Genomic DNA, 118,795 nt, shown 5'->3' with positions numbered 1-118,795 from the left:
AAGATTGAAATAAAAATTGTAGCTGAATTTTAGTATTGTTAAAAGTTAATGAGAACGAAATTTTTAACATTCTTTTTTTTCCATTCCTGAGAATTGAACAACATTTATTTCGTCTGTTTCTTTTTGTTTCAAACCATTTTCCTTCTTGTTTGATGGAAAACACCAAAAAAAAGGAAAAAAAAAAAAAATGAAAAAGTATTCCAGCTGTTACACATTCATCTTCCTATGCTTAAAATTATTTTCAATTTTTTCGACAAGGAAAACGAAACTTTTATCAAAATTTTAAAATTAAAAAGTTCTTCTATTCTAGAAAACATTACAAGTTGTACTGTAAAAAAGGGAAGTACTATATTTAAAATGATATTTAACAAGTTAAAATCATAGTAGAAAAAATCACTTATTTTTATTTGAATTATTTATGATCTGGAAATGCAAATGTTCAAAATAAAAATAAAAAAATGAAAAAATTGTTGTCAGATTTTTTTAGGAATATTCTTAAGCATATGATTGATATTTAGCATTTATTTTGCAAACATTAATTTGAAATCTCATTGAAAATGATCTGATGTAAAGTTTTTTTTCAGAAATTTTCACATCACTTTAAATTCAATCAAATTCTGGCATTAATTAAATTACATTATGTATTCAGATTAAAAGGAAATTTCAAGTTGCAAGGAAATCAACTTGATTTAATTTGAATTAATTTTGACTTTATTAACATACTTAGGAACATATCATAATTTATTGGTCTTTCTTTCTTTTCATCAAAAAAATAAGTAAAAGAAATGTTCATATCTTCGCGTAATAAATATAGAATTGAATTAACTTTGAATTCGATTTAATTTAATTTTCTTCAATGAATTGTGATTACAAAAAGAGTTCTAAAAAAAAAAGAAAACTAAGAAAAAGAAACAAATACGATATTACAGAAAATAGATTGATTAATAATTGACTTTGAAATTAGCTTAGCTATTTCATATAGCTTGCCAGATGGTTTAAACAATTTTTATTTTTTTTTTTTTCCATTTTATTATACAATCCGTTTGGAAATAAAAATTTAACCAAAAATATGATTGACATTTTGTATGAAGAAAAGTTAAAATTATGGAAAAAAGATTTCATATTTGACGTAAAATTTTAAAAAAAATTCCTAACTAAACTTATTATCATTGTTGATTAATTTGTTTGCATTTAAAATGTGTAATATTGTTAGAAAAAAATTTTGTTTTTTTTTTAAGCAAAAAAATTTTTGATTTTTTTCCTTTTGATCAAAGCTAAACTGATTTCAAAATTATCATTAAATTTTTCACTGCTTTTTTCCCATTCGATATACCAACAATCTATGCAATAAAATTATTTGCCTATCCACAAGAAATTGAAATAATCAGTTGAATGATCAATTTATCTTTAAATCAAATAAGTTTATATTTATAAGATAAATTCAACTTATACACTTTTTAAATAATAAATGTATAATTTAAAATAATTTTTCTTCATGACTGATTTTGATTTTATTTGTTTGTTTATTTTGTATTTTAGCAAGAAAAAAAGTGAGTTAAACGAAACCAAGGTAACGATAGAAAATTAGCAGTAATGATGAAGATCATTAATCAGTTTTTTGTTTTTCTTTTTGAGTAATGTAAACAAATGAATTGAGTAAATTAAAAGGATTGAAAAGTATATTACGACAAAAATTTAATCAATAGATAAATTGGTTGGCTATTAGTTAGTGTTATTTGTTCATTATTTAAGCAAAATCGTCATAGATAATGAATAACATTAATTATCATTTTTAATGTAAACGATAAAATGACTGGTATAATAATAATGATAATGGTGGCTGGTGATAATAATGATAATAACAATATTATGTTAGAATAATAATGATAGTAATAATAATATAGTAATGGCGATAATAGTCATTAAAAAATGATGATGAGGGTGATGAAAATGATGATTAACCATATAAACAGCAACGATTGTTGGTGATAACGATTAATGACTGATGATGAGTAATGATTAGTGATAATGATGATAATGAGCGCTCGCGATAATAGTTAATAATGATGATAACAAAAATAATCACAATGATTAGAGTTGAAAATAATATCCGATAATAATGATTAGTGTAGAATGAAGTTGTTGATATTGTTGTTACTGATAGTGATAATGATAGCAAAAGTAAGAAATGATAAATGATGTTCAACAATATTTATATCATAATACTTCTTTAATATATATTGTTGAAAGGATAAGATATAATGAAATGTATGCTTTTTCTTCCGTTTCCCATTTTTTTTTCTATTTTTTTTTTTTTAAAATGCTTTTTATTACTTTTCTAATAATAAAATTAAAAAGTAATTGATTTCATAGCTTTCTGTTGCATATATATATTAAAGTTTTTCCTATTTCTTTCCTTTTTTTTCGTATTTTATATTATATATTTTTCTTTTCTTATAATTTTTCATTCCATTTAATACTTTCATTTGTAGATTTTTATTTCTTACAAAAAAAAAAAAAGAAAAATTTTTTTCATCTCATTTCACTCTATTTTTTGTTATTTCTTAATTTATTTTGATTTTTTTAAGCTCAATTTTATTATAATTTATTTATTCATTAAATAATGCGTATTTTTAGTACTCACCTAAAGCTGTACTTACAATAATACAACAATTCGTAGTAATCGATTTTTTTTTTTGGTTAATTTTAATTCTTTAACAAAAAAAAAAAAATAAAAGAAAAGAAAATTATATTTAACTTTACTTATCATGATTACTATCATCTTTTTATAACAGATATTTCTCTATCAAAAGTATTCAATAGTTGAAAGCTTTTCAACAACAAAAATTTGATATAAAAATGTCACATCATGAAGTTATTATAATAACATTGAAATGATATTATTAAAATTACTTTGCAATATTACCTAACAACGATTTCCTTTTATTATCAATTTATAATATAATTGGAAGATAACTTTAGCAAATATTCTAAAGAAAATAAATCTAATACTTAAATATGCAAATTATTGATTCGTTTCAAATGTATCCATATTATATATACTTACATATATATATAAGTTAATATTATTTAATTTGCGTAATAAAAAAAAAAAATTAGCAAATTCTAAATGAAATGCTAATTTCCTTCATATTCAATTTAATATCTCAAATTTCTGAATAAAAATTTTTGCTTTTTCTGTAAATATTTGCAGGAAATTTCATTGCTGTGATAGATAAAGAAATAAACAAAAATGATAACATAAAGTTAAAATTAAATGAAAAAAAAAAATTTTTTTTTTTTTTAAAACAAAAATTGTTGTATAATAGAAAAGAAACTATTAAAAGTGCACAAAAAAAAGAAGCGATTTAATCCATTAATTCATTTATTTTATTTTATTTTATTTTATTTTTTTATTTTTTTTTTGATTATTTTTTGTAACACTTTTTCTTTCCCATTTTAAATTTTTGAAATTATAGAAATTTTTGTTTGTTTTTTCCTTTCTTTTTTTTTTTTTTTTTGAAGTAACAAATGATAAATTTCAAAAATTTTCAAAAAAGAAAAAAAAAAAGAAATTATCATCTTTTATGTGAATTCATTATTTGTCAAATTAAATAAAATGCATGCTGTAAGATTTTTTTTTTCAACACGAATATTAAAATATTTTTAGTAAAATAAATCTTTCAAGGTAGCATTATCAGATGACAATGTCTTTGATATATTTTTTATTTATTTATTTGATTTTTTTAACAAATTTTCAGTAAAATACTAGAAATATTTATTTTTTCAAAAATAATGAACATTATGTTTTTTATTTATTTATCAAATTTTATCAAGATTATTATCACAGTTTTAGTCATTGTAATTGTTATCAGTACTAAATTAATCTCGATTTTATAGCATCACTACCATCATTCGAAAGATAATATTAACAGTGTATGTCTTCTCATTTATATTGTAAATAATGTTTTAGAAATTATGATTTTAATGTTATTTTGAAAAATTTAAATTTAATTTTTGTTTTTATGGGATAAAAATATTTTATTGATGCAAGAAGTTATAAATGAAAAGCTATAAATTGAATATCTCATGATAAAGTGATAAAGAATAAAATTACTTAGAATCGAATGAATTTTAATATAAAACATTAAATAAATTTGGAGGAAGGAGTATTAAAACATTTTGATTTAAATCATTTGATCAATTTTTTTTTTCTAAATATTAAATTTTGAAAATATTCAAATAATTCCAGCACATATATATATATTAAAATTGCATGGTAAAGCGAAAAAGAAAATTTATTTTAATTTCAGTCATAAAAACATCTGACCGAATGTAGGAAATCGCAGTTGTCAGATTGAAATGAGAAAATTTCCATTAGGGAAAGTTTTTTTTTTTTTTAGAAAAAAAAGCAAAAAAGATTTTAAAGCTGAAATAAACTGTTTGTGTAACTTTCGAAAAACTATTTTCATCATTTTTTATAGAGTATACAGAATAAAATTAAATAAATTAATTTTTTTGGCAATTGATAATAAATAAAATTTATTATCAATCAGCAAATAGTAGTTATTAGTTTTTTCTTTTTAATTGCTACAAATTTCTATTTAAATTAAACAAGAAAGTATAAAACAGTATAATTTCCTCTTTTTGTTTGTTTAAAATCTTATCACTCAAAATAAAGATTTATGAGAATTTCCATATTTTATCATTTTGAAAAAAAAAAAAATACAATTTTTAAAGTGTATTAATAGAAAAAAATAAATTTTTCTTTGTCAGATATTAAATTAAATAAATATTTTAAACAATTAAGTAAAAAGAAGGAAAGTTTAAAGTTAAAAAATTGTAAAAAAATAAAAAAAAACTCAAAATTTACATATATTATAGTAATATTTGAAGGAAAAAAAAACATCAATTTGAATCTCTTTACGTATGTCTATTATTTTTTGATTGTAAACAAAATTGATGGAAAGTTGAAAAATTATATAATTCAATGCTAACAAGAAAAGCTTCATAGCAACAGGAGAGAGAGAGAGAGAGAGAGAGAGAGAAAGGGGGAAAGAAAATATAAACATAATTGTCAAATAAATATTAGCTTATAAAAAAAGTTTACATCACTTTTAAAGAACAGAATTATTCCTTTCACAAAAAAAAAAAAAAAAAAAAGAAATATTTGCTTGAAGTCCTTTAAAAAAATCAACTTAATATTTTATGCAAGAAAAAATTGTTAAACATATAAACAAATAAATTACTAAAATTGATTAATTGGTAGATAAAGAGGCAAATCAGGCAGAAAAAAAAAGAAATAGAACTTGGAAAACTAAAGTTGGAAACTATAGTTAAATAGAAAACCAAACAAAACAATACACTAATATTAAAGTACTTGCAAAAATAATAAATCAAATAAACAAACAAATATATATGCATATATGAAATAATAACTTTACTTATCTAAATAATATTCATTTTTTACTTAAATTTACTTGCTCTTTTCAAACACATTCAGCAAGTTTTTGTTAATAAAATCAAAATTAATATTCAATTAATCAAATTAAACTATATCGGAAATAATCGATGCGGCTAATTTTCAAAGTTCAGATTGTTTCCAATGTAAATTTAACAAATTTGTTTATTAAATACATAATGAATGAATGCACTAAAATATTTGATATGCCATTTTTAAGTGTGTTTGATGAAAACGTTTTCCCAGAAAGATAGAAATTTGATTGGAAATTCATTTAAATTTTACAATTAATTATGATAAATTATTGGTAACCTTTTCTTAAAAAGAAAAATGAAAACAGAATTTAAGCAACTTTTTTAATTTCAAACATCTATTTTGAATGCAGAAAGCAAAATAATTTATAGTTAATTAAATTATTCATAATGTTGCTTCCTTTCATTGTTCATTAAATATTTTGCTTTTTTCATTTCATTTTTCAGCTTCAATTTTATTTCCTTTTTTTTAAATATTAATATAAAGCAATAAATATTCCATTTTTAGCCTCCGAATTACTCGTAGACTTTCAAAATCAAATTTGAAATTACTGCATTAATTTTACCATTTACATAAAATGTCTAATTGCATTTTCTCACTCTACTCCTTTTAACGAAATATTATTTCAAAAAAAAAGGCAAACAATAAATTGTGAAAAAAATTATTTGATAATAAATTAATTAAGCAACAAGTGTATGAATAATTAATTATTTGTATAATTTAGCTATAAATTCCACCCAAAATTTATTCATAATTTAACGCATTCATTAATCTGCTGATACTAACAACATACCATTGAAAATGAGAAAAGAAAACACAGAGTATTATATAACAAAGATCATTTGTAACTGTGAATTTTCAACTTTGTAACTTACATTTTGCGCCATAACTAATTGACAATTATGCTGCAGAACTCTTTGATATCATATATATCATATGGTACAGCATTAGGTACTGTAAATGTATACTGTAGACAAAAGAGAATACAATAAGAGAATTATGATCAAATATGATTAATTAAAGCGACTTCAGCATCATAACTAGTTGATAATTATGCTGCAGAACTCTTTGATATCATATATATCATATGATACAGCATTAGGTACTGTAAATGTATACTGTAGACAAAAGAGAATAGAGTAAGAGGATTATGAGCATTATGATTTAATATGATTAATTGAAGCGATTTCTATCCCAATTATCTACAAAATGACTTCTACACATCTGTCAAAACTTGTCAAAAGTATACGGTAGCGTATACGGTACCATACGGTATCGTATATACAGCATAGGTATAGTGTGGCAGCAAATTTCCAATAATGGAAATGAAAAATTCAATTGAATAAGACATACTGCAACATATTTTGATACTTGAAAAATATATTGTAGCATATGTTAATCCTGTTCAAAAAAGAAAAAGCGATCAAATAGGATGGTAAAAAAAAATATATTCCTTTAAGTTATAGTTGATTGACATGTGGAATAAACTTGTTGAAATGAAAATTTTCAAAATTTTAAAACAGACATAACAATTGTAATTCTGTAGTTGAAACTAATAATCTTAAATAACATAGCAAATGGGGAACGACGAGTGAAAGTATATTCGTAATGATAGATAGATGATACCTATGAAAAAAAAAATGAGGAAGAAATTATGAGAAGAAAAGAAGAGCAAAGATTAATTTGTAAAAATTTATCCTTTTGAAAGAACAAAAATTGAATTTATGAAAGGCAGAGAATGGGAGAAAAAGAAAATGAAACGAAAGAAAACAAAGCTTTTTTTCTTTTTTCTTTAAAATATCCTTTCTAAGTATTGCTAATTTTTATAAGATCAAATTACAGTTCCGATGAAATTAAAATATTGTCTCAATTTTCTCTATCAATGTCACTTTTTCCTTTCTTTTTTTTTATCTTCAAATTGTTTTTTTTTTGAAAAAAAGAAGGAAAGAAAATAATTTTTTTTATCAAATTTTAAAACAAAAAATGATTCCAAAAGCAGAGTGCATAAAAAAAAAAGCTTAAATTAATGAAATTTAGTCAAAAAAAAAAAAAAAAAAAAAAAAAAACAGAAAAAAAGAGTAATGAAAATGAACATTCAGTCAAAAAAAAACCTTTTTTTTTAACTTGAAAAAAGAGAAAAGAATAATAAATAAGAAAGAAATACAATGTGAAATTTTTAGAAAAAAAAAGAAAAAGAAAAAGAAAAACTATTCAAGTTTAAATTTTACGAAATGATAGATCATTTCAGGAAGGAATAGTTGATAGATCATTTCAGGATGGAATAGTTGATAGATCATTTCAGGATGGAATAGTTGATAGATCATTTTAGGAAGGAATAGAAAAAAAAATGAAATTTTTGCTAACAATTGAAAATGAATGAATATTTTAAAGTAAAAATGAAAATGTACTGAATGGCAGTTATTTTGTCAGCATTGAAGATGATAGATATGAACGGATACGAAGTGATATGATGGAACAAATCTTCAAAAACTTTTAAAAAAAAAGGAAAAAAGAAAGAGAAATTTAAATTTAACAAAAATCTAAATTGATTTAGTTAAATTATAAAGAAAAATGACAAAAACCAAAAATTAGCATTAGATTAATTAAATTAAATTAAATTTAATGTAAACCATAATTGTAGTGCAGCTCTTGTTTACTTTAATTTCTGATTTAATAAATTTTTTGCTCTTTCTTCTCGGCTATGATATAAAAGTGAAAAGAAAATGATGAAAATTAAAAATTAATATTTGGTCAGTGAAATTTGATTTAATGTAAATGAAAATCACAGTGAAAATTTTGCTCTTATTTAGATTAGTTTTTTAATTTAATATATATTTTTACACTCACTTTTCCCTTTTTCATTTGAAATTTTCAAAAAAAGAAGATTGAAATTTTACTAATATAACTTAATTGTTTGCTATATATTAATAAGTTGGAAAGGTTTTGATTTGTAAAAGAAAAAAAAAACTCAAAAACATAATGTATGGTTTTTATTAAAAAATAACTTATTCTGGCAAATATAAAAAATTATTTGAAATTATTTTTTAAAAACTCTTATTAAATCAATTTTTTCATTTTTAATACATTAGCATTAGCTAATGTATTATAATATTTGACATTAGCATAATGCTTGTTATATTAGCAAAATACACTAATGAATCACTGATTGATTTAAGCTTAATGAGTAAGCAGTAAGTAAATTCTAATTATATTATTATTATTGGAAATGTTGTTTTTACGTTTGCATTAAATAAGCCAGAAATTGAAATTAACATTTTAATCTATAACATTGTTAATAATTTTTGAAAAATTCTCCTTTTTTTTCAATTACTATCCAATATATTATTAAAATGAAATATAAACTAGAAATTAATATTCTTAAAATCTATTGTGTAAGTTAGAGAAAAAAGTTTAATAAACTTTGAAATTATTCATATTCAATTGTCTTCTTTTTTTTTTCTTGAATTTGAACATATTTGTTTGAAATTCTTTCAGCTTGTGTAATATGAATATTTCCTTAAATTTGCTAATGAATTTATAAGGAATAAAATTGTAAATTTTCTAATAAAAATGTTTTTTTCGTTAATTTTTATATTGATTTCTATCAAAAATTAATATCTAAAAAAAAAAAAAAAAGAAAAAAAAAATTAGAAATCCATCCTTCGTAAAGAAAAAAAACCGAAAAATATAGCTTAAATAATAATAAATTTTCATATAATTTAAACTATCTAAACTTTTCTAGACGAAAACCTTTTTTTTTTTTTTTTTTTGTACAATTTGAACTGTTTGAATTTTTTTTTAGAACGAAGTCTTTTTTTTCCAATCTTTAATTTTTACAATTCCAGTACAAATCAAGAATAATTTAAACTTTTTTCTCTTCCTTGTTTGAATAATTTGAATATTATTCATATAAAATTATTAGATGTTCAAAAAATTTAAAAAATAGAAAATGGCAAAGAAATGAAATGTGTTTGTTAATAGGAAAAAGTAGCGAAGAGAGAGTTTTAGAAAATCGAAGATTTAACCACAAAATTGATTTTTGTGTTCCAATTAAAGTATTCCAATTAATATTCATTTAATTTATTAAGTTTTAATTTTTTTATACACTAAATTTTAATGCCTTCATTTAAAAATATACTTATTAAGTAAAAAAATATCACTGAAATGTTAAATTTCATCCACTGTTTCATAATTATTGATGTATTATTTCATTTTCGAATTTAATATCTTTGAAAAAAAAAAAATATATATATATATATATGAAAAGAAAAAAGAATAATTGATAGAAATTATTGATAAAAATGATCATTCTTTTTTTTTTCTTTTAAATTAATAAATTTTTCTCTTTTAAATTTTTCTTTTAATTTTCTTTTAAATGAATAATTCAAAATACTAATCATCGTAAATAATTATATGGAAAATATATCACCGTAAACATATTTATCTAATCTATTATCTATCTTTTTTATCTTCTTTCTTTCTTTCTTTTTTTTGCTATTAAATTTATCTTTTATAAAAAGATTGAATGCATATCAAGGAAAATTGTAAATTTATTAATGATGAAAGTTTATTTCGATCACATTATGGAAATTACATATTTTAAACTAGTAAATAACAATAAAAAATAAATTAGTAATTTCAAATTTAAAATTAGAAAATTACAGCATTAGTGACTAATTTTAGCAATAAAAATTTTACTTATTGTTTTAAAACTTCATTTGATAGAATTTGACTTTTGTATATAATTCGAAAATATTTTCAAATTATTTGCTTTGTAATTTGCATTAAAAGTATAATTTTTAAAATACGCATATATATATATATATATATATATATATATATATATATATATATATAATATTATGCAATATTTCGATTATCATTTTAACTTAGAACATAAATTGTAAACAAAGAAAAATAAACCTATTCTCACGCATTTACTCTAATAATGATTTCCTCACAACGAATGGTTTAATTGAAATGGTAAAATCGTACATTTCGTAATTTGCGGGGAAAAACAACGACGAATATTTATATATTTATTAAGCTTATAAAATTAATCAACATATAAAAAAAAAAAAAAATTTTTTTTTTCTTCCTTTTTTTACAATATTTACCATGTATATGACAGTACTGTTAAGCTAAGCATTAATTTAATTTAAAAAAGAAAAAACAGAAATGAACAGTGAATAGTAGTAATATGTTTAAATGTTTAGGCGAATAAAAAAAAAAAAAAAGAAAACAAAACAGAACAGAACAAAAAACAAAAACCGGTAAAACAATCAGCTCTGATAATGTACATTTAACACAGAATACAAAGCTTTAATATTTGCAAGCATAAATTTGATGCAAAGCAAGAAGGATGACAAAGGTAGCAATTTATGATAAAAAGAAACAAAATCAACAGTAAATTATCGCAAGGAAAAGACTTAACATGTAGCAATTCATCAATCAGTTATCATACACAAAATAAAAAAATTAATTTTTAGCAATTAGATATTGTAAAGTACAAGGATGATAAGGCCCAAGGAATGAAGACATACATTATTGTCTTCTTTGTTAAAAAAAATAATTGTTATATTACTATTCAATTTTTCGACAAATATTTCATTGAATTTCATTGATAAACAGTGAAAAATTAACCGAATCTTCTCTCTTATAACACAGTCAACCATTTCTACCTAAAAATTAAAATTTTTACTGAAATAAATGAAGTCTTTTTTGATACCATTGTTATTACTATATATATATATATGCAAAAATTAAGCGATGGACAAAAAACTTTCATAGAATAATAATCTGTTTTGGAAATTACTACACAGAATAATAATTCAGGACTCAGATCAATCATAACAAAACAAAGTATTCACAAGAAATCCTGAAATAAGGAAGTTCCACACCATATACGCACATTTGAAAAACAGCAGCAGCAAAAGCAAACAATCTAGATAAACCCGATAAGAGAAAAAAAAAAAAAAAAAATATGAAGAAAAATGATGAGCGATTAATGCATGAGCAACAAACATTGACAAAAAAAAAAATATTTTTTCTTTCTTTCAAAAAGCTCAAAAATTTCTCCATCAATATCACAGAGAAATTCATTTAATGCTTAAAAAATGTAAATATTTTTTGTCATAAGCAACAAACAACAATTATATGACAAATCTCTAATTCATGAACTCTTCAGAAGCTTCGAAATCAATAAAAGACAAAAAAAAGATGAATATATGATCCATATATAAGAAAAAAAAGAAGATTGTTCAAACGAACGAATATATAATAAGATGAATCGATTGACTGAAGACTATGGTAAAGTGTAATACTGTGCATATGAGATCTAAGTCTAAGGATATTCTTCAACAAAATTGTATTATTTTTTTTTTTTTTTCAAAAATTAACCTGGAAAATTATATATATCATTGACATTTTAATATTACAATGAAAACTGACTGAACTAATCTCATTATCTAAGAAGTTTGAAGAATGAAATTTTAATCTTAAAAGATGAAAATTATATGTTTTTTAATGTTAACTCATGCAATAATCTCTGCAATCATATATACATACAATTATATCGATATATTATACAAATATCAGTGATAAATGCAACAATCGCAGCAGAGAGCGACTGTAAATGAATTGGAAATAAAATACTTCATATTATATTTATGTATTTGAAAGAGAAAAATTTTTAAAGAAATATATTGTGATAGTACCAAATAATAGCTTATTGGGTACTTGTACTTATATATGTAGAATATTTGATTAAATAATGCTCATATATATATGTTTTTGATGTTCACTGAATCCTGGATAATTAGTTAAGCGTAATTAATTAGTTCGAAAAACTCAGCACATATCAGGAGTAGAAGAATTTTTAAACTAATAATAATAATAGATTTAAAAATTAACTTCAGCAGAAATAACGAAATAGAAGCAAAAGCATGTTGCATCAGTGCTAAACAAATAAACAACCAAAGATGCAAATAAACAAACGATTATATTCGACTACACTGTAAGAGAAATAACAATTTTAGTTATGGAAGATGAAATATAAAAAGATTTTTTGATGAATTCCAAAAACTAACAAATTCGAGCATTATCGAAATTATATTTTGAATATCTATAAGAAATGAAGCTATCTCGAATATCAATTCCTCCGTTTTTACTTATGCGACTTCATACTCCAATTTCCTGAATTCCCTTTCTTATAAATCGATCATTTCAGTTACAGCAACCAGGAATAGAACTGCGACTCAAGCACAATACTTTTTCATTTAGAAAAAATAACAGTAGCAATTGTCATCAAATTATGCTAATAAGTTTGATTTCGGCATAAAAACACATATAAATGATATGAACGGAAACGAAATTTCGTTATGACTTCGTGATAACTTTTGCAACAAGCATTGCACATGAAAAAGAAGATGTAAACAGAAATTCGTTCAACTTTCAATCTCCAACTGGATTCCGGTTAGCTCGGTAAGAAGTCGTGCAGCTTGCTCTACGGAAATCTGAAAAATATAATTAAACAGTCAACTATTTATTATAAGGATGATATTTTTCAGGCATCAAGAATATATATATATATATATATCATTTAGAATGTTAAGTAAGTCCAAAAAAATTGAACAGAATTTGTGGGATGGACTGATTACTTGCAAAAATGGAAACATAAGGCATGCTTTTTCATATGTGCTGTAAAATGGATATGCAGAACGAAGGTAAAAACTTTTATTACAAAAACGTATCAGCTCAGTCTTTTTTAATGCACATCTAGTTCCCGATATATTTAAACATATATGACAACCGGATAGAAACTTGTACAGAAAACAAAAGGAAAAAGTGGTAATAAAAAACAAACTCTTCCTGGATTTGTTTGGGTGAAAGCATCACAACATTCTGAATGATCCGGTCCAGTACCAATATCACGTACTATATTCCACGATGCATCATATGTATCCGTAGATTTTTCTTGAAGTGGCAACAAAGCCTGAATAAACAACCTTAAACTAATGATGGAAATTAATGAGTATCACATAAATCTGAATTTGAGCAGCCAAAATTTCGAAATCGAAATGATGTCCGAAGATTTGGTCAACGACAGGTAAATTTCGAAATTTTTGTCAAATAAACCAACTACAGCTTCAAACAAAGTGTAAAATCTACCGTATTCTGCATTGTATTTATATTCCATCCTGTATCGCTACCATCTGGTGTATTGCTTGCACTCGATGGTACTTCATCGACAGGTTCACTGGGAGGTTGTGAGAAAGCTTGATGCGGAATAAAGGTATGTACTGGAGGTGCAACTACCATTGGATTCTGATGATAAGCAATGAAGCCATGTCCTGGCGGAAAACCAGGAACAGGGCTAGGTGTTGCTGCAGCTGCAGCTTGGGGTACCATAAGGTAAGGACCACTGGATACAGGAACACGACCGGGAGTCAGAATCAACTGGGACATTTGCACTTGCATATTCATGTTGATCAAATGATCGAATGAACTCACCAGAAGCAAAAAAGGACTCTGAAAATCCATTTTCGAAAACATTCTTTAAGAAGAGCGAAGTCCTATTCAGTGTTTACTATCGTCTAGCCTTGTAGCAATGCCCAGAGTTCTCTCAAAATGCTAGCATGAATTTTGAAGTTATTAAACAATAAAATAAAGTGCTTTCTTTTCATAATTTGAAAAAATAAAAAATTTTAAAACTATGAAATTTCCAAAATTTTCACCTGTCCATTACTATAACGTGTCCATTCGGCAAGCGTATGGAAGCGTTCTTCATTTTTTGTACGAATAAGCATAGTATCCGTGAAATAACCCGTTTTGCACCATTTTTGCATTTCCATTGATGAATATGGCCCTATGATTTATAATTTAATAAATGTAGTCCTTCAATAGATAAGATAAGAAATCTTTCCTGATTTGTTCAAAATTACATGGAAAATTTCAAAAATTCATTCAAAAATCTCCTACCATAAACGCGATGATCTTCTCCTTGATAAAACCATTTCGGGCTGTTCAAAACATCACGATTCGGATCCATTCTTAGAAAAAAGAAAAAAAAAAGAAAAAATGTTGAAAAGTTTGATTAACCTAATTTTCCAAATATTTTCAATAATAAATTCTATGAATAAATATTCACAGGATATGTAAACAACAAAAAACGATACGGTTCGTCTTAAATATTAAAAAATCGATTAAATAAATTGCAATTGAGTTAACAAATATATTTCATGAAATTGATGTTTCACAAATGTCTAATCTACATGCACTGCTCACAGTGATCTTTTTTTCCCTCTTCACAATACCTTTCAGAACATTTCAATTTAAAAAATGCCAAAAATTTTAGAACTAGATATTCAATTAATAAAAAAAAAAAAAAATTGTTTGAGAAATGAGTCATACTACCTTTCCCCTCTTCACTTCTTAATTTCAGAGAATCGCAGATTTATTCACAATAAAAATCAAATAAAAAAGAACAATGGAAATAGCATCATTAGATAATTTGTTATATCTAAGTTAAAGATGAACAATTCATTAGATCTAAATTTAGCATGAATAAAAAATTATTCGCTTTAATAGTTAATGCTTCGTATCAAATTTTTTTTTGGAAAAAAATTTTACTATCTTTTACTTTAGTTACTATCTTATCAAAATAATTATTATGATTTTGATAAGAAAAAAAATTGAAAGAGATTGATGAAGTCAAATGGAACTCAAAAAAAATATATATATATAATAAATAAATAACATAAATATAATAGGAGGAAAATCAATAGTAATGAATATGAAATTTACTAAATTTCAATTAAAATAATTCTTTCTTCGAATAAAACATTTGCAATAAGGAATGAGGTAGAACGAATTTTTTGATATTATAATTTAATAATTCCTTCTTCAATTTAAATTATTTTTTATCAAACAAAAAAAATATATATATATATATGTATATTAAGATAATAATTATTTTAAATGAACGAAAGGAAAAAAACTGATGCCCATCACTTTATCGTAGAATAGAAATAATTTGAAGAATTCCAAAGAATCACACAAATTTGATGAGTGAATGGATCAGTGGGAGGATGAAGTAAGAAGAAGAAAATGCTCTGATATATTTCGGATACATTGATTTTAAAGAAGGATAAGCAGAAAGGATGAATAGATAAGATGAATGAGGAATAGAGATAACATACTTTTACTTTTTGATGTGTAATAAACACATACAAATCATCGATCGCTTGTTCTTAATTTAATACTTATTAATTAAGGAGATAAATTAAAGTCGGATGTGCAAATTTTTAATTACTAACTTTTTTCATGTTAATTTTATAAAATATGGAATGTGTGTGTATGAAGGAGAGAGAGAGAGAGAGAGAAGAGAGAGAAAGATAAGAAATAAACGAAAGAAGAAGACAAATTCATGTGTAAGCTTACTGGTAAGAAGTTCAAAATACAGGAAGCAAAGCAAGAAGCATAATAATTTAAACTAAGTTAATCATCTCTTCTTACGTTCATTTCAATCCTTTTCTATTTTTCTCATTTTTCTTCTCGAAACTATAATAATGTTCAAAAAATAACCGAAAATTTTTCATTTGAGTTATTTTTTTTTTGAAACTAAATTACCCAAACTAATATTATTTCTTCTGACTCTTTTTTTTTTTCCGTTCTAATCATTACAATCTAACCAATCATTCATAATGGAAAATTCAAAGAAACAAATTCATCCATTATTACATGCAAAATGAGTGTATGAGTAGCAGTAATAACTGAAAATGAAAAAATATCAATCAATACTTTTTGGATACAATGAAGATATGTTTTGTAAGAAATGCAAAATGTGAATTTAGATGTGTACTACAACATTTTAATACTATAAATTTAACAATTACTCCATTAACTTTGCACTTTTTTTTTTGCAAATTCTTCAGTAACATTCAAAGATAGAAGGATAAATAAATGTAATACGTTTAGTTTATAGAAATACTACCAGACAAGAATTCACACCGTAATAATGATAAATGATTTTAATTCATATTGATTAATAGCTTTCATATTACAAAAAAACCTATTCAAAATATTAGCAATTCTGCGAGGAATCAATGAAATCTACTATTATTGAAGATAGCTATAATGTTTCAAATTTATCAAATACATTTCAATAAACTTGAATTTATGTGAGACTATCTGAAGTAAATATGATTTGTTGTGCTTCAAATTACAAATGCTTATGATTATAACCTATCTAACTGAAATAGGTCATAACCTTTTTAAGGGTCATGACCTATTTGATAAGCAACAAATGAATGAAAAGAATGTGCAATCAATGACATAAAATTCAGCAGCAACATCGACCAATCCCCAAAACAACAAACACATCTATTTCGTACCAAAAAAAAAAGAAAAGAAATCGCTGTAAAATCCCGCAGCAAGAGATTACGCGGTCAGCATTAAGCAAATGCATTATATCCCAACCAGATATTTTGGTATACTTTTGGGGATGGGGATGAGTACCGCGGTGTAGCTTCTGAGAGTGATGTTAAGCAAGTCTTGATAGTGTAGTCTTGATAATCTTGATAGGTTATCAGTGAAAGTGGAATACTGTACTTGAGTAGAATTTGTTAAGTATAAGGTAGTAAATAAGTTTGTATTGATTTTGAAGAGAGAACAGAGAGTGATAGGAATAGAAATGAGAATAGAATGTTTGTATTTTGAAAGGATGAAAAGAGTGATAAGGATAAGTTTATTATGCATTTAATTGTTAGGAATTTATTATACTTACTGAAATATATACATATATATTTTTTTGTTTGATTAAAGTATGCTATTATATTTCATTTAATTTTTAATTTTAAGGATGGCTAATCTTGATATATCGAGTTCATCATCAACTACTGGAATAACTCGTCGTCATGCTGTAAATGGTCGTGAAGAACGTCCAATGTATGTCTTTTTTTTCCTTTGACTTATTTTATAAAATTTTCGTAGATATCGAGATATTCTTATTTCTTATGACAATTCAGCATTTTTCTCTTTTTTTTTCTGGTTTTGTTACTTTTGTTTTGCCATATAATGCAGTATTTAGCGAACAAAATTTCATTAACGAAATGATTTTTGTGTTTTTTTCTTTTTTTCGAAATGATTAGTTTTTAATAACTATATCATTTCACATAATTTATTTCATATCACACTTAATGTATTTTATTTGCAGAAAAGCTGATTTTCTTTGTCGTGTTAAATACAGCAATGCACTACCGGATATCCCTTTTGATACGAAATTTTTAGCATGTCCATTTGTTTCATTAAGCAGGTTAGTTTGAACTTAAACACGAAATATGAATTAAGACAAATGAACTATCGATGATGGATTAGTTTCATTCACTCACTTTGATTTTCTTTTTTTTTTAACTTTTTTACTTCTAGTAAATATCGTATTCACTTTTTCTTCATTCATTCGTAATGTTTTTTGCTTCATTATTTTGCTGTTTTTCTATTCCATTTGTTAATGAAACAAGAAACAAAACTTATTTCTTTCGTATATGTAACATATTTGACGAAGAGGAAGTTTTTTATATTGTTGGAAGATTACATTGATTTATTACCTTTTTTCTCTCTTTTTCTTTCTGCTTTTAAAACACTTTTATTTTTAGATTCACTGATTACAAATCATCTAGCTTGGAAAAAAATTTCAAGTTCGAATTACTTTGTGAACCAGATTGTGGCGTTAATATTGACCTTATCAATCCAGAAACATATTATGTTGATCCGGATAGCCCCAAAAAGGTATGTATGTTTGTTTCTTCTTGCTCATAAATTTCTTTAACGATATTTAATATTTTTTCATGTGACAAGCGGTGATTGAAATAAATTTTTTCGTGATAAATAAACGAAAGTGAATTTAAGGATACTCTTGAATTGAACAAGGTGAATAAGTACATTTAGGTATTGGATTATACAGTAATGTAAATTGCATTCATACATTAATCCTATTCCTAAAATCATATTACCCAATAAAAATCGTTGTTTTAATGCATGAAATTCTAATTTAACTAAAATTCAAGGTAGAAAGTTGAAATCTATGCTTTTTGAAATTTTATATGAAATTTATGAATTTTGCTCATTTTATTAAAGGCTTCTTATTGCAGCATCATCCCATTGATCTCGAACTTCTTGAAGATGAACAAGCAAATCCTCAGAATTTACGCAGGTTTGCATATCTTCGATTAAATCATATAACCTTTTATTTATTTATTTTTTTATTCTTTTGTAATTGCTACAAACATACAATTCCTTTTTGAAGATCCTTGCAACATAGCAAAATGGTGCCATGGATGAGGAAAACAGAATATATTAGCTCGGAATTTACAAGATTTGGTGTATCAGCTGAACGACAAGAAACTAGGGTTAGTAGATTTCTCAGTATGTGTTTTAATCGTAGGCCTTTCATTGTTCATTAATATTTTCAACTCATTTGTCATTTTCTATTAGTTTCTCTTTCTTTCTTTGTTTATTTTTCATTTTTGATCTCTACCCACTCTTTACATCATATCTTTGATTTTATTTAATCACAAAAATTTAACGGTTGAGAAAGAAGCAGAAATGGATTGTTGCTTTTCATGGATATAGATTCCATTTTCTCATCGAAATTGATTTTCTTTATTTCTCTTATAGGTTACTTATAGATTGGCCATTATGTAAAGAAGATTATATGCGTTATTAAACAAATTTAACCTTTAAAAAAATGAGCACATTACAGATTGGCTATTGTACAAAGAAGAAATTCCAAACGGATGTATTATACAGGGATCGAGCATCACAAATAGCAGCAATTAATAAGACGTTTGATGATGTAAGTACATTTTTTAAACGTATGATATACGTAACGGTTAAAAAAGTCGGTTAAATTTTAGTAGTCATCTGCTCTGTCCTTTTATAAAATATCGTCAGTATTTTAATGATGGCTTAGTTATATGTAAATAAACTAAAAAAAAAAAAAAAAAAAACAATTATATAAGATATTTTTTAGGCATCGAAATCAGTATTAAATCATCCAACGAAGAAAGGTGTAACAGCTGTTGAGGAGCTGTCACTATTACCAGATTTTGATGTAAGATTTAATGTTACAAATATCTGTGGAAGCATAATTTTTGATAATTTTAATTTGGTATGATCTTTATAGCAATTCTGTACTTTCAAATATGCGTAGTAATATAGCTAATGCTGAGAAATGATATAGAAGTGATTCGTTTTAAATAACATTATTAGATTTGTTACGTATTTTGAATACGTATGTAATCTTTTCATTCAATGAATTAAAATAAAAATGATTCAAAAACTTTTAATAGTTTTTAAAACAAATTCTTTTCAGAATTGGATGCACCCGTTTGCACTCGTTGTTTTCGATGGTGACCCAATACCACAAAATGATAAAGTTGATGCGCAAACTTTAATGCCGCAAGCACTAATACGGTGATTTTTTTTTTCGGATTTTCTTTGTCTTATATTAAGTTCATGCTAATCATGTTTTTAAATAAACTTTCTTACCAAGAAAATAAGATTTAAATAGTCTTTCTAAATAGATATGAGAATAGACATATCTCGAAAAAATAAACATATCTCACTTTTTTTTTCGATTTTTACAGCAGTTTTAATTTCGATTTTCACAATAGATTTCAAGTTTTTCTCCTATGAAATTAAGTTCACTTTGGAGTTGGTTATACTTTATGCAAGCTTTGAATTAACAGAGGAATCTTTTTCATACGTTTGCTATTAAAAAGCCAAGTGTTTGATAATAATGATAACTGATGACTGAAATAAACAGTAGATGATTGTCTGAAAAATATATTCATATCACAGTTAGGGAATTTAGGTGAACTGAACCATAGTATTTTGTAGTTTTTGACTTTGCAAAAAGTGCGTATTTTATTAAGTTTTTGCAGTGATTTTTTTAAATTTTTTCTATGTTTTTTTGTTATTTTCAGTTTTTTTTATTGCGTGGTATTTTTTTTTTTTTTAGATATGGTTGTTGTAGGTTCTCGTGAGTCTTTTAATAAGTTATTATTATTATTAGGAATGTTTTTTTTTTTTTTTTTCTAATGAAGTGTTTCTTTTGTTTTTATTATTATTTTATTATGTTTTTAATTACTTCTAATATTTATAATTATGATATTAATTTTGTTACAAATAACAATTATTTTTAGTGGTATGATGGATGAGGAAGGCGAACAATTTGTTACATATTTCTTGCCGTCTAGAGAAACCTTGGATAAACGTTTGAAAGATGCAGATGAGGGTCTTGAATTCGATTCTGACTATGTGTAAGTTGAGAAATTATCTGTATAAGCTGCTTTAAAAACAATAAGAACTTGTAAAGTGAGATTTATATTTCACTATATGCATATTTTTTTGTCTACATATTGACTATTTTTAGCTTAAAATTTATCACCAAAAACGTGGATTGCATTAAAAATTATAGTCGTAGGATAATTTCATGTTGAAAATCCATACTTATCTCTTTGGATTTGCATAATTTTCTAGGTATGAGTATCAATCAGTTCGAGATTATAATTGGTTGGTGAGAAATAAATCAACAAAAGGATATGAGCAGGACAATTTTTTATTTACAATTCGTGATGGTGCCGTTTATTACAATGAACTAGAAACAAAGGTTTCGTTAACTCGACGGAAAACCAAACGAATACGGGTGAGATCTCGATTTATGCAAAATGAATATGTGTAGAAGAGAAAAAAGTCGGGAGAGAAAAATTAAGCTTCTTTTATTAGTCATTTAGCTCCCTACTAATAAAAAGTAATAAAAACAATAGAACTGCCTGGTTTTAGTAATAAAAAAAGTACTGGGAAAACTGGTCCTAGTAATTGTTTTATAATTAATGTAAAATTAACATTTTATGATATTAGCAACACAATTGCGTACGTCGATCTTCTAAAAATAAAGCTTATATAAATCAGATTAAGCAGTTAATGTTTAATTTGATTTAATTTTTTGGATTGGTTCCGGCTGTTTAACATTAATTAAGAAACATGTTTAATCATTTTCTTAGCTTATTTGAAACTTTCAGAGCTTTTTTATTGTTCGTTAACAGAGACTAAATCTTGCATGACACGGTAAGATGAAGAATGATAACTCGTAAAAATTGAAAACTAAAATTGGACAATGAGATTTTTGATAGATAGTAAGTATAATCTGGTTGGGAGAATATTACTGAAGTAATTCAGTTTGACTTTATCGTCTGTTGTCCTTTGATAAGTCTTGTTTTTACAAATCAAATTTTAGCAAGAAACAAAATTGATGGTACGAAATCGTGCATACGATGAGAATGAATTAAATGCACAGGTGAGGCATTTCTGTTTTTTATGTTTTTAGTCTCGATAAAAAAGTCATTAGGATAATATACATTCTTAGCTTTATCAACAGTTGAAATATTCCTAATGACTTAACAAGAACTATTTGAATTTCAAGAAGTATTTTATGTATATATAGTCGAAGCAGTGGACAAAAGATAATACAAGATAGAAGCATATTACATATATGTGTCAATAGTTTGCATATGGTCATGATACTACTGATATTCAAAAAATCAATTTTTTATTAAATAGTAAAATTGATTAAATTTCTTGCTTAAATCAATTTTAGCAAGAGCGATTGAATAACTTATTGCATCCATACGATGAAAAAGATGATGAAGGTATATTTAATTTTCTTCTCCTTATCATCTTTATATCATTATATGTAGTAAGATTAGCTCATTAATTTATCTGTTGATATTGTTTGAATATAAGTCCAACTATATTTTATTATATATCACGCTTATATTTTCCGTTACTTTAGGTCTTTTTTTTTGAGTTGTTCAGTTAGTCATGCTTTTAGCGTTCTGAAATGTCTTTTATCACTTGATGACATATTATATATTATAAAATATTATATTGTGATATTATATTATATGTAAATTATTATATTGTGATATCATATATATAAATTTTTTATAATATTTCATAATAAATTTTTTTTATAATATTTTTTGTAATATAATATATTTTTATCATATATTATATATATTTATATTACATATGTTATATTATAATATATTGGTATTATTATAATATTATATTATAATATATTATTTTTATATTATATATTATTATAATATATATATTATTTCGAAAAACAACTGTTTTATTGATTTATATTCCTAATGCGCTTATATAAGTTACGTACGTGTATAGTGATATATGCAAAGGTCGGTAAAGTGCGTACATTAGCGCATTTAATTGTTTGTATATTTGCATATTACATATGATAGTATAATATCTGTTATATGAAATGAAAACTAAACCTACCAATCCAGTAATGTTAGGCTAGTTTACGTTTGCTAAGCATTACTAGATATATTTTTGATTGATTACTTCCAGTGTTTAGTGAGTGGACGAAAACCGGAGAGATAGTCTATTGTAAACATTTTGCATACTAAGACTAGAAAATATTTGCATAACTAGGTGATTGTATACCACTTATACGGTGTTATTATAAGCACATAATAAATTAGCAATAACACATTGAAGGCAATTTGGAAATTTAAATAAAAATAAAAAATTTTCTTTTAATTTATAATGATTGATCTTCGAAATATTGCATTGTTTTGATTGAGAAAGTAAAATATCATGGAAATGCTTTATAATCCATATTTACAAATCATTTCTAATGTAAAAGTTTGGTCTATGTATAATCTGTTGTATTTTACAGCGTCAATTTGCATATAGTATCAAACATTTTATTAGTTAGGTATATTAGATACAATGAGAATATAAGATTTAATAAATTCTTTAAATGATTGAAGTAAGATCATTCTCAATTTTGGTGATTTTTTTTTTCTTTAGAGTTATTTGATATGGAATGGCATACGATATTATTTTCTCATTTCCTAAATTAAATAAAATTGAAATATTTTTCGTAATTTCAGAATGTTTATTATTTAATATTTAGAGGAAAGCATTCCTTGAATTGATATTGTAACTAAAACAATTCTCTCTATTTGCTATTAAATTTCGAACTTATTTCTATACTACCATTTGCAATACGATATGACATATTTATTTATTTTACTAAGAAGATTTACTTCCTTTACAGCTCACACTATTCATTTATTTCTCGTTGAAATCTTCACTGTCCCTCAATAAACTGAGTATAATAAAATATTTTGAAATACGATTGCATGCTGCGAAGTAAGAATGCATGCTGTGAAATATGGAAAATAATTTCAATACATTCACAATAAACAATAAAGTGGCAATGATTGAATTGAGAGAATTAGAAAATATTTCATAAATTATTTCAAATTTTTAGCATTATGATATTTAAATTTTATAAAATTTTCATGCTCGAAGAGCTTCACATGTTCCAAAATAGACTAACTAGTTATGAATAATTAAATGTTTGCACTTTTACATGTGAATTAAGATTGAAATAAAAGATTTTTATTTTGTTTCATCTTTGTCAATTCTATTTCTATTGTTAGTAGAAGTAAACTAAGAATGAAGAAGAATTGTAATAGGAGAAGAGTAGAGAATTTTGGCAATAGTATTTTGAAATATGAGAGGGATAGCATAGATTTGATGAATTAACTCTTTTAACATTGATTGTCTATTGTATTTATTCAGCAAACATAGTAGCATGCCGTATGCGTGACATCTGCTAATTGTGTTTTGAAGCTTACTTCACCAAAGTATTGTTATTATTCAATTTGAAATATATCTCTCAATCTATCTATCTGTCTATCAATATATAAATAATGTACGGAACATTTTGATTGAAAATAATAAAGATAGAAAGAAAAGTAAAAGGATAAAAAGTATTGAATGAAAAGATAAGCAAAAGATCAGATTATTATTTCTTTTATCTATGCTATTGATATAACAAAGATATATTAATGTTTGTTTATGCAAATTATAAGTTAAAGTTTATGCAAAATATGTTAGTTATGAATTAGATTATAATCAATGCATAGAATATGATGATAACATAGGAATTTTAAATATTGGAAATTATGATTTTATTGACGAAATAATCTGTGCTCATTATTTTTTGAGGCAATTTCTTTTTTTTTTTTTTTCGTGCAATTTATCTGTTCAATAGCAAGATATATGTTTTGCATCTAATACACTTATAATTTAGATATAATTATGTAATAGTTTAAAAATTATCATTAACTAAAGTGGAATTCAATTATATTATTGAAATATCGATGTAATTTTGTTATATGTTTTAATTTTTAAAAATTTTAAATTATGCAAAAATTATTTTTGAGGGTCTGAGCAAGGTTCAAGTGAAGGAAGTGAACGAAGTCATGAAGAAGAAGAAGAAGAAGAAGAGAAGAAAGTTGTTAATGGTGGTGATAATGATGATGATGAGAATGAGAATGAATCAGATGATGAATTAAGAAAAGGTAGTATTTTTTTCAAACTTACTTTTCTCTAGGTTAATTTAAGAAAGTTAAATGGATTAATTTAACAAATATATCATTGATACCTTTCATATGGCAAATCGTTAACACATCTGTCAAGCATTAATATAATTTTTATCTGTATGTGTTGTATTAAAATGAGTAATTCTAATAATTACACAATTTTTCATGAATTATGACGGATTTTCAGATTTAAAAATTAATAAAAGAAGTAGTGATGAAGAGGAAAAGGAAGATGAATCAGCATCAGAAAGTAGGAGAAGTGATGATAAAAATAATGATGTTGATGACGATGATGATGATGATGATGGTAGCAGCAATGTACACAATAGCAATATACTCGGAACGGGTGATAACGACAATAACGATGCTGATGATGATGATGATGACAGAGCTTCCGGAAAAAGTGATTCGAGTAGTGGAGATGATGATGGGGATAATAATGACGACGATGATGATGACGATAATGATGATAATGATGATGATGATGACGTTGATGACAATGATAATAATAATAATGTTAGTGATGATGATGACGATGATGATTAGGCTTATTGTTAGTGGATGTTTATGTTATATTTGCGCCATATTAATTTTCATCTTTTGTTGTTGAATTTGTTTGGATTGTTTGAGGATTGGTAGTGGCCCAAAGTAAGAAATCAGAGATTACACTTTTTTTCTTCCATTGCGCCTTGTTTGAATGCAGGTTTTTTCGTCCAAATTTGGAAATTGTTTATAATATAGAATAGCTGCAAAAAAAAAAAAAAATTTTTTTAGTGATAAATTTTAGAAAATTTTATTTTCAATTTAATATTAATAGATGAGTTTAAAATTTTGTTTAATTGAAATTTTAAGCAGTTATTGTGATGACTTAAGAGAAATCATATCAAAAATGTTTTCTGCGCGTATTTTGAAATATCAAATTTTGTTTTGTATTCATTTCCTTATGAATGCTTTGAGTTACAAATTCTTTGAATTTAAATATATTTGAGAGGTTTGATTATTCTAAAGATGTCTTAGATTTGTGGAAATTTCGAAATTCCAGTTTTTGATTGGTCGAACTTTGTCAATAAAGATTTTAGAATTTGAAGTTGCACCATAATGTTCAGCAATGACAAATGTTAAGTAAATAATCTGTAGTTTCAAATTTTTGTCACTCATTAATTCAATCAATTTTGCATCATTTTTGATAATTTGTGAAGTATCATAGTTTCTCAGCTAACTTATATCTGTATTGGTAGAATTTTTTTCATCCTTTTTCATGAAGAAAAAATCAGTTCTATCATATTTTAACAAATGGCTGATTATATTTGATGCTGAGCAATACTAAGTCAATATTAGTAGTATTATTTGCAATTTAATCGATAAATATTGCTAATGTACAATTACTTATAATTAATTTTTAACTATTTGTGTCTCTTTGTATATATCAAATTTCAAGAGAAAATTAGGGGAATTTTCGCCATCATTTTTTTCACTTAATTAGTTATTTATTAATTAGGATGGACGGAATTCTATATCATAATATTAATTTATCGTCAATTGAGCTTATTATTAATTTGATATTAGTCGAATGATTATTTATTACAAAATAGATTTTATCATTAAAAACAAATTTAAGTTCAAAAGCAATTAGACTATTGCATAAAAATAATTTAGGAAATAAATTCTCACTCAATAATATCCTTTTTTCTTTACCTGCAAATTTGCGCATTTAATTTTTCTTTTAATAAATTAGATAATATTATTTCTCAGTTAAACTAATTTTTTCTTTTTTTTTATATTTATTTTATATATTATGCATATATATTTTAAATTTTAGTAAAATAAAATCATATTATTATTATTTCTTTCATATATTTTTAGTTCTTTTCTCTCTATTTAAAAAATAAAATAAAATAAAAAAAAACAGTCATCATTCCATCATGCATCTATCTAATGCATAAAAATATTCTTTTTTAAACAAATTAACATCATTTCTTTTTTTTTCCCTTTTTCCTTTTTAACTTTTCAAATTAAGCAATATTATTTATAAAACTTTATTATAAAATTTTTATTCTCAACTTTTTTTTTAATTTTTTTCTTAGCAAATTTTATTAATTCTTATTTCTACTGATAATATTTGAATTTAATAATTTGAATACATTTAAAATGAAATGAATGAAATATATATATAAATGTATTTATGTATATATAGAGAGATCTGATGAAATGATGCATACATAACGCCTCAATTATAATAACAACAATAATAATCAGTCAACAATAATGCAATTATTTCCTACTCATAACCTTATATACACCTGTATGTGTGTGTGTCTGTGTCTGTCTGTATGTGCAGGTGTGTATGTGTATTTGTGTGTATGTGTATGTGTGTGTATGTGTGTATGTGTGTGTGTGTGTGTGTGTATGTGTGTATGTGTGTGTGTCCATTTATCAAACATATTCATCCATTCTATATTTGCTTATTTTGTCCATTTCAATAAATTATCAACCTTCAAAATGAGGTTATTGACCAAAATAACTCTAAATCATTAAATTTATTTTAACTTATCACTTTTAATAATTTATTTTAACTTATCACTTTTAATAATTTATTTTAACTTATCACTTTTAATAATTTATTTTAACTTATCACTTTTAATAATTTATTTTAACTTATCACTTTTAATAATTTATTTTAACTTATCACTTTTAATAATTTATTTTAACTTATCACTTTTAATAATTTATTTTAACTTATCACTTTTAATAATTTATTTTAACTTATCACTTTTAATAATTTATTTTAACTTATCACTTTTAATCATTCATCTTCTCAATGATAAAAATTATTCAATTTTTATCATAAAAAATAGTTGATGAGAAGAATGATGAAAAAAATAATGTAGCATATAGCATATAAATTTCATTCTTTTTTTTTCTCTCACATTTTAACAAATTATTTAATTTTTTTTCACTCTCAAACTATTCTCAAAGTATTTAAGAAATTACTGAATTTGTAGTTTAAATGATAATTTTTTCTTGTTATTTTAAAAAATATTTGCATTAATCGTTTGTGTAATATATTGTTTATTATAATTAAGTTGAATAGTGGAAATAAATAATTTTACCACTTTAAAACTTTATGGTTTGTAAAATTTGTAAATGTAAAAGTTGTAATGCAATAACGAATTTTGATTGATTAGTTATTTGGATTATATGCAAATTTATAATTTAATTAATTCACAAACATAAAATTGATAAAATTTTTATAAATTATGAAGGATTAGTTAATTAATTATAGCTAATAAATGAGATTTTCAGATTTATATTATTGCTTTTAATGCAATTATATAATAATTCTAATAATAATGCAATGATCTTAGATCATTTATTTGATCTTTGTTCCTAATTATTTAATTTTAATTAGGGCAAAAAACATTCTATAATGAATTTATAATAAAAAATTTTAATTTAATCATTTTCTTTTCGTCTTTTTTTTTCTTTCTTAAAGAAAAAATGTAAATGGTTTTAAGTGAAAAAAAAATTTTTTTTTATAATAATTATACATAATTAAAAAAAAAAAAAAAACATATTCTTCCAGTTTTATTAAATTTGAACAAAAATTTTATTTAACATTGAAAATTGCAAAAATATTATTAAAAATAATTTGATAAAAACAAGTTTGATTCAATCAATTTTGATTTTAATTTTTTAACTTACTAATACAATTTTTTATTTCGTAAAAAAGTGAGAGAGAGAGGGGGAGAAGGAGAGAGAGAGAGAGAAAGTTCAAGAATTAATTAAAAAAATTTGGTATATATTTCTTTCTAACTTATCTAACTAATTAAATGGACTTATATTGGTTGTCATGGTACTTTTGATTCTATAGACGAGTTTTACATATATTTATTTATTGATAAATATTATCTTTATCATCATCCAGCTATTTAATATTTTAATTTAATTTTAATTATTTATTTTTAATATTTCTGTTTATTTTTAATTAAATTTAAAATTTAATAAAATTTTATTTGCTTAATTTAAAAGTTTACTTATTTTATTTAAAAAAGTTTGCAACTGAATGTTTGCGCTTTTTCTTTTTTTACGCACCGATTGCTTAAAATTATTTATAAAAAAAATGAAATGAAATGAAAATTTCTTCATTTCTCTTTTCTTTTTTTAAAAAATATGTTAAATATTAATAATTTGCAAATATTATTTGAAAAAAAAAAAAAAACTTTTACACTTATATAATTGTTGCATTAATAGTTTTTTAGTTTTAATTATAATAATTGACAAATATTTATTAATTAATGTTAATAGGAAAAAAAATATTTTACTATTTTCTTTTGAAAAATTTGCAATCTTTTTTATCAGTTGTCAATTATCATTGTTTTCTTTTTCTGTTCAAATGTAATTACAATTTAAAACTAAATTATTACATTCTATCATATATCGTTTTTTGCATATTACTACTTGATAATAAGATAAATGATAACAATTATTTGATAATAAGATAATTGACAACAATTATTTGATAATAAGATAAAAAAACACTGATAATTTTTATTATAGATCTATATTATCATGAAATAATGAAATAATCGGTTTAATTAATACTAATGAATATTTCTAGTATAGATGTATCAGTAAATATAAATGAAATAAGATAATTAAAAATATTTTTAAATGTGTTAACGATGAAACAAATCAAATATTAAATGAGTAATTGAATTTAATAAAATTATCAAATTTATCCATTTTCTCTCTCTCTTTCTCTTTCTCTCTCCTTCCCTCTCTCTCTTTCTCTTTCTCTCTCCTTCCCTCTCTCTCTTTCTCTTTCTCTCTCCCTCCTTCTCTCCCCTTCTCTTTCTCTCTCCCTCTTTCTCTCTCTACATACATATATATAATAAAATTAAAAATCTTTTATATATCAAAATGAGAAATTATTTCTCTTTTAAAAGTCATTAAATTAACAAAATAAATAAGTTTAACAATGTTAATAAAATTACAAACTAATAGTTCCGATGAACATATATCAATAATAATCGAATTGATTAAATGTTACTTATCACCGCTATCATCATTATTATCATTATCACCATCATCATTATTATCATTATCATTATCATCATTTTGCTCGCATACATTTTTGCCTATCAAATTTGACAATCTTTTAACAATCTATTTTATCAATCGTTGCTCTTTCTTTCTTTTTTTTTTTTGGTACTCTTTTCGTGAAACAAAGAATAAATTTATCATTTTGATAAATGAAAGTTGAAAATATGGCGGGGAAATATTTGAAAAGACTGAAAAAAATTTTTTGCTAAAATGTATTAAAATTAAAATTTTTTACTAATTCATACTAAACGTTTTCTTTTCTTCTTTCTTTCTTTTTTTTTTTTTTTTCATTCTCTTCTTTCATCAATTTATTAACTTAACAACTGTTAGATGAAATTAAATTCGGATCAGATTAGATTGAATCGAATCGAATTGATGATGTCTTTTATTATTTAACTTACCAGTCGAGCATTATCATCATCATTATCATCACTATCATCATCATTATCATCATCATTATCATCACTATCATCATCATCATCATTATCATCACTATCATCATCATTATCATCATCAAATCTATTAATCTTAATCATTCCTTTTTGGAATATTTCAGTTAATTCTTTTACACTTTTTCTTTTTTAATATTTATCATTTTAAATTATTTATATAATATGCTTTATCATAGATAGTGATATTTTTTAACGTAATCATTATTACTGATAATGATATTTCTTAATACAATGATTATTGCTGATAGTGATATATTTCAACATAATCGTTATTATTGATAGTAATATTTGTTAACATAATCATTATTACTGATAGTGAATGAATTTAGTTAATTATAGTACTATAAATAAATATATATATATATAGTCACAATTATTGTAATTTCTATCTATTAATATATAATCCTGTTTTAAGTATAATTTCATTTGATAATAGAAATTATATAACAGTAACATGCCGTAATAACAAAGCTATCAATTCAATAACCTAAAATCTTTTTTACGTTTTTACGTTTTTTACGTAAAAAAACTATTTTGAGTAACCATTTTATTAGGAAATCATCATGAAAATAAAATTTATTTTTAAAAATAATAAGCTAGAAAGAGTAATAGTTGAAAATGAGCAGAATTGAGAGTTTATCTAATTGATACAATTTTTGAATATTATTAACAATATTATAATTATATTCATACAAAAAATTACAATTTAAAAATTTGAATTAAATTACAAATAAAAATTTTATTCAACAAAAACAGAAATGCATACAATTTATAAATAAAATTAAAATTATCTATTAATGTACAAAAAGAAAAAAAAAAAAAGGAAAAGAAAGAAAAAACGAATATTAATAATATCAATTAACAAATTAAAACAAAATTACATTTAATAATATTTTAAAATTAAAATTTTCACTGTATTTTTTCATTTTATTTTACAATTATTTAATTACATATATTTATGAATGGATTTTCATACTTTTAATATACATACATACATATTGCATCAAACTTGTTATATACTCTTATGATGAGTGATAGTAAAATAACAGAGGTAACCTGTCCAGGTAAAGTCAACCAGAAACTTGTTCGCTGAAATTTCACTCTCATTTCACTCAAATCTCAAACTATCGAATTATTTATTATGCATCTAATAATTTTATATGTGTATGTGTATTTTGATGTTTGTTGTGTTTATTCTATTCCTTTCATTCTTTTCTAATCGGAAATGTTGCTGTGTTGATTGAAAATTTTGAAAAAGATTTTAAAACCTGCTAGTTGTTAAAAAAGAAAAAACGAGAAATAAGAGAATAAAGAACAAAAAAAAAAAAAAAATTATATTAAATTAATATTTTACTTTAACAACAAAAAAAAAACTAATTGTGGGAAAATAATAATTATTAATAAAATTATTTAAATAAATTTTCTAAATAATAATTAAAATTTTTTTTTCAAAAATTTAATGATTTATAATTAATAATAATAAAAAATTTATAATTGATTAAATTTTATGAAATGTGTGATATAAATGTAAATAAAAGAAATAAATATTATAAAGTGCAATAAGAATAAAAAATTTTTTATGTTTATTAGAAAGCAATAAAAATATTTTATCCATTTATTTATATTTTAGTGTGTAAAAATTATCACTAATTAATTTTTTAATGGAATTAATTTCGATTAGAATTAAATTTAATTAATTAATCATTTAGCATATGTAAAATATATGTTTGTAAAATGTTTGGGTAAAAAGCATTAGCTATTATAAAATTTCATAAATTATATTTTACAAAATCATTCGTATCGAAATGAATTTATCCGTTTGTGTAATTTATTAAATTCATTTATCATTATCTATCAGCTGATACATTATCATTCATCATTTATCATTTCATTTGTTTCATTTCAAATTTCTTTTTTCATTAGTGTTTCATTTTTAAAAATTTTCAAATCATTGTTTATCATTGGATACCGTATCATAATAGTAATACATATGTTTATTACAAATTATATTAAATATATGAAATGAAGAATTGATTTTATTTTGAAATTAATATAATCAATTAATCATTACAAATGTTTATCTTTTCTTTCCTTTTCTTTTTTTTTTTTTTATTTTTTCTGTTTTATTTTTGCTTTTGTTTAAATTCAAACAGAGAGTGTAAAGGAAAAAAAACGAAAAACACAGATTTGGAATTCGTTTTCTCTTTCTCTCTCTCTCTCTCTCTCTCCTTCTTCTTCCTTTCCCTTTCTTTGAATTATAAACAAGTAATTTTATCTTATAAAAACAGTTTTATGTTTCATAAATTTATTCGTCTTTTTCTTTTTGTTCAGTTATTTATCAATCAATAAATTTGTTTAAATTTAGTTAATTTTAACAAATTTGAATTGAAAATAAGACAAAAATTCAAACTTTCTTTCAAAACAAAATTTTTTCTTTTTTTTTTCTTTTTTTTTTGAAGAAGAACTAATTATTGAATTTATAAAATTTACAATTTTTTTTCAACATTTTCATTAAATATGTATGAATGTATTTACAATAAAGAATTGATCAAATTTTAAATAATAATTTTAGATTATTTTTTGAAAAAAGAAAAAGCGTTGGAAATGAAATTTAATAATTAAAATATCAATCAATAGGTAAAAATTTTATTATTATTATTGGTCGTTGTTGTTGTTGTTATTGTTATTGTTGTTGTTGATGTTATTGTTGTTGTTATTGTTATTGTTGATGTTATTGTTATCGACAACAATAAAAAGGTTAATGGAATGAGTGCATAAAATAAATGATTTAATAGAAAAAATGAATGAATTAACGAAATGAAATGAAATGAAATAAAATAAAATAAAATGAAAATGATGAAATGAATGAAAGAGAGAGAGAGAGAGAGAGAGGGAAAGAAAAAGAGAAAAGAATAATAATGTTCGATAATAATTATATATGTATTTATAATGAATGAAATTTCCTTTTTATTGCAATTTAATAATGATGAAATAAGCAAACCATTGCTAACATCATTTGATTATTTATTTCTATTTCTTTTAGTATATAAAAAGAAGACAAGAGAGAGAGAGAGAAAGAGAGAGAGGGGAAGAGAGAGAGAGAAAGGGGAAGAGAAAGAGAGGGAAATGAAGTGTGATATTTTTGAACATTTCATTCTGGTATATTCTGGTATATCAAAACGAGAAAAATAATTATTATCATTGCTAATTACTATTTTAAGAATTATTTTATGTTTAATAAACTATTAAATATGTTTGTAAATTTCATATTTCACAAATTGTATTAAATAATAACAAAAAAAAATTTTTTTCTTTTAATTATTTTTTAAATTAGATTTATGCTAATATTCAAAATATTTCATTGTTTAAAAGAATTATGTAACATTCAATTAAATTACCATTTCGGCGTACATTTATTTGTTTATTTTTGTTATATGTTTATTTTTTATTTTCGTGTTACTTGCTTTGTTTTCTTCTCATTGTTTATTTTTTTTTTTTTTTCGCCTTTTTATTGTTTATTTTATTTCCTCATTGTTTATATACTATTATTTGCTATATGACAATTTTATCATTTGTTGCATGCTATTTTTTTTCCCTTTTTGTTGTTGTTATTGTTCGTTTTGTTTATTTGTTTACTATACGATGAATATTAATTATTTATTTGCATTTTTTTCTTTTATTTTGTCGTAGCATTATTTATTGCTTTTTCTTTTATTATATTATTCTATTACTACTTTTATTGATTAGTACAATTTCTCACTCATTAATGAGTAAAACGAATAATTCATTCTAAATTAATGAAAAAGGAAAATTTATTAATAAATTTTTATTATTTATTAGGAGAAAAAAAAAAAAAAAAAAACTTAGTTTCGTTGAAATTAGTTATTCAAATTGTTAAATTATCTCATTTGTCTATCGACTGAATAACTTAAATATAATTTATTTCTAATTTTTCTTTTTTTAAAAAAATTTTTTCATTTATATTTTGCACAAATCAATTATCGAATCCGTTTCTCTTAACAAATTTTATACTGCACTTTATATCACAATGATTAATTTGTTTATTTTTTCTTTAAAAAAAACAATTTTTTTTTCTTCTCTTTTCGTTTTCTCGTTTAAGAGAAAACTTTGTTTTTCCTTATTTTTCTCTTTAGTCTTCTTCTCCCTCTCTCTCTCCCTCTCTCTCCCTCTCTCTTTCTCTCTTTATTTCTATCTTCATGGAAAACTCTTTTGTTTTGTTCTTTTTTTTTTTTAATTTTCTGAAAAAAAAAGAGAAATGGAAAGTAAAAGTAATGATTAGTGATTGAAGCGAGAATGAGAAGCAAAAACTCTGTTATAATCATTTTTTTTTTTTAAATTTAAAAATTTTGATGTTTTTTTTTTTTCAAATTTGATTTTTGAAGAAAAAAAGGAAGGAATAAAATAAAAAAAAAAAAGTTATTCCATATTTATTAATTTGAATAAAAATTATTGAAATCAGAATTTTTTTTTCATTTTATACAATGTATAAAATTCAAAGACAAATAAAAACAAAAACAAAATAATTCAAAAAAAAAAAAAAAAAAAGAGAGCAAAGATCTTAATCTTATTAAAATTTTGATAAATTTGAAAAAAAAAAAAAATGTCACATTTTCATCTTTTCTTTTCCTCATCTAATTACTGTCATCACCGCCATCATTGCCATTACCGCCCATCATATAGCATCATCATCATCATCGTCATCATCATCATCGTCATCTTCCATCATTCGCAATCATTTTTATAAAATTAAACGGTTAGCAAAACTTTTCTATTTCCATTTAATGTTTCATAATCAACTTTTCTCTCTCTCTCTCTCTCTCCCTCTCTCTCTCCCTGTCTTTCTTCTTCGCTACTCGTTTTCTCTTTAAAAGCTAATTGTATAAATCTCATTTCAATTTTATATTTTACCATTATTCAACTTTTTAATTGCATTTAATTATTTAAAAAAAAAAAAAAAAATTATTTCTTTAAAAACACATTTCATATAGAAAATTTTAGCATTTTTAGCAATTAAATAATAATTGAAAGAATTAAAACATTTTTCAATCAGAAAAATTTTTTCTTTTCTGTTATAAACTTAGATCTCTTTTTTTTTAAAAAAAAAAAAAAAAGTAAAATGAAATGTTAATTAAAATTATAGCTATTATCAATGTTATTATCATTTCAGAAAAATAATTAAAAAAAAAAAATGAACTTTTTTTTGTGCAAATTTTAAAATTAATAAAAATTTTTCTGAAATGATAATACTTTTAAAAGGTTTTATTAAAATATTTAATCATATTATTATCATCGAGTTAAACTGAATTTTTTTTTTCTTTTTTCTTTTCAAATTTCAAATAAATATTCATCAATTACTCAAATCAGTTGCATATATTTTCCCATCGACTCTCTTTAATTACTATCAATTGTGATGAAAAGAAGTAGAAGCAATAATAATAGCATATTATCATATTATAATAATGAGCCTAGCATATAAATATGAATATAAGGCCTAGAAATGTACATAAAAGGCCTAAATGTACATGTATATAAGGCATTCATATTTGTAAATGCAAGGCCTAAATGATTAAGTGCATAAGCGCTTAAATGTGCACATATAAGGCTTAAATATGTGTACATATAAGGCCTAAGCATATACAATAAGGCCAAGATATGTGCAACTAAATATATGCATATAAGGCTTAAATATGTGTACATATAAGGCCTAAGCATATACAATAAGGCCAAGATATGTGCAACTAAATATATGCATATAAGGCTTAAATATATACATTCCTTCTTCCTCCCATTGGCTTTATTGTTTATTCTTACTTTTATTTATTTATTTTTTTTTTTACTGAGGAAAATATAAACAAATAAATATGCGAAAAATAATATTTCAAACTTACTTTTAACTTTGGAAAGAGATTCGATTGATCGTTTATTTTAATATTTTATTGTTTTAGACTTTGTTTTTGTTTTTGTTTTTTTTTCTTTTTTATTTTCACTCTAAGTAAATGATCGAATATTTTCTACAATTGAAATGACAAAGGACAAAAATGGAGAGAGAGGGAGAGAGAGAGAGAGGGAGGGAAAGATAGGAAGAAAAATAGTGCAGCAAAATTTGTTAATATATTTTAAGTAAGAAAAAAAAAATTTTTCGCTGATAATATCAACAATGTATTTTTTAGCGCAAATGTCTAAATGGTGTCATTTTATCGAAGTTTTCTCTTCAAAATGATTACAAAATAACAAAGAGAGAGAGAGAGAGAGAGAGGGAGGGAGGGAAAAAGAGAGAGGGAATATGATGATGTGAAGGAAGGAAGAGAAAGAAATTTGATTAAAGTGAAAATGTTTTAAGAATATTTTAAATTTTAAAATGATAGTTTTAAGAAGGAAAGTTTAAATTATTCAAACATTTTATATCTTCGAGTATTAATGTAATATTAACAATGTCTTAAAGAATTTGATAAGCTTAAAATTTTTGAGCTTTTATTACTAAATGTTTCAATTATTCTATAAAATTTCTAAAATTTTACATTATAGCTATTAATAACTTATAAAAATTTTTTTTTTTTTTTGTTTTTGAGATTATAAATATAATTTTTATAAATTAATATAAAATTACAAATATAAAAAAAAATTTATATGTATATAGATTATAAATATAATTTAAGTATAATATATCATGGATAAGAAACAGCAGAAAATAGAGTTTCTTTGCTTTTTTTTTTTAAAAAAAAAGAAAAAGAAAACTGAATAAAATTTTAATTTAATCATTCTTATTTTAAGCTAAATTAATTGCAAAAATTTAATTAATCAAATTTGCAAAATTAATTAATTAAAATGATATTACTGTTATGTATAAAAAAATTCTTATTATTACTATTTTTTCTATAATTCGATATAATATTGCATTAGTAAAAAAAAAAAAAAAAAAAAAAATTTAAAAATTATCATTTTTTAAATCTTCAATTTTAATGTAAAATTTTTTAAATATTTTCTTTTATCGATGATGTGATTCTTTCATTTTTTTCACGTTAATTTATGGATGGAAAAATTTACAACGTTTTTTCGTTTTTTTTTTTTTTTTCTTTTAAAAAAACGACGAATTTTTTTTTTTGAAATATTTATTAATTTGAAATACAAAAATTTTTCACTTTGCTAAATGCATTAATACTTTCTTTCATTTCAATCATTCCATTGTATGAAATAATATATTGAAAAATGAAATTAAGTAAACACTAATTTTGATTAAATGATAAAATCGAGTTTATCACAAGTAAGTAAGTAGGTAGGTAAGTAAGTAAGTAAGTAATCTTTGATAAGATGATAAAATGTAGCTTTTTTTAATCATTTTTTTTTGTTTCTTTTTTTTTTTTTATTTATCAAATGTTGATTATATTTAAAGTATGATTATTTCATAATTAATTGATAATTATTTGAAAGAAAAAAGAACGAAGAAGAGCAAAATTAATTAATTAAATTTTTTTTTTAGATAATAATTTAAATGTGCAAAGATAATGAATTATTTTTTTAATTAAAATTCAAAATTTAATTTTTTTTGTTTTTGTTTTTAATTATTAATTGATGATAATATTTAATGAAATTATCATTTGAAAAGAAAAAGGACAAAAAATCATTAATTTATTCTTAAAATGCTCCTTCTAAAATTTTGAAACGTTTTTTTTTTTTTTTTTGTATGCATTTTAAAAAGTTTTATTTTCAATTTTCAAAACGAATTTTTCATCTTTTTCTTTTCTCAGTTCTAATTTGATAAAATGAATTTTTTTCTTTTCTTTTTTGATCATTCTGAAAATGAATAATAATGAATGTTAGCGATTTCAAATTTTTTTTGTTTTGCATTTTCAGCTAAAAAAAAAAAAAAAATGAAAAAAAGAGTTAAACTAATTTGAAATGACATTTTTCATTTTAATCTGTTAAAATTTTCATTCTGATAATTTACTAATTTTTAAAGATGAATAAAAGAAAAAGAATTGAAAAAGACGGAAAAAGATGTTTTTTTTTTTGTTAAAAAAAATTGAATTTATAATTTAAAAGTATTGGAAATAATTTTAAAGACATTCTTGATGCAAGCAAATATGCATTTATAAGGTAATTTTAAATAATAGCTTTAAATTTTTATTATATTTCAATTTGTAGGAATAAAAAATAAATTATTGGAGATGAAAATTTCTAAATTAAAAACCGAAATTATTTCTTCTCTTATGCTAAAACAACTAATTTACATAAAAGTTTGTGGGTTAATGCTATATTTAAATATTAAATTTGTATTTGCAAAAATTTATGCTTTTGAAAATATTAAATTATAATTTGCAATTTGGTAAATTATTTACTATTTTAGGGATTTTTTCCTTTTTTTGGAATTTATATTTGCTGAATGAATTAAATTTGAATTTTAATTAATTTAGCAACAATTCAAATATTATTATTATTATTTTATTTCTATTATGTAATTTTATTATTCAATTTCTGTTATTCATTTCCATTTTTTTTTAAAAAAAATATATTTTAAATGCTTTTTAAAAATATCTTTTAAAATTTATTTATTTTATTAAGCCTACGCAATGTATGGCTCAATTTTTATTTCATTTCTTTAAATTTTACAATATTTTTTCATTTCCGTTTTTAAATTATCAAAAAAGAAAAGAAAAAGAAAAAAGAAATGCTTTATTTAGCTAATTTATATTATAATTTGTTCAATTTTTTTTATTACTTTTAAAAAATTCAATAAATTATTAATAATTCTTCGAAATAACTTTCTAACTTTCATTTTTTCAAATTCTTAAATTAATTACCAAATTTGAATTTAGTAAATTTGCATAACAATAAACCATGTGCATTTGATTAAGCAAAGTAATATAATTTAAATATTATGCATCTATGAATAAATAATTTTAATTTAATAATTAATATATGAATTTAAAAATTGAATGAGAAAAAGAAAAACGAGAAAAGGGAAATAAATTGACAAGGCTTAAAAAGGTTAAAAATAATTTAGTAATGCTTTAAAAGGTCATTTAAAAGGTCATTATTGTTGTCATCATTAACTATTAACAGCGAATAAGATCATTTAGAATGATTAGAAATGCTTATTGTGGTATATGTTTATTGTTTATGTTAATGTTTCCATCACATAAATTTTAATTAGTGTGTATATAACAAAGGTTCTCTGAGAGTTTATTATTGTGTTTATATGTTTAGCAATAAACAATAAACAAATAAACATTAAAATTAATGAAGATTAAAGAGTGAATTTGTTTTGCTAAATATTTGCTATTTTATAAAGAATTAAATTAAAATTTACAACTTAATAATCATTTTTTTATTAATAATTGAAATTTTTAAAACAAATTTTCATTTAATTTTTTTATCTTTTATTATAAATGATTAAAATAAATTTTCCTTAAAATAAAATAATTTTTCTTTTCATTTAATCTATGATTTTTAATTATGATTTGTAATTGTGAATAAATTCATTAGTAATTATAATTTATTTTTCTAAATTTGAAAAATTTATTTCAAATTTAAATTTTATTCAATTTAGTTACGAGGAAAAAAAGAATGGAAATTTTCAATCGTTTTTTTTTTTTTCTCCTTTTTTGTCCAAAAATGTAAAATTCAAATTTACTGCTTCTAATTCAAAAAGAAAACAAACTATGTATAGCAATAAAAAAGAAATTTTCTTTTTGAATTTTAAATTTTCATCAATTTTTTTTTTTTTTTTTTTTAGATTTTTTCACTTTAAGAAATTTTGAAAGTTTTGCATTTTTATTTAAACAGTAAATGTATGAAATATAATAAAATTTAGTTTCTATTAATTATTACTAATTTTTATTTTCTATTTTCATTATAGAATCAAATTTTAGGCTATTAATACTGTTCGTTTCAAAATAGCCATAAAATCGGAATGAGTCAAAAATTCTCGTTTGTCAGTTACAATTGATCAATTCAAAACAATAGCAATCAATTGCTTAGTTCAAAGATATGCGAACTTATTTAATTAATTAACTAATTAATTAATTAGCAAACTAATTAGCCGAGCTAATTAAATCAAAAATGTTGTTGTACGAGTGATAAAATTTTTGTAAAACATTTAAATTTTGATCATTTAATTTCTATACAATTTATTCTTCATAAAATAAAATTATAAATTTTGATTTAAGATAAAAATATTAAAAGATTTTTTTATTTTAATTAAACAAATATTTTAAATTAATTTTTTCTTAACATTTTACGCGCATAATTTATTTTGCTCTATAATTGGGCAAAATTGATCAATCAAATTGATTTTTTTGATAAGAATTTTTTTTTGTTTTTTTTTGGGTGGTGGAAATACTAAATAAATTTATTAAAGTTAAATAAATATATTAAACCATTTTTCATATGCATATAATCTTTTTACAAAATTTTGATATTTTCTTTCTTTTCTTTTCTTTTTTTTTAAAAAAAATTGAATTACTCTTTTCAATCTAACAATCTATTATCACAGTTAATATTATCATTTGTAATTGATAATAATTATTTTCATATATTTAATTTTAAATTACTTTGAGTGCTTTTGAAAAAAAAAAAGCAAAGAAAAATTAATTAAATTGAAATCAGCAAAAATATATATATTTCAATGATTCATCAAATAATTAATCGTTTATTTTTTTGTGGAAAGCTTTTTTTTTTTAAATTAAATTTCATTTTTCAAAAAAGAAAAAAAAAAATGTAATATTTGAGCATTTCGTTAAAATTTTACAATTTTCATTTAATAATTTTAATATTAAAGTAAAAATGAAAAATTGAATTAATTTACTTTGTATTAGAATAAATAATGTAAGGTTTGAAAAAAATGGATTAAATTTTATAACTATTAATTAAACAATTAAATGTTTTTTTTTTCAATTTTTATTTTATTTTTTGTTTCTTTTTAAAATTTCTTTTTTTTTTTATTTATTGTTTTTCTTGTTTTGTTGACAGTAATGAAATTTATAAATCAACAAATAGTTAATATTTTCTATTTATTCACATAAATCATATTTAATTGATTGTTATTTTGATCAATGATCATTGAATTAGAAGTTTAATCATATACTGATAACTTCTTATCAGTGTATTTCTTAATCACTGATAAACATTTCAATAATGAAATGCAATAGTATTGCTTAATATTTCACAGAAATTCAAATAATATATTTAAATATTTTATTTGATGAGTAATTTTTTTTTTTATGATAAATTTTATAAGTGAAAGTTTTTCTTTATTTTTTAAAAAATATTAATAATAGCTAAAAAAAATATTTTAAATTTTAATTATTAATTAATTGAGTAAATTGTTAATTGAATTAATTAATTAATTTAGGAAAGAAACAACGAATTAAATAATCTAATTTGATCAAAGAATTTTAGCATATTTCATTCTAAAATTTTTGATATATTATCATTAATTCATTAATAATCAGTAATAAATGTTAAATTTATAGTAATAAAATTTAATTTTCTATTACTAAATGATATTGTTCAAATTTCAAATGTATTTGAGTATTTATTAAATTAATTAATTATTTACGATTTCACTTTCAAAGCTTTCACGGCAAAGACTAAATATTTTACAAAATAGAAAAAAAAATTTTCATAGAAATTAAAACAGATAAATTAATCAATATAATTTCTTGTAATTAATTAATTAATTAAGTAAGTAAGTAAAATTAATCGAATTAAAAAAGCATACTATAAATTATAACAAAATTCATTTTTAATATTATCATTACTTACCTCTTTCATATATAATTGCCTTTCAAATTTTTCCAAAATTAATTTTATCAAAAAAAAAAAATTAACAAAATGTCATCTCTACCTGTTTTTTAAATTACCTTTGAAAAAAAAAAAAAAAAAAAAAAAAAAAAACGAGAAAAAATGAGAGAGAGAGAGAAAGAAAGAGAGAGAGAGAGAAAAAAAAACAACTTTGTTGATAATGTATTCGTCATCTTTTCTTTTTCAATTTTTGTTTTCTTTTTTTAAAAAAAATTTTTTTTTTTTTTCAAATCTTTCATTTCTTTCTTCTCATTTTTGATTTTCCTGTTTTAATGAAATTAAAAACTAGCTACTTTTTTTTTTTTTTAAAAAAAAAGTGGTAATACTATAGTTAATTCAATTTAATGAATTGCTTTTTCTTTTTTTTTTTTTCGTTCATATAAATTTTCAGGAAAACCGGTTTTTCAATTTTCATTTCTTTGCTCTTTGCTTCATTTCTACTACCTTTTTTTTTTTCATTTTAAATTTTTTATTACTTATTTTACTTTACTATCATTAGGATAGGAAAAAAAAGGAAGAGAGAGAGAGGGATAGAGAAAGAGAGAGAGAGAGAAGAAAGTTTTCATTTTCTCACTTCGTCAATTTATTATATTAGTTATTATTTTAAAAAAGATATTTATTTTTTTACCTTTTTCTTTTTTTCTTTTTCATTTTTTATTTATTTTACTTTTATTTATTTATTCGTTTTCTTTTTTTCTTTTTTTTTTTTGGAGCAATTATTTTTGAATGAAATTTTAAAATACGAAATACACTGATTGCAGTAGAAATGATAAAGTGGAAATTGTCGCTAATTTAAAATATAAATGTTTCAATTACAACTTTTTTTCTTTTTTTTTTTTTTTTTTTCGCTCCGATTTTGTTAAAATGTTTATAAGAAAGATCAAATGGTCAAATTTTTGTTCATTCATTAAATTTTTGAAAGAACTTTTTTAAACCCTAAAATAAAGAAACAAAAGAATTTATCAATTCTTTTTTCCTTTTTTTTTAAAAAAAAAAAGTAGAATTTTCTGATTAAAAAAAAAAAAAACTACAATTTTATTTTAAATTTTCAACATTTGATTTAAAATCTTTGAAAAAAAAAGAAGTATTAAGAAAAGAAAAAAAGTTTTTAAGTATTATTTTTGATTTTCTTGTTTTGTTTGTTTTTATGAATTTTTTTTTTCTTCTATTTTTTGTACTTTTTATTTGAAATTTTACATTTTATATTTTAAATTGTTAATTTAATTCTGAATAATTTATGTTTCATTTTGATTTATCATCTTTTTACTTTTTTTTTTTTTAATTCCTTTCTTTCAGTTTTACTTTTTTTAATTCATTTCTTCATTTTCATTTCTTAAATTATTTGTTAGAGTTGATTAAATTTATTATAGTTTATCATGTATTTTAAGTTTGCTAATACTTAAATAATTTATTACTTATCTTAATTACTTAAATACCATATATAAAATGAATGTATTACTAATATTCGAAATAGTTCAAAGTTTTTTTTACTTTTTTATTTGCTCCAATTTATTCTCAGTCTTGAATTTTTTTTTTTTTTTTTTGCAAATAAAACTTTAATTCGTCTTATTGAATTAATAAATTTTAAAATTTAAACAACGATTGATAATAAAATGATAATATATTATTGTTTCCCATTTTAAATTACATTAAATACAGAGAAAAAGAAATTATTATAATTAAAATGGAAAATTTTTATCAAATATTTTGAATAAACAAATAAACAGCTAAATACAATAAAATATATTACTATCAATTTGAGTTTTTGTCACAAATAAATGACATTAAAGTTGACACCTGACAATTTCATTTATTTATTTTTTGCAGAATGTTTTTTTGAACATAAAAAATGGAAGAAAAAGAAAACCACTTGTTTTTCTTTTTTTTTTAGCTCATTTTATAATATTTAAATTAAATTATTCGCATTTTAATTTCTTTTATTTCCTTTTAAAATATTTATTTAGCAAATATTATTACTCTAAATATTTTATAGAATAGTAAAATAAAATATTATTTCGTTGTATTTTTTATACAATTTTGTATTTATATGTGATAAGTTGTTATCATTATTATCATTTGGTTATATAGATTATTAGATTGTTTTCATTATCATTATGTTATTTAAATCATAATTTGCTCTTATTTCAATTTTTTTTTTTCATATAATATTTTGAAAAACATTTAAATATGATATAATAAAATAAATAAATTAAATTGTATAAATATTGTTTATAATTTTATTATTATTATTATTATTATTATTATTATTATTATTATTATTATTATTATTATTATTATTATTATTATTATTATTATTATTATTATTATCATTATTATTATTATTATTACCATTATTATTATTGTTGTCGTCATTATCATCATTATCATTGTTATCATTATCGTTGTGTCGTGCAAGTTTTAATTTAAATATAATTTTATTTGTTAAAGTTGATAAGAATATTTTAATACGACCTGTTAAAATGCATATTAATATTAGTAGCATTTTATGATCCATTGAAATGATAAGAAATAAAACTACTCATAAGCATACTGGTTATTATTCAATGAACTGGTATGAAAATTTTGATAAGTCTGATAAGGCAGCATTGATAAGAAGAGAAGACTTGATAAAAATGATAATAATCTAAGTTCAACATTTTATTCGTTTTATTCGTAGGTACTAATCGTTAAAAGTATTGCTTTTTCATCAATTTTAAAAGTTTTTTTTTTTAAATAAATTAAATTATTGATTATAATACAGTAAAAAAAGAAAATCCATCATTTCAATTGTTTTTATTATTAAAAATTTTTACGAAAAATAAAAAGATGAAATGAGTGAGAGAGAGAGAGAGAGGGAGAGAGAGGGAAAGAGATGAAAAGAGAGAAGATGATAAAATTTGAATTACTGATTACAGTATTTACTAATAATGCAAATGTTATTCCGTTTAAATGATATAATTTGAAAATGTATACAAATTATCAGAATGATTCATCCACTAAATAATAATATGATATTATCACTAATACATCATTAACTAATCCAATTTAACAATTTTAATTTCTCTCCAAAATTTTTCATTTACTTATTAAAATGCCATCATGAATAGAAAGGATCATTGATAATGATTGATGTGATATTTGGGATTTATTTGTTGCCTTTTTAGAATTATATCTTTTCATTTATCTTTTATTGATATTATTTATTACTTAAAATCATTAACATAATTCATTGATAAAGAAAGAAATAAAAAAAAAAAAAAAAATCGATCAAATCTGTTTTGTTTATTTAGTCGAATAAACAAATAAGATTATATATTAATTAAGCAAAATGTTTACTTTCCTTTTTTGAAAACTTTTTGCTTCCTTTCAAAATATTTAAAATTTTTGCATCTTTAAATTTTATTTTTCTTTTCTACTTTTATTATTATTACTGCTATTTTTTTTTCATCATTATAATTATTGTTATTAAATTAATGAATTTATTACTTTCCGATTTAGATTTCAAAAAAGAAAAAAAAAACAAATGAAAGAATAATAAAATAATTAAATTTGAGTAAAGAACGAATAATAAGTAATAAAAAGAAAAAATAGAAATAAAAATTATTTTCTATTACACATAAACAATGTAAATAAATTATATTTATAATTTAATAATAAGCAAATTAATATTTATAAAATATTTCTAAATGTTATATATTTAAATGTTATTTTTTGAATATTTTTAAAAATTTTTTAAATGTTATATAATATAGGTATTAATAACAATTTTTTTTTTCAATTATTTTCTAATTATTTTAGAAAATATTTTTATAATGAAATTTCTAGAAATGATTATGCGCTATATTTTCCATAATTTCATTTTGTCAAATGCATTTTGAATTATTAAAGCATTGTACATCCTTCTTTTAATTACTTTCAAATCCATGTCCAATTATAATTTATTATGTTTTAGCTAACAAATTAAAATTATAAAATCGATCAATTTGTCAAATTGTTAGAAATATTTTATTTACATCAAATGATTTTATTACAAACATTTTAAACTTAGATATATTAATAGAAACAATTTTTGCAAAATTTAATTGATGGATACACTATAAAATCCTTTTTGTTTATTGCAATGATTATTGTTTATTATAATTTATTAGATGCTAAAAATCATCATTAAGTATGAGTAGTATTAATTAATAATTAGTGAGAATTTAATAAATAAAGTAAGAAATTTTGTATTTTCTTAAATAATTTTTCTATATGCAAGAATAAAAATAATTTGCTTTCTTCTTTTTTAAATCATCAATTAACTCTTTATTACATTAAATTATGTAACTTTATTCAATTATTTATTTTATTTTTTGTAATATGATCTAATTAATATTATCATTTATTGGTATATATTTGTTTATTCACTTGTTTATTTACCTTTTTTCTATTACTTTAAATATTTTGATATTAATATCAAATGAGTAACAAATGTTTAATCATATAAATGTTATCGTTGAAGCGGAAACGAAAATGGATTAGTAGAAACTAACCATTTTCCTAATGGTTAAGGTAAATATAAGTAATAACCAGTAGTTTGGCAAATCTAAAGTAAACACTTTTTGAAATTAGGCTTATCAAATTTAATAGCATCTCCAAATTATGTTTAAATTTGGTAATGGAAGCATTAAAGAATGTCATCTTCATTACATCTGTTGATAATAATAGATTTATTAAATTTATGCAATTCAAAAACTCCCATAATAATAATAATAATAATAATAATAATAATAATAATAATCAGTAATAACGACAATATTAATAATAATAATATTAACAATAATAACGGGACTAATAATAATAATCAATAATGATAATAATGACAGTAATAATAATCACGAAACTGTTAATACTCATAATGATAATAAACAATAATAACAATGATAATAGTAATAATAAATAATAATAACAATAAACAAAATAACAGTAAATAATAATATTAATAGTAAAAAATAATAATAATAATGATAACAGTATTAATAAATAATAATAGTAGAATAACGACAACAATAATATTATTAATGTCAGTAACAAAAACAATAATAGCGATAGTATTGATAAGCAATATTATTATTATTATTATTATTATTATTATTATTATTATTATTATTATTATTATTATTATTATTATTATTATTATTATTATTATTATTATTATATTATTATTATTATTATTATTATTATTATTATTATTACTGTTATTATTGCTATTATTATTGCTATTGTTGTTATATTAGTTTAATTTTACTTTATGTTACTATTTGCATCTTTCAGAACCAAATGTTTGTCTCATATTTAATTTAGCTAATATCTGGATGAGCTGCCTTTTAGCATAATGAGACGTAATATGATGCAATTTGCATGCATGGTGCTGCAGCGTAATACATACACGTTTACATTTAATATATGCATATAAATTTTAATATCTTTTAGCTTTTCATTACATATCGGATATATGCAATGCATGCAGCATGTTCAAATTATATAAATTATAGAATACATGCATGCATGCATGCATTCATCCATTGCTTTAGACTTCTTGACATAACCGGAAATGTGTAACATTATGTATAAAATAGAATTTAATGCATGCATGCGCTAGCTTTAGACTTTTTGAATGATGCAGGAAATGTTTTATGAGAGTAATAGGGAGAGAGAGGGAGAGAGAGAGGGAAGAGAGAGAGAAGAGGAAGGATTAAAGAAAGTGATTGATGAATGAATGTATTGGAAAGATTTTGAACATTTTGATATTATATTTTGTAATAAATTTTACATATATCAATTTTTTAAAATAAAATTAAAAAGTTTTTTTTTTTCTTTTTTTTTGTGAATAATATAATTTTATTGTGATAATTTCACGGAAAATATCAGAGAATTAAATGAAAAATGCGAATGAAAAAATATTAGTAATTAATTAACAAATTAATTAATTAATGGTATCATAAATTGATTGCTTTCAATATATAATGGAAAAATTTTAGAAATTTTAATATTATAAATTAATAAATGATAAAAATATTTATCGATGAAAAAAATCTTTTTCTTTTTCTTTCTTTTTTATTGCACAAATGTTTTAAAAAACATTAATGAATTTAAAAATGTGAAATATTTGATGCAATTAATTTAATAAATTTTTGTAATTGAAAGATTGGAAAAAAAAATTTTTTTGTACCAATAATTAATGCTTAATAAATGTTAAACAAAGTAATTTTTTTGGCTCTCTTTTACAAATAAAACGAAAATATATTTTTTGCATTTTGGTAAACAAATTTTGTCGCATTATTTTTTATTGAAAATTTTATTCAAAAATAAATCATTTAATTTATTTTATTTTATCTTTTTTTTTTTCTTTTCTTCCTCCCTCTCATTCATTAATCAATGAACAAAACAATCATTTATTTAAAACGAATGTGGGATTTCTTGAAAAAATTGTTAAACTTCTTTTTTTTGTTATACAAAAAATAAACAAACCATATGGCTTAAAAGAGTACACAAATATTTCGACAAATGTATTATCAAATGAACGTATCTGAACTTTTTTTTCTTTTCCTTTTCTTTTTTTTTTTGTTTTTTATTTTTATCATTTTTTTAATCAAAAAAAAAAAAAAAAGAGAAACAATTTCATTTACATTAAATTTATAACAAAAGGAAAGAAAAGCAAAATAAAATAAAATAAAATAAAACAAAAAAACAAAGAAAAAATATTCATTTAATTCATTAAAAAAAAAAAAAAAAAAACTTAATGTAATATAATTTTTTTTTTTAATTTAATAAAAAATTTTTACATACTTTATGTATTATTATTTTATTTAAATATTAGTCATTGGTAACTTTTTCATCAACTTTTCTCACATTATTTAATTTATTTCATTAAATTCATTTATTGTTCATAAATATTAAGATGTGCTTCTAATGCATATACATGCATGCATGCATGCACGCATGCACGCAAACACATTGGTCATATTACATTTATTTTCTAATAATAATAGTTATAGGCAACATTTCGTCAACTTTTCTCACAAATAATTTCCCCAGGGATAAATAGTTTCAAGGATGAAATAAATATGTATGTGCGTGTGTGCATGAGATGTCACATTGGTGACACTTTTGATTGTTTGCTAAATTTGGCCATGAAGGGATGATACATCAAATTAGCCTATGTTACAAGACGAGCCAAGGAAGAGCCAAGTAGTTTGGAGCTATTAAACAAAACAAAACAAAAACAAAAAAAAAGTTTCAACGTTTAGTTTCTTTATTTCTTTATTTTTTTGTTTTTTTTTTTTTTTTTGATCGAAAACGAAATAGTTTTATAGCAAAAATTAGTTCAATTTTACATTCATTTTACGATTATTTTTCAACAATAAATGAAAGTTTGTTTTGTTTATTTATTTATTTGTTTGTTTATGCATTTATATATTTATTTGTTTATTTTGTTTGTTTTTTTTTGTCACAGAGATATTAAATAGATGTTTTTCTTTTTTGAGAGAAAATTACATTTTTGCCTTCATTTGCTTATATTAATTTGATTGATAAATTCAAGTGAGTATGAAAGTTTATTTTTTTTTTTCTTTTTTATTTTAACATTTCAAAGTTTAATCTCTATTAGATATAAGTTTTTTTTTAAAAAAAATTTAATTAACATATAAAAAAATTCTTTTTTTTTTTTCAACTAAAAGAGGAAAACATTATTTTTCTATGAAATACAAATTTAATTTATTTTTCTTAAATGATAATTTTATGAGAAATCTTTGATAGCATAAGAGGAATCATTGATAATTTATGTTTTGCATTGATTACACACACAAATCAATAGAGATCATAAGGATAAATTTCAAATTAATAACAATTATACAAATTTTCTTTCATAATTTTACACTTTCTTCAGCCAATTTATTAAAAAAAATCGATAACACATTTATATTTTAGTAATATTTTTTCTATTTATCAATTTTTTGATAAACAAAATTTTAAATTGTAAATAATAAAATGCAATTATTATTTATTATTAATTTATTTACTATTATTATTTATTTATTGTCATTATTATTTATTATTGTTTATTTATTATTGTTACTAATATTATCATTATTACTACTATTGTTATTACCACAAATATTGTTATCATTATTGTTATTGTTATTATTATTATTATTATCATTATTATTATTATTATTATTATTATTATTATTATTATTATTATTACCATTAATATTGTTTATTTATTTATTGATATTATTAATTACTATTACTATTATTTATTTATTCATTTATTTATTATTCATTTTTTATCAAATAACCATTAAATGGATGATAACTGTATTTCTAATTTGATATTTAATTATTATCATTATCACTATCATTATTATCATTATTATTATTATTATCATTATTATTATTATTATTCATTTTGTGAAAGAACCATTGAAATGATCAAACATTTCTAATTTGATATTTGCAATGCCACAGCGAAAGCACTGAAAGATGCCCAATAAAATTCTCACGACAAATGACTGCTAATTTACATATTTCCTTTTCCTCTTTATATTAGCAGCAGTAGTTGCATATGTATAAATGTACACACTGTGAAACATATTTATTTAATTATAATATGAAAGAAAGAAATTGAATTTGTTATTAATTAATAAAAACGAATTAAATTCCTTTCAATTTTATACAAACAATTAATATTAGATGACAGTATTTTTAAAAAAATAAATAAATAAACAAATAAAAAGCAAAAAAAATAAATTTATTTTGTTATTCAAAAAATTTCATTTCATTTAGAATTTAAAAAAAAAAAAACAATTAATATAGTAATATTATTAATAACATTAAATATAAATTAAGATTAATGCAATAATAATAATATATGATTAGTTTTTTTTTATCGTAAATGAATAAATGAAATTTTTAATTAATTAATTAATTAGATAAATGTATGAATTTGTACAAACATTGGTGATAATTTTTTAATTTTTTTTTTTTGAATATTTTTTGAGTAAAACAGACTAATGTTTTCAGTGCATAAATTAATGTTTTTTTTGCTAGCATTAGAAAAATTTTGTATAACAAAAATATATATAAAATAATTTTGATTTATAAAATTTAAACAGTTAATTTAAATAAAATATTCAAAGCTAAAATGTATTACTTTTAAATTAATAACAAATTGGTGGTAGCATATAATATAATTAATTATTTGTCTGCCATCGCCATTATATGAAAATTATTAGCATTGTTACTGTCATTATTAATAATTCTAATAATATTATATTTGTCATTTGTCTATCTCCCATAATCATCTAAATAATCATATATCTTCAAAATCATTATCATTATTTGACCATTTATTTATATATTTATTATTATTAATTATTTTACTCATTTACTACTGTTATCATTATCATTATCATTATCATTATTATTATTATTATTATTATTATTATTATTATTATTATTATTATTATTATTATTATTATTATTATTATTATTATTATTATTATTATTATTATTATTATTATTAATTATTGGCATTGCTATTATGACTGTTATTGTATTATTATTATTCCTATTCTTCTTCTTCTTCTTCTTCTTATTATTATTATTACCATTACTATAATCGTCTTATTATTGCTGTTATTACTACTATCGCTATCAGCCCAATCATCCATTATTATCTTTTCTAATGGATAAACAATCTCTCTTCATCCAACAAATAGAAATTCATTAGTTGAATTGTTTCTTCCTGTCATTTCAGAATTGCAATTTTCATTCTATTCTCATCCATCCAAATGAATAGAAATTAGCGCAAATGGATGAAAAGCTTTGAAGTTATTTTCATTTATAAATTGCAATGGTTTAGTTTATTCAATTTATACACCTGTAATCAGTCACATTTATGCTAAAACAACACTAATTCTTATTGAAAATGAGCAAAAAGAAGTAGCAAAAATGACAGAAAATTAATATAATTAAGCAACACTCAAATATTTTTCTTATTTTTTTAAACTTTAAAAATATTATACTCAAATAATTTGAAATTTTTTGCAATTTTTTTTTATAACGAAACGAAAATCTTTTTAAAATGATGATAATGATGATGATGATAAATTGATCCATCATCTATAAATATTATTATTACCTTAAAAAATTGTAGTTTAGAATAAAGTATTTTTAGTTTTACATTTTCTTTTTTTTGCTCTACATTTCTTGTTTATTTCAAATTTAATAGCATTTTTTTTTTTTTTAAATTTATTTATCTAATTAAAATTTCCCCTTTTTTTTTTTGCTGTTGTTATTATTTTCTATTATCATTCAGATTAAACATTACTAACATTTTATGAATTAAATTTTGACTTCTATTTGATGGTAATTTATAATTTAAATTATTTAACAAATGTTTTCAGTAATAACTTTTGATTGATTATATTTTTTAGATGGAAATGCATAACAAAAAATTTTGTGAAGTTTTTTTCATTATTATATATTTTTAAACATTTTAAAACTAGTTTGTGTCAGTTTGAAAAAATCACACTTTTTTAAGTTTGAATTTCATTTTGAAATGTACGATTTTGACTTCGTTTGTTTTCTTGAAAAAAAAAAAAAAAAGGAAAGGAAAAAAGAGCATCTAAAAATTTTTCAATTTTGATTTTTTCATATTTACATTTCTATACTTAAACAATCCATAAGTATTTTTTTTTTTATTTTATAAAATTAAAGTTTTATTGCTTACATATATTTATTTAGGCAGAAATATAAAAGTAATTAATTATTGGAACAAAAATTAATAAATTCATTTTGTGTTTTAAATCAATATTTTATATTAATTATTTTTATTTGATAATTTTATATGAATTAATTGAATTATCATTTTTTTTTTCCATTTTTTAAAATTACTTAAACATAATATATTTGTTATACGAGTTTTAGTAAGGATTAAATAATAGTAATAGTAGTAGTAGTAGTAGTATTAGTAATACTTATTGTTGTTGTTGTAAACGATGAAGTGATAAAATTTATACTTTGAAAATTTAATTTACATATGAAGAATGTGAGATATTTGTCAGTTACAAAATCTATTCCATTTATTTTCCATTTTCCCAATGGAATTTCAATTTTAAAGAATTCAAATTTTAATGTTGAAAATTAGCATAACTGTGAGTAATGGTGCATTTATAATTATTTGATCGTTTTACACTACGAATTGATGATAATAATGATAATAGTAATAGTGATGATGATAACGATGATATTGTGTGATAAATGATAATTGCAACTGATATAATAAATTTAAAATTTAATTTAATACTTATTTTATTGTTTTATGTGAGATGTTTTGAAGGGATGATGAGAGGGAAGCATTTAGAAATTAAAAATTACTACTAAAATTGACCTTAATATTTCATTCCTAATTTTAATCTAATCTTTTATGACATTAAAATGCTCATTTGCATGATTAAATTTGTAATATGAGGAATGATTGGGCATAGGCATATTGAGATGCATCCATGCTTATGTTTCAAATCTTCATATAGTTTCAAATTTAATTAAATTTAATTCAATTTGAATAAATGATTAAAGAATTCTGAAATTTGCAATGAATGAGTGAATTATTATTATTATTATTATTATTATTATTATTATTATTATTATTATTATTATTATTATTATTATTATTATTACTACTATTATTGTTATTGTTATTATTATTATTATAGTTAAAATGAAAAAAAAATTAGATGAATATAAGAAATATAATAATAATAATAATAAATAGAAAAATACATTTATGCATCATTTTTTTTCCATTTTTTCAAAATAATTTAATTTGAGAAATAAATGTGATATAATTAATATTTAACTGTTAAATAAAAAAAAAAAAGGGAATAATATAATAATAAATCATTTTTTTATATAAATTTTCTTTAAATTCTTTTCGTTTATCAAAATTTTACACAATAACAATCATTGATATTTTATTAAAGAAAAGAAAAAATTTTTCTTTAAAAAAAAAAATTATTTTTGTTTTTTGAAAAATTACACAAAGAAAGGATTTTGTGTTTTAAATATTTTTATTAATTTGTAAATTTTAAATTTCAAATATTTTTTTACCAATTATTTTGAACAAATTATATTAATTAAATAAATTTAGATTTTACTTTATTCATATTTATAAATTGTTGTAATTTATTTAGTTCTACTGTCTATTTAAGGTTATTAAAATCTGTTTTCATTATTTTATTTTATCAATTACATTTAATATTTGTGTAAAAAATAAAAAATACTTTATATAATTTTAAAAAAAAATTTCTACTGAAAAATTTTGCTCTTTTTGAATTTTTTTAATTTCAAAAAAAAAAATAAAAATTAAAAAGCACTTTGAAATCACTGATAAAATTGCAATATTTTTCATCAATTAATTAATTAATTCAATTTTGTTTTATTCATATACAACTATTAAAGAGGAATTATTATTATTATTTTTTTTTTGATTTGTGATTTTTTTTAATAAAATCAGAATCTTATCATTTTGCTTTCAGTAGAATTATTAGTTTTAATTTAATAATTAAATATAAAAATAAATTAATTTAAAAATTTTAACAATTAAAAATTAAAGAAAGCAAAATTGGTGATTTTTTAATAAAATTGTTATGTTTTCATTTTTGCTTTCAGTAAAATTATTAATTTTTATTTAATAATTAAATATAAAATTAAATTAACAAATCTAATTTAAAATTTATGATATTAATGTCTTTTTTTTACAAAAAAAAAAGAAGAAATCTTTAAATATTTTATTTTTTGTAAAATATAATTTTAATTAATTTAATCTTTCATTATTATTACATTCGAGTTATTTAAATGAAACTATTAATATTTCAAAAGTAATAAAATTAAATAAAGAATAAAAAAAATAAAAATTTAATTAGCTATATATATATTCACTATCATTTTAAAATTAGATTAAAATTTTAAAATTAAAATTAATTTGAAAATTTCAATTAATTTATTATTTTATTTAAAAACATAATTTCAATGATGTCATCTATTTGTGTTATTTCTTTTATTGCTTTCCTAACTAACTAACAAATGTGTTTTGATACTAAAGAAATTAATTTAATTTAAGTGAAAAAAGAAAATAAAAATAAAAAAAAGCAAAGAGAGAGAGAGAGAGAGGAAGGGAGAGAGAGAGAGAGAGATTTAAATTAATTTTATATCAGTAAAAAAAAAAAAAAACAAAGTGAATGATATAAAAAATGAAAAAGAATGATAAATATATAATTTTGAAAATAAAATTCGATATTATACGCTAATTAGCTTTGTCGTTTGTTTTTTTTTTTTTTTTTTTTTTATAATTGACCTTTAACCTTTAACATTGGCAGTAGAAAATGGTAATAATATTAGCTAATTCATTATATCATAGTAGCAGTCAAACTTTTTCTTACAGAAATATTTTATGATAAATATTTTCCTATCAACTGATAAGATTACAATTGATATGATTATTTTGAATAAATAAATTATCGAATATTTAATATATCTAACATTTAATGCAAATTTTTTAATAAAAAAATTTTATTTGTTTATTTTTTTGCTTTCTTTGATACAAAAATTTTAATAGTTTTAATAAATTTGCAAATATTTTCCTCTCTCTTTGTTTTTTTTTTTTTCGTTTTCATTTTTTTATTTTTTTTTTTAAAGGTAATTCAATTTGTAACAAAATTTAAAAATGTTTAGCAGTTAATTTTCAAATGAAATGAAATGCTTGTTGTCTGTTTTTATAGCGTATTTGAAAGCATTGAAAAAGATTTAATTTATTTCATATGTAACACTTATTGAATAATTTTTAGGTGTTTATAAAACAAAAATTTTTTGTTTTCTTTATGAATTAAAAATTTACTATTAATTTATTAGATTTGAAATTAAAATTTAATTAACTTTTAATTAGGGAATTTTCTTTTTGGATTGAAATTAACAATGGTTAAAAATTATGCATATTATTATTAGATTAAACTTTTAATCAATTAATAAATATCGAAATATGTTGAATGAATGAATGAATTGATTAATTAAATTAATTAATTTAATTTTTTTAATTTCAGGTGAAAAGAAACAAGAAAACAATCAATCAATCGATATTGCTAATATATATTTTTTCTTTAACAAAGCGAAATTTCTTCAATACAATTATCTGTTGTTGACATAGCAATATGATTGGTAATTGTGAAAGCGATGAACTGATGGTAATCATAAGAATGATTTTGCAATTCTATGCTATCAGTTAAAAGTTTTGCTCGTTGATAAGTGATAAGAAAGAGGTATTCATTTTATAAACTTTTGCTAAGGTATATAATATAAATATATGTTAATAGATACTCAAATATTGATAGTTTAGTTTAAATGTTCTTTCATCTTTTATCTTTTTTTTTTTTTGATTGCAATTATTTTAATTTTTTCTTTTACTTTTTAATTATTATTAATTAATTATTTTGTTTTTTTTTTCTTGAAAAAACATTTAAAAGAAAAACAAAAAATATGCATTATAGAAAAGAAATTGAATTGTTTTTTTTTTTTTAAATCAAATTTTCAATCAGAAATTGATATTATAATAATAATAGAAATATAAAAATTAATATTAACATTAAATTATATTATTATCAATTAGAACTGAATATGAAATGTGAAAAAAAAAATATTAATATTAATTATATAGCATAAATGACAAAATTGAATTTCAATTAATTTCTTAAAGATAATCATAAATAATACGAATAATTTATATGAGACTAACAAATTTCAAGATTTTATTATTTATTAAAATATTCAAAATTTAAAAGAAAAAAAAAATAGCAAATAAAATAGATTTGAAAGAAACGTATGAAAATAAATATAAATGTATAAAGCTTAAATGACGTAAAAATTACATTCAACTTTTAATTAATAAAATTAGGATTAGCTATGTCAATTTAATGGATAAATTTGAAATATTATCAGAGATTAAAATTTAAAAGTATTAAATTACGAATTAAATATAAAATATTATTAAGCATCAATGATCTCATCATAAAATGTTGAAATTATGAAGTTTTTCACTCAATTAATGTTCAAAAATAAAGAAAAAAAAACAGTCACAAATGTTTAAAAAAAACCAATCAGAGAGAGCGAGAGAGAGAGGGGAAAAGAGACAGACAGACAGAGAGAGAGAGAGAGAGGAGGAAGAATAGAATAATATTACTAAAAATTTGTTATTTTATTTTTATTATCCTATATCTATTTAGCATTGTTTAATTAATCTGATCATATATTTCACAAATCTTGACCTTTTTTTTTTTTAGAAAAAAATGAAACTTAAAATCCATTAAAGTTTTTTTTGCAATCTTAAAAATTATATATTATTGTAAAATTAAAATTTTTGTTCTTTTTTTCTACTTATCATAAATAATATATTTGATAAGACAGGTTTTTCATTTCTTTTTATCAAGAAAAAAACAAAAAAAAAAAGATAAATAGACCGGTTTTTTCTTTTTTTTTTTTTGGTTGGGTAACTAAATGAATAGAAAGAAGGTAAAGGTTTCAAGAAAAGAGACATTTACCTGTCAATTTACAAATCTTCTTCATTTTTTTCTTTTTTTTTTTTAATTTAGTTAAAAAAAAATTTTAGTTCTTTTCTTTCTTCCTCTTTTCATTTCTTTTGTTTCATTGCAATTTCGCACAATTTGAAAAAAAGAAAAAACCTTTTTGTTTATGTTTTTTTTTTTTTTTTTTTAAATTTATAAAATTAATTTCAAATGATTAATAGTTTATAGATTGAGGAAAAAAAAAATTTTTTTTTTTGAGAGAAATAGAAAAATGAAGGATATTAGAAAGAAGAAGAAGAAGAAGGAGGAAGAAGGAAGAAGTTAAAGGGTAAAAGAAGAAAAGAGGATAGATTAGTACCTATGCCAATCTATCTATTTTCAATTTTTATCACTTCAAATAACGACCGGTTTTTTTCTTTTTTTTTTTTTTCTCTTCTTTCTTTCCTCCATTTTATAAATTTCAAATCAACAATTTCATTTTGACATCGATTTGAAAAATAGATCAATTTAAGATAGATAATAGTAGTAGTAGTTGGTTAGTAATACAAATAATATGTATTATTTGTATATTTTAAATATTACCTATGCTAATAATTAATGTCACAATAGATTGAGTGGAGCAAAAATTATCTATGACTAATGATTAACAATACAATAAGGATGACGATTAAAGGCTAGTGATTAACGTAATTAATGATACAGTAAGATATATTGTGGTAAATGATTGATGGTACAATAACAGAATCTATGATTAGTAATTGATTAATAATGGTTACAGTAGGAGTATGATTGGTAATTTAGCAAAAGTTATATTATACATGACTAGTGATTAATGATACAATAAGAATAACTAAAACTAGTAAATAACATGATTAGCAATGCCAATAAGATTTCGTGGTAATTGAGTGATGGTACAATAAGTAGTACCTATGATTACAGTAAAAATTATCCATGAGTAATAATTAACAATACAAATAAAAAGGATAATCTTTAATGCTAATAATAAAATGATTATTGGTATAAAAATATATCCGATATAACTGATAAGAAATGATAATAATGATAATGATAGAATAAGATTATTAGTAAATGATAGTATAAGTAGTCATTGTAAATAATAATAATAATAATTGATAGTACAATAAAACTTATCCATAAATTAAATAATTGATAATTATATATGGCTAATGATAATTGATATTAATAGATAATGTTATTGAATTAGCATTTATTTATAAAGTAGGACTATTTGATAAATCATTTATTTATATTTAAATTCCTCTTGTCATTTCCGTTTTTAGTGTTTAAAACTTTTTTTTTTTTTGTTTTGTTTAGAAAAGAATATCGTTATGTCTTCTTGTTTGATCAATAATATTAATTAATCATTCCCTTATTAGTTCTCTTTTTGGAATAAATAATACAAAAATTAATTAACATTATCATTTAATCACCTTATTCTATCAATTATTCACATATCATATGTTATCAGTGATATGATTAAAGATTTAAAATTACATACTTTTATATTTTATTACTTATCATGTAAAATATGCTTTTTAACAGTGAATAAATGAATTGATTTTCACACTTTGTCAAATGTCTTTTTTGATGCTTATCTTATCTTTTTTTTTTTTTTTTTTTTTTTTCTAGGACAAAAGATTACTTTTTGAATTTTACTCTTTGAACAATCCTCCATGTACTCTTGTTAACCTCTTATTAGGATTAATTATTTACTTATGTTAGAAATTTTAATTCTCTAAATCATTAATAATTATAAAAACAAAAAAAAAAAAAATTCATTTTTTTTTCCACAAATATTCCTTAGATATATTTAAAGCTTTTTTCCATTTTTCACATACATTTCCATTTATAAATTTTTCTAAATTTAAAAAAAAAAAGAAAATATTTCGTTTTCTTTTTTTTTTTTTTGAAGAAATAAAAAAAAAATGAATTTGATAAAAAAAAAGAATTTTTCAAATTATTAAATTTAACATTTTAGAAAAATTTCAAATGTTACAAAAAACAAAAATAAGCAAAAGAAAAAAGGAAAAGATTAATTTGAATTAAAATGGTCCCTTCAATTACTTTTTAAAATCTTCTCTTCTCTTCCCTTTTCCACTTTCATTTACACTCATTAAATCTATTATTAGCAAAATATATTTTGGTTGGTTAGCTTGAAAATGAAATAATATTGCAAAATGTAAAAGTTACATTTTCAAGCTACCATATACCTTGTTTACCGAAAAATGGGTCATCATTAATGATTTTACTCCTTCCTAATATTATATTTACTCTCTCTAACAGCCAAACATTTCAATCCTTGAAAATTCCTTTTCAATTTTATATATAAATTCATCACCATCACCACCATCATCATCATCATCATCATCATCATTTACCGCAACAACAATATTTGAATATAAACATGATATTATTTGTTATTTGCTATTATTTACTACCTACCGTAACACACTTTTACTCCACCCAGAAATGCTAAAATCTCTTAGGAATAACCTAATATTTTTGAATGAATATCAAATGAATAACATAATACTTAAGAATGAATGATGATATTGAGAGAGAGAGAGAAAGAGAGAGAGAGAGAGGGGAAGAGAGGATGAGAAAGAGAGATTGCATCTATACTTTGTACATATTTCATTTAATAATTTAATCTTTTATATTAACTTATCTTTCTTTCTCTTATTATCTCCTTCTCTCTTTGTCTTTTCCTCCATTTCAATATCATTCTTCTCGCTAATTCATTTTAACATTTTATAAAAGTATTTTCAGTGATTGTTTCTGATTTAATAACCATAAAAGAAGCATCCATCCATCCATCCAACCATCCATCCATTCATCCATTCATCTATCGTTGATTTAGATTTCTGATTAGGGCGGAGAATATTACGATCATCATGAATCGATCAATCAACAATTTCTTCATTCCATCTCAAAAATCCCTTTTCTTTCTTTCTTTCTCCCTCCCTCCCTCTCTCTCTCTCTCTCTCTCTCTCCCTTTTCCTCATATGATCATTTTAGAAGAGTGAATTTACAATGAGTTGTGATTCAATTCATTGGCTTTATGGTTTCTGCAATATTTGTTAAATTGAAGTATTTACTAGTCAGTTAATCAACAGTCCAATCCTAGCATAATTCTCACTTTTGCATTTTCATTTATTCGAACGAATATCAATCACAGAACAGTTTACGTTTTCACTCATTCTTTTGGGTCATTTCTACCTGAAATCGTCAATTTGAAGGTAAGAATTTATAATAGTCTGTGTTATCATTTGATATGATTCAATTATGAATTGAGGAATAGCTCATATTAAAGTAATAAAAAGTAATTAATTAAATGGTATCATTAAATGCGCTCAATTTCAATTGAATGCTAATGAAAAAAACAAAGCAAAACAAAACAAAAACAAACTTTAAACGTTTATTAGAATTATTATAAGTGTGTGTATGAGAGAGAGAGAGAGAGAGAGAAAGAGAGAAAGAGAGAATGTAGTAATTCCAATGAAACGAATATTTCATTGAAACATAATTATTTCATCAAAATCCAAAATCATTTAAATTCCATTTCCACGAGTTCAGAATTCAGGATCAAGTTCCAAACCAGATTCCAGGATTCCAGATCACTTCGTTTCCAAATCAGTAGAATTAAGGATCAGAATGATTTGAATATCAGATGAGTTAGATTCACAATTACTTGAATTTCTAGTCAATAGGATTCAGTTCAGTACAAATTCATGATGATTTGAATTCCATGAACATTGAAATTCAGAATCAGTTGTATCCAAATGAGATGAGATCAGAATTCAGAATGGCTTAAGCTCCAAATCAGTTCGAATTCAAAATTACTTAGATTCTAAGTCAATTAGAATTCGGAATCATTGACAATTTGTTTCAGTCATTTGTTGTTTCATCTCAATCAAATTTAAAAAAAAACAAAAAAAAATTTAAAAACAACGTTAACGTATTTAACGTAACAAACAAAAAAAAAGTAAAATTTATACGTAAAACGTGTAAATAATTCCATAATACTACAGTAATACCAATTTAATTGATATTGCATATTAATAAAAATAAAAAGATATTTTTATGTAAATATATTAAGCTTACATGTATTTACATAAAAAATTAAATTTAAAGTTAAATTTTTTTATTGTGCAATAATAATATTTTAAATTTAATATGCATTTATTTTTTTATCGAATGATATATTATTGTAAAAATTTAAAAATAATTGATAAAATTTTCATTCTAATTAAATTGAAAATAAAAATTCATAACAAATTATATCAAAAGATTATTTTTCCTTCTTTTTTTTTCCTTTTTAATCACTATTTATACATAATTTTTTCTTTAAGATTAAATTTTTTTTTATTGTATATTAAATTTAATATATTTGTACGTAAAATTTAATATTATATATGAAATATACACTTAATATTTTAAATTTATTGTAATAGAAATCACGTACGTATGCTTACGTGTACTTGTACGTGTGTGCGTAAACAATTTTGTGAATAAAAAATTTTACAAAGGGAACAAAGAGAGAGAGAGAGAGAGAGAGAAAGAGGGAAAGAAGAGAGACGAGAAAATGTAGCTTTTTCCTTTTATTCATTTCGCATTTTCTCACGTGCAATCGTTTTTTAGCATTTAAGCATTGTCTGTATTAAGCGCTGTTGTCCCGTAGCGCTTCGTCTTTTGTTTAGATGACATCAAGAGAGAGAGAGAGAGAGAGAGAGAGAGAGGGAGAGAGAAAGGGAAGAGAGAGAGGAAAGGATGAGTAATTTCTTATTTTTTCCTTCATTATTATTCTTTCTTTATTTCCTCGTTCATTTCTTTTTTTTTTTTATAAATTATTTTTAATATTTAATTTTAATATAATTATTAAATGACAATGATTTATTGAAAGTAATTAATTCCATTCATTAATTTGAATAAGAAATAAATTGTTTAATTAATTTAATTCGAATATTTATGTGTTAAATATGAAATAATATAATTTGGTACTAATTGGATAAGATAAAATTATTACGATAAAGTAATTTGTACTATTAGACATAATAATTTTTTATATTATTAGCTAAGGTAATTTCTTACATTAGACAAAATAATTTCTGATATTAGTAAAGATAATTTCTGTTCCTGTATAAAGTAATTTTTGTTTTAGGTAAGTTTATTTTTTGGTATTAGATTTTTAATATATATAATTTTGGATTACCTAGTTTTTTAAATGTTTAGACATATTTGTGATAATAGATAAAGCAATTTCTGAATATTCGGTTAAAATACAATTAATGAACTGATTAATTAGATATGTAATTTATATGATGAGATTTAGTATAGTAATTGATTGATTGATTGACTGATTGATCGACTGATTGATCGAATGAATCATTTATCAGTTAGTTGAATCGATAAAATTAAGTGCATTGTTCATTAAAAATTTCCATTTTCATATTTTATCTTTTATACCCTTTGTTAAAATTTTATTTATATTTTGTTACTAACTTTTTTTTTTTTTTGTTTCATAGTTAATTTGTTTTATAAACTTCCAAATTTTATATTTTAAATTAAAGATTTGCTTTTATAGAGAAAAAACAGAAAAAAAAAGGGCAAAAATGGATGAATAATAATTAATTTGGAATGTTTTGACAGAGAAATTACAAAATTACCGTATAATTTACGTCAAATAAATGATTTTTACGTTTGGATGTTTTATTCGTTTTACGTGTGATAGGTATAGCATTCAATTTTTTATGATTTTGGCGTGGAAATGTTGAACTAATTTGGTGTTCGATAGATTATTATTTGAGATTAATAGATAGTTTATTTATAAAATTATTGAAAAAATTGGAATTTATTTTTTACAGATGATTTTACGTGAATGACGCTTTCATCATATAGAAATGCACTATTAAGCGGAAGATACAGTAAGTTAATAATGATAATAATAATATTTGATAATAATAATAATAAATAAATAAATAAATAAATAACAATAAAACAACAGTAACAATAATCACAGTGATAAGTAAGGACAATAATAATAATATCGTTGGTAATTATAGTAATAGTAATAGTAGTGAAAATTTCAGATCATTTCAGTGGATCAATTTAAATTTGATCTTAAAAAGTTTTTGTATTTCCAAAAAATAAAACTGAATTTTAATTTCATTTTGTAGCAAATTCATTTGAATGGATAGGCATTAATAAACATTTTAAAATGTTGAAATATTTAATAGTAATTTGTTGATTTGTTTAGAATGAATTAAATTCATCAAATATATACTTAATCTGAATGAAATAAATTATTTGATCGTCTGATCAATCAATCAATTAATGATCAATTTATCAGTTTCTTATCAAATTTTCCTATCGTTTTCATAGCTTTTATGCTATATGCTATTTTATCTAAGATTTCTCAAAAAAATTTTTTTTTTTTTTTTTGCTTCTTAGATATTTGTTAAAATTTTAGCTAAATCAAATCATCGTACTTTTTTTTATTTCTTCTTTCTCTCTCTCTCTCTCTCTCTCACTTCCTTTCTCTCTCTCTTCTTTTACCCTTATCTAAGTGATTAGCACTGATATATGATTGATAATAGAGAGGAGAAGATGAGAGTTAAAAGAAAACAAAAATTTTATTGTTGTACAATTTTTCGTTGTTTTTTTTTTTTTGTTTTCTTTTCTTTTCCTGAACTAATGATATACCCAATATACCATCACTATTCCTACTCAACTATATTTCTTTCTTTTCTGTTTCTTTTTTTTTTTATTTTCCTTTACCCATTTATTTACTTTATCTAACTTTTTAACTTTACATTTATCTTTTCACTTATTTCACTTTCTTTTTACCCTTTTTTTTTCTATTACTTCTCCCTCCCTCTCTCTTTTTCTCTTTCCTTATTTTTATAATATGTGTTTATTTATGACAATTTTATGTTTATTTTACAATTTGAAGAAAAAAATTTGTATAAAGGACAAAGGTTGAAATATTATGAAACATAAATTCTCTTTTTTTCTTTTTTTCCCTTTCTTGTCACACTCATGTTTACGTTCCTCTCTCTCCCCAGATCATATAGAGTCCCTCTCTCTCCCCTCAGATCATCAAGTCCCTCTCTCTCCCCTCAGATCATTTGGAGTCCCTCTCTCTCCCCTCAGACCATCACATTCATGTTCACGTTCCTCTCTCATTCATTAAATTCCAGTTCTAGTTTCGTTTATTGTCATTGTTGTTTGTTTGTTTATTGTTGTTGTTGTTGTTTACAAAAAGGAAAATGTATGTGATAATGTTTATAGAAAGAAAGGCTAAAAGAAAAGGAAAGAAAGCTAGTAGTAAACAACAAAATGTTGAAATTAATTTCTTTCATTTTTATCTCTCTTCTCTTTCTCTCCCTTATTTTCGATTTCTTCTCTAAAGATGAGAATGAAATAAAAAAGATAAAATATTTGCAGTGATAAATGATTAGATTAAATTTCATGTCAGGAAGGCTAATTATTAATCAAATATTGCTAATTTGATGATGACGTATCTCGGTAAATAAAGACGTAATCCTTTCACGTGTGCGTACGTAAAATAAACGTAAACCGATGATTTTAGATCTTTTTTTATAGCTGTTATTATTATTATTAAATGAAGTATTTATGTAAGGTAAGAAATTTAAATTTTTATTTGATTAGTTATTGTTATTAAATGAAATATTTAATTGTCAGATTGATATATTTATGAAAAAATGGGCAAATTTTAAAAGTATTATTTAAGTTTGCAAAAAAAAAAAAAAAAGTAATAAATTTAGTTTGGTGAAGAAAAGGTTTTCCTAATTATATATGTAAAATACTAAAATTATACATTTTAATTTAGATGTATCTGAAAGAATTTTTAGTAGCAAAATGTAATTAGCAAATTTTACAGATAATTATAACTTAACCTTTTGCAACCGAAACTTTTTAATTTAACGTTTAATAATAATTGAATTTTTTCCTTTTCCTTTTCTTGCCAACATCAAATTTTCAAATTTGATCGTTTTTCTTTTTCATTTTATTAAAATTTAATTTCATTTTTTATTCATACCACTTTATCACTATCTTTAAAGTTAGAATGCGATATTACATTTTCGAGAAATAAAACTTTAATCATTATTAAATAAATTCTTAATTCTTATTTGTGTTAGATATTTTACAATGATAATTACTGATTAGCATTATCATTAAAAATAATTTATACATTTATAATCATTTTAATTTAAAAAGAGGGACGAATTGAGTAGTTTGAAAGAAATGAAATTATCAGTAAAACTATCAGTAAAATTTTTGATTAAAGTGTGAATTTCTGATTCATCGTTGGGAATACATAATTGCACTGATAAAAATGATAACTTTGATTTTGAATGATAAAAGTATATCGTATCCGAATATTTATTGATAATAACACCGGGAATGATAAGTTTGATAATCAAATTTATATGCTTCTATATCTGTATACATATTTTGAAATTATTTTTTTAATAATTTTTTTTTCTTTTTTTATGCAGGTGTAATCAAAAAGATATTACATTGGTATATTCTATAATTAGAAATATTAATTAATTTAAAATTGAAAGTTTCATCTTACTAATAATCCATTATTAATACATATTTGCTTGCTTTTTGTTTTCATCAAATAATTATTACATCAAATTAGAGACGAGAAGAGAGGAAAAAAGGAAAGGAAATTTTTTATGAAATTTAGTTTTAAATTTCTATTAAAACTAGTTAAATAATATAAAATGATAAAAATCAAATTTTTCTTTTTTTTTTTTGCTTTTCAAATTGTTTTCAAAGCAAATGTTTAGTAACTTTTACAGTAATTAATTAATTAATTAATTATTATGAATTAGTGCTATTAAATAAATTATCAAAAAATGCTACAAACTTACATGTGCATGTGATACTTGTAATAGTTGTGTGTACAGAGAGTTTCTTTCATCTTTAAAAACAGGTTTTTGTATTCCTAAATAAAATCTTTTGCACTTCGTCACTTTTATATAATTATTTATTTACTCATTTCTCAATGTGATCATACTGCTTTGCTTTTTTTTTTTTATTTATTTTTACTTTCTAAAAATGTTATCAAAAAATTTTTCTTTCACTTTTTTTTCATTTCTTTTTTTTTTTTTTATTCCGATTTTTGTCGATTGATAATAAAAAAAGAAAAGTGCATGTAGTAATCCGGAAGAAAATAATTCGATAGAATGTTTGCATCTATGATTTATATATTTATTTATATGTGTTTATATATATTTTCCTTTTTAAAAAAAAAAAAAAAAATTGAAATCGGGAACAGGGCGGAGTAGAAGAATGAAAGATGAATTAATGGTGAATAGCGGAAGAAGGAAGGAAAAACTGGAGAAGAAGGTGGGTGGCAGAAGAGCGGATTTTAATATGGAAAGGGTTGAAAAAAAAATATATGAAATTTTTGTGATGGATTCTATCGACCTACAAGAGAGTAATGAAATCATGCGGTGTGCTGTGCTGTGGTGCGGTGCGCGGTGCGGTGCGGTGCGGTGCGGTGTGATGCGGTACGGTGCGGTGCGGCATAATTCGGAGCGGAGTGTAGTATGGTATGGTGAGGGAGATAGTTTGGTAGTTATTGATGCTTCTTGCTTCTTATTATTGGGTTTAATTCTAATTTTGGATGTCACCTATATATGTATTTCTTTTTTTTTAAACAAGTAGTAAATAATTGAAACTTTAATAACAGTTAAAAAATTTTTTTTCTGTAATTTTATTTTAGTAAATAATAAAAATCAAAATTTGATTATATTATAGCTTGCTTGTTATTATTGGGTGTATTCCTAATTTTGAATGTCACCTATTATATAAATTTTTTTCTACTTAAACAAGCAATAAATAATTGAAATTTTAACAACATTAAAAAAATTTTTTTTTCTGTAATTTTATTTTAATGAATAAGAAAAATAAAATTTTAATTAAATTATAATTTAATTTTTACTTTTTTTTTAAAAAAAAAAGTTATGTATTTGTCTGAAGTATTCGTATTTAAAAATGAAAGTTTAATTAATTAATTTTCCTTTCTTATTTTAATTTTTTCTTTCATTCTTTTACAGTCTTCTTTTATTGATGTAAGCAGTATTTAAAGTAAAAAAAAAAACAAAGAGCAAAACGACAATTAATTAGCTTATAAGAATGAAAATTATAAATACACTTCTTTTTTTCTCTTTCCCTCTCTCTTCTACTCTCTCTCTCTCTCTATTTTATATTTTGTTCATTTTAATTCTTTTTAAGAAATTAATTTGTCGTACAATTGTCGTTTATACTTCAAAACAAAATGTTTTTTTTTTTTCTCTAACCAAAATTTGTTTGCATTAATTTTTAAAATTTTTATTTTCTAAAAAAAAAAAAATATTTTTGATGATTTATCATTATTAATTAAATAATAATATTTTATGCATTAAAAGAATTTAAAAAAGAAAACATTTAATACTTTTTTTAAGTAAGTAATTTTCCTTTTTTTTTTTTTTTTTTGTGAAATGAAAATTTTTTTTTTGTCTTTTTTTAAATATTTCTTTTTTCTTTTTTTTTAAAGAGAAAAGTATATTGTTAAAATTTTAAAAACGACGTTTAAATAGAATATTATGATAATATTTAGCAAAGTAAAGAAAAAAAAAACATAAACAGAGAGAGAGAGAGGGAGAGAGAGAGATGGAAGAAGAAGAAAAGATTGTTCAAAGGTTAAATGAAAGAAAATTTTTCATTGCGAACAATTATGGGCGCAAATAATCAGAAATAAAGCAAAAAAAAAAAAAAAGTCGAAGAAAAGTATATGAAAGGACAAAAGGCTTTTCTATTTGTTTTCAATTTTCTTTTTTTTTTTTTTTTGCATATTCAAATTTATATATTAATAAGAAGAAAGAATTAAAATAATACAAAAATAAAATTAAGAAAATAAATTTTTCTTTTTGTTTTCTCTCTTTAACGATTTTTGTAAATAATATTAACTAACATATTATATAGTAAGTGTATATGTTTAATTCTCTCAATTGATAATTTAAAAGGGAAAGAAAATTTTTCAAATTTTTACTAAAAAATTATTATAATAGAGAGTGGTGCGTAAAAGATATGTAATTTTTTACAGAAATGTTATTTGAAATAGAAAATATGGGAATAATAATAAATGATAATAAATAATGATAAGTGATAATAATAATGATAAATGATAATGATAATGAATGATAATAATAGTAATTAATAATAATATGTGATATTGATGGATTAAGAAGATAGTAGAAAAGGTTAAAATGAAATGAAGTGAGAGAGAATTTCGCAGTTGGAAATGAGACTGATGGAGAGGGAGAGAGAGAGAGAGAGGGAGGGAGAGAGAGAGAGAGATGGGTGGATGGATGGAAATGAAGTGATATATTTCATAAAAAGTTATATCCTAGTAGATTAAAACATTTTGTTAAGTTACGGCGGACACACACAATGTTACTGATATTTTCAATTCGATCATATCAATCAATCAATTAATCAATCAATCATTCAATCAATTGATCGGTCCTAATAACCATAGTTGTTATTAGCACAAACAGTTAAGCAAAAGAATTTGAAAGAAAGTGTTAATACCATTGTTCCCTCCTTTCTCACCCTCTCTCTCTCTCTCTCTCTGTCTTTCTACCCCTCTCTGGGGTGTTTTATTTTATCTTAATGATTTCATACAATGTTTAGTAAAATTAATTAGAATTAATAATGAAAAAGTTTCGTGTTTTCTCTTCCTTTTCCCTCCGATTATTGTCTTCAATCTCTCTTTCTGTATTTAAAGTGCTGAATTACTACCATATATCACCTTTCCCCTTCTCTCTCTCTCTCTCCCTCTCGTAATAATAATAATTATTACTATTATAATAATGATTATTTTAGTTGTTAATTATCAGTAATTATTATATAATTTAACAAAAAAAAACTATTAATTATTCAATACGTCAATTTGTTATTTTCGTTTTTCAATTTTTTTTTCCCTCTCCCTCTCCCCCTCTCTCTCTCTCACTCTCTCTCTCTCTGTCTTTTTCAATTTTTCAGTGTCAGAAAGAGAAAAAAAAAAAATGAAAAAAACCTGAAAATGACATTTTGAAGTGTAACGTTGTCATTGTATTTCATCAAAGGAACATTTTTCGACGAAAAAAAAAAAAAATAAAAAATATTTTTTGTTATATTGTATTTACTGAAAAGAGTTTTAACGAAAGGAAAAGAAAAAAAATAAAAATAAAAAGGGAAAAAGACAAAATGGGTGGGTGGGTAACTAATTTTGTGATAGTAAATAAGATAAGTTAGATAAAAAAGTTTTTAATTATTTTATAAAGAAAATTTCCTCTTTCAAAAAATTTTTTTTTTTTTTTTTTCATTATTTGTTGTAGAAAAGTGAATGGTTAACAAAAATTTTTGTTGATAATTTCATGTGATTAGCATATGAAATATCCAAATTATTACATTTTTATATCAAATTTATTTGAATAATAATAATAAAGTAAGGGAGAGAGAGAGAGAGAGAGAGAGAGAGAGAGAGAGGGAGAGGGAGAAAAAAAAGTTAAAGCTAATAATTAATATTTTCAAATAATTATGTTTTATCGTTTCTTTCTTTTTTATGTCTTTTAAACTTTTAATTTACTATTTTTTTTTTTTTTTTTAGTAGTATTTTTTAAATAATATTTAATTAATAATTTGTTTGATCAAATAAAATTTATTATTTAATAATAAGTTTTTTGAAAAAGAAAGAAAAAAAATTGATGATTTTAGAATAAATATTTTCAGTGTTAATGTTTTTTTTTTTTTTTTTTAAGCCTCTTTCCCTGTCTTTTTATGAATTATTTATATGATTTGTTAAATATTTTGATAAATTAAAAGTAATTCATTTTTGGCTAACTTTATCCTTTGGTAATATAAATAATTATATTTAAATATTACTATATATTTTGAAAAATACAGGAAAAAAAAGCTATAAAATTAAGCTTTTTGTTGTTCAAAAAAAAATGTATATAGGAAAATTATGTATTATATTATTGTTTATTTTTTGTTTTTTAATAATCAAATGATAATAATGATAGAAATATATGTATTAAAAAAGAAAATGATATATCTTTTTTTTTTCTCAAATGATAAAGTGATAATAATGATAAATATATTTTTAATTATTTATTTCTTTTTTTTTAAAATGATGAAATGATAATGATAATAAATATATTTCTCTTTTTTTAATGATAAAATCATAGTAATGATAATAAATATATTTCCTTTTTTTTTTAAATGATAAAATGATAATAAATAATTTATATTTATTTATTTATTTTTTTTTTTTTTAGCATATAAAATGCCACCAATAGCTGCCGCACGATCTGGTCAAAATATTCGCCGTACATGTAAATTAATGAATGACATTTCAACTTCACCAACAACGGCAACTAAAATACCAGCAACAACAATAGCAGCAACAATAACAACAACAACAATAACAACTGCACCACCACCAACAACAACAACAACAACAGCAACAGTAGCAGCAAAAACAACAACAACGACAAAAGCATATGGTTCAGGTTAGATTTTGTTTTCTTTTTGTTTTTATTTTGTTTTGTTTGTTTGTTTTTTTACATTATTTAGCGAATTCAAATGAAATACTTTTATTTACGCATCAATTTTACGCGGATCAAATTAAAATCCTTTTTCCCTTTCTTTTTTCTTTTACGCTATTTTGAGAGATTTGATTGGAAATCATTTATTTTGCATCATTTTGATGAATTTAAAATTTAAAATTTCTGTTTATGCTATTTTACAGATTGAATTAAAATTCTTTTTTCTTAACGGTATTTTATAGATTTGAAGTATAAATTTTTTCTTTTTCCTTTTCACTTTTTTTTTGGCACTATTTTTTAGAGTATGAAGTAAATAAAGTTAGAAGTAATGTATGAATTATGAATTATTGTAAAATTTTTTTTTAATTAATTTATTGTAGTGTCACATTTGCGCTTGAATTAAATTAAAACACTAAAAAAGGAAAATCAGCAAACTATAAATGAAAATAAAAGATTATTGTTTTGATCATTATTTTTACTAGTTATAATCTCAAATTAAAATCTGAAAATATCATTCCTAGATATTATCAATTGTTAAATATTAAATTTGATTTGATATATTATAGCAAAAAGAAAAAACGAATTGCAAGTATAATTATTACTTATAATTTTGTTTGCATAATATTAAAAATTTATTTCATTAATTAACATTTAAACAATTAAAATTATTATATTTGCATTTGTCATCTTTAACTCTTTTTTAAATTGTATTTTAATAAAATTATATCTGTTCAATAATCACTGATAAAATTTATCATTGCATAATTTTAGCATCAATTCATACTTAAAGTATTTATTCGATGACATTATTAGTATTATAATAAATATGGAAATTAAAGAGAAAAGAAGTTGGAACAAAATAAAAAAGAAAAAAAAATGAAACCATTGTTATTTAAATTTTTTGTTTATTTAAATTATGTACAGAGATTGCTAGTGGGATCGGTGATTTTAACTAATATTTCAAAAAAAAAAAGATTTTTTTTTCCTTTGTTTATTTCCCAAACTACGAATTTTTATTAATGGTTAAAATAGACAAACTCTCATTTATATTATTTTTGTACAGTTAAATAAATAGACTAATTTGATAATTCATTATTCCTTACAACAAAAAAAATTTTTTTTAAGTTTTTTTTTTTTTTTTTTCGCATATTTAAAATTTTGCACAAATATAATTAAAAAATGAATGTTATTTGTTATCTTTGCTTACTGATAATATTCTCAAAATTTTGAAAAATTTGTTTCATTATTTGGTTTTTTTTTTTTTTTTTTTTTAATTATTTGATTAATTATAATTCAAAAAAAAAAAAAGATTTTGAATAAAATTGAAAGTAACAAAATTTTAGGAAAGAATGTGCAAAAAGTCATTTCATCACATTTAAAAAATTCAAGATTATATAAAACTGAGCTCTGTCGAACATGGGTGGATTGTGGACGATGTAATTATGGTGATAAGTAAGTTGTTTATTTATTTATTTATTTATTAGTTTTATTTACTACATGTATGTTATTTATTTATTTATTTGTTGGTTTTTATTTTTTTACAAAAAATTTTCTTTGTACATGTTTTTTTTTTTTATTATTATTATCAATATATTTTGTTTAATTTTAAATTATATTACAAATTTCCACTTTCTTTTTTCGGAGCTATGTTTTTCCTTCTTTTTTTTTTTTTTTTTTAAATCTTTTATAATTAATTCATATAAATGACATTTAGTTTTATTTATTTATTTAATTTTTGATTTGATAATTTAATTTATTTGCAAATTACTAAGCTTTTTAGTAAAATTTTGAACTATTGAAAGGTATTATCAAAGAATACATAAAATGATGTTGAAATGAAAATTTTGCAAATTTGAAGGTATGTGTGTGTGTGTTAGTACAGGTTTACAGATTACTCAATTTGATTTTTGACCTAGAATCATCGGAGGAACAAAAAATGTAAACAAATGAATTAAAATTTGACTTATGAAACCTTTTTTTTTTTTTTTTTTTTTTTTTTAAATGTACATTTATATGAGTTGAGTAAAAGATTGAAAAAAAAAAAAAAAAAAAGTTATACAAAATAAAAAGATTACAAATGGATGATAAAAGAGAGAGAGAGGGAGAGGGAGAGGGAAAGGAAGGAAGTTAAAAGAGAGATATCTCTCTCTCTCTCTTTTTAAAATAGATAATATTCGCTTATTTGAGGATTGTATTAACAGCTGTTTTGAGTGTTAGTTAAAATAAATGATTATGGTTGAGGTTTAATTTTAATTTTTTAAAATCATATCAAATTAAAAAAAAAAAAAAAAAGAGGAAATGAATGATATGATATGATATTGAGAAGATCAATGAAAACTTTTTGATAATAGTATTAAAATGGATGAAATAATTATAAAATAATTGTGAACATTTATTGATTTGATTGATTTTACATATATAAAATTTTACATATATATTAAAAAAAAATACATATATGTAACATTTTATGTAATTATAAGAAATTTTTGGATAGCAAAAGGAAAAAAAAAAATTGAAATCATTAATTATTAGAAAAAGATTTAAGCTAATATCTTTATTCCCTATAATATAGGAATGATAATAATAATTTTTCATTTTTTAATATTTATCTAAAATACACATAATTTTCACTTTTTTTCCTCATCTTTTGGTGATGAAAATTTGTTTGTTTGTTTGTTTGTTTGTTTGTTTCATTAATTAGCTGATAGGGAAATATTTAACTTACAAAATTTTCAAAATTATTAATTGAAGTTGTAAATAAACATTGTAAATTGGACATATTTTGTAGATAGGTATGAGAGGAAACAATTTTGCTTTTGTATTGAAAATAAATAATTTAATATATGTTTCTATGAAGTGTTGTAAGTTGTAAAATTTGATTGTTCTTTTGGTTTTATTTAAGAATATTTTTGGAATTTCAAATTTTATCTTTGATTCATCAATTAATTATAGTAATATACTGCATACACATTGGAAAGTTTAACAGAGGGACGAACTTATTTAATATTAATTTTTTATTCTTTTCCTTTTTCCATTTGTATATTATTTTTTTTTTTTGAGTTATTTAGTTATAATTTTTATTTTTGTTTTTTTAGTTATAAAAAGTTATTTAAACAATTATTTTGTAAGGAAAGATTATTCCTTCATGTTTGTTTCATTTCATTTCATTTTTCTTTTTTTTTTTTGGTTTATTTACACACATAGAAATAAATATTTAAATGATTTGATAAAAAAAAAAGCAACTACAATGGTTAATTAGTAAATAAACAATAAATATTTTATTAATGAGTAATTTATTTTATTTAATTATTTAAATTAGCTCTTGAAAAATATTTGATTATTTCGAATTTTTTTCTGGAAAATTATTCATTCTTGTTTTTTTCTTTCTTTTTCTTCTTTTACTTATCATTTAATATGGAATAGCAGAAATGAAATGAGATTTTACGGAAGATAGGTTAATAGTAGTAGTAACAGGTAAAAGAAGAAAGGTTAAAGGTTAAAGATTTGAGTCATTTCCGCTCCATTTTATTTCTCTTATCATTTCATATTTTATCAAATATTTTTCACAATTTAAGAAAGAGGGAACAAAAATCTGACTGTTATTTTTTATAAATAATAATAATGGTTAAAATAATGGAAAGAGAGAGAGAGAGAGCGAAAGAGAGGGAGAGAGAAAAGAAGAAAATTTAGATGGAAATGATAAAATAACTTTGATTATGCGCATTTTATCTCAATGTTATGAAAGGGTTTTTTAAAATTTTCAAAGAATTGTTACTCTATTATTATTTACTCGTTATTATTGTTGTTATCATTACTACTATGTTCACTATCACTGTTAATTATCATCACTATTTATCACCAAATTATCACTTATGCTTTTCACATCAAAAAAAAAAAAACGATAAAATTACTGCTTTTTCAAGGATTTTATTTTTTGAATATTTAATGAATTTTTGCTTCCTTTATCTTTTCGCTTTTTTGCATATTAAAATTTTGTTTTGTAAGACGAAAAATATTTGCAAATGATGATAATATGATGATAGTGATAATAATGATAATGACATTTTGCTTACATAAACTTTTTTTTTTTATTACCGATAATCAATTTCTGTCAAAAAAAAAAAAAACGAAAAAGAAAAAAGAAAGCAAAAAGTTGAGTGATTGGATAACAACAAAAGAAAGAAAAGAATAAAAAACGATCAATAATATTTGAAAAAAATATTTTTATCACAATATAATGTAGAAAGGAGTATAGTGATAAAGTTAAAAGTAAGTGATAAGAATGAACAGTTATTACAATTTCAGTAATATTTTTTTTTTTTTGAATTTTTGATTTAATAATGGGAGCATTGATTGGTGTTGATTTATTGATTGATTGATTGATTATTTGATTTATTGATTGGTTCTGTTCATGAATTGTTTGTTTTGCTTATTATATAGTTACATTAATATAAAAATATTGTTTTTCTTTCAATTTTTTTTTTACGAAACTTTGTAAAAGTATAACAATTTGATTGATTAATTTTAAAAAGTTAATTTTAAAAGGAAAATGTTGAATTTTTGATAATTGGTATATATTAAATTTAAGAAGAAAAAAATAAATAAAGTTCTATTAATTTCTGATATGTAAATTTATAAGTATTTTAATCTATGTGTTATAAAATAACTATAAGTAATTATTATTTGAGATAAACAAAAAAAGCATAATAAATTAATGTTTAATGTATGATATAATTCATAAGTTGTAAAATGTTTTTGTGTAAAATTTAAATTAATTAATTAATTAATTTGTTTTAATATTTTGCAGTTTAAAATTTTTGTAATGTATTATTGATAAATTTTCATTTTTATTAATTAATTAGCTAATTATAGATGTCAGTATGCTCACGGTGAAGGAGATAGAAAGCCAGTACAAAGGCATCGCAAATATAAAACTGAATTTTGTTTATCGTTTCATCAAGTTGGTTATTGTCCATATGGACCGAGGTGTAATTTCATTCATAATGAAGAGCAATCACAAATTGGACGTAATCAAATTAATTGGTAATTTGAAATTTTCATTATTTTATTTTACTCATTTTTAAATATTTGTTAGCGAATAAATAATAATAAATTGCATAGTTAAATAATAAATAGTTGCGAAAGAAAAAGCAAAATTTTTACAACTAATTAATTTTATACATTTAAATATTAATTACAAAGTAAAAATTAATAGCTTATTTAATTTGAACTATAATTTTAACACTTATATTAAATACATCTTTTGAAAATGAAGAAATAAATAAAATGAAACTTTGAAAAAATAAGAAAAAAGAAAGAAAGAATTAAGACGTATGAAGAAAACATATAAATTTTTTTTTTTTTTTTATTAAATCCTAAATCTCTTTTTTTTTTGATCTCTTTTTATATCTAATGAATAAGTTATTTGTTAATTTAATGACTTTACATCTAATCAGTAATTATTTGTTAGTTAACTTAATAACTTTATATCTAATCAATAATTATTTGTTAATTTAATGATTTTATAATATAATGAATAATTTACTTGTTAATTTAATCTTAAAATTCATTTTAAATACATTTAAATACATATATGCTCTTTTTTTTTTCAGCAATGGAAACAATAAGATGAATGTTAGTAATTGTAGCAGCAATAATAGTAACAATGATCTAACAGCAACAACAACAACAACAGCAACAGTAACACCAACAGCAGCAGCAGCAGGAGCAGCAACAATAACAGCTGTTACAGCAACAGCTACTACAACATTAACATTTGGTATTTGGCAACCATATTGTAATTCAATGGGTGATTCACCAGCTCCTAGTTCAGCTTGTTCCAGTACTGATAGCTCTATTGGTTCAGCAAGTCCAAGTGTAGATTTTGATGAGAATATTTGCTCTGCTATTGTTGCAACTAATGGTTGGAATACATTTGGTACCAAATTTAACAATAATAATGCAAGTTTTTTTTTTTAATTAAAAAAATCATCTATTTAATTATCATTAAGAAAAATTATTAAATGATTTTAATAATTAAAAGTGTTTTTTTTTTTTACTTTGTATAATTTATTTATTATTTGCTTTTTCTTCTTTAATTTTGAATAAGCAAATTTTTAATGATGCAAGCAAGCATTTCTTTAAAAAAAAAATTTTTTTTTTTGAGTAATATAATATTGAAAAGAACGCATTATATTTGAAGTCAAATTTAACTTTGAAGTCGTAAATTTTGAATTTTTAAAAACTAAAGATGAAAATTTTCATTTTTCCTTTTTTTTTTTCAGATGTATCATTTTAATTGGCCTTCAACAATAGCAATAGCAACAACAGCAACAACAACAACAACACCACCACCATTACCACCATCACCACCACCAGCACGAACAACAGTAACAACGACAGCAGCTGTGACGACAACAGGAACAGAGACGGTGACAGTGACAACTGCTCAAGCGTTACCACTTCAAACACAGCCAATACTTGATTCAGCACTTTTCAACGATTTACTTGAGCTAACAATTGATGAGAAGAAAACAAAGAAGAAAACAATTATCACGAAAACAGTAAGTGATAGTACTACTGTGACATGTGCATCATCCGGTCGTCTACCGGTTTTTGTTCAACTTAGTAATCCATCATCAGCATCATGGAATAAGTGGTTTGAATTATTATCTGATGAATAATTAATTACACATGCATTGTTTGTTTATTTGTTTATTTCTCTCTCTCTCATTTTCTCTTATTCATTTACTATATATCACCTTTATTTTCATGTATGTGTTTTTTTTTTTTTGCTATTGAAATTTTACTAATTGTTTTTCTTTTTCTACTCTCTTTCATTTTCTTTTCCTTTTTTTATGTAAAAATTTCATTCATTTGTTTTTTGTTGATATTATTTTTAAAATAATATCTAAATGAATTAAATTCTTAACAAATCAAAATTTTTCCTTTTTCATAAATTCAATACTTCCATACTTTCTCTTTTTGTTTTCTTTTTCTTTTTTTCCTATTAATTTGTTATTCTGTATAATATATTATCTCTTACAAAAATTTTTAAAAAAAAAAAATAACAAAAAAAAAAGATAAAAAAGCAAAAAATGAAAAAGATTTTTCATTTTTTGCTACAATTTTTTTTCCTTACTTTCTCTCTCTCTCTCTCTCTCTCTCTATTTCCCTCTCTCTCTCTCTCCGTTTCTATTTTTTTTTTTTTGAATTAATTTTTTTCTCCTTTAATACAATATTAACAATCATTTATCAATAATAGCTGCTATATTCACATTCAGAAAGCCTTACAATGTATAGTTCGAAGTTTTTTTTTTTTTTTTTTTTTTTTAATTTGAAATTTTTATAAAAATTTGCTTAATGTAAAGTAAATACATACTTCTATCGATAACTTTTATCAATAGAATTATGTATTTGTATGTGTGTGTGTGTGTGTGTGTGTGTGTGTATGCGTATGTGAGTGTATGTGTGTATGCGTATGTGAGTGTATGTAAGTATGTATGTATGTATGTATGTATTTTAGTAATTAGTAGTGATAGTAGCAGATTTTGTTTTGATTTATTTATTTATTTTTCTGTGTTTATTTACGCTCGCATTCATCTACCTGAACTCAGTGAAGCTCCCGAATGTAAATCACACTATTATTATTATTATTATTATTGCTATAATTATTTTATTATCATTACTATTGCTATTATTAATAATATCATTTACTATTATTTCTATTTCTAAATAATTATTGTTATCGCTATTATTATTATTATTACTATCATCTTATCATAATCATTGATTATTAATTATTATAGTTGTCATTATTATCATTACATTATTATTATTACTCTTACTACTGTTATTACTATTACTTTTATTATTATTATTACGATTGCTATTTTTATTCATTTTAGAATTTGTAAATTTTCATTTATTTTTATTTCGAACGAAAAAAACAACTAAAAAGAAATCCTTCCATTTTTCTTTTCTTTTTTTTTTTTTTTTTGAATGAGATAAATTTTTATAAGTGAAAATTTTTTATAAGTTTTGCAACATCTCTTTCTCATCCTAGTTTTTTCATTTTTTTTTTTTTTTTTTTTTTTGTCTTTTTTGAAAAGATTAAATTAGCTGTAAAAAGATAATGAAAAATTCTTCCTCTTCTCAAATTTATACGCAATCTTTTCTTTTCATTTTTTTTTTTTCGTTCAATTTTTTGTCCTAAATTTGAGCTTTTTTTTTGCTGTCAAAATGAAAAAAGTTGAAAATTAGTTCATCATTGATTGATTTTATTTCTTTCTTTTTTCTATTATCTTTTCAATTTCCATTATTATTATTAAAAGAAAAAGAAAGCATTGCTTTTTAGGCAAAACTTTTTTTTTTTGTTTTTTATTTTGCTCTACAAACAATAATAATAAAATAAAAAAAAAAATGAAACAAAAAGAAAACATTAATCATTGGAGAATTTCTCGTAAAAAATTGTTAAATTCTTTAAAAAAAAAAAAGAAAAAAAAATTTTCCTCTAGTTTTATTTACTATTTAAACAATTTTAGTATATAATTATTGAAAAATTTTTCACAATTTAATTATTTGCTATTATCTATTTTATTACATTAATTTTATTTTGCATAATTTGGTAAAAGTTTAACTTAATTACTTACCTTCTTTACATCTACTTAATATGCTCTACTTTCTTTCTTTGTATTAAACATTTTTCTCAAAGTTTTTTTAATGTAAATTCAGTAATAGAAATGTGAGTAACTGTTTTTTCTTATTTGTTATAAAGGGAAAAAGAGTAGTTAATAAGCATAATTAAGCATATATAATAGATTTAACTGTTTTTTAGCATTCGAAAGAAAAAAAAAATTTTAGAAATGAAATGAAAAAAACTAGAAAATGATGAATCTTTTTCTTTTTTTTTTGTTAATAATAATAATGACAATAACAATGATAATGATGATAATAATAATAATAATTGTAATAATAAAAAAATGGTGATAATAATAATGAGAATGATGAAAATGCAGTGATAACAGTAGTAATGATAATAATAACTCTGCTAACAATAATGATAGTAGTAATAATAATGATAATAATAATAATAATGCCAATAATAATGCCAATAATAATTATAATAAATAACAATAATGAATAGCGTTGCTAATAAATAACAGTGATAGAAAAGTAGCAATAATAACAGTTATAATAGTAATAATAAATAATAATAATAATAATTAGTATCGACAAAGTGCTTTCATAAATTATTCATTTCTTTTTTCCTATAATGCAAATACTGCTGAACTGATAACGAATTGATTTGTAATTCTATGCTACAAAATTGTATGGAATGCTTTTTCTTTTTTTAAAAAAAAAAGAAAAAAATGCTATTTAAATTAAGATAGTACGAATAAAAATAATATAATGAATTTCCTCTTTAATACAGAAATCAAAAAAAAAAAAAGCGATGAAAATATATTACAATAAATCTTCCTATGAATTTAATTCTACAAATAAACAAATATTTTTTTGATAGAGAAGAAAAGGAACGAATAAGTTGCAAATTTAAAATTGAAACTAATTGTATTTTTCTTTAATCATTTAAATTTTGATAAAATTAAAATTTTAAAAAGAGAAAGAAAAAACAAAATTTGACAAAAAGTTTTGTTTTCTTTATTACTTTACTTTTTTTTTATCTTTTTAAATGGCATTCCATATTTCACTGATAAGCAGAATATTTAATCATTCCTTTTATCAGTGTATTTTTTACCTTTTTATCTTCACTTCCTACTCTTACTTATGTTTTTTATCTTTCATATGCGCAACAAATGAAAATATTTCAAGCATTTCCTTTAATTGATAACTTTATCACTATTCCATATCACTGATAATAACTTAGCAAAAAAAAGTGAATTACTATGCGTTTTGTTTTTATTTTTCTTTTTCCAGGAAATCAATTGGGAATTTCATTTATATTTTCAGGTGGATAATAAGTGCCAGATTTCAGGTTTTCCTTCTTTTAAAACGGACCTCACTTCGTAAAAATTCGTAATTATTCATAAATTTCTCTGTCCTTTGCTCTCTCTCTCTCCCTTTCTCTCTTTTAAAAGTGCATAATATCAATGAAACTTTTATTATTATTTTTTTATTCGTTCTTTTTTCTTCTTTTTCTTCATTTCATTGAAAAAAAAAAAAAAAAGAATTTTCAGAAATATTTTACTTCCATAATTACTAATTTTTTCTTCTTTTTATTTTTGTTGTATTTGTAATATTTATAAAAAATTTTAATAATTTTAAATATGAAATGGTATCATTCTCTTGCTATATGTATATATAATGTGAAATTTAAAAAAGACAAAAAAATTTCTCTCAATTTTTTTCTTTTTTTTTTATTTTCCCGGTTATTATAATCATTGATCCGATGTATTTGCTCTTTCATTAATGTCATTTTCTTGTTTTTGATTCACTTTTTCAGGACATATTATCATTATCATTGTTATTATCACTATCATTACTATCATTTTATCATTATCACTATCACTATTACTATTGTCAATTATCATTTTTATCATAATTACTATCACTATTGTCATTATCATTTTTATTATTAGTATTGTTATTATTACTAATCTTATTATTATTATTATTATCACTATCACTATTACCATTATTATTATTACGATTATTATTACCATTACTATATTATGCGTTTGTAAGAATATCTCAAATTTTAGTTAATTATACTTGACTTCATACATAATTATTTTTCATTATCATCGAATTTTAATTATTACTAATCAATCTATATGTTACGTACGTATGTGTGTATGCGTGTATGTGTGTGCGTACGTGTATGTACGCTTATGTTTTGTTTTCATTATTTTCATCTGTTTTTTTCTTCAAAAAAAAAAAAAAAAAAAACAAACAAACAAAATGTCATGCATATATATATTTTGTGTGTGTACTTTTTTTTGTTGCCTTAATTTATTACCTTTTTTTTTTGAATTTAATTGCATATTTTTAATTTCTAATATTTTTCCTTTTTTTATTCGTTTTGCAAAATTCATTCATTTGTCATTCATACATAGAAATAAACAAAGAAAAAGTTTGATAATGTATTTTAAATTTATAGAAAAAAAAATTTTTTTTCTCATTTTTTTTCATATTGTCAATTTGGAAAACAAAAAATGTTTGAAATTTGAAATTTGCTATGCATTAATCTTGATGGTATTATTTTTCTGTAAACAATAAAAAAAAGAAATTTATCGATTAAGAAGCTAATAATAATAATTATTAAGAAATTATGAAGTAAACAATATTAGGCATATATAATTAGCATAAATAAATGGCAGTAATCTAATACCTGTTAATAAGCTAATTTGAATAGAATTTAGGTAATATTTGTTGATAATTAATTTAAAAGAAGAAAAAGGAATAAAGTGGTTGTAATTTTTTAAGATAGAAATTATTAGTTAATTATTTATTGTAGTTTTAATTTAATATTGTTTACAAAATGTTACCATCAAATTACTTTTTCCTTTTTTTCATTATGAAAATTTAATTACAAATTATGATCACTTTTGTACAGTATGGTAATTATCATTTTTTTCTTTTTGTTTATTTGTTTACTTTTAGCTTTTCCTTTTCAAATAGATTCGCTTAGTATTTTTTTTTAATTTCTTCATATCTCTCTGTCTCTCTCTCTCATTGAATTATATTAACTTTGTTTTTTTTTGAAATGTTAATAACATACAGCAAATTTTTCATCTTTTGTCAATTTATTATTACCATTCATTTATACAATATAATGATAAAATAAAGTATTACTGATAATTTTGTTGTTCGATCACAAATTTACAACAAATTCATTTCATTTCATTTCAATTCATTCTTAATTAATATATACAAAATAGCATTATGATATTCAATTAATAGAAAAAAAAAAAACAAACAAATAAACAAAACAAATAAGATAGAACCGGACAAAATTGCATAATAAAAGATTAAACAATAAAAAGATTCAAGCAAATAATTAATTAGTAAAGTAAAATAAGCAATTAACTAAATTTCATTTTATGTGACATCAATTATTATACATATACTTTTACTTTTACTTTTGATATTTATATATATATTTAACTTTAACTTACTTTCATTATTAATTTATACTTCCTTAAAAATGCTACATACAATAGGAAAATTTTTATTTATTAATATGTACAATTTTAATTTATATAAAATTTCCAGAAAAAAAAATTTTTTTACTCATTCATTTGTCATTTCTGATATTTTTGAAAAATTGTTATTTAAACAAGATATTCTAAAATTGATTTGATACGAATAATACGATTTAATTATTACTGAATTTTATATTTGTTGTAAACAAATTAAATTCATCGAATTGAATTGAGAAGGGGAATGTGGATGAAATTATAGGGTAGTAAACAATGGTAATTGTGATTTATGGTATTTGGATACTAAATTAAATAATGAAGCTAGCTAAAGCTAAAATGTCAAATTGCGCCAATGTGGTCGGTCATTTGGTCACTATGATTGATTGATATGTAAGGTAGGTAGAGTCTCTGGGAAGTTTGATTTGAAAAATTTATAAATGTATGGGCAAAATTATATTAGCTAAGAGTTTTTTTTTTTAAGCCAATTTAATTTAATTTTTTTTTATCATTTATAAACTTAGCATTTTAGTAATAGCAAATTTTTTAGTAATACTACTAATAATAAGTTTTTATAATAATAAAAAATTTTTTAGTAATAATAGAAAAATAGTAAAAGCATTTTAGCTTTTTAGCAATAACAATTCAAATTTATATCATTCCGTATCATATGGAAATATATTATAGTAAATTACATATGAAAATGTAATTTATTATCTATCCTGAATTTAACCTGAAATTAAATTATACACATATACCATGCAAAAAGAAAAAAAAGAATCAATAAGAAACATTTCAATACATCATTTTCGAATTCAACTGGAAAATGCCAATGTCCTTTATCCGATCCGGTTAGTCATCTATAACTACTAATGCTTTTTGCCCGATCCGGTTAGCCATTACTGCTTATTTCCTTTTCTCGATCCGGTTAATCATCTATTATTACCAAATATCCATTGTCGATAAATCATAGAATTTGCATTCCTTAAAAAAAAAAAAAATGTTTCGGTTTTACGAATAAAATTATGATGACGACGAATGAGATAATATTATTGAGTTATGATCATTATTCATTTAACTATTATGCAAACAAAATCGTAATACTAATATAATCATGATAATTGTGCAAATTGTGATAATACAATCATGATTATACAGAAATGATAGTAATTAAACAAACATAGAATAAACTTATATAAATGTTAAGTAATATTTGTTATTACTTAACATTATATTAAAAAAGAGAAAAAAAATAGAAAGAGAAAGTCATACAAAGAAAATAAAAAAAAATATTATTGAAATGTTTGATTTATTAAAAACAAAAAATAAAATAAAACAAAAAAGTATAATTTAATGATAGATTATGGTAGTAATAATACTGTAACAAAATGTAATCATTTTTCTTATCTTATAATCTTACTTCTCTCTCTCTCTCTCTCTCTCTCTCTCTCTCTCTCTCCCTTTCCCTCTCTTTTATATCTTTTCATCATTAAAACTTATACAAACAAAAATATTATTTCAAATGTCAAAAGAAGAAGAAGAAGAAGACAAATAAACAAATAAAATTGTGAGATGATAAACAAACAAATGAGAATAAAATAGACTAATAATAACAGCAACACATTAAATTAAAATATGAAATTTTTATAAAAGAATTATTAAATTGAGGGATTTTTTTTTTCTTTTGATAATTTTTTAAATAATATTTTGATAAGTTTCATTTATTTTATTTATTTATTTTCTTTTTTGAAAAAAAAATTGTTTATTTATTATGCATATTTTTATTTTTTATTTCATTTGCTTTTCTGTTCTTTTTCATTTTAAAAGAAAATTTCACATTTTTCTTTTCTCTTATTTTTTTCTCAAATAAAAAATACAAAAAAAAAGAGAAAAAAAAATGACACATTTTATAAAATTTGGGAATAGAAATTTCAAATATAGTATTAATAAAAAATTTGAAAAATTTTTTGTAAACAATCAATAATAATTAAATTAAATAATTAAATAAGTGAATGAAAAAGGAAAATATAAATTTTATTTAAATTTTTCAAAATATATTGAAAAAACTTGATTATTTATGGGAAAATAAATGAAGTAAAAAGATAAAAAAGGAAAGAAAAGAAGAAAAATATTATTTTTAATATTAATATTATAATATTTGTTTGTTTATTGTATAATATTTGTTAATCAATAAATTCGGCATTTCATTAATCCAATTATGATAGTATTTTGAATTATTTTAAGCTTTAAAATCGGATAAAACAAAAAAAAACAAAGGTCTTTGTTTATGAACTTTGTTGTTATGATCGGAAGATCATCGATCGATTTGATGGATGAATGAAATTGAATTATGGATGAGTAGACGGGGGGGGGGGGGGGAGAAGAGGGGGGGTTTGCTATTAGGAGAGGGAAAGGTGGTTATAAAAGAGAGGGATAATTAGGGGAGAATATTTTTAATTGTTTGATTGAAATTTGATGAAATTAATTTTTGAAACGAATGGAATAAAATATGCGAAAGAAAAAATCAATAAATATTAAATTATGATTTTAAAAAAAAAGGAAAAACGAGGAAGGCAAAAAAATTTTTTGAAATTTAAAAAAAAAAAAACAAAATAATTGATTAATTAGATAATAATTTTTTATTTTGAAAAATAATTGATTGAATAATAATTTCTTTTTCAGTTATTTAAAATAAATTTAAATAAAGATTTTTTCGATTAATTTAATTACTAAAATAAATTATTTTGTCCAAATATAACCTTTTTTGTTTTTGTTTTTTTTTTTTTTTTTTTTTTTTTTTGTTTTGTTTTATTTTGTTCTTTATTTTGTGCAGTTTCTATGATTTTGTTTTTATGTATAAATAAATTATATAATTTATTTTATAAGTAATTAAGAAAAGAACTGCTAATCATTTAAGTAAATAATTGAAGTAAATATTGAATAAATGAAAACAAACAAACAAGAATTGTTTTCTTTTTAACCATATGGTGAAATTTTAGTGTTTTGTAAATTAAAAATAATTTTATCACATATGTTATAAATTTATCAAAATGAATTAATCATATGTTATAAATTCATAGAAATAAATTAAATGAAACAATTTGAAAGTAAACATTAAGTGACAAATATTTTAAAGTTTATTTATATATTATATCATATATTATTTATTATTAAAATTTTCGAAACTTTTTAATTGCTCACTCATTGATCATTTGAATTTCGATTTATGAAGAAAGTTATTGTTTACAAAATGAAATTATTGTTTGCAAAATGCTTACGATTGTAAAATGTAAGTATTATTTTTATTGATCAAACTTTGGATGAGAAATGCCAAGATGGAAATCATAAAATTTTCCTAGATTTACCAGATGTTTAGAAATTATATGCATAAATTATGGACAGCTATAATTAATCCTATAATTCATTTATATTTCTTTCACTTAAAAATTAATTTAATCCATAAATTTCAATATCAATTTTATTTTTTAGATTTATTAAAATTTCGATTAATTTATTAATTATTCAAAAAAAAAAAGATAATAGTTATAAACATTTAATTTTTTTTTCATTTGTTTCGATCAACCATTGAAATAAAATTAAATATTTAAAGCTAAATAATAAATCTTTCTGTGAATAAAAAGAATTTTTTTTTTTTTAAAAAAAAAAAAGAAGAAAGATTAATATCTCTTTGAAAAAAATTTTTCTTTCCATTCATAAAAATCAAAAAAGTTTTTTTTTTCCTTTTATTTTTTTTTTTATAAATTTCAAAGAAAGAAGTATTGTTTGAAGTGATCATCACAAAAATATCCTTAATTTTTCTCTTTTTTTTTGACTTCATTTTTTTTTTTGTTTCATTCATTTCAAAAATTCTTTTTTTGTTTATTCAATTTTTGTTGCACTTTTTGCAAATTTCGTAATTTTAAAATACAGAAAAAACAAATTTATTTTTGAATGAATATTTGATCAATTTTTTTGTTTAAAATTAAAACATTTCTGTGGGAAAAATATCAATCAATAAATATTTATTATTATTTATTTTATTTTATTATTTTTTTCTTATTTTTTGAATAAAATATATGGAAAAAGAAAGAAGTTCTTATCATATTCTTATCATATCAAATCAATTTTTTTTTTTAAATTATTGATCTATTTGTATAAATTATTAGGTATATTATATATTACAGAGGATGCATTTACTAAATAATAAATTGTAAATTTGAATAAATTATTAAATTCTTTTTTTTTTTCGAAACTTTTAAAACGATTTCATATTTAATTTACGAATGCTATCTCTTTCTCTCTTTCTCTCTTTCTCTCTCTCTCTCTCTCTCCGTACTTTACAATATAAAATTTTTTATAGTATTTATTAATATTTTCAGATTTTTTCAATAATATGTTCGTATATAATACTGTAAACATTGAAATCAAAAATGAAATGAAATTTGACAACAAATAATGCACACACACACACACACACACACACACACACACACACACACACACACACACACACACACACACACACACACACACACACACACACACACACACACACACACACACACACACGCACACACACACACACACACACACACAGACATACATACATGCACACATACATGCATATATATATATATATACACATAAATACATACACACATACATACATGCATATATAATCACACACATACATACATACACATACATATATATACATACATACATGTTGCCTAGATCTAATTGATAACTAATAAATGATTTTCATATTTTAATTTTTATCATTAGTTATTTTTTCTGAATGAAATTTTCGACATTGCGAGAAACAAGAATTACTAATTACCCATTACTAATTACCCATTACTAATTACCCATTATTAATTACCCATTACTAATTAGTCATTACTAATTAACATATAATCATTCATCCAATTACATATCATAAAATTATAATTTAATATAATTAATGAATACTTTCCTTCTTTCTTTTTTCCATACAACTAAAACTTATAAAAGAATCAATAACTTTTGGTAATTAAATCAGTCTTTTCCTACTTCAATCAATCAGTCAACCAATCAATCAATCAATAATTTCACTTTCTTTATTCACATACTAAACTTTAACTTTTCTTTCTTTCCCATCTAATTGACCTAATAATTAATAATTAACCTTTACTTCTTACCTTCATTCTTTTAACAGCTGATCATGACAATGATTAGAATAAAATTAATGCTTAACTTTATTAAAAAAAAAATAATTAAAATTTTTATTGATAAAACGAAAAACAAAAAAAAAAAAAAAAACTTCCCTCTTTATTATCATTTATTTCTCTAAATACACGATGAAATCATATAGAAATTATTTGGTTAATATTTATTTACAATTTGGAGGAAAAGAAAAATAGAAAAGAAAATAACACATATTAAAAAGCATTAATAAATTTTTCTCTTAAGTTAACATTTTCAACTTTTCTTACTTTTTCTCTTCCATTATCACATCGTTTTCTTCTTCCTAACTTTATTATTACTACTATTATTGCTATTATTATTATTTACATTATTACTATTATTATCATTTATTATTATTATTATTATTATCATCATCCGTACTACTCCTGCTACATTCTTAATAGCTCCGGTTATTCAAAACACTACTTCACTAATGATAATAACTATCCAAAATCCGGTTCTCATTCTACCTCTCTCCTCTCCTCTCCTATCTTTTCTTTTCCATTTTATATATAAATCAAATATTAAAAAACAAAATTTAATCTATAATATATATAATAATAAAAAAAAAGGTCAACAAAATGCACAAAAAAAAAATCATGTAAATAAATAAATAAATACAGGAAGATGAATAAATGTATAATTGAATTATGATCAATAACAAGTACACTTCAAACATGAAAAAAGCTTATTAAAATTGGAAATATGATTAAAATTAATATAAATTTGCTCTGATCATTAAACGCTGTAATTTTTTCAATAACATAATTAACAATTGTTAACAAGATTAGTGATCAACAATAAGAACTAAAACAACAACAACAATAACGATGATAACAATAACAATTAATAATGATTAATAGTAATAATATTAAACAAATAATAATTACAATGATGATAATAACAATTAATAATAATTAATAATAATAAATAATAGTAATATTTAATAATAAAAATAATTAATAATAATAAATAATAACAATAATTAATAATAATAATAATAATAATGATAATAATAATAATAATAAGCAATAATAAATAATAATAATGATAAATAATAATAATCAACAATAATAGTAACAATAACAATGATAAATAATAACAATTGGATATTTGCGCATAGAATTGCGTGATAGGATGATAATGTGAATTAAAGAGAAGGAAGAAAGATACGTACAAACATTCTAGTTGCAATAATTTGAAAACATACAATTTCCTTTCTTTAGAAAGAGAGGGACCAAATAAATAAATAACAAAAAAAAAAAAAAAGAAATTTTCCCCACCATTTTCTTCAATTTTTTTTTTTTGATGAAACTACAAAAAATGATAGATTTGGTAAAACTACAAAATTAATTGCAGTTTTATCAAATTTCGCAGAAATTTATTTGCAATCGCTTTCTTTTTTTTTGGAAAAAAAAAACACTTGATTTTATACACTAATTTAATATATTATAAAATTATGCAAAGAAAGAATAAAATTTCTATTCTAATTTTTTCCTTCTTGATTGGACTAACATTAATAATAATATACTTTTTGATTTTATTTATCATTATGATATAAATAATTGATTATTAATTTGCTTTAAGTATTAAACCAACCATTGGAAAATTTTCAATTAAATATATGCAAACATTTAAAATATATAATAATTTAGAGTACTGCGTGTTTCTCTTTAACACTATGACATGCCATAGTATACCGAACAAGTAAACAAATAATTTCTCCAAAAGAATACAATGTCCAACCGTTCAACAATTTATTCTAATCCATCGGCTGATTCAACAATCATCGATGGAATTTCATGATAATACAAAACGTACTAACATTTAACATCAACAAAATTAACAAAATCTGGAAGACAGGAATGAAATCACTTGAAAGCCTAATTCACAAAATGATTTATCTGAATCATTAGCACAAACATGGAAAAGATTATAAATTTTTAAAAATTATGATAAGCAATGAATCAAACTTCCAAAAAAAAAATGTTACGTCAATTTTCTAAAATTAAATTTTCTTTTTGGAACAATTAAACACAAATTTACTTTTACTGTAACAGTATTCTTACAAATCAATCGAAGCTCACCAACAATACTGCTTAATCAAGTATCCTATAAAAAAAAAAAATATACATATATAATAATTTGTGAGAATTCATCTTATCTATTTCAATGCTACGTTGATATTTTGTTTGAAGCAATTGAAAAATTATATTTTCTTTGAATTCATCGAAATCAGCACCGCTGCTCAATATCAAATGAAGTTGAGTCATCATATTGAAGTACATTCATTGTATGTAACAAATTCATACATTTTTTTCTCGTTGAAAAGCAAAAACAAGATACATTGATGCAATTTCCCATTCATCTTGCGATAGTGTTCCCTGAAAATTCTTAATAACTTTTTCATATAATCAAAAAAAAAAAAAAAAATTCCAAAATGTTAGATGACAAATGGAGAAAATACAAAAAAAAAAAAAAAAAAATGAAAAAATTAATCATTTCTATGTATAAAAGAAGAAAATAATAGTAATAATAGAATTGAAAATTATATTCTCATATCAAAAAAAAAAGGAAAAAAGGAAAAAAATCTGAAATTAAGGATTATCATCTAAGAAAATAATCAACTCAAAATATAGAAAAAAAAAAAGAAACCATTCCAACGCATCCTGCTTCTAAACGTTCTTCCATGATTTCATTTAACTTCGTCTCTGCGAATTTATAACTTTCTGATGGTCCCATTAACCTAAAAAATGAAAAGTATTAATTTTTGTTAAACACAAATGTATGTATGAATAGAATGAAATATTTTCCCTGCACATATTTTCTTGCAAATTTAATTTAAAAAAAAAAAAAAAAAAGAAAAAGAAAAAATCTTATACAAACATTATTCATCAATTTATCATAATGCGAAGTAAAATTTGGAAAATACTTTTAAAGAGTTCAAAATTTTTGAAAAACAAAATAAAACAAAAATCTTAATTAATGAACTAAATTCTTACTTCACATCATCAACAGGTGGAAAAGGTTCCAATGCTTGCATTCGACCTAATAATGCTCGTCCATTTCTTTCATTTATATAATATTCAAATGCATCCGGAAAACGTTTCTTGTAAACCAGTTTCAATCCACAATCAGCAAGCAATCTTCAACTGGAGATTTGCCTCTACTTATACAACTTTCAACATTTCTTTCATAAAATATTTTTACTCTTTCAATCAAGTAGATTGATTTGAAATTTTATTTATGTTATGTTAGAATATAAATCTTTTAATTTATAACCTCCAGAATAAATATAAAAATAGTTATGATGAAATTTGAAAAATTAATATTAAAAAAAATAAAGAATTAATAATCAATCCCACCTTTCAAGAACAGGAAAATGCACGAGGTATTCTGGACAGTTGACCTATAATAAAAAATTAAACTTTTAAGTCATATTTTTTTTCAAATTTAATGAAAAATTTCTTTCACCAAATAGTATTAATATGAAAAGAAATATTATCAGCTAAAAACAATTTATCAATAAGGATAAGAAAGTGATTTTTTAGTAATAAGATAGGAAGAGTAGCTAGAATAATTTCAAGCCTACTTCGCATTATTCAAAATCAAAAATAATTAACCTTACCTGTGTGTCAAGTGAAAAATGAATTAATGCACCAAAAATAGGTGGCCGATAAATGCTATCTTTAAGTGCTTCAACATCACCGTACATTAGACATGAAATACCATTGGTATATGTTCCATTTTTAGAATTTTTAATACAGTACCTTAAAAACAAAATTCTTTTCACTTCCACAACATATAATTTTGTAGTATTCAAAAATCATTTCAATTCATTGATTCATTTTAATTGATTACTTTCAATAACATAAATGGTAACTTATGGTACGGAAATCTTATTCCTTTTTACTTCTATTTTATTATTCTATTCATTTCATATTACCAAATTTAGTTTTAATCCAATTTCAAATTATTATTCTAAGATTTTAGCAGAAAATTACAATTTATCAATGTTTCTAGCCAAATTCTAAAACATGCTACTAACTTTTCAAGATATTAATTTGTTGGAATGTAATGCTTTAATTATTAATATATATTGTAAAAAAAAAAAATTCACATAATTCTTTCAGCATCTGGTAATGTGCCAATAAAATAACCGCCTGGTTTTAATCGCTCTACCGCATTTTGTATCATTTTTCGTGCTTGCTTTTCACTTTCAAAACAGTAATGAAGTGAAAACTGACAGCTACACATATCAAATTTTATAAAGCGATCACAATAATGATCTATTAGACGATCCTGAATAATAAGAATTCATATAATAAAAAATTGATATAGAAAGAGGAGAAAAACAGAGAAAAAAAAAAAACTTATTCAAATTTATTTTTTTTTTCTTTTCAATTAATGAATACAAAGCAAAATAGAATTGATAGGGGATTTTGTTTTTTTGACCAATGCATTGAAAATAAATCCAAAAGTGAAGAAAATATGAAACAAAAAAATACTTTTGTAGCATCTGCAACAATAAATTCAGCACTAAATAATGGCCGTCTTGGATTTTCTCGTGCTTTCATATCTTTATATCGTTTTTCACATTGCTCCAATGAAACACTTGCTATATCTAAAAATTGAAATAAAACTTAACATTTGGTCGCTTGAATCACAACGCTAATTTAGGCTAATACTTTATTATTATCAGTAAAAAATTGCCAAGAAAATATTATAAAAAAAAAAAAACCTAACTTAAGTTACCTAGAATGGAAATAAAATAATGGTTTAGTTGGAAATTGGACAGAAACTTATTAAATGTCAAAAAATTTATTTTGAAAAATACTCAATAAATAAAATGGAAATTTTATGACGAAAAGGCAAAATCTTATTTTGCCATTTCATTTTTTCCTTAATTTAATCGTTATTTGATTTCAACTTTATGAATTTCTTCAAAATTGTTGCATTTAAGTATATATTTGAGATAATTGAATCTAATAAAACTTAAAAATACCTGTTGCAACAACATGACCAACATTTCCAATACGCCATTTTAAAAAATCACCACCTTTACCACAGCATAAATCAAGTACGGTTGCTTTTGAACAAATTTCTTTTTGCAATCTTTCCAAGAATTCCGCTAAAAATTATTAATTAAAACAAAAACAAAAATTTTTCTTTGAAAATGCTAAAATTTCATACTTTAAATTTTATGCTATTTTGATAATTCCATTAAACAATACATTTTAATCACATCACTAATATTTTTTTTTTTTTTTATAATAAATCGAAATTACATTTGATAATTACATACCAATTAGCATGCTTTTGATCCAATTGTTAAAATTTCGAAGATAAAATATTCGACTGCTTGTCCTCTCAGCAACACCCTTCTGTGGTACTGCATTATAATGTTCAGCAACTTGAGCTGATGCACTTGAAATTTCATTTTTACTCTAAATAATAAAACAAAATACAAATAATTTTAGTATTGTAAAAATTACTGAAAAAATAAAAGATAATTGCATAATTATCACACATCATCAACAACATATTAACATCAGCAATTATAATTCATATTAAAATAAAATTTTAAATATAATTAAATATTATGTATAAAAATTATATTGATGTCATTATTTTCATATAATAATAAATAAATTTGACATAAAATTAAATTATCAACTAAAAATACTATCTAAAATTAAAAAAAAAGATTATGTTTATGTAATAATAATAATATAATACGTAAGAAACGTGACTAGTTCACGTAATATTAAATGATTCATTTTACTAATGATATTGTTAAGATAAATATGCTATAAAGAGTAAAACTTACTTTTGTTTCTTTTCTTGATAATTCATTGCTTTCCATACCAATATCAGTCATTGTATCAATAAATACACAACTAGAAGTCTCTTTTCAATAGCTATAAAAGATAAAACAAATTACTGAAGGGTTAAGCTCAATTTGCGAAATGTTAATTCAATATTTGATTTTGAATTAATTAATCAAATTATAAGCATAATTTAATGACGAATTAAGTTTCAAAATTTAAAAGACTAATAATTATAAACATTTTATAAAATTCTTTTTTTGAGATCAAATTTTAATTAAATTAAAATTACAATTTGATTCGTTCCAACTAACAAAATAGTTATATAGTTAATTCATTTGATTAAAATAAGCTAATTTCTTTTATCGATCAAAAAATGAATCGTTTTTTCATTCAAAAATTAATTGTGTAATAATCAAAAACTAGTTTTTCCTCAGTGATTAATTTTTATTTTTTTAAATGAAATATATATAATAAATATCGAAGAAACGAGTTAATAGAAAGTGTTCTGTTAACTTTTCGGGTAGTTTTTTTTTTCTTTTTTTTTTGAAAATTTAGATATTTTGAAAGTATTAAGATTGATTCATTTTATTTCATTTAAATTTTATCTTTAATTATAGTAATATTTATTTTGATAAAATATAGTTTCGGTTTCATAATTTTTTACACTTAATTGATATTTTTATTTTTATTTTCCTTTTTATCAGTAAGTATTAAATATTAATAAAAAATTAAAATAAATATTAAATATTAATCTATAACATGTATAATTGTTAATATATAATATGAAATATTAAGTAAGTTTCGCAAATGATTTTGTAAACATCGAAATATGCTATTATAAGAAAGCCGTCATTATACTCAAATATTTTGGTATCAATTCCGGAAAATTTTGAACGAAGAAACAGAAAAGTACTATAATCTCGAGCAAATTCAAAAATGACGAAAAATTAAAAAAAACTTTTTTTAAAACTACTAATGCAAAATGTTGACGTGGATTATATGTCGCTTGGTACTACAGCTATATCTTTAAATGAATTAAATTAATGAAAATTAGCAAATAAACAGATTTGTTAGCAGATGTAGCATATTTAGTATGCAGTTCTCTTTTCTAGCAAAATGTTGAAGCAATTATTGTGAATTTATTGAAATACGTTAAAATGGAAATTGAAATACATTACAAAAATTCACCCAGAAAATCCCGCAATCTCTAATATATCATTTAAAATAATGATGTTGAAAAAAGAAAAAAAAAAAAAAAATGGAATCAAATATTTTAACAAAATTATGCTTTTGTAGATTCCTGCAAAATAATAAAAAAAAATGATGAAGCAATGGAAAGAAAAGATTAACATGAAATCCTTATTGCAATTATCGAAAATGCTTGTTTGTAACTTTAAACAAATAAAAATCTTAAAAAGAAAAAAAAAAAGATGACTATTTTGAAGAATGAAGAATTCAATGTTTTTATAATTCATCGACAATTGATAAGGAATTCATAAGGCAACCAATAAGAAATGAAAATATTAGGAAGATGACATTGTTTACAAAATCTAAACTAATTACATCTGTAAAAATCTAAAAAAAAAAAAATAAAAATTTATTTGTAAGTGAAAAAAATAACTGAAAATATTGAAAGGAAAGATTTCTGATCATTTATTTCAAGCACAAGTACATACATATTAACAAATGGAGACATTTAATTATATTAATCTGTCCATTTATCAACGTTAATTATTCCTCTATTGTCAATTTTTAATTATTCCTTAAAATGATTTAATTTTTGAATAGCTTAGAATTAATTTGAACAGCTTAGAATTAATATTTAATTTTAGTTCGAAAACTTTTTAAAGCCAAAGCACCACCACAATTCTATTACATGAAATTACATAAATTTCAATTTTCACTTTCCAGCAAAACTTACCTATTAAAATAATTTTCATACAAACTTCCCTATTAGATGATAATACTTATGTATACTTTATAACAAAACATTGATACAACAATCAGTTTTATTTCCCTAAATGATCAGAATCCTTTCTAGATAATAATATGGGGTCAATTTTGAATAAAATATACATATATGAAAAACACACCATCACCAGTGCCAAAAAATTAAATTTAAGGTTTAAGAGATTAAATATGGATAATAAGTATTAAATATCGAAAATAAGAATTGAGAGACTGAAGTTCGGCAAATGCATGGCATCAATGACACTTCAATCTTTGAGATATACGCGCTTCATTTTCGATACGTCAACATCTTTGAATGGATACCATGGATGATCAAAAAGCCTGAAATGGTTCAAATTAGTATAATTCCTACAATCATAATAACTAAACTTTGTAATTTAGAAAATAGTTGTTTTCTAATTTCTTTTAAATTTCAAAAATTATGAAATCTATACAGGATTACATGCATTACAAAAAGCACAATTTTTTCAATAAGATGAAGTAAAAAAGTAATTCATGTTAAAAAAAAAATCGCAAAAAGCAACATAATATAAAACTTACATATCAAAAAGAAAAAGACGAACACGTGTCTTTACGTCATCCAATTGTTTGATTTCCTCTTTTGTTAATTTAAAATCAAAAATGTCAAAATTTTTGAGTATTCTGTTTGGATTAATACTTTTAGGAATGGTAGAAATACCACGCTGTGTCATATGACGTAGAAGTATCTGAAACAAAGTAACAAATTTTTGTGACCAATAATGCTGAGCAAATTTGAACTGTTACAAAATTCCTGTCAAAAATGAAGTTTTTAAAAAAATTGTCGAAAACTAATTTAATTGAAAACAACAATTCGAGGATTTCACAAATACACATACCTGAGCTGATGATTTCTTATATTTGTCGGCTAGTTTTAAAACTAAAGGATCCTTCATAGGTTCACCAATAGGCCAATTAAAGTCTGGATTGAAAGCCGTTCTTCCTGGTGAACCAAGTGTAGAATAGCTTGTCATTGTTATATTATTCTTTTTGCAAAGTTCATAAAGCTCGTTTTGCGGCCAGTAGAGATGTGTCTCCACCTAGATATTAACCGATCCCAAAAAGACTAATATTAAAATAAACAGGAAAGAAAAACTACTTAAATAATAAAACAAATTTGAAAATCCCGTAATTCCAGAATACACCGCTCAGAATAGTTAAAAAGGTCAAAATTATTTTACAAAGATATGCAATCACTATGTTATGTAGTAGTCATTCATTAAAAATTCTTACCTGTATATTATGTGGTTTTACAGTTGCATTGTCAAGAACATATTGCATTTGTTCTACATTGAAGTTAGACAAACCAATAGCCTAATGAAAATACGATAAATAAACATTGAAAACAAATTTAAATGATGAAATAAATCTGATCAAACAAACAAAAAAAAATTAATGATATTTTGAAATATAACATTAGTAAAACGTACTTTCAGTATTCCTTTGTTATACAAATTTTCCAGCACTTTCCAGGTTTCCATATGATCAACCAAGTCCGGAACTACCTTTCCATCCTTCAGTAGCAGTTGATAGTTATCCGGTGTGTCATTAGGTCGATGCTGTAAAAGAAGAAAAAACATTTAGCATTAGTATCAAATTTCTGAAAGTCCTAAGCATAAACATTTATTGATGACACTCAATTTACCTTTCATTTCACAAATTGATGATTAATAAGTGACCATATTAAATAAGTGAAAAAAAAAAAAAAAAAACTATATACTTTGCATGGACATGGACAGTGGATAAGATAGAGGTCAAAATAATCCACATGCAAATTTTCCAATTGTTTCTTCACCAATCCTTCGATTTCATCCGGTCTGTGTACCATAAACGGTAGCTGTAAATGGAAAAGAATTATATACAAATTACAACATCAAAAGAAGAAAAAAATAATATTACTTTGTTATTTTTTTGAAATTAAAAAAGAAAAATGCATTTCTGTTAAAATCGAACAAACTAAGTGGAATAATTCATTACATTACACAGTGATAAGGGCGTTTTACCAAAAAAGTTAAATATTACACTATGTATAATCAACTGATTTCAAAGGTTTATTCTAAAAATTTATCCTAACCTTATTCATCCTAAGAACTTGAAGGCTTATTTATTCTAAAAATTTCGAAGCTACAAGTTAATTTTTACTAAATGTTAACTAATTTTCAACTAACTGCGTAGTATATGTGATTATTTCTGGTGATAAGAACTTACTTTTGTTGTGATAAAGATATCGTTTCGTTTTAATTTGCCAGAAGTGAAATATTCATGCAATACTTTTCCAATAGTAGCTTCGTTACGATAAACATAAGCTGTATCAATTAATGGATAACCAGCATCCAGAGCTGTCTTTAGTGCTGTTGCTAAAGCTTCTGGATCAGTGGACTGAAACAATTTGAATATAGAAACTTTTCAAAGATTTATCTGAAAATTCGACGGCTTATTTATTCTAAAAATTTGAAAGCTAAAAGTTAACTTTTATAAAGTAAAGCTTTAGTAAAGAAGTATAATATATATTCCAATATGATAGTTTTTCTTTTCTTTTTTGATTAAAATCGAAATTAAGTCCAGTTACAATAATATTACTTTAACATGAATTTTATCACTATAATATCAATTGAAACAGAATTTAATTCTTCATATTTAAATCTAGTTTGCTTCATCAAAATAACACAAAAACTAACACACAGGAATAAATCCATAATTAAATGCAATAGGAATTAGATACATGAGCAAATAAGTAAGTAACAGGTAAGTAAATTATTTATGAGTTATAATTTAAAGATATTTTAAACATATATTTAAACATAATAGCTTAAAAAACTACTATTTTTGTTATTATTTCATTTTTTTTTTTTTTTTTTTTAAATTAGTCCTTTATTTCTCGCTAAATTATTCATTTTATAAATAAATTTTTCATATTTTGAATAATGAGAAAAACTTACTTGCCATGTACCCAAACCAAAAAGCGGTAAATCAGCACCAGTTGCTAACTTTACAGTTTCGTATTTAACCATATCTAAAAAATTTTGAATTGAATAAGCTAAATAATCTAATAATATTTCGACTATTAATCTATCAATTTTTTTCCCCTTTAGCAATAACTTTATTACTTTATGCATTAATTAAAAACTATATCTTAATTAAGAACAAATAATTAAAATCTAAAACTATTTCACAACAAACAATAATATTGATACGAATGATTTCACGGCCCCGTTAATTCCCAATTACCTGCCTGATATAGTTTGTAAGAGATAGGATGAAAGATTAAAACAGATGACAATTGTATAGATGGATGACATGAACATGTGACATATTCATGTGATAATATAATTGCTGGTGACAATTGCATCAGTGCAAATTATCAATTATAAAATGACATAATTTATCATTTAAATTTATCCTATGATTTCGTCAATTCATAAAATTGATGAAATATTCAAAAGTGCTTAAGTATTAATTTAATGTCATCTGAGTTTATACATCCATCAAAATGAAAGCTCATACTTATAAATGATATTCAAACAGGAAGATACTTTTCCTTTTTTTTTTTCTTTGCATTCTATAATAATAGAAAAGCAATAATTTTATATAGCTTAGCAATTATGGCATTAAAATCTGTAATTCTTATCAATTTATTGACAAATTTCTTCTTATATAATAGATTAGTAAGATGATTAGTTATGGAAAATAAATTTCAAAAATGATTGCACATATATATAATATTTGTAATGTACATACATATTTGTAATATTGTTCAAACATTTTTATTTCATATCATTTTTAATTGGCATAAGTAGTCTTCAACATTTGCTTCTTTCTTTCTTCTTTTAGAGTTTGCCAAAATTATTTAGTGTTAAGCACATCCCATATCTTTATAATAAATTTCCTCCTTGTTATGGAAGCAAATTCCGATGTTTACAAAACTATTTGCAGAACTTATTTTTATTGATGAAGCAAACAAAATCACAGCATGTTTCAAATTTAAGAAATTATGAACTTAAAATATGTAATTATATGTGTTATACAGAATTTAAAGAAAATAAATATATCAGTATCTTCAAAGTATTCAAATTTCCAAAAAACTTCCTATACAAAGGCTTAACAAGATTCTTATTCGTTTGACTAATTGAGTATTATTTGAGTTCTTTTATGAATTTTATAGCTGATAAACAACAAGTTCCAGTTCAAAATCCCAACTGAAAAAACCGGAATAAAACTAAAATTAACTTCAGCTGTTCAATCATCTCTCAAATAATTCTATTTTCAGCATTTAAAAGTGAATGTCATAAAAAAATTTCGATTTTATTTTTAAAATGAAGTAGCATCTCCTCCCAAACCATTTGCACGATGAATATTCAGCAAAACAAAGCAGATCCAACTTCAGTATATAAATATACATTTAGAAAGAGTTGTGATATGCATTTCAATTTGAAATATAACAATGCTGAAAACAAATATTTTGCCTATTAATTCTCTATAACAGCAATCTTTTCTGTATATGACAAGACCTCAAGCCTATTAAAAGCTTACTGAAAGAATAGCCTATCTCAATTCGTAAATTGTGAAAACTTTCAACATTAGATAAATAAATGAGTAAAAGGCTATACCGCATCCTCAAAAAGGAAAAAAAAAAATCCAAACTAAATCCTCACCACAGTAAGTTCTTTAAGTATTTTAAATTTTCAGCAAAAAAGACATCGTCACAACCATCTACGAACAGTTTGTAAATTATGACTTGAAATAGTGAAGAGACAAACATTTTTCCTAGTGATGCGGAGATTGCTGTTGTTGTTGTTGTTGCTGGTATTGTTGTCTCATTTGCTCGTCTCGTTGCTTTTGAGCTTTAGAAAATTCAGGATAACTGATAAAACCATCTCGATTGAGATCATCCGAATTAAAGATTGGATCTAACATCCGTTCAATTTCCGTTTCCGTTAGTACTGCTGGTAGTTGAGATGCGTCTTGTCGGGAATCCCGATTTTCTGGAATATTCGATCAAAATTAATAATAAAAATTCCATTTTATTAATAACAAAAATAACAAAATTCATGCAACAAATTTCATTTTACTCTGTTTTCATTCCAACACTTAAAATACATGATAGCAACAGAAATATACAATGATATAATAGATAAAGATGATAATACCTTCATGAAAATGTGTAATTGCTTTAATTAATTCAAGACCATCCAATAAACCATTTCTATCCATATCATGCATATTGAAATAATGGAACTGCAATTGCTCGGGTGTCATATTTGCAGTTTGATCAAGTTTACCATCCAAATGTTCTTTGATGTGTCTAAAAAAGTGTAAATTGTGATGATAGCTTTCACTATATGAATAATGGGTAATTTCCAAAACTAACTGCTTCACAAATTTAATTTTGTAACTCTATGGAGATCTTACTTATGATACCAGTTATAGCAAAGCTATGTCAAACAACAACAAAAATAGCTTAAATTTTTAAATCATAAGTTGTAAGAAATAACTATTTTCGTTCGGCTATTCTTAGAATTAAAACTAGCATATCAGCTTTTCAAAAGTTCATTATAAAAATAACAGCTAATTAAGCAGTCTCAATTTCTTTTACACTTCCAAATACCATTTATAACAAGAAACCAACCAAGCTGGTTAAGATATAAAAGTATATAAACTCAACAAATTATATACATACTCTATCTAAATTATTATTATTATCGCTATCTAAATTCAAACAATACACATAAATCAGTATATATTAGCACTCATCGAAAAGACAAGAAAATTTCTTGATTTCCGTTATTTGAAATTTTAATAGATAACAGCTTTAATATGACAAGTTAACCAATATGTTATTAAATTCGAGTTTTTTTTTTTTTTTTTTTTTTGGAAAAAATAAAAACTAAATATCAGGTCCAATACAGAATTGAAACCTATTCCTCAAAAGTAACAACTTTTAAAAACCAAGAAAATTATTGGTTAAATTTTCTAATGTAAAAGGATAATAATGCCACATACTCAACATTCTTCACTTGTTCACCTCCAAATTCTCGTGCACCTTGAGGTGGTGTATTTGGATGAGCAGGTGGTGATTGTTGATGTATCTGACCTTGATGATGCACCTTCATAAACGAAACATCAGTCTCATAAGACGAAAAAATTGAACTTATCAAAAAAATTTTTTTTTTTGAATAAAAAAAAAATAGCTTCTCTAATGAACGAGATACTTGTGTAAGAAAGAATTTGTTCTAATAATTTTGTTGCAAATTTTTTAAAATCTCGATATTTACACCACAAAAAAAAATTACTTCCAATGGCTTCTGTGCATTGTGATCTGGAAATGATGGTGCTTGATGGCCTAATACTAATATAGCTGAAAACAGCAAAGAAACAGTACTTGCGATATTTTGCATTTTTAACAAAAGAGATACCAATTTGTCCTGAAAATTATTCATGTTTTTTTTTTTCCTTTTTTTTTTTACAATTAGATTTACTTAGATTCAAAATATGACTAAAGTAAATTCGAACAAAAAATATGCAAAACATAAATTTAATATTATTAATCTAATCTATAATAATATCTAATTATGAAACTGCAAATCATAAAACTTCACATTCATTCACTTCTAATATCTCAGTTCTCCCCCCGCGATATCTCAGATACTTCCACTCCCAATACCCCAGCTCTTTGTCTTGCGATATCTCAAATCTCTCAGTCAATCCCTCCTTTTTTTCATTCACTAAAATTGCGGCCCGCAACCGTGAATTCCCATTTACCACGTCAGCCAAAAAAAAAAAAAAAGAGTGATGTAAGTGAAGTTGTGATCAGTTGAAATGCTGGAATATCTTTGGGGAATGTAGAATAGCTGGGCAAAAGGAGGGCAAGTAACCCGAGAGTTTCATTTGAATTAATCATTCCACTCTAATCTACCTTTTAAATAATCTTTGCAACAATCATTTTTCTTATATTTATTGTAGTGTAAAAATATTTACACTAACTTGTTTTTGTTAGCTTTAATGTTTTAAATATTCATTTCATTTTGAATTATATACTATACAAATTTGTTAGTAATTCTGGCATTTATCTTTCATTTAATCGTTTATATTGAATGAATTTGTAAATGAAAAAAAAAAATTTTAAATTAGCTCTATGATCTTGATTATTGGTAGGAAATTTATGTTTTTTTTTCTAAATGAAATATATGATGTAAATTTAAATCTATAATGATGTAATATGATGTAAGTTTGTAAGTAATATTTGTTTTTATTAAATCTTAACTCATATATAATATTAATTTCAGGAAAACGGTAGGTATTGACGAAGGTGTTTAAGTTCATTAATGCATGTGAATGAGACGGAGTTACCTTTGACAGTTACACGACGACGCGTTACGACTTCTGGTATTAGTGTGAAGTCGGACGTGAATCATATTCCTTCAGAAGACGTTATCAAATCGAAAGGTAGCCCGTTCTCATCGTTTGCAAATCTTTCTTCGTCGTTGTGGTCTTCTGCTCAGGTATATATGACTTCTCACGCTTTTATTTTAACGCCTTCTTAAAGCATATCTTTTTTTTTTTTTGATAATTTATGGTTACTTTGGTAATAAGGCATTAATGATTTTATAAATACATGCAAGAATTTCAAAATAGATGAACTGACGAAATGATGCATAAAAGATTTCTGGGTGCAAAGAAGATTGAAATGAGAAGTAAGAAATTTTTTGAAATATATAGTAATTGAAATAAGTTATATTAACAATTAAGCTATATTAATGTACATGTTAGGCTGCATTTTCCTAAATAGCATGAAGCAAGTAAATAGGTTTTGCTAACTTTTAAATAGTTGTAATAGCATAATAAAGTTTATTGTGAAAACAGAAAATTATGTATATGTATGTATGAAAGAGTGAGCCAAATTAGAAAAAATGGAGAGTTGATTAGACAAAATACTTATAATTACATAGTGAAGTGTGTATGACATTTTCCTCTTTGAAAAGAACTGTGATACGTGGATGAGAAATGAATTGGTAATGATGAAATGAAAATTTTCGTAGTGAATTTGACACATGCTGGGATAACGAATGAGGACATGATTTGATCGTGATATTGATTGAATTGCGATTGAAGTTTTATTTTGTTTTGAATATTGTCGCTGAATGGAATATTGTAACTAGATCATTCAGATTTCATAATATTGAAATATTTAAATAAGAAGAGTAGTGAGTCAGTGTTATAACTAGCTATTGATACCTTTCTTTGTTTAAATATTAAAACCAAAGATTTGTTGTTGATGAAAAGATTGAATGATTTTTCTAGGCGTAAATATTTTCGGAAATTTCTCCATAGTAAACATTTTGGATGAATGCTTTTTCTTTTTTTATCTTTGTCATTAAATGTTTTTTGTCAAAGACAAGAAGTTGAATGCATGAGCAATTGTAATTTTTCTTCACTGTCACAAGGATATTCAGAGAATAATAATTGAAAACATCTGAAAAAAATCTTGGCAAATGGAGAATGCGATTTGTGATGCACAAATAACAGATTATATTGGAGAATAAGTTTGAAAGTTACTTAGCATCGTTTAGGCTGAACGAATTGTTATTTTGTAAAGGTTGTCGAAAGTGGCTTGAAAATTATCAAATGCACTGATAAAAATTTTGAATTGTGGAAAGAGCAAGTGATGAAAAGGTATATGTTGACGTGTTTTCTTTGAATGTTGTTGAACTTGTCGATTTATAGTATAGCCTAACAATGATTTTATTGTTAAGGTACCACTGAAGTACTTCTCGAATAGAATATGACCGAGATATTTTGGAGGTTTTACTTGAGATAAATTAAGGACTTTTACTTGATTATCAAATATATTATAAAAATAGTTTGTCCGGTAAGATACGACTTGGTGAAGTTGAGCGTTTATTAGACACTCTATCTTATATACATATTTAAAAATAATATTTAAATGTAAAGAATGCATGCTAGAAATGTATATTGAAGAAATCAAAAACACTCTCAATTGTGATATTATAATAGAGTGATATAAAGATGTATAGATCAGCTTTTAAATATAATGTGGGCATATTGTCTATTTAATTGAACAGTTCATTTTGATTTTCAAAGGTGCATTAGATTTTAGCATTCAAATTTAATACTCCAACAATAAACTTTATTAAACCATTTGTATTTCTGTAGTATTTATGGTCGGAATATACTGCTAATTTTATCATTATCATCGGAATGAAATTTACTGCCCAATAAGTATTCAGTTTTTGCAAAATCACAAGATATTACAATTTCTAGTGTTAATGACTTCCATTTCTGCCATATTTCGGTACCATAAACAATCATAATTGCAGCACACCTTCTCTGGCACTACTGACACCTCACCATTTTTTGGTTATTACGGAAACAATTCGACAAATTCGGAGTGTGAACAAAATTCATCAATAAGCTTTATTAAAGCAACTGAAGAAATGCCGTCTCGTGATCGTACTGGCGAGTTTCGTACTACAGCGAAATCTTATCAGGTTAATTTGTTGCTTTAAAGGTTTTTCAAATTTTTTAGTCAACTAATTTAATGCAAGAATGGAGCATGAAATATGCCTTACCTTTTCAATTATTGAAAATTGCTGCGAAATGATTTATCACTTATGGTTAGAAGATATTTTTATTCAGATGAAAATGTATGGAGCTGGTGGTTATACGCCAAGAGAGCCGAGAATTCAGCAGTCAGTACAGTTTGCACAACTTGCAAAGTAATTTTTATTAGAAGTTAAAGTCTTTTTGTAAAGTTTTAGGTTCTTTTGATTTGCTCTTCAAAAATAATCGTTTTGTAGGCGTATTGGGCGTGATTTAAGTTTGACATGTGCAAAGATGGAGAAATTAACTGAATTAGCCAAAAGACGGTCTTTATTCGATGATCGCATGGCAGAAGTGGGAGAATTATCACAAGTAATAAAACATGTAAGTTTTAAAGATGTTATTTAAATCAGTGCTGTTGAATGTGCTCCTTAAATGGTAAATTATAAAAATGAAATTTTCTAGGATATAACAGGATTAAATAAGCAGATAGCAGTGTTGCAAGAATTTTCAAAAAATAACAGCAATTTCAACAAAAAGGATCAGAAACATGGACATTCACAGTTGATTGTTGTTGGACTTCAATCAAAGCTAGCAAGTGTTAGCAAGGATTTTCAAAATGTGCTGGAATTACGAACTGAGGTGTGACTGATTCTGTTTCGAAATTTCATTCGAAACTTAGTTGGTACTGTGGTGGCAGTGGGATGGTCTTATTTAAGTTGAATTTCATTATTGGTACTTTATCTTTTGTCTCCAAAAATGTAATATTCAGAAATCACTGAAAACTGTTGTTGAATGTTTTAGTAATTTGGGATGCTCCCACTGTTTTCATATTTTCTTACTATTTTAGAATCTAAAGCAACAAAAATCACGTCGTGAAAAATTCAGTCAAGGTCATCCTGTGCCGTCGAGTTTACCACCTTCTGTTAGTTCGGGAAATTGTAAGTTATTCCAATCTTTCGAGAATATTTTGTATTGAAATATGTTTGTTGTTTAGGTTGCTTAAATCTTGATTTAAGATTTTGGTTTATTTTTGTATTAAATAGTTAATAAATTGTTTTGCAGTAGGTTCAGTTCTTTTTCAAGATGAAATAAAAGCTTCATCATCAGTAGCGATTGATATAAATATGTTAGAACAGCAAAGGTTACAACAGCAGGTACCTTTTATTTTTTATTTAGTTTGTTTTGATCTTCAAAGACTTGTTTTGCTAAAGATACATATGATTTGTGCTATTCTTTTACACTGTGAATTTTGCTAACATTTTATGAACTCATCCTCAGTTCAGTAAATGATCTTCAAGCATGCATATGTTTTGATGAAATAAATTCAGTAATTATTGCTTTATGGGATGAAGGAATAACAATTGATTAATGGTTGAGTAGAAAGATGAATTTTATCATCACAAGATTTTGAGAATCTCGAATAAATTCAACATTTGAAATTTTAACTTAATAAATTATTACTGAGTTATGTTATCACCGAAAATGCTTTTTCTGGATGCAAATATCATAGAGTTAAAAACGAATGGAAGAGAGTTATTATAAAAAATCAAAATAAGAAATTGAATTTTAAAAAATTATAGGTTTCGTTAATTAATGAACAAGATGCATATTTGCAAGCTCGTTCAAGTGCAATGGACAATATTGAAAGCAGCATATCAGAATTGGGTCAAATTTTCCGTCAGGTTAGTTAATCTTTTTTTCTTACTTAAACTTCTTATATAGGAAAAGTTGCAAACATCATTAATTGATTGCGACGTAATGTTATTTAAATTTGGATTATATTTTCCACTAGTTGTATGCTTCTTTTAAGTTTCTTTTTACTACGTAAACAACATTACTGTAATATTCTCTCAGGAAATACATATATATATATATATATATATCCTTTCTTGAGATCACTTGGATTTTGATACTTGTAACGTCTTGTATTTGTTTCCATAGCATTGACGTTTGAAGGAAGACGTAATTTACGTGATCTATTCAAGAAGTGATGCATATATGTAATTCAGGTAATGTAAGGATGCTTGCTAAGGATAAAAGAATCTACGATTAATATTTGCTTTTTTTTTTTTTTTTTTTCGGAGAATATTTTCTTCCATTTAAAATTCTTTCAATTAGATATATTTTTAAAAAAATATTTTCTTTAAATTAGAATGTTTTTCATTCATTTCAAGTTTTATAGCTTGCTTCATTAGTTACTGAGCAAGGTGAAATGATCACTCGAATTGATTCAAACGTTGAAGAAACATCATTAAATGTTGAAGCTGCTCATACGGAATTGGTCAAATACTTTCATTCAATATCACAAAATCGCTGGTTGATTATCAAAGTTTTTGGTGTACTTTTCTTCTTTTTTGTGATATTTATTGTTTTCCTCAGTTAATACTATCACTACGGTTATTGTTTTTTTTTTTTTTTATATATTCTTTTCGCAGTTTCCACAATTAGTACTGTAAAAATTTCCAAAAAATTTATGTGGAACGATAATTTTGAGAATGTTTTCTGTAAACTGTATTTTCATCTTTTTCAGAAAATATACTCATTCATTATTCACTTTTTACTATTTCTGGTTTTTCTCCATAATCGATTTTGTGCCAACAATTTACCAGCAGCTTTGCATTTCTGCAATATTATTTTGCTATTTCCTCTTTGTACTTTCATTTAGATGGAAAAAAAAATTAAAAGTGTTTTAAGGAGGATATTTATTATTATTTTTTGTCTTCCTAACTATTACATTTGAACTTGGAACAAAATTCATTTTTCTTATTTCTTTTATAGGTTCTTCTGATGTTGTTTTTTCTCTCCCACACTTTCTTTTGAAATACATAATAACATTCTATGGAGAGAAAACATCATGTATTTCATAAATTATTAAATTCACTTATAATTTTACTCCATGATATTTTTGGTATAGAAATGCACATTTTTGGGTAACATTTTTGATTTTGTTTTTATGAGCTAATTTTTTTTTTTTTTTAATTTTTGTTTTACGAGTTAAGATTTTATGACTTTAATTCTGACGATTATGTGAAAAAATTCCAGAGTTTACTTAGCAAATTTCGGTTCGCTGTTTATTTGGTTTAATATATTTTTATACTGGATTGTTTGCTCTGTATTTTTTCTTTGCTGAAATATTTATAGAAGTATGTGAATTAATGAACAATTAAAGTAGAGAGAGAAAAAAAATGGGAATTTGATTCAGAAAAAAGATTTTAATGATGAAATCGAAGTTCAAATCTCATTATTTGAAATTTCATTTATAAATTTGGTTTCTCATTTCTTTCGATACTGTTTATGAAAACCATGAACTGTTCTTCCTTTCTTTATTATTCAACTTTTAAATGATATTTTGATAAGTGTTGCTCTTGATTTGGCAAGTTCTATTTCAATTTTTTCAGCTGTTTTTAGAGCGAAAAATGATTGGGAAGTAAATTTTACTTGTAGATTGTGAATTATATTTCTTTATTAGTCTTATCATTTTTTTTTTTTAAGATAAAGTTCAACTCAGGAAGAAAACTATGCAAGTATAGTCACCTCTCTGAATTATTTTATTTTTGTTATTATTTCCCATTTCATATAAAGAATTACGTAGCATTTCGCGATATTTAAAAAAAAAAAAAATGGAAATATTTTAAATTTGGGAAATTGATTTGTTTAATAGTATTTTTATTCATTCTTTTTTATATCGATTTTAATTATTTCTTTATTTATAACATGCACTATTAAGCATGTAATATATGGTAATTTGATTCGGTGATGGTATTTTATGTGAGTAGTTATATTTAATAAAGATAGAAGAAACATGTATATTATGTTATATTAAATAAATTATATAAATTTATTCGTATCTTTCTTTATTGTAATTTCTTATTCTTTTATTGTTATTTGTTACTTGGTATCATTTAAATGTAAATGAAAGAGAAAAAATTTTAAACATTTTTTAAACTTTAATTGATTCAGTAAGCATCGCATGATTGCTACTGCTTTTATTTATATTTTTCATCAAATGGGTCACAAGTCAAGGAATATTTTTTCAAATATGTAAATTTAGTAACAAAAATTGAGTTTTTTTTTTCGCTAATTTTAATAATGGCGTTATAACTTTCTTTGGATGATAAGTTATTTAGATGAATATTTATTGAAGTAATTTAAAATTTAATCACTGTATGAAAAGATTTATTTCTTTTTTTAACCTTTACAAAAAGCTTTAAAAGTAAAATTACTATCATTGTAAGCTATCAAAAAAAAATATATATATATAGTATAAAATTTGATATTTTATTATAATTTTTGTTTTAAGGAATGATGTGAATTATTTGTGAAGTGTTTGAAATGAATTTCTTTCTTCTTCTTGTTGAGAACTGATTTATTAATTTAGAGCAAAGTTTAATGTTTATTACATCGTAATTTTATTATTATTATTCCAGAATTTCAGAATATTTCATTAAAATGGCACATGCATCAACTTTTGTCTTGACAATAACAAGTGTTATTCTTACTTTGCTTACAGTTGGAAATGCTTTTTTCCAGAAAAAGCAATTTTATCCATCCGTTGTTTACATTACAAAAAGTAGTCCTTCTATGGCAGTAAGTTTCACATTTTTTTCTTTAAAAAAAAAATTTATTTTTTAATTTTCTAATTTTTCAAGAAAATTTGAATAAGGAAAATTTTAACTGCCAGTATTATTGTAATTTTTTTTGTTTTACTGAAAAATATATCTCATGTATATGCAGGTAATGTATGTACAAGGATTGGTAATCGCATATATGATTTTTCAAATCATTAGAAAATTATTTTTTGGTGAATTACGTGCTGCTGAATATGAGGTATATATGTTGAAAATTATTTTTTTATCTAAATTTCATTTTAAATTAGAATATTTTATGTTAGCAAATTTCTTTCAATTTACAAATAAAACTAAAGTTTTTTTTTTTTTTTTTTTCTTGAAGAAAAGAAAAGGTATGAATTTACTAAAATTCTTTGAACATTTAGTACAACACATTTTTTGTTTTTTCAATCGTATCTTTTGACTTTTTTCTTTTAGACTGCTGAATTTATTCTGAAGAATTTATTATTCATTATCAGTGTGCTTTTAATTAAATTAAGATTATAAGATTATGCATTAGACTTGATAATTGAATATTGATTTGGAATGCTTCAATTTGAAATATTTAGTAAGTGCTAATGTTTACCTGAAATACACATGGCAAGTTAAAATTACATATTTCTAGCATTTATCGGAGAGAACATGGCATGCAATCATGGAGACATGTTTAGCATTTACCGTATTTCGTGATGACTTTTCGCCTCGTTTTGTAATGCAATTTGTTTTTCTGCTTTTTATTAAATTATTCCATTGGCTTAGCGAAGATCGGGTTGATTTTATGGAACGAAGTCCAATTATAACTGTATTGTTTCATTGCAGGATGATATGTATGTTTTCAATCTTTTATGTTGTTGTTTTTTCTTTCTTTTTTTAATTTTTTGCAATTTATTAAATTAATTTAAGTTTTTCCACTTGGATTAGTATCCGATTCTCTTTCATTGCATGAACATTTTATCAGGCTTTTCAAATTCAGTTTATTACTTCAAATTTTTTATATTTCATTGAATTAATAATTCGGGTTTTTTTCTTCTCCTTAAACAAGTATTAAATAATTAAATTTCAAATTAAGCTTACATAATAAATGATTATGCAATTTTTATTACTTTAAAATATCATAAGATTAGATTTTGTGATAAAATATATAAATAATTTACAAATAATGAATGATTTTTTTCCTGATTTTTCAGCATTACTTGCCTTTTTGAGTGCTCTGGATAGTTATTTTATATCACATGCATATTTCACAACACTTGTTCGTGGCGCATCTGTTCAAATTGTATTTGGATTTGAGGTAAGTGATTATGAGTAAATTTGTCAAATTATCATCAGAAAATTATCATTGGAAAGAGACAATATACAATGTATTGAGCATAATAATAAAAATATGCCCTTTTGTTTATAGTAAAAATTTTTTTAGCATCATTCAACTATAGTTATCATGCTTTACCTATAATTATTCAAATTTCAACTATTATTGTCAATTTTTTCTTTTTTGTAGTATGCGGTATTAATGACAGTTGTTCTACATGTAACTATTAAATATATTTTGCATATGCATGATTTACGAAATGTACATCCATGGGAAAATAAAGCAGTTTATTTGCTTTACTCGGAACTTCTTATCAGTGTGTTTGTTTTGTCTTTTTTTTTCTTTTTTGGATGATGGATTTTATTATAAATTTTTTTTTCTTTAAATTAGATTTGTTTTTGCTTCATATTATTTCTAAGCGAATAATCTATTTCGATGAAAAATTGATTTTCAATTAAGCAAAATGGATAAATATTACGGGAGCATAATTTATTGCATATATTACTATATATGAAAGAAATTCATTATTCATAAAATTTCTTACTATTACATTTTGCTTATTTATCTTTGTTATAATCTTATCATTTTCATACCTGATTTCTTTTTTTTTACCACTAAATTTAAAGATTTAAGGAAAAAAGATTTTATTTTTCAAAAAAAAAATGAATAATTTTTAGATTGCCTACGTTGCATTTTATATATTATTTTTGTGGCCGTAATGATACGTTTGCATACTTTTCCATTGTTTTCCATACGTCCACTTTATCTTACAATTCGAGCATTCCATAAGGCAATTAATGATGTGATACTTTCAAGACGTGCGATCCATGCTATGAATAATCTATTTCCACTAGCTACCGAACAAGATCTATTGCAAGGTATCCATTTTAATAATCATTTTAATTTTTGGTTTACATGAAATTAATTGCTATTTGAAATGATAATGTTTTAGAAAGTAAGTTCATAATAAAAATGTGCTGCCTAAAATAAAATTAATTCTCAAGTGACATTTTTTTTTTTCTAATAAATATTTTGATCAGTGTAATGTTTTGTTTCTTTTTCTACTCAGTTTTTTATTTTTTGAATTTTAATGTCTTTATACATATATTTTTGAATTCTTATTTAGGAGATAATACATGTATAATTTGCCGTGAAGAGATGACACCAGTTAGTGGAGCCAAGAAACTACCATGTAATCATATTTTTCATGCAAACTGTCTTCGTTCATGGTTTCAACGACAGCAGAGTTGTCCAACTTGTCGTACTGATATTTTAGGTTTGCATTTGTTATTTAGCTCGGTTTAACATCCATATCCATATATCTGTTCTTTGTTGAAAAGAAAATTCTAGAAAACTCTTCAGACTTCAAGTTTAAAGTTTTTAAAGTTATGTTTTTTTAATAATTGAACAACTTATTGATTTGTAATTATAATTAATAAATTAATAAGTTATAGCACAACGGAGGACAACACCAACAACACCTGCAGCTGAAGGAGCAGCTGTACCTGCAGCTGGACCTGCTCAAGCACGACCAAATGGAGGAATTCAACCTGCAAATAATGGTGGTGAAATTCCAAATATGTTTCCGTTCATGGCTCAATTCGCTTTTCCACAGCATCCACAACAGCAACAACAACAGCAACCGCAAGCCGGAACAAGTACGATTGGTCAACGGAATGATGATGGTAGTAGCGTACCGCAGATGCCACCTTCTGGTATCGGTTCCAATATGCCTCAATTTCCAGCTACACCACCAGGATTTCCATTTATGGTTAATGTTTTGATACTTAATAATTACTATTTTTTTTTTTTTTTTTTAATAATTATTTTTGTTAATAATTAGTGTTTTGATAAATTTCTATTAATTAATGTGTTTGAATTATCTAGATAAAGCTAATGGATAACTGTACAAATAATTTTTTTAAATTTGCTTGATTTCAATATATATATATATACTTTTTTTTTTACTTCTGCTAATTGATACTATGAGTATTTTTCCAAGATCTATTAATGGTTGAGTTAATCAATAGTAGTAAGTTTTACTAGCAAAGCAATTTATTAGATTACGATAGTAAGACGAACCAGAACTGTTTTGTATGTTGTAACATAATTAAGTTGTAGTTAAGTTAAAGCATCACATTTTAAAGAATAAATAAGACAAATCACCGGTCATCATCTTTTTTTTTACTTAGAATTATTTTATTGCATGCTCAATCAATTGAATTTTTCGATTTCACCTGATTTAATTTTTGTAAATTTCATTTTTTTTCTAGTGATGGCTGTTTGACTTGTATACACGTCGATCTTCCAGTGTCTTCAAATCTTTACTATTTATTTCTTTTTTTTAGTCTTTATCCATTTCTTTTACCAAAGAGCATTTCATTCAGTATTTTCTCTTTCCTATTTATCTTATCTGCATTATTTGCTGAGAAATTTTATACAAATTTTTGAAACCGTTAAAAATTAAACTTATCTTACTTTAACTGAATGTGAATGAAAATAACTTGCACTTATAAAGTTTTCAGTTTCAGTCATAACAAAACACGACGAAATTATCATCTGAACAAAGGAAAAAAATTTTTTTCAAATTGTACTATAGTTTATTTATTCATTTATAAATAATTCTATTTCAAATATATTCTCCATTCTTTGGATCCATTCTAGGCAATACCACCATTTATGGTACCTCCGGTATTTCCATTTCCACCGGTTCCTAGTTTTGCCGGTTTAACAGACGAAGAAGTTGCTGCAATGGAAGGAACAGAACGAGCTGCTGTTGAAGCACGTATCAATTGTATTCGTAATATTAGTTTATTGTTGGATGCAGCTACCATGCAACTACAACAATATATGAGTATTGTACAGTCATTGAGGTAAAATTAAATATTGAAAAAAAAAAAAAAAAAAAATGTATAAAAATTAATTAAACATATTATAAGAATGTATAATAACTCGATAGAAGATAGTGAAATTTGCAAAATGAGAAATTAATTATTTAAAAATTTTGCAATTGTTAAAATGATTAACTATATATGAATACACAGTATATCAGTTATTTGTCTAATATAATCTATCTGTATTCAAAATGATTGTCAAAAATTTTTGGCAACATTTTGCTAATTTTTACTTTATTTTATTTAAAGAAAAATTTTCATTTGTTTTTGTAGCATTCCGGCTTATACAACTGCAACAACAACAAATGTGGATGCAGCAACAACAGCAGCAGAAACAACAGCAACGGCAACAGAAACAACAACATTACCTAAGACTGCAGCAAAATCTTCGACTATTGACGAAAATTCCGCTCATGGATTATCATCTGATGTGCCAGTAGCTAGTTCGAGTAATATTAAAATTAAATCAGGTAAAGATCAACCAACAACAGCTAATGATAACACAACATCAGTTTGTTCTGCATCAACGACTGAATTGGATGAAATTCGACAACGAAGGCTTCAAAAATTTGATCATGAATAACAGATGATGGCAATGATTAATTGAAATGAGATGAACAAAACAAAAAGAAAAAAAAATAATCCTGTGATTCTTTTTTTTTTTTCTTTTTCTTTCAATAACTATTCATTTCTGTATATTTTATGCATTGATCATTTCCATTTCATAATAATGTTTTAGTTTCTTTTTTTTTTTTTTTTTTTGTTTTGTTTTGTTTTAATATTTTTCCCGCAATTTTTGGGTAATTTTTGCGAAAAAAAATGATAAGCTGATAAGCCAGTGTTGTTTAATTGTCTATCTAAAATTTTTACCACTAACTGATAAATAATTACCAGAATTTAATTTCAGTTACAATTGAAATTATGAGAAAACTATTTATATTGTTACATATAGTGGTGATATAAAAGCCTTCCAAACTGATAGAACTTTACTTTTACTTTACTTTCTTTTTCTGATGATATAATAGTGCATGCCCAGTGTTTCTTTTTTTTTCTCCATGCTTTCTTTTCTTTATGATCAGATTCTATTGATAAATTATTGAAATATTCGTCTTGCAATTTTCAAAACATAATTTTGTCTGAGTGATATTCCCAATCAATATTGTCAGCAATTCAGTAACTTTCTGTACAAAACAAGACTGTTTTAATGCAAGTTACGTGATCAAAATATGTCTCGAATTTTTTTTGATCTCGGAAAATGAATCTAAAGTAATCAAATGTAATCCTATCATCGTTAAGATATTATTAAAAAGGGAAGTACAAACTATATATATATATATAATTTCATGATTAGGAGTAATAAGTAAACGATAACGATTATCAGGAAGAAAAAAAAGTTGAATGAATTGAGTTTGATTTTAATTTGATAAGGAATTATGGGAAAATTTTGCTAAAACCTATGAATTTTTCATCATTAATTATATCTTTTATGATAGTGTAATTACAGTGCATTTACTAATTGAACATATCAAAAATTTTGATTTACTGTTAAAAAATGAAAGAGAGAAAAGAACTAACGAAGGCTACCAATTCATGATATCATTTTTTTATCTTTTAATTTGCTAAATTTCAAATTATATTCAATCAAAGAAAATAAACAAAATGTGTTACCGTGATTCTAATATTAGGCAATGGATCTCTTCTTTCACTTGGTTCAGCGAGAGTAATGTCAATAAAATAAAAGTTCAATATTTTTAATTTTATAAATGAATCACATCTTCCCTAACATTTTTGGCACCTAATTAAAACGTAAGTTAACAAAATTAAAATTTATTTAATTATAAATTTACAAAAATTCGGAGAAATCGTCTAAATTTCTTAAAGATCCGAAACTAGATTTATAATTAAAATTAATCTCGACGTCAAAAATATGTTAATTTTTGCACTGAATTATCACTCCAAAACAAATTTTTTAAATTTCTAACGATTTGTAAGATTTTCATAAATATCAACATCTAAATTTGAAATGAAAATTAATTCTAATTGTAAGAATTAATTAAAACCGTGACAAATTAAAGATTTAATTAATTTCGCTACTGAAATTTTATTCAAAACTTTATTATTAAAGTTTATTATTTATTTAACGATGTCAAACGACCACAATGTATATGAGCAGTTCCCACACTATACATATGAAATAATCAACTCAGTTCTATTTTTCAATTTTTTTTAATGAATTGACATTCCTTAAAAGTTTTAACACTTAATTAAAATAAAATTTGATAATACTAGAAATTATTTCGTAGTCCAATATACAAAAATTGTTAAAAATTATAGGATTTCCACAAAAATCAATTTTTAAAATTGAAATAAAGCTTAAGCCTAAGCCTAAGTTCGCCTTAAGCCTAAGCCTAAGCATGAAGTTTATTTTATTACTCATGCTATCAAATAACCACACTGTACTTGGCCAGTTTCCGTACAATGCATATAAAATAATTAATTAAGTTGAAAATTAATATTTTTTTTTAATGAATTACTATTCATTAAAAATTTAACCCTTAGTTAAAATAAAATTTGATAGAACTAAGATTTATTTCGTAGTTTAATATGCAAAAACTCATACAAATTGTGGGATTTTCATAAAAATCAATATTTAAATTTGAAATAAAAAGTAATTTTAATCGCAAGAATGAATTAAAACCGCGAAAAATTAACAATTTAATTAATTTTACTACTGAAATATTATTCGAAACATAATTATTAAAGTTTATTTTATTATTTAATGATGTCAAATGACCACAATGTATGTGACCAGTTCCCGCATTATGTATGTAAAATATTCAACTAAGTTCTAGTTTTCCATTCTTTTTTTTTTATGAAATGCTATTTTTTAATTGCTTTAACACTTAATTAAAATGAAATTTGATAATACTGGGATACAAATTATAAGATTTTCATAAAAATCAATATTTAAATTTGAAATAAAAAATAATTTTAATCGTAAAAATGAATTAAAACCGTGACTAATTAAAGATTTTATTAATTTCGCCACTCAAATATTTTTTAAATCTTAATTATTTAAGTTTATTTTATTATTTATGCTAATCAAATGACCACACCGTATATGACCAGCACCCACGCAATGCATATAAATTAATCAATTAAGTTCAAAATATCTATTTTTTTTTAATGAATTGATATTTTTAATAGTTTTAGCATTTAATTAAAATGAAATTTGATAATACCAATTTAATTTTTAGCCTAATATGCAAAAACTCTTAAAAACTATAGGATTTTCACAAAAATCAATTTTAAAATTTGAAATAAAACTTAAGCCCGAGTTTAACCCAAAGCCTAAGCGTAAAGTTTATTTTATTATTCAAGCTGTCAAATGGGCATACTTTATATGAGCAGTTCCCGTACAATGCATATAAAATAATTAACTAAGTTCTATTTATCTATTTTTTTTTTTTTTGATGAATTGATATTTTTTAATAGTTTTTACAATTTGATAAAACTCAATTTATTTCCTAGTCAATGTATAAAAATTCTTACAAATTGTATAATTCGAAAATCGCATCAGAGAATTAGTTTTTTTAAATGCAAATATCACTTT

The 118,795-nt window shown here is 22.5% G+C and overlaps 9 protein-coding genes, 1 non-coding gene and 1 further gene across 12 annotated transcripts; 6 read left to right on the top strand and 5 right to left on the bottom strand.

The window, feature by feature from the left end:
• Positions 1 to 12,939: 12,939 nt before the first annotated feature.
• Positions 12,940 to 14,543, bottom strand: Bma-sao-1 (GYF domain containing protein; the record flags this gene model as incomplete). The annotated part of the gene is made up of 5 exons (XM_001892002.1): positions 12,940 to 13,008; positions 13,359 to 13,487; positions 13,664 to 14,023; positions 14,230 to 14,360; positions 14,474 to 14,543. The coding sequence occupies 5 exons, from the start codon at positions 14,541 to 14,543 to the stop codon at positions 12,940 to 12,942; spliced, it is 759 nt and encodes a 252-aa protein (XP_001892037.1).
• A 2,811-nt stretch (positions 14,544 to 17,354) lies between these two features.
• Bma-pafo-1 (Paf1 family protein) lies at positions 17,355 to 25,524 on the top strand (the record flags this gene model as incomplete). The annotated part of the gene is made up of 14 exons (XM_043082599.1): positions 17,355 to 17,440; positions 17,709 to 17,807; positions 18,148 to 18,280; positions 18,643 to 18,704; positions 18,798 to 18,900; positions 19,254 to 19,346; positions 19,524 to 19,604; positions 19,866 to 19,966; positions 20,698 to 20,814; positions 21,035 to 21,200; positions 21,792 to 21,851; positions 22,152 to 22,203; positions 24,820 to 24,957; positions 25,166 to 25,524. The coding sequence occupies 14 exons, from the start codon at positions 17,355 to 17,357 to the stop codon at positions 25,522 to 25,524; spliced, it is 1,650 nt and encodes a 549-aa protein (XP_042938533.1).
• Positions 25,525 to 30,024: 4,500 nt separating this feature from the next.
• Positions 30,025 to 30,617, bottom strand: Bm17853 (Uncharacterized protein; the record flags this gene model as incomplete). Its single annotated transcript, XM_043082598.1, has 2 exons — positions 30,025 to 30,144; positions 30,483 to 30,617. The coding sequence occupies 2 exons, from the start codon at positions 30,615 to 30,617 to the stop codon at positions 30,025 to 30,027; spliced, it is 255 nt and encodes an 84-aa protein (XP_042938532.1).
• An 18,668-nt stretch (positions 30,618 to 49,285) lies between these two features.
• On the top strand, positions 49,286 to 49,370 carry Bm16549. The gene has a single exon (XR_006228067.1). It is a non-coding gene; the product is annotated as an Unclassified non-coding RNA Bm16549 (non-coding RNA).
• An 11,176-nt stretch (positions 49,371 to 60,546) lies between these two features.
• Positions 60,547 to 60,720, top strand: Bm16822. The gene has a single exon (XR_006228113.1). The product of XR_006228113.1 is annotated as a pre-microRNA Bm16822 (primary transcript).
• Positions 60,721 to 71,402: 10,682 nt separating this feature from the next.
• Positions 71,403 to 78,290, top strand: Bma-ccch-1 (Salivary glue protein Sgs-3 precursor, putative; the record flags this gene model as incomplete). Its single annotated transcript, XM_043082597.1, has 5 exons — positions 71,403 to 71,571; positions 72,951 to 73,059; positions 76,480 to 76,650; positions 77,220 to 77,568; positions 77,892 to 78,290. The coding sequence occupies 5 exons, from the start codon at positions 71,403 to 71,405 to the stop codon at positions 78,288 to 78,290; spliced, it is 1,197 nt and encodes a 398-aa protein (XP_042938531.1).
• A 13,007-nt stretch (positions 78,291 to 91,297) lies between these two features.
• Positions 91,298 to 94,872, bottom strand: Bm2354 (Uncharacterized protein; the record flags this gene model as incomplete). The annotated part of the gene is made up of 10 exons (XM_043082596.1): positions 91,298 to 91,375; positions 91,647 to 91,737; positions 91,994 to 92,137; positions 92,357 to 92,400; positions 92,620 to 92,761; positions 93,112 to 93,293; positions 93,500 to 93,615; positions 93,997 to 94,122; positions 94,297 to 94,438; positions 94,822 to 94,872. The coding sequence occupies 10 exons, from the start codon at positions 94,870 to 94,872 to the stop codon at positions 91,298 to 91,300; spliced, it is 1,116 nt and encodes a 371-aa protein (XP_042938530.1).
• A 2,166-nt stretch (positions 94,873 to 97,038) lies between these two features.
• Positions 97,039 to 100,160, bottom strand: Bm9132 (oxidoreductase, aldo/keto reductase family protein; the record flags this gene model as incomplete). The annotated part of the gene is made up of 9 exons (XM_001897031.1): positions 97,039 to 97,114; positions 97,334 to 97,500; positions 97,651 to 97,851; positions 98,045 to 98,125; positions 98,242 to 98,370; positions 98,532 to 98,648; positions 99,020 to 99,190; positions 99,751 to 99,824; positions 100,040 to 100,160. The coding sequence occupies 9 exons, from the start codon at positions 100,158 to 100,160 to the stop codon at positions 97,039 to 97,041; spliced, it is 1,137 nt and encodes a 378-aa protein (XP_001897066.1).
• A 1,415-nt stretch (positions 100,161 to 101,575) lies between these two features.
• Positions 101,576 to 103,248, bottom strand: Bm4397 (EF hand family protein; the record flags this gene model as incomplete). The annotated part of the gene is made up of 4 exons (XM_001897032.1): positions 101,576 to 101,793; positions 101,959 to 102,113; positions 102,812 to 102,915; positions 103,102 to 103,248. The coding sequence occupies 4 exons, from the start codon at positions 103,246 to 103,248 to the stop codon at positions 101,576 to 101,578; spliced, it is 624 nt and encodes a 207-aa protein (XP_001897067.1).
• An 885-nt stretch (positions 103,249 to 104,133) lies between these two features.
• On the top strand, positions 104,134 to 108,755 carry Bma-syx-5 (Syntaxin F55A11.2, putative; the record flags this gene model as incomplete). Of its 2 annotated transcripts, none has more annotated exons than XM_001897033.2 (9): positions 104,134 to 104,310; positions 106,147 to 106,317; positions 106,466 to 106,545; positions 106,627 to 106,753; positions 106,835 to 107,011; positions 107,220 to 107,310; positions 107,435 to 107,526; positions 107,953 to 108,054; positions 108,555 to 108,755. In XM_001897033.2, 9 exons carry the CDS (start codon positions 104,134 to 104,136, stop codon positions 108,753 to 108,755), a joined length of 1,218 nt encoding a protein of 405 aa, XP_001897068.2. The 2 variants fall into 2 exon arrangements, with proteins under 2 accessions (XP_001897068.2, XP_042938529.1); XM_043082595.1 differs by lacking the exon at positions 108,555 to 108,755 and adding an exon at positions 108,267 to 108,326.
• Positions 108,756 to 110,821: 2,066 nt separating this feature from the next.
• Bma-sel-11 (conserved hypothetical protein,hypothetical protein) lies at positions 110,822 to 115,765 on the top strand (the record flags this gene model as incomplete). Its single annotated transcript, XM_001897034.1, has 10 exons — positions 110,822 to 110,959; positions 111,107 to 111,199; positions 111,605 to 111,806; positions 112,167 to 112,270; positions 112,478 to 112,604; positions 112,966 to 113,166; positions 113,415 to 113,564; positions 113,743 to 114,059; positions 114,953 to 115,161; positions 115,456 to 115,765. The coding sequence occupies 10 exons, from the start codon at positions 110,822 to 110,824 to the stop codon at positions 115,763 to 115,765; spliced, it is 1,851 nt and encodes a 616-aa protein (XP_001897069.1).
• Positions 115,766 to 118,795: the final 3,030 nt, after the last annotated feature.

The sequence above is a fragment of the Brugia malayi genome (genome assembly GCF_000002995.4).
Source record: "Brugia malayi strain FR3 genome assembly, contig: Bm_v4_Chr4_scaffold_001, whole genome shotgun sequence".
Taxonomy (NCBI): domain Eukaryota; kingdom Metazoa; phylum Nematoda; class Chromadorea; order Rhabditida; family Onchocercidae; genus Brugia; species Brugia malayi.
Note: the sequence above shows the minus strand (reverse complement) of the source record. Positions and strands in the feature narration are given on the sequence as shown.